General features: G+C 41.2%; 4 protein-coding genes across 13 annotated transcripts; 3 read left to right on the top strand and 1 right to left on the bottom strand.

Moving 5' to 3' along the window:
• The first annotated feature begins 4,230 nt into the window (after positions 1-4,230).
• Positions 4,231-25,695, top strand: DHTKD1 (dehydrogenase E1 and transketolase domain containing 1). The gene is made up of 17 exons (XM_052788841.1): positions 4,231-4,416; positions 6,295-6,450; positions 7,214-7,425; positions 9,245-9,439; positions 9,758-10,027; positions 14,344-14,515; positions 16,087-16,285; positions 17,183-17,495; positions 18,403-18,487; positions 19,144-19,283; positions 19,669-19,819; positions 21,043-21,149; positions 22,239-22,403; positions 22,729-22,811; positions 23,925-24,094; positions 24,613-24,698; positions 25,156-25,695. The coding sequence occupies exons 1-17, from the start codon at positions 4,254-4,256 to the stop codon at positions 25,255-25,257; spliced, it is 2,769 nt and encodes a 922-aa protein (XP_052644801.1). The 5' UTR covers positions 4,231-4,253; the 3' UTR covers positions 25,258-25,695.
• Positions 25,696-31,382: 5,687 nt separating this feature from the next.
• Positions 31,383-47,846, top strand: SEC61A2 (SEC61 translocon subunit alpha 2). 7 transcript variants are annotated; one of them, XM_052788844.1, is made up of 13 exons: positions 31,463-31,505; positions 32,727-32,794; positions 33,680-33,820; positions 36,688-36,753; positions 38,487-38,565; positions 41,906-42,037; positions 42,181-42,290; positions 42,899-43,052; positions 43,980-44,140; positions 45,216-45,413; positions 45,637-45,828; positions 45,982-46,058; positions 46,743-47,846. In XM_052788844.1, exons 3-13 carry the CDS (start codon positions 33,731-33,733, stop codon positions 46,927-46,929), a joined length of 1,446 nt encoding a protein of 481 aa, XP_052644804.1. In that variant the 5' UTR covers positions 31,463-31,505; positions 32,727-32,794; positions 33,680-33,730; the 3' UTR covers positions 46,930-47,846. The 7 variants fall into 7 exon arrangements, with proteins under 7 accessions (XP_052644805.1, XP_052644804.1, XP_052644806.1 ...); XM_052788846.1 differs by having other exon boundaries at positions 31,466-31,505; positions 33,680-33,747; XM_052788845.1 differs by lacking the exon at positions 33,680-33,820 and having other exon boundaries at positions 31,383-31,505.
• Positions 47,847-49,317: 1,471 nt separating this feature from the next.
• NUDT5 (nudix hydrolase 5) lies at positions 49,318-64,057 on the bottom strand. Of its 3 annotated transcripts, XM_052788757.1 has the most exons (10): positions 63,969-64,057; positions 61,960-62,064; positions 58,449-58,557; positions 54,831-54,898; positions 53,636-53,688; positions 52,827-52,934; positions 52,204-52,299; positions 51,082-51,192; positions 49,901-49,954; positions 49,318-49,664 (listed from the first exon to the last, which is right to left on the bottom strand). In XM_052788757.1, coding segments are annotated over exons 3-9 (501 nt in total). In that variant the 5' UTR covers positions 58,512-58,557; positions 61,960-62,064; positions 63,969-64,057; the 3' UTR covers positions 49,318-49,664; positions 49,901-49,952. The 3 variants fall into 3 exon arrangements, with proteins under 3 accessions (XP_052644717.1, XP_052644714.1, XP_052644715.1); XM_052788754.1 differs by lacking the exon at positions 63,969-64,057 and having other exon boundaries at positions 61,960-62,081; XM_052788755.1 differs by lacking the exon at positions 63,969-64,057 and having other exon boundaries at positions 58,449-58,538; positions 61,960-62,075.
• A 58-nt stretch (positions 64,058-64,115) lies between these two features.
• Positions 64,116-99,193, top strand: CDC123 (cell division cycle 123). Of its 2 annotated transcripts, XM_052788752.1 has the most exons (13): positions 64,119-64,351; positions 65,400-65,471; positions 68,172-68,226; positions 69,040-69,072; positions 72,601-72,696; positions 73,416-73,522; positions 81,296-81,344; positions 82,988-83,063; positions 86,035-86,157; positions 89,853-89,881; positions 95,293-95,421; positions 97,169-97,306; positions 97,915-99,193. In XM_052788752.1, the coding sequence occupies exons 1-13, from the start codon at positions 64,137-64,139 to the stop codon at positions 97,939-97,941; spliced, it is 1,149 nt and encodes a 382-aa protein (XP_052644712.1). In that variant the 5' UTR covers positions 64,119-64,136; the 3' UTR covers positions 97,942-99,193. The 2 variants fall into 2 exon arrangements, with proteins under 2 accessions (XP_052644713.1, XP_052644712.1); XM_052788753.1 differs by lacking the exon at positions 86,035-86,157 and having other exon boundaries at positions 64,116-64,351.
• The last annotated feature ends 14,340 nt before the right edge of the window (positions 99,194-113,533 follow it).

The raw sequence follows: 113,533 nt of genomic DNA, 5'->3' as shown, positions 1-113,533 counted from the left end.
TGAAAGGACAAAGTCATGCTCGTTATTTACACAGATCATTCAAGCGTACCTGCTACAGAAAGATTTAATTTACTTGCCAAAATGTCTTGAGTTACCAGGTTGATTTAACTGATTCACTAGAAGGGAGAAGATCCATGTGCTAAACAGAGAAAAAAAGAGGTTAAATGGGGAGGGTAACTCCATATTAGTGTTGGTACTTTATTTTCCAAAGGCACCAATCCTGTAGCCTGTCAGTGGATGCCTCTGGATTAGTCTTTTTTAGGTCTTGTTTGAAAAGTCAGACTCAGCATTATATTAGGCTTAATTATCAGTTTCAGTGACATTACGTTAAGACATGTTGGCTTATTTTCTTTTGAAGCATGATATTGCTGCCTTTTCTAACACGAATAAAATGCACTATCTCTACAATTTTGAAAGGAAACAAAAGCTCCTTCTGTATTTATATCACATTCCCCCACAGCTACAACTATACTGGAACTGTCTTTTGTAAAGACCATGCAAGTAAATCTTGTGCTACCTTTGATAGCTCGGAAAGCTTTTCCTTATAAAGTTCCTGTTTCATTTGTGTACATCCTGATCAAGTTTTCCTACTAACTTACCGAAAAGAAAAACAAGTAGATCTCATTTCCTGAGTCTCATATATAAAGCATGTCTTTCATTTTTTTTAACTCCTGAAGCTCTTCGTCTCAACATTTTCAGTATGTTTCCTCAACTACTGGCACCAAACGTGCACACAGTATTCAGAGAGGAATCACAGTTGTGCCAAATACTGGCCTGATGTAGAATCTGTAGGTGTACTCATTATTTCCATGTAGCCGCATCCAGAAAATGATCTTTTTTGCCAAGTGAGCCGATACTGACATAACTTTTTTGGACCCATCTGTTTCATTCCCATGATTTTTGGAGATAATTTATAGTCACCGTTTCCTAGAAAGGAGCTACATTTTAGTGCATATACTCTTTCAAGGTGTACAAGCTTGCATCTCATCCTGTTAAAATAAATCACATTTGCTTATGTCCAGTCCATCTTGGCACTCAGATCCAAGATAATCTCTCTTCACCACATTCCTCCAGCCGACAAACTTTGTCAGGACTTACTTCATGAGCAGTTTTCTCAGGCTGATATAACTACTAAAATGGCAAGGACTATAATCCCTTTAGAAATACTCCCTGCTGATGATGATTTTCTATTTAAAATATTGCAAGTTTAGATCTTCTAGATAGTCGGCTGCATACTATTTAGTATATGCAACCTTGATTTTGAAGCATTTCTAGTTTTCTTAGCCAGAACATCAGGTAGTACTGAATCAACCTCACACAGGACTCTTCTCTAGGACAGGCTCTCTGTGCCAGAAGAGTCAGACCAGGAGAGTTGCCTTGCAGAGCCAGAGCGTATGCCCTTAGCAGCAGTGTTTCAGCTGGCACAGGTACCACTTTCTCGCATTTAGACACGAACCAAAATCAACAAAACCTTTTATTGACCTAGATATAGTTACAGCAAGGCTTTTGCCATGTGTAATCATGTCCTACGCAAGATGATTATGCTGGCAAAAGTCTGCAAAGTACTTTAAATCTTTATTAACTGAATTCTGAATCACAGAAAAAAACCAGCAAGTTGACTTGACAAGGTATATATTCCATATACCCATGCTTAGACTTGATTAAACCTGTAACTGAACCCGTAAATACAAATATTCCATTACTTCTCCAAGATCCATGTTGTGTGACTGAACCATCTCATTTAGTCCTTTTTAACTTTGGAAGATTTTTAATGTTCAAACCTATTCCTATCAGTGCTAATTGGGAAATACTCAACTAACCCTCTATCTGCTTTAAAGCAAAACCACACTGATATCTGCTGTTTGACTGATATTTGCTTAAGAACTGTAGAAAAGTATTTCATCATCATGCGATCTGCCTGCAACATTTGTCTTTTTCCCCAAGCACAGAATGGAAATATTTAACTATATCAACCTTTTCTGCTTCTCTACTGTCAACTCCACAAAATCATGGAATGTTGCAACATTATTTTCAAGGTTCCTTTGTTCTAATATGCATTGAAAAAATCAATATTCAAAGCCACATTTCTCCTACACTTTATTCTGTTGGCCACATCAACTGTCCTGTAGCTATATCCTTTTGCCTTCTTTGCAGTGTTAAAGGTCAGTCACTTTTATTTTTCTCCCAAATTGGCTTTTATAAATCTGCATAAAACCAACCATACAGGCCTCAAGGAACACAAGTGGCCCCTCTGCAAGAACTGTGAACATCATAAAACCCCTGGCCAGCTGCGGTGTCATGACCAATTCAGTTGCAAAATCCAGTTCTATCTGTTCCAAAAGCATATAACCATGGTTTGATTTGAAGAAAAAATACTTTTTGGTTTCTCCATTGTGAAGGCAATCTACAAAGGAGATTCATGAGCATAACCAAGCCTATGGTAAGGTAACTTGCCAGTTCCCCCTCTTGCCTCCCCAGCCTGCATTCACTAACTGTTTGGTGACTGAATGATTATTGGAAATGAGTTTTGCTGTGAAGTATGTGTGGGTTCCCCTTGCTGCCCCCCTGTCCCCCGAGATGCAGTGCAGCATTTTGTGCATTTTCCACAAAATTGCAGAATCACACAGGATCACAGAAAGGTTGAGGTTGGAAGGGACCTCTGGAGGTCATCTGGTCCAACCCCTCTGCTCAAGCAGGGCCACTCACAGCTGGTCGGCCAGGACCATGTCCAGACAGCTTCTGAGTATCTGCAAGGATGGAGACTCCACCACCTCCCTGGGTAACCTGTGCCAGTGCTCGGTCAGCCTCCCAGTGACAAAGTGTTTCCCGATGTTCAGAGGGAACCTCCAGTGTTTCAGTGTGTGCCCATTGCCTCTGGTCCTGTCGGTGGGCACCACTGAAAAGAGCCTGGCTGTCTTCTCCTCTTGGCACCCTCCCTTCAGGTACTTAAGTCCATTGATGGGATCCCCCTGGGCCTTCTCTTCTCCAGGCTGAACAGTCCCAGCTGTCTCAGCCTCTCCTCATAGGACAGGTGCTCCAGGCCTTTAATCATCTTCATGGTCTTTCGCTGGACTCTCTCCAGTATGTCCATGTCTGTCTTGTACTGGAGAGCCCAGAAGTAGACACAGTACTCCAGGTGTGGCCTCAGCCAGTGCTGAGTAGAGGGGACCTGCTGGCAATACTTTATCTAACGCAGCCCAGGATACCGTTAGTCGTCTTTGCTTCAAGGGTACAATTGCTGGCTCCTCTCCAACTCGGTGTCCACCAGGACCCCCAGGTCCTTTTCTGCCAAGCTGCTTTCCAGCCGGGTGGCCCCCAGCACGTGCTGGTGCCTGGGGTTCTTCCTCCCCAGGTGCAGGGCTTTGCACCTCTCCTTGTTGAACTCCATGATATTCCTGTTGGCCCATTTCTCCAGCCTTTTGAGGTCCCTCTGGGTGGCAGCATGTCCCTCTGGTGTATGAGCCACTCCTCCCAGTTTTGTTTCATCTGCAGACTTTCTGAGGGTACACTTTTCCCCATCATCCAGATCATAAATGAAGATGTTCAACAGGACTGGACCCACTACAGACCCCTGAGGTACACCACCAGTTACCAGCCTCCAACCAGACTTTGTGCCACTGGTCACCCACCACCCCCTGGACCAGACATTCAGCCGGTTTTCAACCCATCTCACTGTATGCTCATCCAGCCCACGCATCATCAGCTTGTCTGTCAGGATCTCATGGGTGACAGCGCCAAAGGCCTTAGAAGTGCAGGTAGACAATATCCCCCGCTCTCCCCTCATCCGCCAGGCCAGTCACTTCGTTCTAAAGTTCATCAAGTTGGTCAAGCGTGGTGAAGCCATGCTGACTACTCCTGATGACTTTCTTGTCCTTCACGTGTTCAGAAATGGTTGGCAGGCACCTGAAAACTTGAGGCGAAGCTTTCAGATTTTGTTAAAACTTTCTTTCTCTATAACTCGTGTCTTTTTTTGGTGGGTTTTCTAGAGGCGATGAGGTTACTATGTCTTTCCCCGGTCTAACCGCCATCCAGCATACCGCATACACAAGATGAAGCCCTGACACGTTTCAGGAGGGACTGTTTAATCGGAAATTGAGGCAGGACGCTCAGGTTTACAGGACGTACCCACGGCCGGCCCTACCGACGGGCCCGCCGAGGCCGCCTCCCGCCTGAGGCAGCGGGGCGGGAAGCGGCGGCCCCACCCCGCGCGGGGGCGGCGGCGGCGGCGGTTGGCGCTCGGCAGCGCGGCGGCCATGGCGGCGGCGGCGGCGGCGAGCGCCGTTCGCTGCGCTCTGTGGCGGGGCGGCCTGCGGCGCTGGTACCGCACCGAGCGGGGCGTTTACGGCTACAAGCCGCGGAAGGCGGCGAGCGGACGATCGGCGGAGCCGCGCGGCGCCGGGGCGAGCGGTAAAGCAGGTCGGGCAGCCCTCCCTTCCCACCGGGGTTGCGCTGCGCTGGGCTGAGGGCAGGGCGGCGGGGGCTGCCCCGGAGGCGCGGTGGCGGAGGGTGGGCTGCTTCGTCCCGCCGCGGCGAGGGAGGCCGGGTCCCCGCCGCGGCGGCGGCGGCTGGGGCTCTAGCTCGGCACCCCCGCGCTCGCCTGAGGGAGGCGACGGCCCCGCGGGCGCTGAGGGGCCCAAAGTCCGAGGGCTCCGAAGCGCTTTCTGTTCTGTTGTGGTTGCCTTCGGGAGTGCCGTCCGGAGCCGCCGCCTCTCCTCGGGGCTCCTGGCGGGTTTTCAGTGGCCGTGAGGCAGAGCTCGCCTTCTCCGCTCAGCGGAGGGCCGAGAGCGGTGCGGATCCGCTCCGCCGAGTCCCTCGCTTTGGCTCCCCGGGAAGCCTGCCGGTACCCTGCCCGGCTCCACGGGCAAAAGTGACTGCGAGTGCATCGACTGCTGAAGTTACCTTAGTGAACTCCAGCTCATAAAAGTACCTGTGCCGTGCGCCTGTGATTTTCCTTTTTTATATCTTATGGCTAAGTACAGATAACTCTCTCCTGTAGCAATAACTGTGAGACTTTTAGCTCAGTTTTATAGTGCAGAAAAATAATTTCAAGCAGAAGACTCTTTGGGGGTAGGAGTATCATCCCTGCATTAACACTTCAGGAGGCTCTGGTAGGAATTAAGCCCGTTGCGCAGAAGCAGGAGTGAAACTGGTTTTTTTAGCTCCTGGACACCGAGTCCCATCACTAAGTAGCCTCCTCGTTAAGCAAGGAAAGGGTTAATATATTTTTACGTTACATTTTAAAAATCGCTTTTAAATGGCTTTCTTGCTGAGAGTGTTGTGGGAGATGTTAGGGTTATGTCCTTCTGTTGTAGAACCTGTTAAGAGAAAAGGACTTGTTTTGAATGGGCCAGCTGTGTGAACATAACAGCTGGAGTGGAGTGCCGGCAATGGAAATATGAATGTCAGAGAAATAACTTTGTTAAATGGTCTCAGAAATTGCATTGTTTTGGAAAATGAAAGTCTTCAGACCTGAATACTGTCAGCACTGTGTCTTTATCAGGGCAACCCCCCGCCCACCTATTGGAAATGCATTATAAACTCGTTCATATCGTTAATTCATAGCAGATTCTGCTTGCAGTACATTCTGTTGGTTTACAATTTACTGACCTGGTCTGTGGTATGTACTCAATGACAGTAATGTGTGTGTGACCTTTCAGATGATCAAGTTTTGCTTATGTCAATTTTTTGACCTTGATGCAAAATGCCTGCAACACTGTGTTGCTGGTGTCTGTTGAAAAGCATGTTCACATATTTGAATTTTTAGTATGTCTGGCTCAGCACAGGCACAACAGTCTGCGCATGCTGTTGGCTAGTGGCTCCTGCAGACACAGACGTTTTTTGAAGTCGTAGGACCCGAATTATTGTTAAGACCCTATCTTCCTGTCATTCCAGCAAGGAACGGGGAAGCACAAGTGGTATGATTTGATTTAGCTGAGGAAATAAGACTACGCACACTGGTACCGTTCCATGCTCAAGTTGGACATACCTGTTGTTGTAAAGACATTCAAAGCAAAATGAAATAGCTTTGCCTGTGTTTACAGGAGCCTAACCATGAGGGGAGCCATGGGAGAAATCTAGAGTACTTGCTTGAAAATTTGATGGGTGACAAGATTTAGGAGTTTGATGATGGGAGCTGTTGTGGGGTGATATGGTGAAAACAACTGCTTAGAAAAATCATCTTTCCAGCCAGAACCTTGATGATTATCAATGGACAGAATACTTCTGTGTTAGTGCTATAAATGGATTAAATGTGAGCACATGTGCAATACTGTTCTGTTTTCTTTTTGGTTTTAGTTGACCATGGTCTTGCTCGTTTAATAACTGCATATGCTGAACATGGCCACAAAGCAGCCAAAATAAACCCACTGTTTGCTGGCCAAGCTGTTATGAACATGGTACCTGAAATCCAAGAGTTGGCAGAAGTTCTTCAAGGGCCTCTCATTACTACAGGTAAGTCTGCAGCCTTATCACAGCAAATTGTCTTCACGGGTGATTTATTAAGAGGCTGTGACCGCTGCAGAAGAGCCAGATATTGAGTGGCGGTTCAATCAGTAATGAACTGTTGGATGGAAAATTGTTAACTTCAGCCTGCTTATATGTTTGTTGCAGAAATCGTCGTGTAATGAGTTGCTACCTTCTAGCATCTTTGGAAACCGTGAAAATTTTTACTTGTTCTTACAACTACTGAGGTTATACATTAATTTCTTGTGTTGCTGTAACATCCTATGATTTAGCATAATACTTAACACTGTAGTGAAGCTGCCAGAGCACTGGGGCAGAAGTCAAGACTTGTCTTTTCTTGGATATCTTTGACTCTTGCTGTGGCCTTGAACAAAGGAGGGTCTCTATGCTTTATTTTCTCCATCTGCCAAACAGGTGCTTATTTACTTGTGATGCAGTTGGGATTGGAGCTCATCTCTCTGAGCCGCAAGATACCGAGTGCTATATTGAGTCACAAAAACAGTGACTTTATGTCATTCATGGTAAACTCAGAAAGGCATTTTGAGCACCTTACAAATAAGCGTGAGGCTCTCAAAAACACTGAAGTGTGCTTATAAAAAATGTTCTTCAGTTTTGTCTTTAAATGAAGGAAAAGAAGGCAAGACATGAATTTGTACTCTCAAAATGTTAATATAATTGCAAGACAACAGTTTACGTCTTAGTGCTTCCCCCTCCTCCCCCAAAGTGGCTAATAACATTTATTTCCCACCAGGGCTTCTAAATATGGGAAAAGAAGAGGCTTCCCTAGAGGATGTGTTGGCTTACCTTGACCATATATACTGCGGGCATATTTCCATAGAAACAAGCCAGCTTCCAACTTTGGAAGAGAGAGAATGGTTTGCTAAAAGGTTTGAAGAGCTAAAACAAGAAGTGTTTACACCTGAAGAAAAAAAGTACTTGTGCAAACTGATGTTGGAGTCCCAGGTACCTTGTTCGCAATTGTTGGATTGTAATAGAGCTGTGGAGTCTGTCATGAACCCTTTACTGCTCCAGACATTATTCATGCAGAAAAAGATCAATCACTACCCTGAAAGGCCTTGACAGTGTGCAAGAGGAAGAAGTACAAGGTTTTGCCTGAAAAAGTGCAATACACAAATGCAGGAATCTCATTGGAGGTTGTTGCTGAATTTACTTAGTAGCCTTTATTGAAACAAATAGCAATACCATTTGGTTTGCCTTGATTACTTTTGAAATTATTTCTAGGAAAATAATTCCAGCCAGTTCCAGGCTCAAAAGGCTTTTAGAACTAATTAGAACATAGATTGTGTGTAATATATATTGTTGTAACATACATTCTTTATCATCTGGAGACACAAATGACGACCCTACAAATCCATGAGTAATCACTCTTCAAAAGTGAGATTCTCTTAGGCTAATGATCTGATGGCTTATATTAAATGTTACTGGTGGGAATGCAAGGTTGGGCAGACCTCTATGAAATTTTGTGCTCTGGTGTAGCTCTTCTGTGTTTTCCTTTCACCCTCATGCAGATCTGTTTTACTAGCTTTAAAGTATGATGTCTCTCAAGGTTTTGGGAGAGCAAACCAGAGTTGGACTGAGGTGTTAGCCATGTAGCACTGGTAAATTTGCTGCTTTTCAGCAAAGGAATCTTTGTTCAATGCATTCTGTAAGGAAGTGAAAGATTTATATACTTGCAAAATGTATAGAGAAAATTTATTTCAATAGTTCTGTACTGTGAAAAATTTTCTTTTTTCTCCCCTTTTCTCCCTGTGTTATCCAGAAGGGTGGAAAGGTAGAAGAGCAGGATCTATGAAGGTGTCCCTGTTTCCAGTTTTCCAAGTGGAAGGAGTGTTAAATGTAATACATGCCAATGACTAAACAGAAGTATATGGCACATTTTGTATTTTTCTTGCCTCTTTGGCAGTTAGAGGAATTTGACAGTGACACAGGAAGTTGAAATCGGGACCCTGATGTATCCCATTTTGATTTCAGTATGACCAGAACTGTACTTAGACTGTAGAATTTAACCCTGACAGGAAAAACTGCTTCTGTGTGTGATTAGTTTTGTATACATTATTTCTCAGAAGTAAATGTTGTTTAACTACAAGGTGTTCAGCAGTTGGCTTGGATCTTTGGCTGTGGCTCAGTCTTTCCTTCTCAGTTACAGACTTCATTTATTTTCAGTCTTCAGTTGCAAAACACTACAGATGCTTCCAGTGCTTCCAAACTCTGTCACTTATGAGAGCTGTCTAGGAGTATATGAATGGAGTGGAGTGAGAGGAGTGAGAGAAAAATGAAGTAAATGTAGATTGGTTTATTTTCCTTCTCTCAAGCGTTCTTCCACCTATGGACTAAGGACTGTGTCTAATAGTAATCGGAATGAAACGCTGTGCTTCTCTAGCACGATGCATCTCAGCATAGTTAAGGTTTATACTGTAAAGAACACCATTCCTTAATTTCCACCTAAAATAGGTAAACTATCAAGGAATTTGTAAATTGCTCTGGTGTTATATTTCTTCATGCATCTTCTTCCATGTTAGATAGAGAGAGTTTGGTCCTCAATCCAACATTTTTCTGCTTAAGAGGAGATAAGAGTGGATTTCTTGTAGTCATCATAGCTTCAGGTCTTAGACTGTGTGGGTGGAGAATGAGCTGAGACTTTCAAGGGGTATGCTTAGGCTTGTATGCCTTAAAGGTACAAACATAAATTATATTTTAATTTTATAAACAGAAGACTGCTCCTTAAAATAGCCTAATACTGAAGTTCTCCTGTTTTTAATAGGAGTTTGATCACTTCTTAGCCACAAAGTTTGCCACAGTGAAGCGGTATGGTGGTGAAGGAGCAGAGAGTATGATGGGTTTCTTCCATGAATTGTTCAAGATGTGTGCGTACAGTGGTGTGACAGATATCATTCTCGGAATGCCTCATCGTGGAAGACTTAATCTTCTCACAGGTTTACTTCAGCTTCCACCTGAGGTAGGAGATTTATAATCTCATTGGCAGTTACTCTGTGCCTGGTTTATTTGCAATAAAGTAAAACCCCAAAAGTTTGTTGTGTTGCAAATGCTGGAGCAATAAAAAAGTTACCTGTGTGAGAATGTTTTCCCCTCCTGTCAGCACTTCAGCCAAATGTCCACAAGAGACTGATAAAGAACTCTAATGCAGGGTTTTATGTGCTGTTACCAGAAGCATCCTTGCCATTTCACGAGTAGGAGAGCATACAGTTTGTAAATGTTTTTTTTTAATGTGTCACTTAATCAGAAAGGGGTTTTAACCAGATTTGTTTCCATGCAGCTCATGTTCCGTAAGATGCATGGTTTGAGTGAGTTTCCAGAGAATTCAGCAGCCATTGGGGATGTTCTCTCCCACCTGACATCTTCTGTAGATCTCGACTTCGGTTCCCACAGGCCTGTGCATGTCACCTTGCTACCTAACCCATCACACTTAGAAGCAATCAATCCAGTGGCCGTGGGCAAGACACGAGGAAGGCAACAGACTCTGCTCGATGGAGATTACTCCCCAGAGAGCTCCGCACAGCCTGGAGACAAAGTTATTTGCCTGCAGGTATTTTACAATTTGTAACTGATCTTTGTAAGAATTCCTGGACTAGCATGTGAACAGAAGTGGTGTATATAGAAATACCAGACAAAACTGAATTAATGTAGAATATCAAGAACTGGGATCCTCTTTATGGAGAAAGAGGAGGGCAGGGAGGATTTCCAGGTGACATATCTGATGATACTGGCATTTAAACAATTCCACTTCTAAGATTTCTGAAGAACTGATTCTGATACCTTCCTTTATTTTAATAATACTCTGCATTGAGAGCCATGTGTGCCTTTCCTCACAGACCACTTTTGCATTTAAACCACCACTATTAGCCTTCTTTTAAATTAAATGGGTTTGGAGAAGAGCTATCAACAAGGTTGCAAAATATACAGGAGGATTTAGAATTGTGTCATTTTATCATGGTACTGTTGAAGAGTCTGCTGGAATTGGTTTTTACTTCTTGAACTGTCTTTTCAAGCTATGTAGGCAGTCCTAAATAGTTCCTTGATAAGTTGTCCTTTCTTGCATTGTATTCAACTTGGAAATGCAAGTGAGTCAATCTCTTAAACATTTTTAAAGCTGGGAGTAAAAACGAGTTGGGGCAGAACTGTTCTTCTGTGAAGGATAATAAACATGGAGGAAGTTACAGGTGGAAGTGAAAATGTATTTCAGTTAAATAAATGTTTTGCTTCCTTCTGGAAGGATGTGGATACTGAGAAAAAACAGAAAGGAGAATATGAAATATTGAGAAAAGTGGAGGCAAGTTGTGGTTCTTTTTGTTCTTATTTTTTTATTAAAAAAAAAAAGGCTTTGGGGCGTGCAAGTGCAGGAAGAAAAGGTTGTTGCCCAATGCGTCTTCTCCTCATCTTTCAGTGCAGTTATGTCAGTTAGTTTGATAAGATACTGCTTCTTAGATTCTGTCTGTCTCATAATGTTAGATCTTTACTGCATACTAGTGAAACTATTATGACTTTAAACAAAGATTCTTCAGGATAAATGGACCCTCCCTATGCAAGAAAAATTTAACTTTTTGGTTTTTGAAGGGCTAAGTGGTAGGGAGGGTTGCATAGTAGAGAAGAACAACATTTAACTCCAAGCTAGCTGCCTCCGTGTTAGTAAACTGACTCAAACTATTCCCGACAGAAAGAAAATGTTTCATGTAACGTGAACATCAGTACTCGTAATTTTGTCTTTAAGAGGTCCGAGAGTTAGATTAAAAAAAAAAAAAAAGGCAAATTTTTACAGTTATGACTGTTAACTTCTCTCATGCAGCTCATCAAGAAGAAAGAGATGAAAGCAGATACCTTCTCTTTCAGAATCGGTATAGAAGTTTCTCTTTGGGCTTTCTGTTTTCACAGTGCTTAATCTCCAGAAATGCAAGAGTAGAAACTCTCAATTGAGGTTTACTCTGGTATTTGTTCTATTATTCCACTAGCCTGAGTGCCACAGCTTGAGGGTAGAAAGAGTAAAGATGGGCTAATATGTCAGTGTCAGTAGTGAGCCTAGTTGTTCAGGGTCTGAAGATCTTCTTTTCTGGAACTTCAGTGTGCTCAGAATATCTGAAGACTTGCGGTGGGTTGATCCTGGCTGGATGCCAGGTGCCCACCAAAGCTGGTCTATCACTCCTCTCCTCAGCTGGACAGGGAAGAGAAAACATAACGAAAAGCTCGTGGTTTGAGATAAGGACTGGGAGAGATCGCTCACCAGTTACCATCACAGGCAAAAGAGACTTGACTTGGGGAAAATTAGTTTAATTTATTACCAATCCAATCAGAGTAGAGTAATGACAAATAAAACCAAAGCTTAAAACACCTTCCCCCCACCCCTCCCTTCTTCCTGGGCGCAACTTCACTCCCGAATTCTCTATTTCCTCCCCTCCAGTAGCGCAGGGGGACAGGGAGTGGGGTTTGGGGTCAGTTCATCACACGTTGTCTCTGCCGCTCCTTCCTCCTCAGGGGCAGGACTCCTCACTCTTCCCCTGCTCCAGCATGGGGTCCCTCCCATGGGAGACAGTCCTCCACGAACTTCTCCAATGTGAGTCCTTCCCACGGGCTGTAGTTCTTCACGAACTGCTCCAGCGTGGGTCCCTTCCCTGGGCTGCAATCCTTCATGCACAGACTGCTCCAGCGTGGGTCCCCTGCAGGGTCACAAGTCCTGCCAGCAAACCTGCTCCAGCCTGGGCTCCTCTCTCCACGGGGCCACAGGTCCTGCCAGGAGCCTGCTCCAGCGCGGGCTTCCCACGGGGTCACAGCCTCCTTCGGGCATCCCCCTGCTCCGGTGTGGGGTCCTCTCTCCCTGGGCTGCAGGTGGAGATCTGCTCCCCCGTGGACCTCCCTGGGCTGCAGGGGGACAGCCTGCCTCACCATGGTCTTCCCCACGGGCTGCAGGGGAATCTCTGCTCCGGCGCCTGGAGCACCTCCTCCCCCTCCTTCTTCACCGACCTGGGGTTCTGCAGGGTTGTTTCTCTCCCATGTTCTCACTCCTCTCTCTGGCTGCGGTTTCTGTTGCACAGCAACGTTTTTGCCTTCTTAAATCTGTTCTCCCAGAGGCGCTACCACTGTTGTTGATGGGCTCAGCCTTGGCCAGCAGCGGGTCCGTCTTGGAGCCGGCTGGCATTGGCTCTGTCAGACATAGGGGAAGCTTCTAGCAGCTTCTCACAGAAGCCACCCCTGTAGCCCCCCTGCTACCAAAACCTTGCCATGCAAACCCAATGCAAGACTGTAAAACTCTTCTTGGTTGAGTACCATGAGCACTTCTGCAATGCCTAATTGTCCGTTTCTGCTGATGAGTGGCATATTTTTCACCTTCTTGCATGCCTTGACTTCACTTCCTGAACATCAGGCAACTACTGGTGTTTATGATTTGAACTGAAACCTGAGAATAAGGTCTCCCTGAAATAAATTTCACATTTGATGTTCCACTGTCAGGGTCACTTGTTTGATGAATTAAACTTGATGGTGACCTTGCTTTTATGTTCTTTGCTAATGCTGCCCAGAAAAAACACGTGCTGGCAAAAACTGTTTCCAGCTTTCTGCTAGAATGAGTAAAATCCTACCTGCACCACAGGAATTGAATCCTCTGGGGTTTGAGATGCATATGAAGAGTCTTCTGTATTTTAATAGTCCTGCTGTCTGTAGGCTTTAATGCTTTGGGATGTACTGAAGGCCATAAGTTCTTTCAGGTGTTCTAGGGTCTTCACTCAAATGGCGTCACCAAAATATATAGCCTTTTTAGGCAGCAGAAGAAACCAGAAGGGAAAAATGAAAACCCAACACTTCGGGAACAAACGTAGCATGGTAAGGGATAGAGTGGGGATGCTGTGTTGTCTCTCTTGCAGTAGTTAACTTTGTTTTTCTGTGATGTCTTTTAAGAGAAGTCTCTGTATTAGAACTGTGTAAAACCCAGTGCTGCCATTTCACTGGTTGATTGCAGCTCTACTCTCTTCCAGGTGTACTTGCACCTCCAAAAGTCTCTTAAGGCTTGAAACCATTATCCCATAACTAGAAAGTAGAACTATCATCTGGTTTTCAATAAGAAACTACATCGGTCTGCAGTGACTTTGATCTGCAGAGGATCGAATCTGCATTCTGAGGAAGCTGTGATCATATCAATGGAGAACTATCTCTAGTTTTGAAACACTGAAATGCGAGATGATAGTCATTCTAGTATCTCTAGCCTTTTTGGAAACCTGGATTGCATGTCACAGTAGTCTCCCCTCCCCTTCCAAACTTCTTTTTTATTTGCAACATTTATTTGCAATTTTGAAATGTAGCTAAGAATTTAGGTTTTATTTCCTTCTGAAAGCTTTTATTTGCTTCTAGGTGCTTCTATTCAGTTCCTTTTCCCCTTTTGTCTCCTCTTGTGTCTGTTCTTGTCTCTATTTGGTAAGGTGGGAGTAGGCATAAGTCCCAGTTCACCAGCGTTTAAGTTTAAGCAAAGCATGTAGCAAATTCTGTGGTGACTGGCTTCCTTTTGTTCAGTGGTCAGTGACTTGCTACTGACTGCTGCAGCTTTGCTATAGCCATGATACTTGCAGTCACCTATACACTGGTGGGTCAATTTTAAGAGATTATAGGTCAGTTGCAGGTAGGGGTTACGTCAGGCAGTCATGTACAGATGTTGGCTGCTGTGACCTTCTGTTAGTGATAAGACTATATAAACTCTGAAATCATGAAAACAGTCATCTGAAAGGGGTTAATAAGTGGATCTGGCTGAAACTGTATCTGTACCACCTACTCAATTTAAAAGGTCTTGCTTAATGAGTTATGGTTTTGATTTTGCTGTTCCTCCAGTGCTTTCTAATGAAACTTCCACCTTCTTCCCTAATGCAGGTTCATGGTGATGCTGCTTTCTCTGGGCAAGGGATTGTTCCTGAAACACTGACCCTCTCTAATCTACCACATTTCAGAGTTGGTGGGAGCATCCATTTGATTGTTAATAACCAGCTGGGCTATACCACTCCTCCAGAGCGAGGAAGATCATCTCTGTACTGTAGTGATATTGGTATGTATAGTTGAATCAGAAGAAAGATTGCCTGTTGCGTCAGAAAGGATTTTAACTCCAGTGTGAATATATGCTGTGCTATGGGTTTTTTCTAGCAAATGCCTATCAACACTAGGGAGTTAGATTAATATATCTCCATTTTCATGATAGAGCAGAAATTAAAATCATTATTGATTATTACCTCCTACTAGCAAAAATTCAGATGCCAAAATTATGCCCTCCCCCATCTGCTTTATGGCAAAGACTAAATATCAAGGGAAAATCTTGTCACATTTTTACAGGATGTTATAAAATATTTGCAAGATTACTCTGAAGTCTATAACTCATTTAATTTCTCCCATGTCACTGACAGCTTTTAAAAATGTGTTGTGATGGAGTGTATAATAGACGTATTTTAAATATATCTTGTTAAATTTAATCAAAATTATTCCAGTCTGTTTTCTGAGCAAGATTTCTAAGTCAGATACTCCTTCATTTTTCTGTTTTGTTTGTTGTCAGTTGAGCTTGTTGAGCTTTTAATTGAAAAATGAGGCTCATGCCATTTCTAAGCTTCAACTAGAAGTCTTTTGTTTTGGACAGGCCTTTATTAGTGATAAACAGATGTATTGTAATTAGCAAGATCAGAGACATATTAGTTAGTTCCCTTGTGTATGTTTCGTATAATTAAAAATATGCTAACCTGTGTTTTTAAGACTTAACATCAAATGTTTGTGTTTGTCTTACGGTTTCATCAAACCAAACAGATTCATTAAATCCAGTAAGGTAGATAGCATATTATTATTACTTTTACCCTCAGCTGGTTTTGTGTTATGGGTCTTTTGTTGTTTTGGGGTGGGTTTTTTTCCCCCCTCCATCCTTAGTTTTCCTTTTTTCTTACGTGGTCAGTGAGGAGGGAGCTGTTACCCATTTGAGCTTCAGGATTTTGCTAGGGAGGGAAACTTTATGTGGGTCAGGAATGGCTGAAGTATCTTAATTTCCCAGAATTTGGGCAGATAAAGTACAAGAGGAGTACTCTGTTGCTAGAAGATTTGCAGCCAAATTGTTGTGAGGGAGAGGGTGTTAAAACGTTGGAATTTTGCAGTGTTCTCTTTAATGAAGAGACCTTTCTGCCTGGAGGAGCAGTGGATAGAATGACTACTAGCAAGGGAGAAGATTGTTTCTGGCCTGTATGAATTCATAGTAGTGATAGCTTATGATAAGAAGGAAACAAAACTCAGGGTTTTTTTTGAAAGAGAAGCTATCAAGTAGTTCTCTGCCATTCCCTGCAGACTTCCATTCAGATTAATAAGATGCAGGAACTGTGTATAGGAAGTCCTGTGGGAACTGAGTGCTGGTAAAGAAGTTGTGCTTGAACTGTGACAAATACAACAGGTTGGGCTAATTGCACTTTCTCTTGGGTAAAACTCCTACTCCTTACCCTAGCTCTCATCACAAAGAGCATCTTGTGTAGATTTGGTTTTGTTAAATACAATTCACGTGAGTTGTCTGTCATTTTCAGCAGAGAGGTGTGTGTCTGCTTTCTTTGGGAGGGGTTGGGTGTGATTACTGTTGTGTTTTGAATCCCTGGGCAGGTAAAATTGTTGGATGTGCAGTTATCCATGTGAATGGGGATGATCCTGAAGAAGTTGTCCGTGCCACACGACTGGCTGTCGAGTACCAACGCCAGTTCCGCAGGGATGTGATAGTAGACTTGCTGTGCTACAGGCAGTGGGGCCACAATGAACTTGATGAGCCGTTCTTCACTAACCCCAGCATGTACAAAATCATCAGGTAAGGGTAACACCACCTGATGGGGGAACCCCAAATGTACTTGTGTCTACACCAACTCAGTATTGCCTGCTACTGTAATAGAGGTCTCTGTATAATGAAGATCCTTTGCCATACCGACAAGTCTTTATGTAAGTGTAGCTACACTGTCAGCAACCCTTGACTAAGGTGTGAGTCTGATAATGAGATGTTAATGAAGGTAACCACTAGTGTTGGTTCTTGAATATGCGGCCTGATGCCTCTTGGAGAGCAGTCTTGCACATAGCCCTTGGATTTCAAATTCACCATCGCCAGTAATCAGAAGGCAAAGTTTACTTCTGTGTGCCAGAGGGAAGCATAGATAATGTGGGAGAATGGGCAGGAAGCCAGTGTGATGTTTATCTTGTCTTTGCCTGGTCCTGCTCGTTCCAATGGGGACTTATCTTTATGAGCATTTAAATGTATTCAGATTTCATCCTTATCCCCAAAGAAAAATACATATAAAAATTTACTGGCCAATGAATTCTGATATTTTAGGTGAAGCATTTATAGAATGGATGGCTTGGTTCTCTGCTAATACTGAAAACCTCCTGTCAACTTGTCTGAAGAAAATATGCATGATAGCACAGAGTCAGTCTAACTGGGAGGTTTTTTTACTTGCTTTTACCTGTAACTGCCAACTATAGGCACTTTTTTTTTTTTTTTTTTAAATAAGGGACTATAAAGCACATATCCAAGAGAACTGTTATCTTTTTGGAAATGTCAGGAAAGCAAACTTGATGCAAATGAGTATAATGCACCAGGGCATAATTTATGTTAGTTTTCTATGATACCTGACAGTAGGAAGATGGTATTTCCTTGTTCTGCAGTGACACTGCTTTCAGGCTTAATGTCTATGGGGTTTGATTCCCTCCCTGACAGATCCCGTAAGAGTATCCCAGACACATATGCAGAACACCTAATAGCTGCTGGGCTCATGACTGAGGTTGAAGTATCTGAGATAAAGACGACATACTATTCTAAACTGAACGATCATCTTGCCAACATGACTTTGTATAGTCCACCTCCTACCAACCTGCAGGCTCACTGGAAAGGCTTCGTCGAGCCTTCTGCTAAAATCACCACTTGGGACACAGGTATGCCTGTACCACTTCTGCAGTTTATTGGAGTCAAGTCTGTAGAGGTGCCTGAAGAGCTCCAGCTGCACAGCCATCTTCTGAAGACCTATGCACAGGTCAGTAGAGCCTAATGATGCTTTTAGTCCCATTGCTCAAAGATACGACCTGTTACAGGAAGAGCTTTAAACACGGCAAGGCTGCCAGTTAGAGAATAGCATAATATTCTGTAGGAAAAACAGCTCACTCTCTTTTTCGAGGCTGAGATTTTGCTATTTTTCCTCCAGTTTTGAAGAAAGACCTGTCCTCTCCCCCAGGTCTGACCATATACTTAATTTTGTTTTTTTCAACAATATGAGTGTTTACGTTTTATATATATACACATAAGCATACACATGTGGCCAAGTTTGACAGTCAGTTTTTGATAGCTCATAAGTTTGTGTGCAATAATTGGATTGGTTTGGGTTCGTGAACGTTTCCCTTTGATGACTGATGACCATGCACAGGTATCTGGTTGGCAGCCATAGAGAGACCGTGAGGTGAATATTGCAGAAAACTGATGTTCTTGTCTTCCCAGCCCAAGGCAAGAACACCACAGCTGGGTATGATCATTTGTCTGCAGTTTGCAGGCCAGAACAGGGGAGAGTTCTGGAGACTGAAATACTTACGCCTGGTATCTTTCATCACTGCTTACCAGACAAACCAAAAGTCTGTCAAGAGTACACTCTGTGCTGTGCTAAGATTTTAGTCTTTTCAGACCAAGATCTAATTTGTCAGTCCACAGTTTGTTGACTGCTAAGTGAACACATGGGTCATCCATGTGGTCCTCAGGGCAACCTTCTTCAGGATGTGCTGCAATAAGACTGTGTATATTCCAAACCAACCTAAGCTGCCTGCAGGAATATGGCATTTCTCTCTATAGTGTTCTATTTTTTCCCTAGCTTCTAATATTTATCTGTGCCACCAAAAGAGCTACAGATGGAAAAAGGCAAAATGGTAATTTTTCTTTGTTGTTTACTTATTTAGTCAAGAGTTCAAAAAATGGAGGAAGGAAAAAAGCTGGACTGGGCAACAGCTGAAACTTTAGCATTCGGTTCCCTGTTGAGCCAAGGTAAGAGGCAACTAGACAGCAGACAGTATTTTTGCTTTGATGTCAATAAAGTATAACATTAGGCTTCTTAGGTGTTTCTAACTCTAAAGATTGAGACAATGTCTAAATCTGACAATTTGCATTTGCATGGTACTAAGAGAAGGTAAATATGAATCCTGTATGTCACTAGTATTTGTAGATTGAGTACTAAATGTCTTCAAAGAATTGTTGCTGCCTCCCACTCCTCCAAAACATTTGTGCATAGAGCTAAGCACAGGAGCAATGCAGCTGACATCAGTGGGGCCTCACAAATACTTTTAGTGTGTTTCATGCTACTACTTCTTTTCCCTCCTCTCTAGCCTGAATTTATATCTCCATTTACATATGATACAGAATGCACATTTTTTGCAGTTTGCTTCAGTAATTTGAACCATTTACCACAAAATAATTCTTGGCTGCAGAGAAGAGAAAAGAGAAATGTCTGGGCATCTGTCTGCTTGTGAGTTGGAGCTGCTGCTGGTTAAGAATTCCATCTCAGGTTTCATGTTGCTGATGAGGGGAAATCCAAGAAGAGACGTAACAAGAGAAGTAATATTTTAGAAGTGAGGAGTTGTCGTCCTGCGTGTTTTCTTTTTACATGACTTGCTAATCCAGTGTTTTGTTTGTTGCTTGGCAAGGGTTTAATATCAGACTAAGTGGACAAGATGTTGGCAGAGGAACCTTTAGCCAACGACACGCGATGTTGGTTTGCCAAGAGACAGATGATACCTACATTCCTCTGAATCATATGTCCCCAGACCAGAAAGGTTTCCTAGAGGTAGGTTCTGTGGTCCACAAGACAACCTTCTTCAAGTTGTGCTGAAGCAGAATGCATATTTTAAAGCTGCTGAGACAAATGTAGGTAGCCTGTATATTCTGGCAAACCCTAGGTAGAGAGACAAAAACTGTCAGGGCATCCCCATTCTTTCTAGTTATCCTCTTTAAAAATTTAACAAGGGCTTTTGCTTTTCCTTGAGAGATCAGATATTATTCTTTTCCCCTCAGTGTCTTCATTCAAAAGCAAAAAAAAGAGGTGACCATCAATTGCCTTTAGGAGCGCATGTCCTCAGTGTGCTTAACACTGATGTGCCTGGTTCCGAAGGTTCTTAACCCTGGGTTGTCTTCTTCCTCACCCACCCCTCCCAACAATTTCCTTTTGTTAGGTGAGTAACAGTCCTTTGTCTGAAGAAGCTGTGCTTGGTTTTGAATATGGAATGAGTATTGAGAGCCCTAAGTTACTGCCAATTTGGGAAGCTCAATTTGGAGACTTCTTTAATGGAGCCCAGATAATATTTGACACTTTCATCTCTGGAGGTGAGTGTACAAGGAGCTAATATATTTAAAAATGAATCATTTCTACTAAGCACATTTTTAGAAAACCCTTCATCTTTAAAGTAAAAGGGCAACGTGTTGAGAAAAGAGGTCTGTTTTCTCAAGAAGTCTTGTGAGCTTGCCTGTGTGGTCCTGACTTCAGTGCAGTTTTTCTCTGAAGACAATCCATCTAAAATGAAAGACACCCCATCCTTGGCAGAAGACAGTCATTCCAAAAGGACAGTTGATTATATTAATGGCCTTTCTCCTCCTCCCCTGCCTGCCCTGCCATTTATTTTACTGTATGTATATATAGTTGATAGCTCTTTAGGCTGTACCTTTCCTTCATGAGGCATCTGAAAAATTCCTGAAGCAATACAGAAGGGAAATAGTGATTATTTAAAACAAACAAACAAAAAACCACCACAACAATGCCTTACAACCAACCTCTAAGTTTGACTCTAGTATGTTTTCTGAGTGCTCAGATAAAAGATCTCTCTGAGCTGGAACATACTGAGAAAATGCTAAGATGGATTTCTAGAGTGGGATGCCTTGTATGTAAGCGTCCAGAGTTTTGGCATCTAGCCTCAGTTAGACCTCTGCACTCCCTCTATAATCACAGATGGAAATTCAGAGGCCCTCTTGTCCCACCCATCCTCAACATGTATTTGAGGCTGGGATGAATTACCTCCTGGATTTGACTGTAATCCCTTAAATAGCACAGGAGGTTTGACAGAGCTCAGGGGAACTAGCCTGTGGCTAGCACTGCTGTGGTAGTTAGGACTGGCTCACAGGATGCTGCCTGGGTCGCACCTGCAGAGAACCAAACGACAAGGTATGCAGAAAATAGGCAATGAATTATGGTTAGGGGGACCCCTGTTAGTCAGGAGGACAATTCCACTAAGAGGATTCTTGCATACTGTGGTGATGTTTTAAACTAAGTTTTAAAATCTTCACCATGTCACGTGCTCCACATGGAGGCTTAAGTCTTCTGGAAGCCCAAAGTTACGTGATAGTTTCAGAAACTTCAGATCATCTTATGTGTGCTGTTCCACTGTTGTGAATCTCATGGCAAAATGCCAGAAGCATGTTTCAGGCTTGTATTTAATGATGTAGAAATTGGCTGTTCTTTTTTTCCTGAGTAGTTTATGCAAAGTAATGTGTGTTTTGAGGCTTTATGTTCTGTGGAAGTTATTCTTTCCTTCCTCCTCATTTTGTGTTTTCAGGTGAGGCCAAATGGCTTCTGCAGAGTGGAATAGTAATTCTTCTTCCCCATGGCTATGATGGTGCAGGCCCTGAGCACTCATCCTGCCGGATGGAACGGTTCTTACAGGTACCCTGCCACACCTCTCAGATTCACATATACCACATCACAGCACTGGCAATCAATGCTCTGGGAGTCTGGCCGCAAAATGCTCTACTCCTGGTGTACCTGCTAGTGACATCAGAAGGTGGAGACATACCAGGATCATACCATCATGATGAGATAGGAACAGGCTGGGCTGAAAGTGGAGGAAGAAGGGGTACTGTGATGAGAAGGGGTAGGTCTAGAAGTGGTGAGGAAGCAGTTTTGGTTTAAATGCTGCCACAACAGCTCTGGTGCAAGACTCTGATTGAACCTTGTAATAAGTGCTTGCTGTTCCTGTTGCATCTCTGTCACCTACCCAAGTGTGTGTGTGGTAACATGAAATTTCCTAACATGGGGTTTGCATAATGTTTGCAGAGGCCCTGTGCCCTCAGCAGAGAGCCCTAGTGGGACATGCTTCAGTACTGCCGCTGTCTTTTTTCTGATTGCTGCTCTCAGCAATGTCACTGTACCACAGCATGAGTCCAGTAGCAAGACAGAATTGCCGAATTGCAAATAGCAGACCTCTAATGAGCACTTCTTATAGAAAACATTTTGGGGGTTGACATCAGAAACAGGCAGCCACTCTCTTAAGCAAACCACTCGCAGATCTGTCCACTAGGCACAGATCATACAAACAGAATGCTGGACACTATTTAATATCAGTAAATCTGTGGCACATTTTAAAAAAAAAAGTAAAAAATCCACTGTTGTGCCCTTGTGACTGTAGTAAGTAAATGAAAGCCTTTCATCTGAGTAATGGCTTAAGGAGGGGTTCGCAGCATATTTAGAGGGATGCTGCCACTCTGATGAAGAAGTCATGACCTCTCCACTGTTAGCAAAACTGTCATGCCCTGGTTACAATGTGCTAGGATGCAGTTCAGATATAATCTTACCAGTTAAATGCTAAAGCCATTTCTTCTCTGAAGTTCTTCCCTTGCAATCAACGTCTGAATTGGGATATTTGCTCTTCTATTCTTATACTAGTCAGTGTGCCTTACGTGCCTGCATTCTCTCTTGCATATTTGGCTCACTGCTTGCTTCCTGACAAGGTATTGCTGTGTTCCCCTTACATAGATGTGTGACAGCTCAGAAGAGGGAGTCGATGGGGACCAGGTCAACATGTCAGTTGTGCATCCCACCACCCCAGCACAGTATTTCCATTTACTCCGGCGGCAAATGGTCCGAAACTTCAGGAAACCTCTCATTGTTGCTTCTCCCAAAGTGTTACTCAGGCTCCCTGTAAGCCAAAAACTTTCTTTTCCTCTTTATTTTTATTTTTTGGCGGTCAAATTGATGGGGTTTTGCCTGTTTGGGGCTGAATAGGTTGAGGATTAAAGCTGGGTGGAGGTGAGCTAGAAGGAGGGTTGATTCTAGGTCTGGCAGTGTTCTTGGGAATCTTACCATCCCAGCTTTCATCGGTGGGAGTGAGAATGGGAATAGGAGGGAGAGGGAAGACTGTATCTTTTGTATTTAACCAAAACCCTGTCCCAGTATCCTCTCCCCAACTCTGGCCTGAGGGAAAAGGCAGCAAGATTTGGTAACTTCCAGCTCTTCCCCCATGTAGGCTGCTGTATCAAGTTTTGAAGAAATGGCCCCAAGGACAACATTCAAGCCTGTCATTGGTGACTCCTCAGTAGATCCAAACAGGTAGCTCTACTTTCTTAGAGGAAAAGCTCAGAAAGGGTGTCCTGTCCCTTTCTCCTACCTAACAGCTCAATTTTGAGGTGATATGAAAGAGGTGACTTTGAGGGGAAAATGTTTTGTGGTGGGTGGCTTAGTTTTACTTGTGTCTGTCCTTTTCTTCTGCTTACTTGTTGGTAGTTACCATATCTGTCTGCATAATAGTAAAGTGTTCAGGCTTTCAACCCTTGCCCCCACAGGGAGGTTGTGACCATAGTTACTAATCTGATGGGTGCTATTCTGCACCATGCCCATTAGCTAACAGTCACTGGGAGCAGCTGTCATGTCAAGAGATACAGAATTTTTGTTCTGGTGTTGGAACACCTGAGCTGATGAAGTGAAGTTAGGGCAATAATAAATTGTGTGTGTATATCTCCCTCCCTTCAAATATTATAGAGAATCCTGTTCACAATGGGCAATTCTGGCCTTCATTTTTTTTTCCCTCCTAAGGTTCTTATCTGGTCCTTGTCCCAGCAGCACCCGAGTCTGACAGCATCCCTGATGTTTGCATCCTCACCCACAATCAAAAGGCTGGAAGTATCTTAGCGTCTTGGGTTTTTTAACTGGGATGGTGAGGCACAAAGGGTGAGGTTTATCTCCTTGCCTTTGTCCAGTAAGGTTAGGCAGCCAAGACCTCTCTGACTACTGGACGGTATTGCATATCTCCAGCAGGCAGTTACTCTTTGGCATGGGAGAGAATTGTCCTCTGGAGGTACTTCTCTCCCTCTCTGGTTTATTTTCTATGGAGAACGCATGGATGACTAGCTTTGACTAGGTGTTTAATTTTTAGATAGTTAAAGCTGAGAGATGAGTCCCATTGTAAGATAACTTTCCCAGGATTACTGAAGAAGCAAGACCTCGGGCTCTGGCATACTGTGCCCAAAAGTTAGTTTGCCAACTGTTGGATGGGAGTGGGACAGAAGGGAAGGCAAAGAAGATAAAAGATGGTCTAGGATAGCAATTTAGCTTCATAAAGTTGTCTTTAAAGTTTGGCTGGTTGGTTTTGTTGAAAGTGTGAAACTGTTCTGCATAGAGTTTCTGTAAAACACTAAACTTGGAAACATCCTTATTTTTCTTTAGTGTCACCCAAGTGGTGCTCTGTTCTGGTAAGCATTACTATGCTCTGGTGAAGCAAAGAGAAACACTAGGAGAGAAACAGCACAATACAGCTATTCTGAGACTTGAAGAACTGTGTCCTTTCCCCCTGGAAGCTCTACAGCAAGAGTTGAGCAAATACAGCCGTGCGAAAGGTCAGCCAGATTTTTACCTTTGTGTTTCTAGACTCTTTGAAGTACTGAACTGAATCTGTTGCCTGCCTTTTAGGATGAAGAGTTGTAGTGGCTTTTCCCTCTTTGCTCTTCCTCCCATACATCTAGTGTTTCTGGAATGGCATAATACAAATGTTTACCACTTGTGCGTAAGAGAGAACTTGTCTCTCTGCTATTGTTAGCTTCCATAAAGCACTACTAAAAATCAGAGTGAACCATTTGGGGCATTTTTTGCATTGGTCTTTGCAGTCCAGTCCTTTAAGTAGCTTTTGAAAACGGCAGTAGCAAAGGAGAATATACCCACAGTATACCCTAATGGTGGACATACTTTTGGTTTGACTTCAGCAAGCTGTGACCTGCAAGGGAATTCAATCTGTCAAGCCTTCATTTCAAAGATAGTGCCATGACAAAAAAGTGCTGCAGAAGAAAAAAACTGTTTTTCTTGAGCTGCTGAAAAGATAAATATGTGCATGTGTAATGTACCCTTATCCTTCCTTTAGTCTTCATCTGGAGTCAGGAAGAACCACAGAACATGGGTCCATGGTCCTTTGTGTCACCACGGTTTGAAAAGCAGCTGGGGGTTAAGGTAAGATGTCCCCATGGTGTTTAAGCCTTTAAAATGAGGTCTGAAGTTCTTGAACGCAAAATTCTGTGGTGCTTACGCAAAAAACTAATCTTGATGCCTCAATGTTCTAATTTAAGCTACTTTTGCTCTTTATAGCACCATTTAGTGGTGATGAGCAGGACTGGAGCTTTCTTTTACCAGGTATTTAGTCTGAGTAGGCAGGATGATGAAAGATCCCAGGTAGGAAACAACATGCTTGAAGTGATTAGGAGGAGAATCCAAAGCTGCCATTTGCTCTGGCAGATCATGCACTGTCATATTCTTGGAGCCATGGTCTTTGGGAGATGGAGGATAACTTCTTGCATTACTTTCAGCTGGGACCGCCCAGTATCTGACAGCAGCCATAGCATCATAGGACCTCAAGATGCGATCCTATGCTTGTGCTTCATTAATCATTTCCTCCTGACTCAAATTTCAGCTCCGTCTTGTGAGTAGACCTCCTTTACCAGCCCCAGCAGTTGGCATTGGAATCCTACACCACCAGCAGCAGGAAGACATTATTACCAATACATTTCTCTAAGTTTTCAACGGAGGGACTACTCCTGCTGTCAGTCGTGTTTGGTGCCTCCTCCTGTGAAGAAGACAAAAGCCAGACCCTTAAGACTCTTAGTTCTTCAAAATGGAAAAAAAGAATGGAAGAAGTTCTGTAATGATGAAGCAATTTTTTTGTGTAGGGGAATACCTAAAGATGAGAGGTGATGCCTGTTACTCTAGATACCTCTTGTTCTCTTGTAGTATTTTCTAAAAAACATCTTTTTAAAGTTAAAAAACAAATAATCCAGTCCAGGGGGCAGATCGCTGAGGTGGCTACAAAATACCTTCTGTCATGTTGCTTATCTGCACTTGACAGTTCCCTGGAATGGTGCATGTGTGGAAACAGTTTCTGTTTCCACAGAAGTGTTAGTGCTGTTTGGTTGAATAAATGCTTCCCCATGCCTGGGAATGAGCCATTTCTATAGCAGAGTGTTGAGGATTTTCTCATTTCTTTTCCTGTAGGCCAGGAGTGAAATCTGTTGCAGCTGTTGGTGCTCTTCTCAACGCATGAGTTGTTAAAGCAGCATTCCTGGGGGGGACCTTGCCCGATGGCTCCTGAAGGATTCAGGCACCACTGTTTCTCTTGCCTGGAGAAGCAGTGCTTTTACATCAAGCGTGCAGGGTGGAAGGCCTGCTGCAGGGATCGTGCTATATTTTAGAACCATATTTAGTAGAGACCAAACCAGTTTCTAGAGGCTAGCCTGCACAGTGACACTACCTCCAACCTGGGAAATTCTTCTCAGTGTCCTTCTTACGGTTCGTTGTTTTTTTCTTCTTAAGCCCAAGATTGTACTGTTAAATTGGTCCATGGGTTTAGTCTTCTGTGTTGACAAGGAATGTATAGCTTCTCAGTAGTAAAGCCAAAGGGAAGTGCATTTAAGAAACCATCTCTTTTCCAGTCCCAGGCTGCTGTGCTGTTTCACTAGTTCTCAGGAATGTGGCCTGTTTTTGAGGGCTTACTTCTGCTCAGTTTCTTTCTTCAGTGGCCCTTAGTTCCCACACAAAATCTTGCTTATGCTGGAAGAAGGCTGAAGTTGTGATCAAGAGCAACAGAAGAGAGTCCAAAACTGTGGCAAGATAAACAAGTGCATTATCTTGCAGGCTGCAAAGAGTTTGAGGGACAACTTGCAGAAAGGTATAATAGTGAGGCCTCCTTCAGAAACACCAGAAGCTGGAAGGGTGAGAGGTGGGAGAATTAGGAGGTCAAAGGGACTTACCAAAAAAATCTGCTGTAGCAAAACCACCCAAACGTCATGGCTTTTTTTGGTTTTGTTTTTTCATTGGGGGAGGTCCTTGTCTGGAGGCCTGTTGAGGTTCCTGAGCAAAACCTCTTCTTTGCAGCCTAGGTATCACAGACTTTGTCTTGAAAAGACATGTTAATAAAACAGGTTATGGAAGAAATCAGTGAAAGGAGTAGCAGCAAATGACAAAACAGGAGGGTAGTCAGCCAGGTTTTCTGGAATTGCTCAGACAGATACAGGTATTCAAGCCATTTGAAGAAGTTCCCAAAATGCACCTTTGCTCCAGCTGCAAGACAAGGTGAGCAGGAGAGGACAGTGACTAAAAGGAGTTCAGCTTTAGCGCTCACAAGCAAGGAGTGGTCACGGGTCTTCCGCTTCTTGCAGCTTCTCCTGAGGGCCCCGAGAGGGCTTCTCCTTCCACCAACAACCATCTTCTTCCCTCCACAGTCTACAGGAGCTCTGCGTCCATATAGAGAACTAGTGTAAGTATCAACTAGAGCTCCACAAGGGATCTGTTAGGCTCCCAAAAGACTGTTACACCTTCTGCTGTTTGCCTTCTGCTTTTGTGACTTTTTCAACTAATGTGTGTCGCGGTTTAACCCCAGCCAGCAAGTAGGCACTGTGCAGCTGCTCGCTCACTCCTCCCACCTCCCAGTGGGATGGGGAGGAGAATCAGAAAAAGAAGTAAAACTCATGGGTTGAGATAAGAACAGTTTAATAACTAAAAATAAAATAATAATAATAATTGTAATGAAAAGGAGTATAACAAAAAGAGAGAAATTAGACCCAAGAAAAGACAAGTGATGCATAATGCAGTTGCTCACCACCTGCTGACCAATGCCCAAGCAGTGATCCACCCCTCACAGGCCAGCTCCCCCCAGTTTATATACTGACCATGACGTCCTATGGCATGGAATATCCTTTGGCTAGTTTGGGTCAGCTGTCCTGGCTGTGCTCCCTCCCAGTTTCTTGTGCACCTGCTCGCTGGCAGAGCACGGCAAAATGAAAAATCCATGACTTAGGATAAGCGTTACGAAGTAACAACTAAAACGTCAGCGTGTTATCAACATTGTTCTCATACTAAATCCAAAATACACTATACCCTCTGTCCCAGACAAAAACAGGACAATGTGTTTGGAAGAAATGCGAAAAAAGCCCTTTGCCCTCCACTCCCATCTGCTGAGACATTTCTGTAGCCACACACTCTGTACCTCAGCAGTCAGTGTCCAGCTCCTGGCTGGAAAGCTCTGACATTTCCCGAGGGAAGGTTTCAGCACAGCTGTCATCTGGGAAAAGGAAAGAAATCAGTCTTTATTGGGAAGCAAAAGATAAATGACCAAACCATTGAGGTTAGGCAGGAGAATAGTGAAGCCAGATGGCAGAGAGAGGTAAAAGTTGCCTGGGCAGACCCCAGTGCTGACGGCCCTCCTGCTGCCCCACAGCAGCTGTCCCATCACCACAGGATTTTTCCCAGCATTTTTTCTTTCCTGGTCTAGTTGTCTGAAGTTGGCACCTCCCTGCTCCTCTCAAAGTTACCTGGGAGAGCATGCTTGAATAAACCAAACCCACCACGAGCCAAAGACCTTTTTGAAAAGAAACCAGTGGGGTTTAACCAAATCCAGCACTTCCAGACGGAATGTCATGGTAGGTGAGGAAGGGCAGATCACAGGCAGGGTGTGCATTCACCTGGGGAAACGGCTCCCAAAAGCTTCCCTGAAGCCTGCTTGGGTATTTTATCCTAATTAATTCACACATTCATTTATTAACTCTGTATGACCCAGGAGTAACCTCTCTAATCTCTGTTCTGTAGTCTGTTTCACATGACTGCTTTAACACGTCCATCGCAGCGACATGAAATCATGTTTCTTCCACTTTGCTCTAGCAAACTGCATAACTTCTTATGCATTCTGAACAGTTTTATCTAATCAAGACATATTCCGGTTTAAATTCCTGCTGTGAGATTTCCAAGGCTTTCTTGCCAAGGTCCCTGGGCAGTAGACTCTCCCAGGTTGAAGTCACCTTCCCTGAGAATGGCTGGAGCTCTGCCTGTCCTTCTGTTCTTAGCTATGAATATTGTCTAGTAACAGCAGCTGCTCTTTCACAGGGATATGGTTACATTTTGTTTGGATATAATACTTGGGGTGTATACCTCAGTTTGTTAGACACTTTGCCCAAACAGGCACTTGCGTTGTGCTTGGTACTTTTTGTACAATTAATCTCCCAATGCTCTGCTCACAAAGAACTTCTATGTTGATAACTAGAAAAAGGAGGCTGAAGAGTAACATTGCTTTGGCTGCAGCTGTAGCTAAGGAAGTTGTAGAGCACAGCCATCAGCCTTGACTCCAAGCTGATGATTACATAAAACCACATTTTTTTCACTGTGACAATACACACAAGGGAAAAATAGACCCAGTATTTTGAGTTTCACATGGCCTGAACCTGACCTTGCTACGCACCACTCACAAGCAGGCTGTGCAGGCTTGGTTATCTAATGAAGTCAACGACGCTCGAGCGTTCAGAGCCTGTTTTATCCTCCCAGTGGGAGACAGCCATTTCTGTAGTGCTACTTGGCTAAATGCCCCCAGCCCAGCATGGCTCTGCCACGGAGCCCCCCAGGGATGTCAGGGTAAGGAAGGGAGAGCTTCAGCACGGCTCTCCGTGGTATCGCTGATGCAGGTTGCTTGCAGAACACTGCTCTTCCATGATGGCTAACAGCTACCAGGAGCAAAACAAAGCACTTGCTGAGTTAGGGGTTAATGCTGTTTCTCCCACAATTTTTGATGCTCACAAGGCTGTTTTCAGTCTGCGTGCCATGCTCTGCTCTGCACGTGGGCTTGGCTCTCCCTGCATGAGTGCTGGATTGCTTTTGCAAAACAGCATTTTGGTAAAGTGAAGCAGAAGTTGCAAAAAGCCCCAGATGAGAGTGCTGCTTGACAACGGGAGCGAGTTTCCTGTGTGTGCAGGAAACCCAATTTGGGAAAGTGCCAGATGAAATGGTATACCAGTTGGGTGAGTGGGTAACAGAGCAGGTCCCACTCCTTGGACAGGAGAATTTTGTGGGTCATAAAAACAAGCAGAAGTGAAGCTTTCTGTGCTGTTAGATAGCCAAAAAGCTAATTAGAGGAGGTGTTACGCCACTTGTGCATTATGGTGTGTGGGCTGAGGCACAGGTAATGATGGAAGTTGTGGATGGATGTTCAGGATTTTCAGAGAGAAGTGCAAGACTAGAAGAAAGAAAGATTGGAGGAAAGAGAGATGTTGAACAGTTCATTGAAGTCAGCAGTAACTCTTGGTGACAGGAAGAAAACACATCAGGAAAACATATATTTTGAAACAAGTATTTTTGTAACAGTGGTGTTATTTTAATTTTTAAAAAATCTAGCCTGGATTTTGAAGGCGTAAAGTTTTGAACACAATAGCATTCATTTAGAACAAGCAAAGAAAACAATACTGCATTTCCATTTTTTTACTTCCATCACTGGGAACCCATTCGTAGGTGACACAGTAACATTTCTTCAGCACACCTGGAGTGGTGCTTGTTTGTTTGTATGGCATCTGTGTTTGTTAGTATGGATTGAAGAAACTTCCTGGACCTTTTATAAATCACCAAAACATGGGCCAGCAACTTACAGATAGGAATGTTTGCTATGAGCGAGCAAACTAACAAGACCTGTAATTTAAGGAGTTTTAAGGTAAGTTAAAAGTTAAGATGGCTACCAGTCTAAACAAAGGGCAATTACAAGAAACTTCCTGAAGCTCAGCTATTAATTTGTAATTATAATCTACAACTAAGATGCTAGGCCAATTAATTATGGGCATTTGTCAGACTATTCAGGAACTATAGGTGAAAGTAATTGCTACAGGGTAACTCATTAGTATTTGTAAAATTATGATGATATAAACTGGAAGAAAAAGCCTTTCTCAGTGATCTCAGATGAGGGAGGCTATTGAACGAAATTCTTTAAAGATATTGTAGAAGGTCTTGGTTAAGAGGATTTCTTCTCAGGGAATGCAGAATAAAATCCAATACACAGGTTCAAGGTTGGGGAGGAGTCGTAATCCTTCACATCTCGTACTGTTTCTTGGTAAGTTAGCCTAAACCGGGAAGAATGCAAGCCTACGCGTAGGATGAGTTAACTCAGAAGGAATAAATATTATTTTAAATTATCATATATAAATCCTGCAATAAATTCTGGTAACCCTCATTTTACAGACCGTTGCCTATTGTAACAGGGAGCACTGAAGAACGTTTGATACCCATTTCGGTGATACCCATTCTCAATGCAGGTGCTCTGTCAGGTTCATTTCACCCACGGACCTGTGATTTTGTCAAATTACCCGCGAAATTATCCCATCCACCCATCAATATGCGTGGATTTGGATAGTAGTAAAACCCACCAGTACCAAACTGCTAAATCTGTGCTTTTCCGATCGGTAACTGCTCTATCAGCAACATCCAGGAAACCTACCCAAAACCCCTGAGGAGTAAGAAGACACGAACAAGGCTGCGATTCAGTGAGTTTCCTCCTCCCACGCAAGCCTAAACGAAATCAAAGAGTGAGTTTTGGCGGCGTGAGGCGGTGCTGTGCTCGCCCGTGGGCGGGAACAGCCGGTCTCCCTTCACGGCGCGCAGAGCATTGTGGGAGCGCGGGTCCTTCGCCCTTATGGCTGTCCGCTGACAGCCTGATCCGTCCCGTAGCGGCGATCGTCGCCCCGGTGGCGGATCCCGTTGCCCTCGGAGGAGGGAGCGGGTCGGCGCTCGGGGCGCCGTTAGCGGCGGGGGGACGGGGACGGGGGGTGAGCTCCCTTTTCCCCGCCGAGTCGGTAGCGCCGTCGCCTCAGGGCAGGGATAGTCGTCCGGAGCGATGCCTGCGCGCAAGGGGCTGGGGCCCTTGCGGCCGGTGTCACGTGACGGCGCCGGCCGGCGTCGGCGGAGGGGAGCGGCGGTGAGAGCGGCGGAGGCAGGCGGACGGTCCCGCCGCCGCCATGGGCAGTGAGTACGGATCGGCGCCGGCCGCGGGCGACGGGGCTGGCCCGGGAAGCCGGTCTGGGCCGAGGGGCAGCGGCCCGGGGGAGCGGGGTCGCTGTCTGCGTGAGGGCGGGACGCGGCCGGTCGCCGGCCCGGCGGGCTGAGGTGGCGGCGTGCCTGAGGTGCCCGCCCCACGGGCAGGCCGGGGGGACGGCGGCAGCGGGACACGCTCCTGCCGAGCTAGCCGGGCTAGAGGGTGAGACGGGGCACCGCTTGGCACCGCTTTGTGGTGGGTTGGTTGGGGTTTTTTTGGTTTTTTTTTCCCATGGCTTTAGTATTTTAATACGGGAGCTGTGCCGCCTTCTGTGGAGCAAGATGCACCTTCTGGTGAGCTGTCTTGAGAGCTTGGAATAAATAAAGGAGAAATATGTCACAGCAAAGTGTAAAAATAGACATGGCATTTGGACCAAATTGTTACTTAACTTGACTCGCGGTGTAATAAATGCATTTTCTTTGAAGAGGTACTGACAGTTGTTTTCTATGGCTATCCAAATGTATTGAGGCTGGGAAAAATGTCCAAGTTTTGGAGGACAAATTACGCACCGAACACATGTGCTTTGATTTCCTCCCCCGCCCCAAAATAGAGCTCAAACTGTTGAGTTTTTCTGTGTTTTTAAAGGAGAAACTGTGAAGAGAGACATGTCAAAATAAAATCCCCCAAAAGTTCTGATCAGAATAAGTGTTGCAGTGATTTAAATTAAGATTTCTAAACATATTTTAGAGTTTGAATTTTTTTTCTCAGTTCTGTAAAACACAAGATATTAATCTCTACATGGATACTTTTTGATAACAGTATCCTTTGCTTCTGTATTTAACTAGCACAGACTGATACTAGGTCATTTATTTTTAGATGGAATACAATTTAGTTCACTTCTTGTGATATACACAGTGCTGCTTCTCATCTAAAATGATTCCAGCTGTGGAAAAAAGGATGGGCCAAATCTGATTAGAACAAGGATTCTTGTTCACATTTTTGCCCTGTTTTCAGCTGTTTTGAGAGGGCATTAGTTTTCAGACACTGAATTAGAGTGTGTGTTGATGAAATAATTCACTTATAAAATGTTACTTACACTTTATTTTCTCCCCTAGAAGTTAAATAAAGTTGTATGAAGCTTTATAAATTCATAAAGGTTCATTAATATATTTTTCTCTCTTCTTTTGTCTGTGTTTGTTTTTCTGGAACAGTAAAATTTTTAGAAGTTATTAAGCCATTCTGTGCAGTGTTACCTGAAATCCAGAAACCGGAAAGAAAAGTGAGTGCCACATTATATTCTTACTTTTATTGGCTCAAAGATAAGAGAATATTGTGATATTCAAGTCCAGACTCCAATATAAACACAGACAGTAGGCCCTAAAGTACGACGTATTCTTTGGAGGAGGGGGAACCCATGTTAAGGTAAAAGATTACCATCATAATGAATTCTTAACAGCCTTCTGATAAGTTGTTCCACTTGGTAATTATGCTGATTTTTAAAAAAAAGTCTCCTCTCCAGACTAAGTTTATTTAGTTTTAGCTCCATATGATTGGATCTGGTTTTATATACTAGAACAGGGTTTTCAAGCTTTTTTTTTTCCCCTGTGGAAATCCACTGTTGTTTGTGTGGATACCACTGTTGGCTTTGAGCACTGGTCACAACTCTCGGCTTTGAGCTGGCTTATATAATACTTTGAAAAGGCTTGTGCTGTAATTCAGGAACCACAAATTCAGTTCTTCCTTTCCCACAAAATGTTTTCCACTCCCATAGCCGTGATTCACCTTGAAGAAGTGGGAAAGTGATCTGTGATATAGTTAGGTAATTGCTCCCTGTTCACTGTGACACTTTGTTCTGAAATCAGTGAACTGAGTTCATTTACAGCTGATCTCTCTGTTCCCCCAGCCCTGGAAGCTCCTCCCATTTCTCGGCACATTTTGTAGATTAAAATTAGTTAATTTCTGCAGATCAAAAAGAGATCTGTCCTGTCAAAAAAAACCCACCCCAACCCCACCCCACCATTTTTTACTTCCAAAACTCAAGCAAGCACGTATCGCCTAGGTGACAAAGGTTCTAATTAGAGTAACAAATTTATCTAATACTCATTGTCATGACTGGCATGAAAATTCCTTAAGAGCTAAATGTTGATTTTTATATTCTTAAAAGGAAATGCATAGCTGGGAACATGACACCATCTGAGAGAATCCTCTTTCGTTGATGAGAGATTCCCGAAGGTTAGGACTGGATACAGAGATGTTTGTTCCAGTAACCATAGCTGAGCCTGCTGGATTGAATGGAGAAGATACAGTAAAAACTGCTGATTATTCCCCTCTGGAACTGATTTTTAAAAAGATGGGATTTATCCCCTGGCTCTTTGCTCCATCTGTCTGTCTTTGTTGCTTTCCAGCATCTTTCCTTCTTGGAACGGGGTTCCAAACAAATTATTTAGGTCAGACAAAGGCATCTTCAGAGCAGGAATCTCCAGAGCCAGACCCTGTGCTAAGATTTGGATGCACCAGATCTGGGTGGAAGGTACCCATCTTTGTTTCTGCAGTGGTGAACCTTAGTGCAATCTTCTAGTGCTGATTTACGGCATATCTGTGATGAATTGGTTACATCCATCCCATTTTTGTCTAGTGAAGTGGATGGGAAGAGGAAACTAAGTAAGACAAATATACAGATATTGATGTTTCTGTAAAGCTCATCGACAGCTGTGATTTTTCTCTTGTTTTTTTCCTCCTCCCTTTCAATTTGCCAGAGAGGAAGAGGTGCTTGATCTGTCCATGTCCTCTATCAGCAGATGAAGGATGCCCAGAGAGGTGCCAAGATTCCTGTCCTTGCTATTTGGGTCACTTTGTCTTTAATACTATCTAGGTCGCTGTCTAGGCAATGACTGCCAGTTGCCAGCTTTGTGCAAATTTGAAGTGGAAGTATAATTGGGAACATCTTTTCTAGACTGAAGAACTCTTTGAGCGTTTTAAGTTATGTTCCTTGCTTGTGTGTAGTCTCTCAAGTGACCTAGGTCATTCTATATAACTGTAATTCATTGTTATTTATTGTTTTCTTGCAAGCTGTCACTGGCAGACATAATTAGTAATGGTTTCAGTGGGTTGGTTAAGGCCAGAACAAGAAATGAAGATAACAAAAGAAATCTATTTTCTCTAAACTTGTATTGATTGTTAAGCGAAGATGAAGTTTTGAATCATTTGCGCTCTCACTGAATCATTTACCATTATTGTTGATGAGGGAAGCGGGCTTTTTCTGTCACTATGCTAAATTGATTAACAGAAGCAATTGCTACTTTTTGTAGTTAGTAGTATTGGTTCATATTTCCCTCATATGCACAGATATTTCTAAGTAGAACACACTGTTCAGAACACCAAGAAAATGATGCTTAAGTCCCTTCATTTTCACAAGTCTTAAGAAAAATGTCAAAGGAAGAAAATGTCCAATTGAATCTGATCAGATGATGAAATGTACTCTCCCTGTGCTTGTTATCATTTGTGACTGGAATATTTTGGTACCAGTCTGTATTTTGCTGTTCCTGGCGTATGGATTCAGATGCCTCCTTTTTCTTTTTTGTCTTTTTGAACCATAGAGACTGTTTTCCTGGTGAATAACTGTGATTTGGTTCTCTAATGCTCATATTCACTGCAGTTACAGAGAGAGCCAGAGCGTTTGTAGAGCTTGACTGATGCCTCAGAAGCTAAGGTTAACAGTTGGGCTGCAGAGATAATTTGGTTAAGCATTTGTCTTTTAAAAAGTCTTTACTTAAAATCTGAATTGTAGAATTCAAACAGCACTTGGTAAAGTGGGTCAGCACCGCATAAAATCTAACACAAGATACTGTTTGGATTTATTTGCTGCTGTCACTATTTTTCTTTTTTTAACTTTGTACTGTAAGTATTTTTAGCATCTGGCCTCTTTTTTAAAAGAGTGAGGTGGTATCAGTAAGTAAATTAAATTACTGGGATTATTTTGCTTCTAAGTAAGTGCATGCTTTCACTTACAAAGATACAGACTACTGGGTTTTCTTTTGCTTGGGAAGCTGTGCTGCTGCATTGGTTTGTAGTTTCTCATTTGTGGGTGTTCAGTACCTACAAAATCAGGCACTAATCCTTTTTTTTGTTACCTCTCTACAGGCAGATTTAGTGGTTGGAGGCAGAAAGCTAGTATTTCTGCTGTATCTATCTTACATGTTAGTTTATGTCACATTTTAGTAGCTGCTGTACTCTTGCCTACAGTGAACACACTTCTCTTAATGTTTACGGTCCATGGAGGAGAGGTGGGAACTTGAACATAACACTGCATCTTAGCGCTCTCTGGTCTTTTCAAGTGCATTTCTTTCTGTCTCATGCTTTGAGTAATCCTCTGGTTCAAACTTAAATCTTTTGATTCCTCTCTTCTTGCACCTGGCTCTAGTTACAGTTGCCTCAAATGTTGTGACCCTGAGATTCTCTTCAATGTATTAGTGACTAATGATTATTGATCTGACATTCTTTTTAAAGTAATATGTAATCTACATGGATAAAAATATTTTGGGAGGGAAAAAATGTCTTTAAAAATTATTTTGTGGTCCATGTCCATGAACATAATGGTGAATTTAAGCTTTCTCTAACACACTTTGAAGAATTTAATTCCAAATATTTTGAATTCCAAACCTCATGGTTCTTCTGGGTTTTATTACCTGTTTTCACAGCAGTTAAATCTCTTCAAAAACTTTATAGTGCTTTAGTTTAATAACTTCGGGCCTTACAAAACAGTGCCTCCAGTCTGTTGAAGCCTAGAGCACTAATCACTGAAGATAAGGTTTTTTTGCATTCATCTTTCATGTTTGTTCTGGTATGCCCATGTTTTTAGCCATACTACTGCTTTTCTGTAAATACTCACTGTATTAGAATACTATACATAAAATATATTCTACTCACTGAATGTTAGCCACGCTGTCTGCCAGATCTCATACAAGTTTTCTTTGACTACACAGAAGCCCCTGACTGGGTCTCTCTATAAAATCTGAAATCATTATTAAAAGTACATTCTAATGAGAAATCATGCCTTCTTGTTCAATATCTTTGCATTTAATTCTGAATGCTATAGCATTTAGTACTAATGTGAGAATACAGTGAAAATTCTACATACAATGAACACATTAATTTCTACAATCTGTTCTGTAGATCCAGTTCAGAGAGAAGGTACTATGGACAGCTATCACGCTCTTCATTTTCTTAGTATGCTGCCAGGTAGGTGTTGATGTTTTCTGTGTTCAGAAAATGTGCGTTCTGTACATATAAAATAGAATGCTAAAAGTGTGAGAAGTTCTTGTTTCTTGTTGACCTACCAGTTTCAGTTATGTACTTTTATAGATAAGTATTTAATTCAGTTAAAAAAATCTGATTCTCTGACATAGTCTTTATTATTGATTGTATATGTTTTCAAAAACTAATGGTTTCTATTTAGTCTAAAATCCATAATGTTTTTCTTGTTATATGAAAGGTCCTATCAAATGATGATACTGGCTGCAGGGTAAACAGCTGAGCTAATTATTCATTGAGTAGTATAAACAAACAGGGCAATTTTATGCATTCTTTACCCCCTGTTAGTAGCTAAATTTAAATTTTTAGCAGTGACAAGTTTGAAAGTGAAATAGAAGTGACTGTTTTTACCTGATTCCTCTTCAGCAAGCTGATGGATTGTAAAGATTGCAGGAAAATGTTTCTCTGAGGTGTTTTAAGTTGACATTTAAAACTTGTTTATAGTGGTGGTGTTTTTTTTTTTTAAAGAATACTTGGATATTGCAGAAAACGAGAATCCATGTATTACTTGATATGTATTTTTTAGAACTTGTAGACAACCTCTCAGAAGATTTAAAATGAACTGTACATCTTCAGAGTCAGGCTTTTTAGGTTATATTTATTAACTTACCCATTCCAGACTCCAGAGCAGTAGTTCAATAACTTTTGTTCACAACTCTGAAGGACTGTTGAAAGGCTAAAACCCAGCTCTTGTACCTACCTGTTTTTTTGGAAGGAGGAAGTGGGAATGATACTAGAGCTAGAAGAACATGTATTTTATCTGTGTTTCCTAGCTGCTGGATATATGCATAATTAAGATTTTGAATCTATACAAAAGATTGTGGTAGTTGAATAAGGAAATCAGGTGGTGCAGACTAGAGTTTTCAGCAATTAATCTATAAGATTGCCTGGATTCCTAGTCTATTGTTTTTGTGATTAAGAAGAGTTTTAAAGAGCTCGAAATCCCTCAGTATTTACATACAGAATATTGGAGGTTTTGTATAAACTTGGCTAACTTTGACAGTTCCATATGGGATATTTTAAAACATATTCCCAGCTGTAGAATTTGAATATTTAAACTTGCTGGAGGAAGATAGTTACATTGTAGTTTATGCTGTATCTTTAATTTGTACTGAAAAGAAATTCTGTTTAGGACTGTTTAAAAAAACCTAAAAACCTGCTTCCTTTTGTCTTCTCAAAGATGTTTTGCTACAGTTTTCTTTTTCCTTTTTTTAAGCTCAAAATTGCTGCAAAAAATTTGGTGAAATAAGTAATGGAATATCATCTAATATTTTTCCTTGTTCTGTTAATGACTTGTGTTGGCTAACTTATTTATTTTATGTTTTTTCTGTTCTTTTGGTGAGTTGTAGTACTCCAGAATCTCATATGTCAGGCATTTACATCTTCAACTTCAGTAATCTGGTTTACATGCACTGACTCTTCTTTCTAGGGGTTTCTGCTTTTTCCTGTAGAAGGGTCTTGGTTTAGTTCTCTGAGTCATACCCCAGTTAGAGGATTAAAATAGACGGTGTCAGTATCTCTGGTTTAACTGAAAAAAAAAAAAAAAAAGTTGAAATAAATTATATTAAACAGTGTAACAGTAGAATCATTACACGTTCAGATTTTTGGATTAATGCATGCTTTCTTGTATATCTGTTTAATACTTTTGTGCGCTTTGACAGATACCTTTGTTTGGAATCATGTCATCAGATTCTGCAGATCCTTTCTATTGGATGCGAGTCATTCTTGCGTCAAACAGAGGTTAGTAGATTATTCCTTTCTCCGTTTTGTGTCGGTATAAACAGACCAGGAGAAAAAGGGTTGGCTGTTATATTTCATACAGCTCAAATGTCATGTTGAAACACTTTGTGAAGTTCTTAACACAGATGTAATTAAAATTGACCAATACTTGAGGAGTACTTCATCTTAGCAATGGGGTTTGCTTTGACATGCAGATGAGATTAATCTTGATTCTCAAGTTTTGGGATGATTCTGTTTTGAACTGGAGAGCAGTCTCTTTCTGATTAATACATAGTACAGGGAATATTCTGCCCCACCACTTACAAACAGCACTAATGTCCAGTATGAGAGTGTTGATTAGAAAATACTTCATGTGTGCAAGTCAGTTATGTCTCAATATTTTGGCAACATTATGAGTGAGTAATTTTATAGATGGGAAAGCTAAGGGCAGAGATGATTAGGCTTATAGTTTAGCAAAGCCAAACTGACTTATTTTAGAATAGACAAGTGGATCCCAACCAAATGTATAAGAAGACTTAAACTAATGCTAGAAGTCTGGAACTTAAGATGGGTGACCTAGCATGCATGAGTCTGAATGAGTACGCTGACCTGACCTGTATCTTGGAAAATTGGCTGGAAGTAAGAAAATCAGTGGAACCCTCTAATGTGAAGGTACAGATTACTTAGGAATGACAAATTTTGTCACACCAGTGAAGATTAAGGTAAATAAGTTATCTGTTTCAAACTCTACTGCAGAATTTGCATATAAAATTCTGTGTCTCGCTAGCAGTGTATGATACTAAATATGCTATCCACTACCCAGACAGAATGGTAACGGTGGCCAAGAAAAGACTAGAGAAACTGTGAAGGCAATAAAAAGCAGGAGTGGGAAAGTTAATTTTCAGCTAAGTCAACTGACTAGATGTCATTGGAGGATATGAGGTAAAGGCTACAGCTTTTGACATCCTAATTTTCTTGCTGTTGGAGAAGTACAGATTTCTTTGAGATGTGACATAATATTTAACACCGTACTGAACAGTGTGTAGACTCTTAAGATGCAAGTATGAAAGAACCAAATTATAATAATGACTTTAATGCTTTCACATTTTACATTTTGGTGGCAGGGAAAACACTAAAAAAAAAAAAAAGAAAAAAATAATTGTGCAATAATGCTTAAAATTTTTAAAAATTAGAACTGAAATGAGGACTCTGGTAGTTAGGCAGAAATGAAGACTCCACACAATAGGGGAGGTGCTCAAAAACCCTTTGTTAAATTCAGATTACTTATTAAAGGCTCTTCAGGAAATTAAGCTCTTGCAGGATAAGAGGAAAGACCTAACGGCTTAAGAACTGGTTGAAAAGATCAGAAGAAATGTCTGTACAAATCTGTAAGGTGGCACAAATTGAATATTGCATGCAGTTCTAATCTCCCATGCCACACAGGATATAGTGGAACTAAAAAAGAAAACACTCAGGAAAAGGCACCAGGGAGAATCTAAGGTAGATATTAATCTATAGAAAGAGATCCTAAAAAAATAAGAATTCTTTGCCACGGAATGTGCGTATCCCAAATGTCTTTTAAGTCTTCATCTCTGAAAAAAAGTGGATAGGGAATGGGTAGTCACTTTTTCCTTATAGTGTAACAGGGAAGGGGCAGCCAATGGTGTTATTAAGCAGCACGTGTAACTCAAACTTTCTGAATAAATTACTGGCAGAAGTTGCCAGAAGCAGTTTCTGAATAAATGACTGATATATGGGAAAAGGGAAATACAGAATGAGACATCCCCCAAAGAAGGGGCTCCTTTCAGAGATGAGGTGTGAGGATAGATAAACTTCTAGGCTGATCAGCTATCAATACACTGTTTCTACTTCTTATCATCTTCCATATGACCTTACCGGTCCCCTGTCACTGGTTCTTGTTGAGACTTCACAAGTCTGCAGTGGCTAAATAGTTTATTAATAGTTCTCTTGGCAATTTTGTGATGGAACACCACTGTACTACATGTGAGAGCAGAGTTACACTTAAATTTACAGAATTGAAAAGAGTTGTAAGCTGATTCTCTTTTGAAATCTCCCTGGTGGATACTGTGACTTTACATCAGAAAAAATGTGCATTATTTATGTCCCTTGAGTGACCACATAAAAGGTGGTGACGAAGTAATTTGATCTGACTTAATTGAATATTAAACTTGTAAAATGTGTCCTTACCCAAACTTTTTTTTCTTTAAGGTTCCAGCTTGGGGAATGCGGAAAGTTTGATCACTTGGTAGTTCTAGTTTAATTTTCACCCAAATTTTCAATGTTTTTTTTAAGCTTTCAGCATCTTCAGATAGGAGAAAATTTTCTGATATTAGTTGAAGGACAACTTAAATTTCAAAAAGTAATCTCTTTATAATGCTGTTGCTCCAAAAAGGTGATGTGGAAGAATGTTTTCTGTAGTGAGATGGGAGAGTATGTTGTACAGGCAAGAGGGGGGCTATTTTCCTGAGTTTAATTGCTTTGTCTACATTCAGTTCTCCTCCAATATGGCATTATAATACAACTCCAGCAGGTATCAGTACTTGAACAAGACCTTGCTGAGAATATTTCCAAATTAGAGTATCAGGTGGTAGTTCTGGTGTTGCAGGTGCATCAGTCTGAGGATGCAAGCAAAGTGAGTGATGCCCCAGTTTTTATTACATCAGATGAAGTGATTGTGAGGGCAGGCAGGTTTTCTGGAATATACACCTATGTGCTGCAGCAGTAGTGTTTTATGAAGTTATATCGCCCTGTTTGAGTTGTATACAGTTGGAAGTTGATACCTCGGTGACATTGTGCCAGCAGAGTAAGAGCATCTTAATGACATGTCTTTGTTTTTTTAAGAACTAGATTAATCCTAAATTTCTGTGCTCTTAACTAGAGTCAGTGATTCTGAGCCACTGTGGATCTGCAGCATCTTTCTTGTGGACTTCAAAATTAAACTTTTGGAAAATGTGACAGTTGAAGCACTGACAGAGTAGACAACCAGGGGCAAGATGCTTTCCAGTGAAAGGTTGCTTGATATGATATGCCAAAAAGCTGAGCTTCAGTGTGCATTGACCTTTAGTGTTAGCATGGTTTCACAAAAATACTTGGAAGTGAAAAGCTACATAGGTTTTTTGTGCTGCCTTCAAAATCACAGATTTTAACATGGCAGCCTTCTTTTGTGAGGAGGTAACAGTCTTTGTTTTGATCATACCTGTACTGGAATATACATGTTTGAAGTGTTATGAAAAATGTTCCTTATAGGTCAGAAACCTTTCAACAGACTAATATCCTCAGAGTATAATTCTTCAGGAGAGATGCTTGAATGGCAATTATGTTAATTTTTCTTCCTGTTTAGGTACTTTGATGGAATTAGGTATCTCACCCATTGTGACATCTGGTTTGATCATGCAGCTGCTAGCTGGAGCGAAGATCATTGAAGTTGGTGATACTCCAAAAGACAGAGCCTTGTTCAATGGAGCTCAGAAATGTAAGCACTGTTCCAATTAAAATTAATAAGCATATTTTTGTTCTTGGGAAAGCAGCCTGCCTAAGTGATACTAGATGTGAGATTTCTTTGGTAGGTGATTTCAGCAGATTTTTTTAAAGGATTTGCTTTCTCTCTTGTTTTAGTATTTGGGATGATTATTACCATTGGGCAAGCCATTGTGTATGTTATGACTGGAATGTATGGAGATCCTGCTGAAATGGGTGCTGGAATTTGTCTTCTTATTATAATTCAGGTTTGTAATGAGCTATTTTGTGTGTAACTGAGACTGCTTAGATACAGTACAGCTGGAAGGAAAAATCTATGTCTGGTTGCCTTTTATTTATTTATTTTTACTGCTATAAAGCATCATCCTTTGTATCTGTTTATATATGAGAAATTCTAGATACTCCATAAAGGAGGAGAAAGTTGTAATAGTTAATATCAAAGATGTTTCAGATAGGAGTGGCTGCTTGATTCAAAATACAGGAATTGGTAGACTTTGAAAGCAGTAGCTGCTGTTCAGTACCATGGAGGACTTCTCGCTAAATGGCACAGATGCAGCTTGGAGACATTATTCTTTAGAGCAAAGCGGTAAATGCACAAACTTAAACACTTTGAAAAAGTGCTCACTGAGTAATCTGTTTGCTAGTGTCAGTATTGAAAAGTCACAGAGATCATTTCTAGGTGAGATGCGCAGGCATTTGTACGTGAGAGGGTGGAAATAACTGCATGAGTGATACTCAGGTGAAAAACCTAATGATCACTCTCCAATGTGATGAAAATACTGAAGCAGGGAATTAATACATAATTCTTGACTTAATTTATTATTGTTTCTGCTCAATTTTGTTTCTTTTCCCACAGCTGTTTGTTGCTGGTTTGATTGTGTTGCTGTTAGATGAGTTGCTACAGAAAGGTTATGGCTTGGGGTCTGGTATTTCCCTGTTTATTGCTACCAATATCTGTGAAACCATTGTCTGGAAGGCTTTTAGTCCCACTACCATCAACACTGGCAGAGGTACGTGTGCGATTACAACTAACGTGTTTCAGTGGATGTATACTATACATAAACTATCAGATGTTTATCGGATGGATATTAAAAAAATGTTTTAAAGTCAGTTGTCTAACATTGAAGATGAAAACGTTGTCTGATTTACAGGAAGATTAATAACCTACAAGTTTGCCTTTGCTGATTCAAATTGCAGTAGTTAAAATGGGATTCGAAGCCCCTTGACTGAAAATTTTTGGATTTCCAAACTGAAATAGTCGTCTTGTAGCATCATTTAGTCGATAGAAATAGAGAAGATAAGAAATTCTACATGTTCAGAGTTGTTTATGATCCAGCTGTTGCTTGTGGTTATAGGATGCTTTTATAGTTGGTGCCTCCAAATTACTTTAAGCTAGTTTGATTCTTCAGAGACTACCATCTCTTCATTCCTCAGCCAGTCTTTGACATCTGGTTGTTCTGATACCCTAGAAATATCAGGTTAAGATACAGCCTGGTTGCATCAAGAAGTTAACTAGTTTAATGCATACATTTGAAATCCTGAGCCACGGTTTTAGTTTGCTTTAATTTTCACCTGATTTTTAGTAGTTCTGTTTATTGCATTGTATTACTGATTTTCTAAAGCTATTTCTCTCCTTGTTTATTATTTCTTCTTTCCAGTCATCTTCTTGCCCTCAGAAAAGAAAGAAAAAGAGTGTTCTTTCATGTGTGTAACTTGGTTTTGTTTTGTTTTTTAAACCAGGAATAATGTTTTGGTAGATTAGTCTATAAGCTAAAGCAGAATCCTGTACTGTGATCTATTTGTTGTAGCAGGATTTATGTCCTATTGTGACTGATTTTATAAGTGTCATTCTTAAAATTTCCAAAAGAAAGATACTATTTTTTAAAATTTTTTTAATTTACAGATTAAAATTTCTTCTACTTTTTTGCTTTGTGCAGGAACAGAGTTTGAGGGTGCTGTGATTGCATTATTTCATCTGCTGGCTACACGAACCGACAAAGTCCGGGCTTTGCGGGAAGCTTTTTACCGACAGAATTTGCCCAATCTCATGAATCTGATTGCTACAGTATTTGTATTTGCTGTAGTCATATATTTTCAGGTAAAATGAGAAATTCCTCATAGCAGCTCTGCAGCTGCATAGGTAGAAGTGCATGGACCTTAGACACTGCAGTCACTGGGAAAAAATGCAAAAGTTAAACTAGAGTAACTGAAGTTACTTAGCTTTGAGTAAGGAGCTCTTTTTATTTCAATATTGTTATTTCAGTAACATACCTCTGTGACAGTACAGCTGTTAAATTTTATAGCCAGACATACTTGTACTCAGACAGTGATGTAATCTCACATTCCATTAAATGCTACGTACACTACCAGAGTATTTTTACTAAAAATGGATTTTGGAACTGCAGTGGTTGTATCACACAAATAATGTACTTGATTTTCATAGTTGACTTAAAAGAATACCTTTGGACAGAGCTAAAGAATCTTGCTTCTTTGGGGTGTGCATGATACAGATTTGTTCTAGAAAAAAACTGTGTAATTAATGCATAGCTTACTGTTTTTTCCCTAATTTTCTTGAAATACTTAGCTAGTATTTCTTTTTAAATTTAAGTATTTATTAAAGTGGACGCTAAAGGAGATCCTTTTTTTTTTTTTCGTTGTGTGTGTGGCTAAAATGTGGGTTTGTTTTTTGTGTGGGGTTTTGTTTTTTTTTTTTTTTAAAGCTGTTGAGTCAGGGTGCTGGCAAAAAACTGAATTCTCTGGTTTTCAAGTCCATGTGGCTTTTCTTGGGTCTGCTCAGATAGGAGCCTGCCCCAGAAAATAGCAGGCTGGGCTTACTACACAAAAGTCTGCTGTTAACTGGCTAGTTAATTTAAAAGCCGTTAAAGGCTTTTATCAAACCCTGTTCTATAAAGTGTATTTTAGAGGAATATCATTTAGCAGATGAGAGATAATGTTTATGTAAAAAGAATGTAATACAACCAAGCAGTAACACTTAGAAATCCTTAAAATTTTTAATCCAGACTGTAACAGAAAGCCTTTGGGTTTTAGTGTCGCAGACCTTGCACTCCGTGTTTATCTAGCAAGAACTCTGTGGTCAGGAATAGCTTTTGGGCATACTAGGAATACCTTCTATCTTGGAAATAAACTTGGTGCATTTGTGTTCTTTCCCGCAGGGATTTCGTGTTGATTTACCTATCAAGTCTGCACGGTATCGTGGACAGTACAGTAGCTATCCTATCAAGCTCTTTTATACCTCCAACATTCCCATCATTCTGCAGTCTGCCTTAGTTTCGAACCTTTATGTTATTTCCCAGATGTTGTCTGTTCGTTTTAGCGGCAACTTCTTGGTGAACTTATTAGGACAGTGGGCAGTAAGTATTTTACCACTTTTTTAACGGCATAAAATTATTTGTATATATTACTTCATTGTGCAACTTTGGTATTTAACTGGCAGAAAACTGGAATATTTACTTTTTAACATTTGTGTATAAAAGCTGTTTTAAACATTGAAGAGGAATTCCTCTATAAATACAGGATAGGAATGTGAGAGGTCTGTGAGAAATGACTAACTGCCTTTTTCTTCCCCTCTCATAGGATGTCAGTGGCGGTGGCCCTGCTCGCTCTTATCCTGTTGGTGGCCTGTGCTACTACTTGTCCCCTCCAGAATCCATGGGTGCGATATTTGAGGATCCCGTCCATGTAATAGTTTATATAATATTTATGTTGGGATCCTGTGCGTTCTTCTCGAAGACTTGGATCGAGGTGTCTGGCTCATCAGCGAAAGATGTAGGTGTTCTGATAAACGTGCCTGAATGTTTTCAAACACTGCCTCTAATTTACAACTGACTACTAGCTACTCACTGATCAGTTATTACTCTGACTAAATAGCAGGTGACTATGAAACACCGCAGCAGTTTCATAAAATGATGGTTTTTGCAGGTTGCCAAGCAACTCAAAGAACAGCAAATGGTGATGAGAGGCCACAGGGATACTTCAATGGTTCACGAGCTTAACAGGTAAGGAAATGCAGACTTCCAGTGGGATGGTTAAGAGTGCTGGGGAGGTATCAACTAGAGCAGATGCTCTCGGAAAAATCCGAGAGCTGTTTCCAGTGCAAATGTCAAGGATTCCTCCCGTTCAGCTGTTGCCTTTCCTAGTAATGCAGAAGATCTTTATAGCCGTAGGTAAGAGATTAACCTGTGGTGTCTTTGTTTAAGTGGCATAACGAGGGAATTTGGGTCGAGTCTCTTCCACGTTTGTAAAAGGAAGATACCTTGATTTTTACAGGTGTTTAATTTACTGTTACTGAACTCAGATGACACTACAAAAGCGGTATTTTACGCAGTATGCAAAGTCTGCAGATCTATATTGAAAGGTAGATTTATCCCTACATATTTAAGTCAAAGCAGTTACTCTTAGTCCTGTGGAGGTTACATAGCACGCATATATATACAATTGTCATACTATGAATTGGAAAGCTTTGCCAGTGTTCCGTTATTCACACAGCTTTCCTACCAGTGAATATTTATCTTAGTTTCTACTTCGTGCAAATAGGGAAGATAGTAAGAGCTGATGACAGAGTTGCGTTTGCAACGCTAAATTTGTTGCTTAATATTCTAGTTGGTTGCTTTAGTAGTATCGTTAGAATCCTTGGATGAAAATTCATGTTTATTAATACTTTTTTTTTTTTGTTGGTACAGATATATCCCTACAGCAGCTGCATTTGGTGGTTTGTGCATTGGTGCCCTTTCAGTATTGGCTGACTTTCTAGGAGCCATTGGGTCCGGCACTGGCATTCTGCTTGCAGTCACTATTATTTATCAGTACTTTGAAATATTTGTAAAAGAACAGGCTGAAGTTGGAGGAGTAGGTGCATTATTTTTCTAGATGTCCAAATATTTCATGGTTTGTGTGAGAGGGAAAGCATTTTGACAACATGCCTCATTTAGTCCAATAATGCTATTTTCTTTTTATTTGTTTTGAAGTGCTACGTGTCCCATTACTGTAATGGGCATTGAGCAATGCCTGTGTGCAGCATTAGTACCAGCTGCCTTAAGAATAAAGTTTACATTATCTTGTTTAAGTATTATCTAGTGTTGCCTGTAATGCTGGAAACCAATTCATCTACCTTGCTGTTCAAACACTACAGTGAGATGGTAAAATGTATCAGTTTGATATTGGTAAACATTTTTGCACACAACATTAAAATGTTAAATTTGTTTCCCTGTCCTTAATAGGAAGAAAAAATAAAATCTGAGTTCAGATTGCCATGTGCCAGTATTCTTGACAAAATTTATTTGTAGCCTGTATTTTACATTAATTTTTTATACTTTTTTAACTTGCATTTCCCTATCATTGAACTCAGCACTCCTTATTCCTTTGTGGTGTCTCCACCCAGGCACCTTTCTCTTAGCTCTAAGGGTGGACAAGCAAACATTTTACCGGAGACTGATACTCATCTCACCTGTGAACTGGTTCTGTGGTGGATTTGCTGCATCGCAGGGCCGGGGGCATTTTGGTTTCTTGCCCTGGGCCTCCTGCGAGACAGCATGGTAGCTGCTGTCATGCTAGCAAGTCAGCCCCGTAGTTTTGTTTAAACATGTACTTGTGAAAACTGTGCCACTGAAACTTCACGTCCACTTTGCTTTTGTGAGTCTAAAGAACAAGGCGGGGTTCCTAAAGCAGTGTTCACAGAAGGGAAAGGGGGGAACGAGGAGTTCCTGCTGAAAATTTATTTATGTTGTCGCACTTTACAGCGGCAATGTAACAACTGTAAATGTTAGACAATAAACTTATTTAATTAAGCTCTCTCCTGTGTCTCATTTGTGCAAGATGTAATTCATATGCACTTTTTGATCATTTCTAACACACTTTGTTAGTGAGGTAGGTCTGGAAGGCTCCCTTTTCTTTTTATCCTTTCTCTTTCTAGAATGTAATTCTGATCAGTTTTTAGCAGCTTTAATTAAAAACCAAATCACAAGATTCCTCCCCCTAAAATCATTGAGTGTTTTTGCTTGGCTGTAATCAATGACTTTTTCCCTTTGATTTCACATTTTGATTTCTTCTGTCTTCTCTCATGCTTAACTTGAAAGTAGCTTTGTGTTATTTGTGAAGGTAAGAAAATCTTAAGCAAGTTTTCTGCTTTGTTTCTAAGCTAGGAAAGTCTTCATAATTATGCACGCTCCTCCAAATTTATTTCAGAGGCAAGACTTTGATATGAGCAGATGTTTATTACAACTCAGATCCTAACCTTTAAGCAGTGGTGGCTGTTTACACAGTTAGCAGCAGTCGACTGCACAGATAGGCTGAAGGTTTGTTTGGCAGAAGATTTATCTAGAAGCGATTAGACTGAATGAAGGTGCAGCCTAGGTGCGTGGATGTGTCCCGGGGAGAACGGCACGGCTGTCCTAGGTCAGGGCATCTAAGTAAGCTCATACCTCAAACAGAATCCCCTGGCTGGGTCCTACACCATTCTGGTTTGCACCAGTGGCCGTTTTGTTGTTATTGTTGTCGTCGTTGTCAGAGTCTGTATTTTCTTAGATCAAACAAACCAATTTTCTCTTTCTGGATAGTTTAGTTCAGGCTGGGAGAAGGAAGCAACATCTTTGGATCTAAATCATAAAAGGAAGTTCCTGAAACTGCAGTTTCAAACACCAGCCAGAGCATGCACGCTCTGTCCTTGTGCCGCTGTTGCTGCTCCTATTATAGAATCATTTCGGTTGGAAAAGACCCTCAAGATCGAGTCCAACCATTAACCAGCCCCCTAAACCATGCCCTGAAGTACCCTGTCCACTCGCTTTTTGAATACCTCCAGGGATGGTGAATCAACCACTTCCCTGGGCAGCCCATTCCAATGTTTGACAACCCTCTCAGTAAAAAAATTTTTCCTAATATCTAACCTAAATCTCCCTTGCCTCAACTTGAGGCCATTTCCTCTTGTCCTATCTCCAGACACCTGACAGAAGAGACCAACCCCCACCTCACTACAACCCCCTTTCAGGTAGTTGTAGAGAGCGATAAGGTCTCCCCTCAGCCTCCTCTTTTCTAGACTGAACCACCCCAGATCCCTCAGCCGCTCCTCATAAGACTTGTGCTCTTGCAGACAATTACCTCTACTTGCTGAAACGATGCTGCTTACAGATGAGAGAGAAGTGCCTCTTCCTGCAGTCTTACTCGATTTGAAGAGATGGTGTTACAACACCAACTACAGGCGCTTCAACATCTTCCTTGTACTGAAACGTAAGTGCAATGATGAATAGAGCAAGAAATGAGCCATTCTGAAAATCAAACAGCATTTTTATTATGATTATTCTGTCAAGGCTTGATAGACTGAGCAGTTAGAAGAAATGCTTTTTGTCAGTTACATAATTCAAGATAAAAATATCAGAATCATTCCTACAAATACTTTTGTTTGCTCTACAAGTAAAGCAAAGGACCTTTAGTACAAGAAGAGTTACACTTGTAAGCCATCTGAATTGGGCAGTTTTCAACTAAATTTCTCATCGTCTAGTTTTAGAACTTCATAAAAGGAACTTGGAGCGGTTTTTCTGCTGCACGCTTCAGGGCCAATGCGTAAGTATAAACCCTGGCATCCACTGCAATATGTTCTTCTGCTATGAGTTCTGGAAGGAGAAGAAAATAAAAAAATTAAGTCCTTTACCAAAACAAAGATGTATAGCGCTCCAGACATGAATTCTTAATGCGACCACTAACTCTGTTACTTGGCCAAATCTCTCTCAGCTTTTTGTTTAAGATACAGTATTCTAGGATGAGAAATGCCATGAGGAGCTATGAGAAGAGAAGCTAAGGGTTTCTTGAGGTTCCCATTAGTGCATTTAATGTGTCAGAAAGCTCTTACCATCAATTCTTTGCAGTAGGTCATTCTTTGGAAGTGAAATAACTTCCACAAATTCTAGGAGAGAAGAAAAACATTTTATGCACCTTTAAATTAGTGAACAGCAGAGGAAGTCTACCTCAGTGTCCTGTATCATGTAAGTCAGAAGGGGAAACAAACTAACTGGCTTAATGCCATCCAGAAGCTGTGAGCCTTCGTGTATCACAAAAAGGCAGATTACATGGGGGAAGGCAGCGACTGGGGTCATTAAAAAACAGGTTTGGCAGGAAGAAACTGGGAAAGAGCTGGGAAAAACAGTATTGCTGACAGCTGTGGAGGATAAGAATCCTTCTAAAAGGAGACCACCTCCCCTCTGAGAATGGAAAATACACTGTTGAAGGGGACTTTTATTTGGCTTATACTGGTACAGTAATGGATTGTGGATGCGTTTGAAGACCAAAACAGCACAAAGGGTTTGTTCTTGATGAATTTGTGTCGGTTTACATCTCCCCTGTCTATCTCAATTAGTTGTCTTTCTGGCTTGACCTACTGCTGCTGTGGATTCAGTAATTTGTATTTCCTGAGATACTGGTGCTGTAGGTGCAATACTTGACAATAATTGATGCAATAATGCCTCACAGGAATTTTCATGTCTAGGCCAAAGTCAGTCTCATGCATGTTTGATTAGGGTCGGGAGATTAACCAAGCCCAAATAAAAAACAGGTTTAACTGACATTTTCTAAGTAAAACTTGCCATACGAAGATCACGCTTGACCTTACTGTCAAAAGGAGCAGTTACATAACGTACCTCCATCATCTGCAAGTAAAAAATAAGAGTTTTGAAATACACTAGAGTTTACAACTGAAAAGCATTTTGATAGCTGACTGATTGTGAATGACACTAGTTACTTCCAGGGTCAAGCCACAACTAAGAGGAGTATCTAGGTTCAATAGTGCTTATGGCACTCACTGAAGTTTGGCACCCAAATTTCTCATTCTGGGTGTGCCAACACCTAACAATTAACAGCTAGGCCTCCCCACTGAATTTAGCAAAGAAACATGGCTCTGCTCATCTAGACTGCAGGAGATGATTTGAAGGATGTACAGCATCTAAATCAGCTGGGACAGAAGAGATGCAGTGGTAGGGATAGTTCTTTTAAACTCATTCTTTTGTTATCTTCTCAGAATTTTCAAACAAATGGTACAAAACTCACCAAGTTTTTGCTTAGGTCTTGTATTCTCAGCCTCATCTCCATTAATGGTGACGCTCACAATGTGTGTCGTGCTGTTTGACAAACCTGGGTCCAAGCAGAGAGCTGCCAACAAGCACACGTAGAGGTTAATTTTTCAAAAGCAGAAGTCTGGTACCTCGATGTTTTAACAAAAGCTTTCAAATGAATATACGCGATACAATAGAAGAACATATATTTGGCATACGTTCATGCTGGAAGAGTGGTGAAAAGTTTGTTATCGCATGTTCTTAAAAAAAGTAATGTTTCTGTAACTCTCAGCTCTTCTACAGGTTCCTTGTAAGACTTGATTTCAGCAGTTAGGTTTACTTTCCATTCCACAGACTGAAGATTAAACTGTAATTCCCTTATAGACTTCTTCAGCCTATTAGAGTTTAATTTTGCCATCACCTGTCTCCATCTCTCTCAGTCCCCAGCACGCAGCTGTACCCCACAATCAAGAGCCAAGTCTCAACTGTAATGACATTTACTTGAAATCATATGTAAGCTGCCTCACCTTTCTACCTGCCTTCTCAAGTTTTACTTATGATCCTCGTTTTGCCTTTGTTTTGTTTTATGTAGGAAGCATTGGATTGGTAACAATCACGTTCCAAAGGCTCTCTGGATTTACTCCAAGTATTCTCTCCTTTTTTTCTTTCCGGTTGGAGAACCTGAGTACCGTCACCTCTCCACAACTGACATGAGGGTGACCTCCACTCAGACTGCATCATGCAGCTATTTTTACTCCCTAAGTTCATGGATGTTGTTCACATTAAGTCCAGCAATTTAGACCTTTATACTAAAATGCCAAATCACAGCTTAAATAATTGGGTTTTGTATAAAGGATCCTAATTAATAGCAAAGTTGTCCCCTATAGACATGAAACTTTTACTTTAGTCCTGTATGTTTAACAGAAGTTCAGCAACTGACTCATCAAGGACCAAAGTCTCATTGGTACAGCCATGGGATACTACTCTGCTAATCTGTGTAGACCTTTCTGCACAGATTTTTCCCTTGGTTTAGAGCATTTTAGACATTTAGAGTACCTGTCAAAGACAGAATTAGCTTTGGGTGGGAAAATAAAAAAAAAGCAAAGACCTGGAGTACATTCAATGACTTCCCCCTTGTACCCAGTTTCTTCCTCCAATTCTCGCAATGCAGCGCTTTCTGCAGTCTCATTTTCCTCAATGAGGCCTGTGAAATAAATAATACACAAGATCAATTAAAAAGCTCACACTTAACCACAATACCCATCCCAAGATCTAATCCAGCTTTATGGAAGAGGTGAAACATCCTCACGATCCTATTTTTACAGAGGGATAAACTGAAGCGTTAGTAAGGATTCCAGTTCCTGGATTCATCATGCTGCTGCCCACATCTTCAGCTGATTATCTACAGAAGCATGCTACCTTCCCAGGAAATGGCATTAATATTCTCATGAGGGAAAAAAGCCAAATCCTTTCACTCTTAGAGAAAGGAGGAGTGGAGGGAAATGCAATATTCTACTACCAGACTACTGTGCAAAATGTCTCCATTCTGCTAAAATGAACTCATTTTGTATTCTTCATTATCAAATATTCCTATTTCTGAATAGTACACTGAGCTAGAGTCACCACAGTTTTCTGGTTAGAGCTACTTCATTAAGACTGACACTCCAAGCACATCTGAACACACTTAAATGTCAGCTTTATGTGACTCATCTTAATGTTTCAGTCACTTACCTGCAGGAAATTCCAAGCAATAGCTGTTAATTGGGGGCCTGAACTGTTTCACTAGGACAATACAGTCGTAGTGGAGAGTTCTCTGTAGTACCGCTATCACTGCAACACCTACAAATAGCACAGAAGACACAAGTACATAGAATTTGAGTATAGCACAAAGTGAGTATTTAGTGCTAGATCTGGAAAGGAACCCAAGCACTGTTACTCTGGGCATTAAACGTTTAGATGCCTGCTCCAGAATCCCAAAAAATGAATTTAAGCTCCTTATATCATGTGCGGTGAGAGATAAAGCCCAAAATAGGATCTTCAAAGTACCCCAGTAAATGACAGGCACACGTACCAAGCAAGACCGAGCCTCAGCCCACCAGTATCTAGGGAAGGGCTCTCCTTCCTGCAGAGACTGTTTGGAAGCCATTGTATGGAACCCCCTCCTACACTCCTTTCATGGATAAATCATGTCCCCCTTCTTTTGCCTCAAGAGGACCATATCCCTAGCCCCTACCAGCAGACCCAATTCACCAGTCTGTGAGCCACTCTGTATCAGGGCATCCATCATGTCTTTGAAATTGCTCCATTGTTCTAAAGTGAATACAATGATCTTTGGAAAACACTCCTACCAGTAAGGTTCTGATTCTTCAGCACTTAAGTTAGCATTTCATTAACTCAGCGGTATAGCAAGCTCTGCTGAGCTATTTGTTCCACACCCTCATTCATTCAGAAACAGGTCGGCTTTAAGTCTGCACTGGGAGTTTATCAGAAGAACTTTCACAGGAAAAAATGCAAACAAAAAAAAGTCACCAGTGTCTTACCGTCAGCTGAAACACCCTTTTTGTTGCCAGTACGCTTTACAGTTTCCCAAGTTCTATTTAACACAGAGAAAAGAACAAATGAATACATAAGTCATCTTCTACCCTTGGTACTTTCATTTAAAAGCAAAATATACCATCACAGAGTGAGGCCCCATAAGAAAGCAGCTGGCCTTAGGCAGGCCTTGTCATATACTGGCACTATAAAATGTCTGTTGTATAATTTTGTTTTGCCTACTTAAAGGAGGGAGAGGGAAAATAGTTAATGATTGTTTAAGATCACTAAAAATAAGTGGAAGACTTAATGATTGTCACGGAACAGACAAGTCTTATAAAAGTGATTCTGGAAAAGTGCAAAATAAAGCGATTTATATATAAAACATGTCAGATTTTGAAAGACAGTTTTGTAAAAAGACCACATGCATTCTATCTTTTATCTTGCTTTTGCATAAGGTTTACAGTGTAAGTTACTGTGAACTCTCAGCTCAGTTACTTGAGCACACAAGGAGTACATAGACAAGGAATACCAAAGCTTCTCTCTCAAAATAAGCAATGAGATGAGTAAAAACCAAAAATCTACCAGCAATAAAAATCCTTTCACAAAAGCTCCAATCTTTGCTATTTTTTAAAAGGATACTTTGCTGATGAATTGGGAAGCACTAGAGAAAGCAATCAGTACAGAATCTAACATAAGGGGAGAGAAGTAAAGCCATGTTGTCACATCTAGATAAATACAGCAAAACTAAAGCATACAAAAGAATTGGACAGGCGTGATAATATACAAGAGGACAGGAATTTGTCAATAGTATGCACGATGCAGCACCATCAGCAAGGAAAAAGGAGCCCTTAATGAAGAACCAGAAAAGCTATGAGACGAACTCTCTGATCATCACAGTCTAGTTGCATATCTAGAACTTGCTTTTCTGCATAGCGTCTTTACAAGGAACTGGAAAAGCAAGGTAATTCAGGGTCCAATGTACCCAAAAGGATTTAGGAGCCAAATTCAATCCCACATGCTAGCACATCTGCTAGAGTGAGATTTTTTTTCTCTGAACAGTACGAACTATAAAGAAATTGCACAATGAATAGATCTCATCTTGTGTTGAGTAATAGGTTTGTAATGCTCATATTCTCTAGCCTGGGGCTAGTCCATACAATTGGGAACATTACAGGAATCCGAAATGCCAGAGACAATTACCTGGTTTTACCAAAGGGATCAGTATAAGTTGTTTCTTCAAGCTTCAACCATTTTCTTTCTACAATTACCTAAAATAAAGAATTCTTTGTTAGATACATTATAAGATTAATCCCAAAGATACGTGGGGGCCAAGGGGACAAACAACACAACTATTTTTGGATTCTTTTGCAGACAAAATCTCAGCATCAGAATACATGCAGGAACAGGCAACACCACTCCTGTAGCTAATATGGAAAAAATCATTTACTCGAAGTTCTCGAATAGGAATAGAAAATAAGCCCAGTAACTTTTCTTAACGTGACTTTTATAACCAAGTTTCAATTAATTCAGTGGGATTTTATGTACTGGAAAGTCCTCATCTTTTTAGAAGAATTTTGCAAATGTCACATTTCAGCTGAAAAAGGGTCACTGGTCTGCACAGACTTCAGCTACGCCGGTGATCACAAGTGCCCACTTATCAGAGAGCATGGCCTAACAGCTAAGCATGCAAGACTGAAAACAAAACTTTTGAAACTTTTCTTGCCATGATCTCAGACTGTGGCCTTGCGTAACCACGGTTTTCTGTAACTGCGAGCAGTGATACATACCTGCCCTTTTAGGATTTCTGAGAGCTGCTGATGCTGCTTGGCATTAACATTATTACAAAATGTCTTTTCTGAGCTAAATGAGTTTATTTGCCCTGGGATGTTTCCTCACCTTTTATGTAATTCCTTTAAAAGGGAAAAATCCCTACGTATCAGTGCAGCAGTTTACTTCTTTTAATGTAACTTGTATTTTAAGCTTTGCTAAAGGTATCGGCAGACAGAAAGCTTGTCTCCAGAATTTTCTATCAAGCTGGCCATGGGTCTGACCACAGAAATCAAAAGTAATCAGTAAGAACAAATCACTTCCTATTGTCTAAAGCGACACACTGCTGACAGCAACAGAGCAAGCATAAGCAAGGGGAAAAGAGGATCTGGGGAAAAAGCACAACATTAAATTGTAGCAAAGGATGAAGTCCAAGAGGTCATTCATGTGGTTGGCACACTACAATCCTCTAGTGCAGGACAAGGAGCAAATAGGGCCTGTGTGGCCATATAGATCTTGAACTTAAAAGTGAGAGATTCACCAACTAAAAAAAGAATAGAGAGAAATGAAATGTAGTATATGATGCAGCTATAAGTAGAGTACAAAAGCACAGTACAGCATCAGCTGGAGGCAGAAGGCACATCAGAAGTGATTCAGGTATCCAGTAAATTGCAACTGAGCTGGATGAACTCACGTAATTCTTACAATGTGTTCTTCAGAACAATTATTTTGATAGGCAATTGAAATAACAATAGCATTCCTATGGTTGTAACTGTGGCAACACGTATTTTACATGTAGGAGTTCTAGCATTTATTTTGGGAAGTGTAATATTTCCACGTAACAGGAATTGGAAAAGGAGAGCTACATGTTCTCAAAAGGGCTTTCTAATGGCTTTGTGGTCACAAAAACAGCAGGAAAGGAAAAGATGAAGTATATCATGCTCATTACAGGTAAAAGTAGTATTTTGGTTTGGAGGCATTCAGGTATATTTTAAATAACTTTGTTTTCACTCCTAAATCACTGCAGAACTAGAGTACAGGAAGATCCAGAAAACAAATAGATGAAAATCATGTTCCATTGGTTGTCTCAGGAGAGGAATATATATACTTCAGTTAAGCAAACACAGCCAAATGTTTTGTGTTAATGAATTTTTTTAAACATTGCAGAGAACACAAAGAACTAGATTATTGATCGTAGTCCCATATTGCTGCAGCATTCAACAGAACTGGCAGATCATTTCCCCGTCACCAAGTTATTGTTTGTGAAGCAGAAAGGGGAAAATGGCTGAAATCAGAACCACATCACTGTCATAGGTTTTATGTGTACAAAACAAACAACGTCAAACAAAGTGTCTTGTTTTTAATCAGGTATTCTTAAGTACAGCTTTTGGCCTCTACTGTCATGAAGAAATAATTTAAAAGTACTGTAGGACATGTAGCATAAATATTTACAATAGAACTGGTTCCACAATCCTCTAAAGTTAGGTGAAACCCTTGCTGCTAACAGCCTACAGGGTGAGAAAACTAAAAGTTGCCAGGTTTCCCTAGAAGAGAGAGAGAATTTTGTCACCTGCCTTGTCGGGTGCCCAATTAAAACCTGCGGAAACTGGCCCAGAAGCATAACTTCTGCTTTGCTAAATCCCCTATTTAGGGCTGAAGGACACTTTGCAGGATGTGTTGCACTTACCGTACTCAGTTTTAGAATGAGTTATTTTTATTGCTTTATTTCTGTTTCTCTATCTATTACTCTGATGGGCAAGTAACATCTGCTTTTGCTTACAGCAGCCTGACTGTGGGAACCCAGAAACACGAAGAAGGAAATAAGATCAGCTGCCACTTTCATGGAAGACGATATTCCAACATCAGACCATGTAGTTACTGAAGAGTTACAGAACCACTTTTAATATAAAGGCCACTGGCAGAGGCACGGTAAATACTCTCCTGTATTAATCCCATAAAATGACTGAAAAAACTAAATAGCTTAAAACACGTAAGATCTAATTACAAACTTCCAATGACACCAAAGAGTACAATATTCCAAAGAAAAACTAAGAGGCATTATGGAAAAAAAAAAAAAAGAAAAGAGGATAAAATGAAAAAGTTACCTGCAAAAACACAGGTCTTAATAGAAAACCCAAAAAGCTTACAAAAATGAAACCTGTTATGCTTGAGAAATATTCATATTAAAAAAACCAACCAAGAGGAAGAGCCATAAATATATCCCAGCAATGTGAGTCTCTTCTTTCCTGAAAAAGGTTTGTACCTTGAAACCTAAAGAAATTACAAGACTGTGTTCATTGCAAGGGAGGAGCGCTGGATAAAAGAAACTACATTTGTTTTATAACAACAGTGTAATGCTGTTGCCAAATCTGCCTTTAACACCAAAGATTAACTTTTAAGAATTCACTTAGAAGAGAACAGAAACAAATACAGGCAGTTTAAATTAGGGTGAAAGTGCTCCTAATAAGCACCCAGAAATACCTCCAAATTCCTTCCTCAGGACCTGATATTTTCTGATTCTGTGAAGATGTGAGCACAGTATTTTTGAAAAAATCTTACTAACCCCTCACTAATGTCTTTAGAACAGCAATTATCTAAATTTAAACCCTTTCAGAAAGCATCAAAGAAGGTACAATCCTAAATGTTAAGGCAACTCTTAGTGGTTCATCATCTTAAAGGGACAGAAAACAAGGCTGAGTTTCACATATAGTCTCTCAGAGGTATCAGCATTATTTCTCAACATTGAAAACAGCCTGAACAAACAATACAAGAAACAGCTGCAAAATCCAAAAAAATAGAGGAAGCTTAGAGTAATGCAACATTGTCGATTTCTCTCTCTCCATTGATAATTTGTATGATTATTTCAACAAAGAGAAATGCCACCTTTTTAAACTGTCTGACCATCAGGAAGAAGTGTTTTGTCTATTGAACAGATTTTACAAACATACAGCATCTATAGCATTTCTTACTCTACACTTACAAACATTCTGATCAGTCTCAAATAATTGTTATTTAACAACAAAACACGTGTCAAAACCAAGCATATTATACCTCTTCTTTAAGGACGAACTGTCTAGCAGTTTTTGGAACTTCTGTGGATGTCTCAGCTGCCATTTTCAGGAATGTCGGGCTTTTCCCCTCCTGTGCAAAGTCCAGATTACTATGAAATAAAGTCAATATTTGCCTTCAGAGTAAAGTTAAAAGGTTCATTTCTGCATTCTACATTAACAAATAAAACTTGCTGGAGAAAGTTAGGGACATGTGATGGCAAGTGCAATTCACATTTTCCGCTCCACCTGATGGTTTCAGAGTCAAATAATTCAAAGGAGAAGTGGGAGTTTGGGTCAAATCCCTGACTTACATAGTTGTAATAGTCCTATCAGCTGCTGAGTAGCTATGCTGGCTAAAGCCACCCTCCTTAACTATTCAAAGGTCAGACACAGACAGAGACAAAATTGATCCATTTCAGTCAAATTGTTTCACTCTGATCTGGATGAAGTGCTGTCAACGCAGCATTACCACAACAGGACTAAGCACTTCACTGTGAAAGTGGAAAAGAAAACTTATACCAAGAGGACTTCAGTGGTAAAAATTGTCTGCTATTGAGAAAGAATCAGAACTAGAACCTATTTCCACCTTACACACATCACAAATAAACACATAAAAGACTCAATCCTTCCCCCAAAAAACAAGGTCAAAAAGTCACCCATGTGTTGCAAGTCTAGGTGGCACGTGGAGTTAGCGTGACCAAAGCACGTCAGTCTCTCTTACTGGGAATGGTGCAGCTAATACCATGCCAAAGGCAGTTGAATACATGCCCAAAGAAAGACTCTGCACCTGCAGCTCAGTGCCTCAGCCTGCATCCTAACGCTCCGTAGGAAGATAAGATTGTCCACTCACTCTCTCAATCCAGTTCTAGATGAAAGGCACACCAGGCAGCAGAAAAATACGATGCATTAGAGATTCACCATTAGTCCCCTGTCTCACTGTGGAGCTATGGGCCACTTTTCAGCACAGAAACTCTTATTCCAAGGAAGCTCATCTCTGATACTAAGTTGTAGTACTGAAGTCCTGAGAATCAGCATGAATCATAAGCAAAAAGACAGTGCAAAGAAGCAAACCAGTTTAAACACCAGGAGAGATGAGATAATCTTAAAGATCTCTATCACTCTTAGCATTGATGGTCATGAGCTTTCCATAAAGTTAACAGGAATCTTTCCGTTGACTTCAGCTACAGTTTAGTAAGGCTCTGTGGGGTCTCTAGCATTGAACAGTACCTGAAATACGTGATCACCATCTCTGTCATACCCAATTTTAGCACTCTTATTTTTTACTTTATCCTTTTATGATAACATCTACTGCACATTTGTGAAACATTTAAAAGCATGGAGCAACAATCAGCTTTCTTGCATATTAGATTTGCATTTAATTCCACAAAGAAGTTAAAAGGAATAGGTAGTACAAAATATTTCTGATTATCAGCAGGATTAAAACTAACGTACATAAATCCATTTCCTCACTATGTACACAGGGCAGGCTCTTTCTTAAGTCTTAAGACAGTCATGTTGCATGAAGTAGGTCGTACTAGTCAAACGTTCAAATCGTTTTTACGTAACCTAAGTCCTGAAAAGGAACCCTGACCTATTAAACCCAATTCTGTTCTTTCATAAATACGTTCTATAATCCTTTCTCAAAGCAATGAAGCTCCATCTTAAAACTGTGTAGGTTTACTATCTGCCTTACTATTCACATGAAAAACTGTTCTAGAACCTCACTTGCTTATCTTCCAACTTCTATCTCACATTAGTTCAGTTAGCTGTTACCCATTTGTTCTTGAGCCAGCAATGTCTCAAACTCTCTTCACTTAGGATTTAAGAGCTGTAGCTGGATAATGGCCATGGTCTCTTGCTGTGACTGTAAAAATACAAGATCAAGCTTTCCACCAATTTATGCAAAAGAAGCACAGCTCAGCATAGCAGTTCCAAGAGGTTCCTGGTCATCCAGAAGAAACAGTCAAAGGAGGCTCTGAGTGATGACCTGTCGTGGTTTAACCCCAGCCAGCAACTAAGCACCACGCAGACACTCGCTCACTCCCCCCCCCCCCCCCCAAGTGGGATGGGGGAGAGAATCGGAAGGAAAAAGGTTAAAACTCGTGGGTTGAGATAAGAACAGTTTAATACAACAGAAAGGAAGAAACTAGTAATGATAATAATAACAATAATAAAATTACAATAATAATAATAAAAGGATTGGAATATAGAAAACAAGTGATGCACAATGCAATTGCTCACCACTCACTGACCAATGCCGAGTCAGTTCCCAAGGAGTGATCACCCCAGGCCAACTCCCCCGAGTTTATATACTGGGCATGATGTCACATGGTATGGAAAACCCCTTTGGCCAGTTTGGGTCAGCTGTCCTGGCTGTGTCCCCTTCCCAGTTTCTTGTGCCCCTCCAGCCTTCTCGCTGGCAGGGCAGTATAAAAAGCTGAAAAATCTTTGACTTAGTCTAAACACTACTTAGCAACAACTAAAACCACCAGTGTGTTATCAACGTTCTTCTCATACTGAATCTAAGACAAAGCACTATACCAGCTACTAGAAAGAAAATTAATTCTATCCCAGCCGAAACCAGGACATGCCCAAAGTATACAGCTTTAAAAATACAAAAAGCTCATACACCTAGCTACAACAAATTCACCTCCTATGTTTGGAAAGAATTACAGCCTTTTTGATGACAATGTAAACATATCAAGAGAGTATATAGTGAAACATACCATAGAATCACAGAACAGTTTGGGTTGGAAGGGACCTTAAAGATCACCTAGTTCCAACCCCCCTGCCACGGGCAGGGACACCTTCCACCAGACCAGGTTGCTCAAAGCCCCATCCAACCTGGCCTTGAACACTGCCAGGGATGGGGCATCCACAGCTTCTCTGGGCAACCTGTGCCAGCGCCTCACCACCCTCACAGTGAAGAACTTCTTCCTTACATCTCATCTAAACCTACCCTCTTTCAGTTTAAAGACCTTACCCCTTGTCCTATCATTACATGCCCTTGTAAAAAGTCCCTCTCCAGCTTTCTTGTAGCCCTCCCTTTAAGTACTGGAAGGCTGCTAGAAGGTCTCCCTGGATCCTTCTCTTCTCCAGGCTGAACAACCCCAACTCTCTCAGCCTGTCTTCATAGGAGAGGTGCTCCAGCCCCCTGATCATCTTCATGTCCCTCCTCTGGACTCACTCCAACAGGTCCATGTCCTTCTTATGTTGGGGGCCCCAGAGCTGAACACAGTACTGCAGGTGGGGTCTCACGAGAGCAGAGTAGAGGGGGCGAATCACCTCCCTTAAGGTGATATCCTTGTTAAAAGTTTTTCTTTGATAGGACTGAATAAGTCTTCCTCTTTTAGTCTCCCCTCACAGGAAATCCTGTTCCATTGATCATACTAATCCTTCTACAGAAGTTTGCAAGCATCGGTGTATCTTTCTCAAATGTGGATTACCACATTTGTACCCTAAATCCCACAAGCAGCTATAGTAATGGTTTGTACAACAGTATTAATACTTACCTGTATCAGTTACAAATACATAGGAGAACCTCCTCTCATGGCAGAAGCTGTTTTCAACACAGCTTGCCCTCTTCTGCAGCAGACAGATTCAAGTGTGGCTTGGAACTTAAAATAACAAAAAAAATATAAGCTTCAGTGGTTTGAATTATCACTAAAATCTAAGACAGGTGAAAACAAGAGAGAGGAAGACCCATCAATCTCAGCTTCTGTAGTTTTGATCTCCTCCACAAGTGGGTGCAATAACTCTATGTACAAGTGACATTTTAAAAAGTTCCACCAAAAAAGTAATTTTTTCATCTAATTCATCTGACTGTATAGAAGTGAGAATTTCTGCATTAGAAAGCTGAAATACCATTTGGTTAAATGAAGGCTGCAATTCTGCCATCTCACATCAGTCATACTGTCAAGGGTGGCAACACCTTTTGTTCATAAACAAAATTAGCTGCAACTGAAAGTTAAACTTAATACTACAATGTTAGGTTTCTAAAGCCCTATGTTGGGTTTCAGAATAGACCTTATCTTGCAGCCCTCAGACAGAAAGGTTCTTCTATTTCATAAAATTACCACTGCATTATTTGAGTTAAAAATGCAACACAGCTTACACAGTAGCCTGGGAACCTGACTACCTGACTTACGATTACATGAACTCTACGAATATAAATTTTTAATAGTTATCAGTGCAATCTTAAGAATATGGCAATGTGTCCACATTTATCAGCCGCCTTAGCACAAATCAACAGCACTTGAACCACAAATTATGGGGAAAAAAAAAAAGTTTGGCCTGCTTCTACCTTCTCTGATGATTTTTGTGGCTAGTATTACAGGGTACTGCTGGCAAATTATGCTACTTGTTCCATTTATTTCATGTGGGGGTCAAACTCAGCCCTGAAAAAGGCATACCATTTATAAAACGTGTAACTTTATTCCCACTGCTTAACCCCTTATTGAGTAGCTTCCTTTCAAGGCAATGCCCAACCATTCTACAGTTTCCAAATTGTCCTTCCCAGTAATTAAAATCTTAAGCTAACTGAGGCCTGTGAATCAGCTCAGAGAGTAGCCAGGCTATCAGGGCTTTACATTAACCTACCCAAGTCACGATAGATGGATTAGTGTTTCTAAATCACTTTTCAAAAGATATACTCTAATCCAAACTACACATCCCAGCTGAGAGCAACCAGATTTAATGGAAGCTCAGCAATGGTGTCCTAAGGCAAGCTCAAGATAAAACAAAATACAGGGTTTCTTATAAAGAATGTGCAAAAGGGACACTGGCAGTGTTTTACGCACGATTTAACCAACAGCACGCTGAGATAAGTGTGCTGAAGATAAATATCGCTAAAAGCTCCTAAGTCACTTTAAACTTGTTACTATCAGTCAGTGCACTTGCATTTCAGCAATATGATTCTAGCAGCAAAATCAATTAATTAGAAGAAGTTGATGGGAGAGAGGGAAAAAGTTGCATTTTTGTCATGGTATCTAGCAGCGTGGATGACCCGCTCAGCACCAAATGAAACACGGAAAAATAACTGGTTCTCGCCCTGCAGGACAGACAACAACAGCAACAATAAACTTGCACAAGCAGAAGAAGTTTAGCAGCATCTCCGTATTGTTATCGACCTTCCAGACAACTGACGTGTGAGCGGGCCTGGGGAGACAGCCTCAAACGGCAGAAGCGAGAGCATGTGAGGAAAGCATCAGATGGAAACCGCTCGGCCCTCCACGCAGGGGAGACGACGGCAGAACCACGGTGCTTAAAAAGAACACATTATTCAGTTATTACTTGCGTCTCCCCAAAATAAAACGAAACGCAGCCCTGCTGGAGGTGAGGAGGCTCCGTCGCCTCAGAGCTCCGCTGTAACGCTGGAGAGATGAAACCTTACAGGAGCACATGCAAAGCCAGAAAGCAAAGCCGGCTAGGCGGGGAAAAAAACACCCGCCGCTTCCCTGAGGCCACCCGTGTTTTCAACGGAACCGCCTGGAAACCCCGCGCTGGGGCCACGCACACGTACGGAGGCCTGGAGAACGGCCCGACAGCTGAGGGGAGCCGCTGACCGGGACCGGGACCGGGTCCGGGACCGGGCAGGGCGGCGGCCGAGCTGAGGTGAGCTGAGGCGAGGCAGCAGCCCCCTGCGCCGCTGAGGCGGGGCCGGGTGTCTCCGCGCCGTTGTGCGCCGCCGATGGCGGGCCGGGTGGTGCCGAGAGCTGCGGGGGAGGTTCCGGCAGGAGCGGGAGCTTCCGGGAACGGCGGGGCGAAACGGGCCGAGCCGGTACTGGACCGGACCGGGCCGGGCCGGGCCCGGTTGGTTTCGAGGGTGAGGATGAAGAAGGAGCAAGTGGTGCACTGTCAGTTCTCTGTGTGGTACCCGCTCTTCCGGGCCGTCACCATCCGCAGGTGAGGGGAGCGGTGTGGGGCCGGGCCGGGTGTCGGCCTAGGCCGGGCGAGGGGCCGGGAGAAGCGGGCGTGAGGGGAGTAGGGGAGCTGTGTGGGGGGCGAAGGTGGGGAGGCGTGTGGGGCTGGGCTGGGCTGGAAACGGGCTTGTGTTGGGGCAGGGTTGGGTGAGATACAGGGGACCTGTGTGGGGCGGAGGTGGGGTGGAGGTGGGGAAGGCTTGATCGAGCTGGGGCCTCGTCCCTACACCCTGAGGGGGTGTTTTGGGCGGCCCTGGGGCCAGGCCAGGCATCCCTGTGCTCCCTGCTCTCCTGGTGGGACTCTGTGCTGAGCACCAGCTGATAGCCACATCACTGCTGTTCCCGCTTAGTTGCTCGAAGAAACTGAGGCTGGATGCGCCCAAACCGAGTGGCTGAGTGCGTGTTTCTGTGTATTTCTGGAAGCTGTAGCAAATTCTGCAGTTTCTAAGGTGCTGTGGCAGGTCACGAGATGGTTACGAGAGCTACCAGTAACTCAGGAAAGTCAAGCTCAAGATAGGTGACCTGTTGGCTTAAAAAGCGCTGACATCAGGCTTTTAGTAATCAAAACCTTTAATCTTTTATAAGTTTTAGTGTTTAGCACATGCATACGTTTGGCAAGTTTAGTGATAGTCCTGCATTTTTGGAACGTTCGGGTGGTATAGGCAAATTTTGGTTTGGACCTCAGAAGGGAAACCTTTAGTTTGAACAACACGTTGTCTCCTCACTAGCCACACACATTCTTTCTTTGAATTTCTTAAAGCTTTGAAGGAGTGGGCCATTGTTGTGCATTTCATCTAAAATTTTTGCCTCTTTCTCTTCTACTTCTCTGGAGGGAAAAGGGGTACTGCTTTTTGGGAAGAGGTGAGATGGGAGAAAGAGAAATGGTTTTTTTCGTAGTATTAGAGAATAAAACATACTGTTATTGAGCTATGTTCTATTAAAAAACAAATTCTTTTTATTCAACTCTTGTTACTTTTTTTAACTAGTAATATAACAATAAATAATAAAAGAAATTATCATGTTTCTTCCAGTGTTATACTTCCCCTACCAGAGAATGTGAAAGAATATTTGTTGGATGATGGAACGCTTGTCGTTTCCGGAAGGTAAAGAGTGTTTCCCCCCCACACTCCAAGTATTAATACTATTTTATATTCACAGTGCTATTTTGTATACACATACTATATTTTGCGTAGTGAGTTTTTAAAATTTGACTAATCTGGCTGCAGTAAACCTCATACTGTATGAGCATGTGAATGGGCTGACTGTTGCTGTTAGTAAAACTTGGCTTGCTGGTGCCTGATGCAGATCCTAAAATCCATTTAATACACTTTAATACTTCTAGGCCAAGTAGGGGCAGTTCCTTCTTTTTTTTTTTTCCCCACCTCTCCTTGCAGAGTCTACCAGTCTCTTGGTTGCACAGCCTGCTGGTTTGTGTTTGGTTGCTTTGGTGCGGTTAGCTCCAGTTCAGAGGCTTGGTCTGTCCCATGCCACTCACATGCCTGCTGCCTTATCCAGGGGTGAAGTGGCATTACCTGAGTTTAATTCTCAATAAGATAGGCGATATAGAAAATCTTGGTAATTATTGAGTTTGTATAATCCTTTGCATACATATAATCCATGCATATGACGAGGCTGAATGTCCTGTACGTATACCTGTGCCAGGATTTTGGATGTAGAAGAATGAGGTGGATAGATATGAGAAACAGTTGGTAAGAACCTAGGGCTTGTTCTTTGTTTTCTGCTTAGAATCTCACTGTATGGCTTCCTTGTAAAATGATTATTGCAAGCATACATCTTGTTAATGGCCAGACTCAGAAATCAGTCCACACTTCATCATTTCCTAACTGGTAGTTTGCCTCTCGCAGAGCAACCAATTAGGCTGTGAGTGTAAGGGAGCTATGTCTAATTTCTCAGGAACCAATTTATGTAAAATTGAAGCTGTTGTTTAAACACCTTGTAAAGATGAAAGGTCTTTTTCAATTTTAAAACTCCTTTTTTTAATAAAAGGTATCCAGAAAATTAGAATTGTTTTTAAAACCATTTTGGATAAGAATTAATACTGTCACCTGCTTCTGCAGAATTATGCAGCTTATTTAGCAGCAGCCATTTATTTTTTAATAAGACTTCAGAAGAGCTGAAACTTAGGGTGTGACTTTACAGGTATGTTATACAAACAATTTCTGCTGTCTTCTTGTGGTTTAACCCCAGCAGCAACTAAGCACAATGCAGCCACTCACTCACTTCCCCCTTACCCTGTGGGATGGGGGAGAGAATCGGGAAAGAAAAAAAAAGTAAACCTTGTGGGTTGAGATGAGAACACTTTAATAGGACAGAAAGGAAGAAAATAATAACTATAATAATAAAATGACAATAATAATAAAAGGACTGGAATATACAAAACAAGTGATGCACAATGCAATTGCTCATCAGTTGCCGACCGATGCCCAGTCAGTTCCTGAGCAGCGATCCCCCCCCAGGCCAACTCCCCCCAGTTTATATACTGGGCATGACATCACATGGTATGGAATATCCCTTTGGCCAGTTTGGGTCAGCTGTCCTGGCTGTGTCCCCTCCCAACTTCTTGTGCCCCTCCAGCCTTCTCGCTGGCTGGGCATGAGAAGCTGAAAAGTCCTTGACCTAGTCTAAACACTACTTAGCAACAACTGAAAACATTAGTGTGTTTTCAACGTTCTTCTCATACTGAATCCAAGACAAAGCACTATACCAGCTACTAGAAAGAAAATTAATTCTATCCCAGCCGAAACGAGGACATGTCTTCAATGGAATAATGGACAACTGTATAATTTACTTATCTTTTTAAGATGTTTCCAATTTAAAATTCCTTTTAGAAATGAGTTTTTCTCTAAATTGAACTTTCTTAGCTAGAAGTGAATGTGATCTTCTTGCCTTCAAGGCCAGGATCCCTTTTAATCTTCAGTAAACTGGTATTTGACCTCTAGATCTCAAAAACTAAACTGATAGTTTAATCCCTATGGAAGGGACTGCAGCGACTTAGCTTGTTGAAGAGTTGACTTTTGGCAGGGCCATACATTTGAACTTACTGTTTGCTACACTGACTTGCTGTGAATAAATCTTCTTCAAGAGCTTGGTCTTTTCCTTTAAGGTCTTCACACTCAGTTATATTGGCTAAAGAACTTCAAAAGTCACCTAAAACTTAAAGGGAATGTTTGCAGTCAAGTGCTTTTTCCCCGATATGCTAGTGTTTACAACTGCAGATCTCACCTGTGTAGAAAAAGGAACTTTTCAGGAAGAAGCTGATGACTATGTATCCACTTTCTGCAGGATCTTCTTTTCTGTGTGCGGAGTATGAGGACACTCTCTTTTCAGAACCAGCAATTCACAGGTCAACATCTGAAACTCAAGTTTTATAAATTTTTATTTGGAAAAGGAGTATGGAGGCAAAGCATAATTTAAATTGAACTTGTTTTTTAAAAAAAAAAAAAAAGTTTGTTCAATTTGTGCTTCTGTCAGAGTACAGTAAAGTTGGAAAAGAATGATTAACAGGGTATCGAAAAGCTTTGATTATGGTGTTTCCAGAGCAGAAAGTGATATGCTAATTTGAAAGAAGCTAAGTGTTTTGGGTAGGGCCCAAGTCTAATGCCAGGGTCTTCAGTTTTCTGTACTGGCTTGCTCTGATTTTACTCTGCCAGGGGTTTTGAGGCTTAATCTTACAAAAACATTTTGAGATCAACAGCTGGTAGATGCTATGGAAATGTAATGTATATGGTCAAGTCAAACTCCAGTGCTTAGGGTTTTTTTTCCCTGCTAATTTTTTGTTTTAGAGAAGATCCACCAAGTCATGCTCAGGAGGGGAGTGACGATGCAGAAGAAATACAGGTCAGTATAAAACGCAACTTAATGTCAAGTCTCTCGAGAAAAATACAAACATATAACCTTTTCTGCATAATTTATAGGTGAGGAGAGTATTTCACAAAAATAATAATCATGTGGTAGTTGCCTTGAAAAACTTAAAAACATCATTATTTATACTGTGATGTCAGGGAAGATTTAAAATGCTCTATTTCTATGCTCTTTCACCGAAGACTTTTTAATTTCTTTATTTATTGATAATTGCATTTGTAATAACGAGTAGGGAATGTTGAAGGATGTTAGAATTGAACTTAATGCTGTTTCATGCCCTGAAGAATTAGAAGGAGGAGTGCATTTGGAAGAGTTTTTTCAAGAAACAATGAAAACTTTCTGAGGCTATAATAGCTCAGAATGGTATTCTAGAAGAAAAATGCTGAAAAATGTTGTAAGTGCAAGGTGACAGAAGGTACAAAAAGGAGATGAAAAATATAAGGGAAACTAATGGATCATGGGTCTAAGGACAGAAGTGCTGGAGACAAGCTTTGGAGAGGGAAGACTGAGTTCTGAAATGTCCAAGTTTGTGATATAAATCACAATTAAAATATAGGTATCATCTTTTATCCATACTTTAGAACAGTACTTCTGCTGAATATACAGTATTTTTCCTGTCTTAATTTACAGTCGTAATAATTGGGAAGATGGTGATGTTATGCTACAGGAGCTCCAGGGCAATGATTTGATCTACATGTTGTAGGAAGCCATGCGAACTCTGGTGTTCTCATAATTTATAAAGATGTCTCAGGAGACCAGTGACCTTTGATTTGTTCTTATTTTTAACAGTGGTCGGATGATGAGAATACTACAACACTTAAGGTAAGGTCCTGTAAAAGCCTAACATGTGGGTTTGTCAGCAGTATCCTTTCTGCAACCTTGTGATATAAACTTGTTGCCACTTAGAGATATCTGTTGCTGTATTTAATGTTTTTCAGACCACTCTAGATGGGTAGCAGTGTAGATGTCTGTAACTTTAAGAAAGTTTTGCCGGCTTAATTTTATTTAACTAAAAATAAAATGTTTTTCTTCATCTCTAACAATCACACACTTGTTAGACTGTAGGAAATGAACTGAAGTATGCCTCTAAATATAGCTGTCTTTCATTTTCACCACTCTGAATGTCTCCCAATTACTTAATCAGACTGGATGCAGAAGAAACGAAGCCCCTGCAGCTCAATTTTCACAGCTCTTCTCTTAAACCTGTGCCATTATTTCCTCCTAAGTACATTTATTTCTATCATCTTTTTTGGTTTTTTTTTCCTGTCTTTATGCTCTCCTTGCATTGTGCCTGGCTCAGAATCAGGATCGTGATGGATATGAACCAGGCTTCCTTGATCTTTTACATCTTTTTTGAAACTTGCTGTTGCCCTATCATTGTCACAGTTAATATACTTGTGTCACTTGTCTGCCATTGATACTATTACTTCAGTCCTATTAGCTCCCTAATGTTCAACATAGTGTTGTATTGCTCACATTGGATTAGGTGCAATAGAAACACAGCCCAGCTTTGGGTTGTGCATATGCCTGCACAGTATTTATAGTCTAGATTTTAAAACTAATACGTGCCAGATCTGCACACACTAGTAGCTTCAGTTCAAATATCTAAGCTTTGATAAAGTAGATGCCTTAGCCTGTAAATTATTCAGAAGAAGCATTTGGGTATCCATCTTACCTTTTGTGAAGCTCATGTTAATGTTGCTAAAGAAATAATACCAGACTTTTGAATCAGGTTTCATTATAGTGTACAACACAATAAGGAAATATGTAATCAACAGGTATGATACCCATCAGAAGGGTATAGGCCAAGTGATTTCAGTTTAGCTAGGTAAGCATTGTGTACTGTGTACAGATTGCAGCTTTACAGCTGATGTTTTACTGGGGCTGGCTGGGATGGAGTTAACCTTCAGCTGTTGCTGAACAGTGCTTGCATATTGTCAAGGCTTTCTCTTTTGTCAAGGCTTTCTCTTTTCCGAGTCTGCCCCATGCCCCTCCCCAGTGACTAGGCTAGGGGAAGGCAAGAGAAGGAGAGGGGACAGAGCCAGGACAGCTGACCCAAATTGTCTGGAGAGAGACTCTGTACCATATCACATCATGCTCAGCAATAAAATCAGGGGTAGAGGAAGAAGAGGGGTGGTTTGGCCTCCAGGGTGGCTTTTGTTCAGACTGGCAGGGCTTTGTCTTTCACCAAACCTGGAACTTTGAAAATGGTTAATAATGAACATGGTTTGTGCCAGTGGCTAGTTCCTACAAAAATACACTTACATTTGGTCAAAGACTCCATCCATGGGAAATACTCTTTCTCTACCTGAAAACTAGGGACTGCTCTGAGGCCAGTGAGTGAATGGAAATAGTCTTCTATGTTTTTAAGTGTTGCCTGTTACCAGTTTGACAGTGATGAATAGAGTGAAGAAACAGCCTGTGTAGAATGCTGAGGGGTGGGGAGCTGCATCTGAAGTTAACTGCAAGAGATGAGAATGGATCAAGTAGCGATGTGGAAGCTGAACAGAGAGACACTGGGGAACGTAATGTGTAAAGAATAGTGGGACAGGCTGGAGACTGCTGTTCTGCATTTGCTGTCAGCCTAGGGCGTTCATATCTTACTAACGATAAATCCCAGGTTATAATTCTCTGTTCGTTTCTTGGCTCAGGGTGCAGTAAGGTGGGCTGTGGTTGTGGCTATTCTGATTTGAAGACCCGCCTGAGTCATCAAGTAGAACTTGCTTCCCTTGCCCCTTCTGTATTCTGAAGAAGAATTAGAATACAGGATTATAGAAAATTCTGTGTTTAAAAAAACGTGCATTAATATTGATAGTCGCAAAGTCAGGCATTCAAATTTTAGGAAATGTTAGAATCTAGCTTGTTTGTGCAGCCTTAGAGCTATCTTCTTGTGTATATTTCTTCACTTGTATTAATCAAATGACATGATGGTAGTAACATTTCCCCAGGGAGGCTTAGTATGTGCTGGTATTACATATATAGTATGACTCCTGACTTCTGTCAAAACAAGAGGAGATTGGATCAGAATGCAGTGGATGAAGAGTTTTACCTCTTGCAGGAACAATTTCTGGAATTGACTGAAGCTCTAAAAATAAAGTAAGAGAAGTGCTTTTTCAGTTTTTCAAGTGTAGTTTCCCATGGAGACTAGGTAACATACTAAGGAAAGATTCAGAATGTTTGAAGTTCAGTGTAGGTCACTGCGCTAAAATGTGAGAGGATTTTATTTTTTTTAGTGTTTGCATTTGGGGGGCTTCAGAAGGGAGATGCCAAAATGTATGAACTTTTTTTGATCACTCATGTGGCTGTGAGGGCTTTGTTGTTTTAGAGGCATCAATTAGCTTTAACCTAGAAGTTATCTTTGAGTTGAGTTTAAAAACACTCAGGCAGAAGTAGTGTTCTTATATACTTTTTGCTATAAATCCTATTACATGAAAAATCTTTGACATATGCCTGAAATCCTTTCATGTTATTTTAAAGGTCAGCAATCTAGTTTTCTCTATCGCACCACATTCAGAATGGAGTTTATAGCATCCTGAGGAGTTGGTTTTTTTCCCGTCTTATGTTTACAATATTGACAATGTTCTTTATAGACAAATTTTTCTAGCCCAACCCATACCTTTGCAGTGTGTCCTCTGTTTTGATGCAATATATTGTTAAGGAGCTACTTTAAGACCTAGTTTAAGAGCTAATTAGTTAAAGTATTACATTTTGTAAAACTAAAGCTTAAATGAGGAGCTGTCACTCAAATTGGCTATGAATTGATTTATTTACTTTTGCTCTCTTACTGTGCTCCTAAATGCAACTAGAGAACTATTACAAAACAGAACTGATCTCTTTCTACCTTTTAATATTTTGACAGAATGCTCCAACATTGGTATTTTAGATTTTTTTAGAGATGCTTAATTCTAAACAAACTATTTTTGAAAGTTTGTTTGTTTTTAAATCTTCTTGGATCTTATTTGTATACAATAATCTACCATCAGGTATAAAACAACAGGTATGTATTTAAGGTCTGTTTATTTGACTTCCATGTTTGCCAGCTGTTGCAGCTTTCATGGTGAATGTTATGAAGTTTCGGGTTTTTCCCTGAAGTTCATGGAATCTTGCTAGCAATGAGAGTGAGAACTGGAGACATATTTTCAATGTTCTCTGATAGAAAGAATGTCAGAGTTGACTCTTAAGTGATTTATTTCTACAAATACATTATTTTTGTGGGGTTCTTGGTTCCCGATTTTGGACACGTTTATTCCTTCTACAATATGTATTTCTGATGGTATTTAGAAGATGGCTACAGTTCACTATTAAATGTATTGAAACTGATATTTGTTGTTGTTGTTGTTCTTTGTTCAGGCACCAGAATTTCCTGAGTTCACAGCTAAAGTTCAAGAAGCAATAACTTCCTTGGGTGGTAGTGTTTTTCCTAAACTTAACTGGAGCGCTCCAAGGGTAAGAATGCTGACTCCCAAACTTGTAACAGATGTTATAATCAGGAATTTTTTATTTGTTTTGTTTTATCTTGATGTATTGGAAAGTAGAAGAGACTAGTGGTTCCGATGAAGGAAGAAGTGATTGACAAGGTATCAGTGAAGTATGATACAGCAAATTGTTCTGGTGGATTAGAGCTAGGTGGTGCACTGTTTGGTGAGGCTGATGCAAGACATCACCGTCTTTCTTACATAAAACCCTGAATCCTTGTCACAGATAAAAGTATGATGGTCAGACTCTTCTCATTTAGGATACTAGTTGAAAACTTTGCCTGAGATAAAGATTAAAAAACCCACATTTTTTAAAAAAGCAATAAACTTCCCTCTAGTTATTTTTAGGTACTCTAACTATACCTTAAGGATGGGTACACCCAGATGTTTTTGTATCATATTCTCAAGGGAAACTTGTGTTCAATCAAGCATTCCAAGAAAAGTGCCTGGAAGCAGCAAGGCAAAAACTTAATTTTTTAAATGGATTTGCTCTGTTTTCAACAGAGTATTCATAAGAAAAGCAATAACTCTTGTGTCTCTTGTAACAGCTCATGAAGTTTTCCTCAAAATAAAAAAATAATTTTCTGTCTGTATTTCAAATGATCTGTAATATTTAGATAGATCTGCAGCTTGCATTCCTTCGTGCTAGTAAAGGTGCATCATTTTTGGATGATAATCTTTTTTGTTTAGGATGCCTACTGGATAGCAATGAACAGCTCTCTGAAATGTAAAGCTCTTAGTGACATCTTCCTCCTCTTTAAGAGTTCAGACTTCATTACTCGTGACCTCACTCAGCCGTAAGTAGATTTCTAGCAGACAATCTTATTTCTATCCAGTCAAAAAACCCCCCAACCCTCTGAGGGTAACTTTTCAGTTCTTTGAAAAATCTTACTCTTTACTGTACAGTAATGATAAATATCTGATACAAAAATACATATTCATGTTTAAAAGTTGTTCAGGTACAGTAATAAGTTAGTTGTTCTTTGAAGCTCCCCTCATCCCTCCCCTCCTCCTTGTTTGTCTCCCTCTGCTGTGCAAAATAAAAGACAGGTCCAATTTAGTGCAGAGAACTGTGAGGCAAATTATCTTCATTGTTACTGACTGTGAGTCTTTCCTAGTAAACCAGAATTGTTTACCTAGCTTCAGTGAACAAGAGAGGAGCAGCCTCCATTTTATTCTTATATTAATTCTCTTGATTTTAATATGCAAATGAGTGAAAAGCAAAACAGGAAGACATATTAAAGTATAACATGCAAAATGACACCATGGACTAAGACCATTTTTATTGAGTTGCTTTCCAGAGCAAATGCTGTTATAATCTTGGGGGATTTTTGCCTTCAACCCTCTTGGCATTTACTTGTTGCTACCTACCTTATTGTTGGCACTGCTAATGGTAATACAGCGTGACTTTATGTCCCTTTCAAATTTTAAAGCTGTTGAAGTTTGTGTGGCTGCCTGGAAGATGCCTGAGACTCCTGCTAACATATTCCTAGAGCTCCTTCTGAATCCGAGTTCTTGTAGCTCTGGAATAAATGCACTCCAGGAACTGTGATTAGGGATAGTAGTTACAGATAAAATTACAAATATGCTGTGCTTGGGGTTTATTTTATCTGCTCATATGAAGAGAGTACTTAATTGTATAGGAACAGTTTCCTCATGTAGTACCTGCATCTGAGTCATGTCACTCATATCTAAAATACAGCCTTTTTGTGAAAGAAAATAAAATTACTGGAATTTAATGTTCTTGTTACTATTACTAGTATTTTTTTCAGAAAAGCAGAATTTCAAAGTAAAAGGGCAATCCACGGCTTGGTATCCGAGAGATTGTTTTCCAGTAATTATTCAATGCTTATTTATATTACTGCAATACTTAGGAGACTCAATCAAATGCAGGACCCTTGTTCTAGGTGCTTTATAGAGAGTTACCAAGCATAATAGTCCTGTGTTAAGTAGCTTATGACCCGGTAAGAATTGTTCTGCCTAAAATGTGAAACCAGTTGCAATAATGCTGTGCAACTGCCTTCTTTTTTTATTCCTGCAACTCTAATAACACTCTTTTCCCCCAGTTTGTTGGTACATTAAAAAAATGATAGGTAGCAACATCCTCATCCTTATCTCTGCATCTGTGGAGTGCTAGCAAGACTGTCAGTCCAATTCTGATGCTAGGTTTTACATTATGTCTAACCTACAACATTATGAGGTGCAGAGGAAGAGACTGAGGGGAGAAACCGTTGGAGCGAGAAGGCAGTTTGAAAAGTATGTTGGACTAGGGAAACAGTTATGAGCATTGAGAAATCATGATTCTGGGATCATAGAGAATGAAAGGGATGGGGGAGATGAGAAATCTGTATTTTACATTTCAGAGGTGCACGAATAGTGATTCTCAGAAGACTTTGGTGCCTTACCAAGGAGCTTTTTTTCATGGTTCCCCCTAATGGGAGGCTAGGTGACTTGGCCAGGTGTCTTGAGGATGGTTTGCTCAGAGGGTTGAGCACTAAAATTTAATGTGTCCTTTGTTGTAACTGCTTTCAGGACCGAGTCTTGTAGGTCTGAAAAGAACGGTACACTTTGTATCACCCCTTTGTGTATATTAAATAATACAGGTATTGTATTCTACTATCCCCATGTATAAAGAGTTCAGCAAAAAGTACCCCGAGCTCCTTGGAGAATTCCTGTTGGTTAACCACTTTCTAATGAGTTTGGGACACAATCAAGTGTTTAGCAAGCACCACTTGATTTAGAAGATGTGGCAACTCCGTGTGTATGTTTGCGCTCTTAGTTTGTGCCATTTGTATGGTAGAATGAGTTGGTTTGACCGCCTTCACTGAGACTGAAATCAGTGCATTTTCTGTCAGGTTTTATCTCACATCAGGTAAAGTTAGTGCCTCAGCTATTCACCTTGCTTTCTGCAGGCAGTGCTGACTTAGTCGTAGAGGTAATGAATGCATTCTAGCTCCTATGTTGTGAGATTTCACAGCATGGGTGTTAACTTGAACCATCAATAATTCCGCCTTAAGTTCACACCAGACTAAGAATGGTAGTGGCTGAGCAGCCTGTAGCAGGCACGCTCTCTTCTACTGACCCTGCTGTGGGAGAATAATCTCTAGCTGAAAGACAACACCTCAAGTTGCAGTAGTCCAATCTATTTAAACTCCTTTTCCAGTGTGGTAAGACCACATGCGCTGCCAGATAGCACAGTTCAGCTAGTGGGTGGTAAATAAGCAAACCTTATGAATTGATTGTGGGATCACCAGGCAATCTAAAGGTTAAGTTTAATTTGAGAAGTGTTGTATTTATTTCCCTTCCTATAAAGTCTAATCTAATGTTGGTATAAATTTGGGTTATGGGGTTGGATTTTTTTGTCAGAACAGGCTTTGTTGTTTTGGTAAGGTAGAGTTAACATGGGCAGTGCAGCCTTCCGATTTCCATGAATTTGCATGGAAGTTGTACTTACGACTAGGGGAATGTGTGTAATGTGTAAAATCACTTTGGTCTCCATGGATCTTATATTTTATGAATATGTTGTACTTGATTAAAGCACATATTATTGTCCAGTCTGTGCATGGTATTTCTGAACTGCTAAGTTATTTGTACAAAATGTCCCCATCCAAACAGTGAAATGATTATTGCTGAATCAGAATGGTGGTCTTCCTTAATTATACTATTGATTAGCTGCCAGTTCCCTCGTCCTTAGCAAGCAGAAACTAAAAATGTAGCTCGCATAAGAACCCAAAATGCTGAACAAATGAAAATTGGTTACATAATACATCCAAATCCCTTGGAAGGGCTAGTTGGAGAAGGGATAAATGCACTGTATTTCTACTTCTTTCATTAATACTCAGTATGGTCTAGAAGTTTCTTGCCCGGCATAAGTAACAGCTGAAATGTTGTATACCCTTTTTTATTTGTTGTTTTGTTTTCTGTTCAACTGTATGAATTTAAAAATCCACTTCACGGGTCATAATATGGAAGAGACTTTGCAATGGCAATTTGAAGATCTGTTTCTTAATCCAGCTTTGCCAGTGATGTCAGACTTAAGGCAAACCACTTTCTTTGCCTCTTCCTTCCTCTCCCATTTCCTATCTGCTTATCTGGTATCGATCCATACGTTGTTCAGGTCAGGGAACTGCCCTTGCTGTAATTCTCAAACCATTGCAAGTTCCAAGAAGACTTCAGCTATGCAATACTTCAGTACAAACCATTAAAAAATATGGCCTTAATGCAAATATACTGAGCGTGACTAGATAACCTTTGACTATTTTAAGTGTTTGGATTCTCTCATGACGTTGACACTTTGTTTGGTTGAAAAGTTCAGAATAATGAGTTAACTTTCCTCCTCGTTAATTTTGTCTAAATTAACAAAGACTTCACAGCAGTTCACTCATTAATGTAGTCTATGTTTCTGCTTCAAAGTAAGCATTGCATTTTACTTAGCTGAGGTCACAAAAAAATTGTGGGTGGTGTGATCCTTAACTTCTCAGGATTTAATGTAGACTTTCAAAAACTTAGTGTAGTGGATATGTGATTAAAAAAAAAATTCCGGTTGTAATTAGGATTTCTGTTAAGTGATTAAAACTCCTCTTTTGAACAAAAATCCTTTTAAAGCCCTGTTGAGTGTATTGGTTTAGAACACAGTTTTCTTCCTTACTGTTAGAATGTGAGGACTACATTTTATTAAGACATGATTGCCCACCTTGAGACTGGTATAAATATTAGCAGTAGTTCTAATTATATGCTGATGCCCTTTCAATTATAAGCTGCTTGTTATATCATGCTTGTTAATAAACCTTGGAAATTTTGTCAAACTTCGGAGGTTGTTCCTGTTCTACAGGGCAATACTGGATGTTTTAGATCTGCAGGCACTACTACTGAGATTTTGAATGCTAAAGTGTTCTTATTTTTCCAGTTGTTTAATAATCACAACCGTAGAGGTGAAATAAAAAGTCCTGTAAGTTCAACCTTGTTGAAGAAGCAACCTGATGCAGAGAACATCGTTTGCAGGGATTGCCCTTTGATGACTTACAGAGGGGGAGTATGAGTCACATGCAAGAATGGTTGTTTTCTGATGTGCACTTAAGTGTTGTAAATTGACTCTCAGTATTTTACTAGACCAGCTGGTGTTATGAACCCATTACTTCTAGAAGTTCATTCCTGAAAACTTTTTGAGAAGCTGTTTAGGCAGGTGAAGTAAAGAGTGTAAAAGTAGCTACTCAACCCTGCCTAAGCCCAGGAAACGGGGTGAAGGGACCATCTATGCCACATTTAGTAGGTAAGAAACATCTACTAGGTTAACAGAGCAAATGAAACAACTCCCACTAGGCCAAGGAAAAGTTTCCAAATGTATTAATGTGCAAGATACAAACGAACATGAAGGGAGATGCAATTTTTTTTCATTTAGGTGTTTCTAAGAGGGCTTGGTTAGAATGTCAGTGCCTGTTTCTGAGAACAAGTGAGAAAGTCTGCTCTTGGGTGAGGTTTAGCCCATCAGGCTCCTAAGCACATTGTTTAACATTAAAAGCTTGCAGATGTTTCATTCCTTTTTGTTTTTAAGCTAGCATTCTGACTACGTTTTTGATACCAGACTTAATGCTTCTAAATATTGAATTACAAATTGTAAAGAAATTACAAAGTTTTTCTGAGATGTTGAGGAGTCACAGCCTGTGTTCTCCTAACAGAACATAGGAGGCAGTGTTGGCTCATAAAAATGTGACTTGGCACTCAGGATACCTTTTTTCAAGAACGGTAGCTGTTGGTTTAGACATCAGTATAACCTATTTCGAGGTAGACAGTTCCACATGAGAGGATGTGGAAAATGAGGCCTTTGATGATTTTTTTTCTTGAGGGTTTACTCACATCCCATTTTTCCTAGCAATTTACAGTGTGTAGTACAAGATCCTCTTCTGAATGGTGCATGAATTTCCTATTTCTTTTAGTCCTTAAATTTCCAGCAAGGTTCAATATTCAAGAAATAAAGATGCAGTTCAAAGACTGTTAGAAGTTCCTCCTTGATTTTTTATTTTTTTTTTAATTAAGGTTTTAAAATAAACTGAGATGATAGCAGGGGAACTGTCAGGTACAGAATAACTTTTACAATTCTCGTTATATTCATAACAGTTTGTTATCCATAGAATAATCTCAGTGATTTGCAAATGAGTTCATGGCTCTCTTAGCAGCATAGGTACTGGAGGTCTTACAAACCCTCTTAAATTGTTTTTCTCAGTGTCGAAAACTGAACCCCATAATGACTTCATGTAGTGTGTCCTGTTGCAAAGTATATGCATTTGGAGATTAACATACAGCTCCTACATACCAAGAGACCTTGATCCTTCTGTTCTTGATGTCTAAGCATAAATCTGTAAACAAGCTGTTGACCACAGCACAAGGCCTATAAGCAGTACAGTTTAATTCCTGCACCCGCAGTAGTATTCAAAATTACAATTTTCAAAAGCTTCAGAAAAGAGAGCCCAGATATCTTTCAATTTTGGGTTCCTGAAGTCTTTCTGATTCTTCTTTCAAGTATCTCCAAACCTGACTAGGATGTGGGTTAAAGAAACCCCGCTTAGCTTCCTGCCTCTTACGATCAAAAGGCCGTATGTAATGGACGAATTCAGCTGGGTCTGAACAATTAATGCTACAATAAGTTGGTAAAAAATACAAAATTGCAACTACCGCAGGTTGCCCAAAATTTACCCCCCAAAAAGGGATGATCGTAACGTCCTTTTCTTGACAAAAATTCAGGACACTATTCAGAAGGAAAATAAGACGACAAAAAACCTGAGTTTATTTTGTCTTTTGCTGCGTTCTCCCATTTTTTCCTCATTTGTACTCTGTCCTGTGTCATTAAGACTCAAGAAAAATAATGTTACTGTGTCTTGCAGTATTTTTGTCTATATTCATCATTTGGACTGTTTGCTTGATTTGGCAGCAATACCTGAGCAGTCTGTGTGCCTTGGGATGGCACCCAAGGATTTAATTTTCTGACTTATAAGGAAAGAGGAAGTATCTTTCCGCACATAGCTCTCACCCAAAATATTTGACGGTTGAGCAGGGGATAATTTTGATTGTTCATAAGGCTGGTTTTTGACTGCTGGAAAAGGCTGCCTGTTACTGGAATGAAGCAGATTATAGGTACCGTGATCTCAGATATGGAAGTCTGTGAGAGGTAATACACGTCCTAGTGTGCTGTGACTGTAAAACTCCATGTGCTGGCCTTCAGCTGCCTTTTTATATATAGTTTATAATTGCTTTTGTGTGTGTGTGATATTTTCTTGAGCATGGTAGTAGGCATATATGCTAGTAAGGGAGGAATCTTGACTCTAGCAAAACTGCAGGCTGTCATGAGTTTGTTTCTATTTCCTTGACAGATCTTAAATTGCGGTGAATATAAACTGTAGTTGAAGGATGTTATCTGTTTGCATAGGTTTACAGATATATATGATCTGTTTGATTACAGTACTTTTGGAAAGCATGCCTGCTATCACCTTTCTTTTCTGTGTGTAGTGCATATTAAAGTCTAAACTAAAATGTGTGAAATTTACTTCTGCTGGCAGCATATTGAATGAACTCTTACGACAGCTCTTTGCTTCAAACCGAAGGCTGGGCAGCTGTGTCTTACAAATGCAATGCTTATATTAGAGATGTTAGACTTCTGGATTGCTTAACTAAGTTCAGTGCCAAAGGGAGATAGTATAAATGTTGCCATTTAAGACTATTGCTCAGTAGTGACCCTTTACACAGCTCTGTGCATCAGCGTAGTTTGTTGCCAGTAAGGTCAGGGAGTACACTTGGAAGGAAAATGCATGTTATTTTGCTAATTCCCTTTGAAAGTTATAGGATTTATTGCAAGATTTGCTGTAAAATGACAACAAGGTGCATAGAAGTTGGCTTGGGTATAACTGCCTCCATGCCTGATAGTTCCTGAAAGGTGACACAGAGAGTCAGCTACTCAAAAGAACAAAAACCTTGACATCTGCTTGCAGTTATGGAAATAGTTTTGTTTATTCCTACTCTCAAGAGATTTGTAAGAGTATTTCTTAAGGCTCTTAATTTAGAAAGATACCATGCTGTGGAGTCAGGAGTGGCGCTGGTTTGCATCCCGTGCTCATGGAAATGAACTGCTGTAGGGCATGACGATGTGTCTCTGTTGTGTGGTTTAGGAAGTTAAACATTAAAAGTACTAGGGAAAACATGCTGCAATGAAACTAGATTAGATTGCTCAAGTTTATCTGGCTCTTTGAGAATACAGTTACGCCAACATAACAATAAAGAGGAAAGGAGCAGCACTGTTAATTCAAACAGAAAAAACTCAACAATGAATAAACACTCATATTTTAGCCACGTCCCTGTCCAAATGTAAGTGCTTCCAGATTAAACTAGATAAAAACAGATTCCCCCTGCCCCGATAATTGTCAAAAGGTTTGTTATTGATGTATTGAATTTACTTGGTTTGTACGTCTTGGAGATAATTTAACGGTAGTTTTTGTGATTCACAGTTTGGGATTATTTTTCTCACTATGGCTAAAATCTTATATGTAAAAGCAGATTTTGATGCCTGTGCCTTACTTTTCCAGATTTATTCACTGTACTGATGATTCCCCTGATCCTTCCTTGGACTATGAGGTAGGACTCTTTGTGTGATTTCTAGGTAATTTAAATGAATCGCTCACAGGCAGGGTGCCATTTGTGCTTGGGTATGTGCCCATAAAATTTGTTTTGTTTGTTTTAATTGTGTTGCTTGGACAGTGTGGGGAGGTCTGGTTAAGCAATACAGGTCATAAGGAGTTTGTTGAATTACAGATCAGATGAGCTAAAGTTCAGACTTTTGAAGCCTCCTTGCAATTTCCTCTCATGTCTGTCAGGTTTTGCCAGGAAGGACAAGCTCAATAGCTGAAAGTTTTATAGTCTTGATAGTATGCTGCTTGTGAATATCACAACCGAGATTACTAAGAGAAAGGCTAGCAGTAGTGGCTGGGGACATTCTGAACTGAAGTGGTCTATTGTATCTTGTTTCACATGCTTGCTACCAGATTAAAATGTCAGGCTAGTGATGTAGATGTTAACAATGCTTTAAACTGTTTGTGTGGTGCTATTGCTTTTATGATAGCATCTAGTCATTTCTCTAATAATAATTTTTATGTAAATATAGCATTAGTCATCCTGTGGGCTTAAAGGGCTTTAAAAAAGTGAATTAACTATTTTTTTTAAAGCACGATCTAATGCGCTTTAAATATACAGGACATCTAAAAGTTGGAACAAAGAATTTCATGTTTACACTGTAGTTAAGAATGTCATCTTTGATTACTGAGGTTTTTCTACTGCAGTTGATAGGTGTTGGGAGTTTCTAGTATCCCGTAGCAGTAATTGAGGCCTTCAAAATAATGGATCCATCTGAATACTTCAGCTTAGGAAATGCAGAAACTTGAGAAAGTGCCAGAGATATGCTTTAATTACCAGGCAGTCTGTCCTATTGACTATAATAGTTTGGTTACTATTTCTATCCTATGTCCTTATTTTAACTGATTTGCGCCTTCAAAGGCGTCACAGAATTCTGCTTGGTTATGTACCAGAATAGAGGTTGATTTGGTTAAATTTAATTCTGCTCATCAGTTCTTTTGACTAGGGAGCAACTTTCTGCCAATTCCCTGATGGATTTGTTGTGTTGTACAGCAGGGTTTTTGTTTTCCACGCTTTATCAATTAATGTAACTTTGAAGTTGTTTCTAAATAATTTCACAGTTACAAATGCCGTACAGAGTGGAAGAGCATAAGGTAATTAAGGTGGGAAGGGGCTCAGGAGGTCTCTAGTACATTCTCATGGTCAAAGCTGGGTAAGCGATGAGATCAAATCGGGTTGCTTGGCGTTTTACCAAATCTGGTCTGAAAGCCTCAGTGGATGGAGGCTGTGCAGCCTCTATGAGGGAGCTGTTCCAATACTTGACAGTCCTCATGGTGAAAAAGTTTCTTCTTATGTCGAGTCTGAACCTTTCTACTCTAAACTAGTTTGGACTAGTTGGTCTTTAAAGGTGCCTTCCAACTGAAAGCATTCTGTGATTCTATGAAATGAAGTCTAATTGCTTTGAAGTATTTGCTAAGATGATTTGTGAACTGCAGGTTAAGATTCTTTTATTTTCTTGTATCAGGAATAATTTCAGAGGTCATCTTATCACTACAGCAAAACTGTAGATCTAGAAGGTATACCTGTTGACAAAAAGTTACCTCTTACCTTTCTGAAACAATACTTTGTCATTTGTTTTTCCTCTATAGCTTGTTCTTCGCAAATGGTGTGAACTAATCCCTGGTGCAGAATTCAGATGCTTTGTCAAGGAAAACAAACTTATAGGTAAGGATTTTCTTAAAGATACAATTATTAGGTGAAGTTCTCAGGAGTTTCTCTGATTCCTTGAATCAGAGCTAAATCTGAAGACAGTTCTTTCTTATCACACCTCATTTCTGGAATTAATGTTTTCTTCTTTCTGTAACTTAAAATGTGGTGTGCCACATTTCTCTTTCCACTGTATTTGAAAGCCTGACGATACCGTATGCTCAATATTACAGTGGGAATATTCTTAATTCTGATTGCTTACTCAGAAACTTCACCCAAACGCTGTTTTGTAAGTGACGTTCAGGAGCAAATTGCATCGTAGCCAGCTTGCAGAATGAACACAGAGGCAGTTGGCAGTTTATTATGCTGATAAAACGTGACCACATGTGGATATTACATGCAGAAAGTTGGGGAGGTCAGAACATGTCCACAGGTGTATGAGGTGTCTGAGTTCATATTATATTCAGTGTAGCCAAGTCAGAAAACCTGTCGATCTGTTACTCTGGTTCAAAATCCTAAATGTAAAATGTCTCAAGTGGCACTGAACAGCTAGGGTATGCACAGTGTGCAAAGAGCTGGTGGGTGTATCGGGAGACCTGTGACAGCTGGAGGACAGGCAGATCATGCTAGAGCATGTATTTTGGCAGCTCTAGGGTAAATTTAGCTGAGTTATACCTCTCTGGATGTATTGACTATTCTCTGCTGACTGTAACAGGAGCTTAGACACCTAGTGCACATACAGGTGCTTGAATTGAGGGCTTGAATTTCAGGCTAAATACTATTCTGGAGTTTGAATTCAGTTTTGGTGTGGTCTACCATGCAATCTTTAAAGATGAACAGAAACGTAAGTAGCACAGGACTGGTGCACATTTGTCCTTAAGATTGAATCGTTCTGCCTAAACTCTTCTAACAAGAAAATGTTATAGCAGTGATGTAGCAAAGCTCTAACCCAGAAGGTGATTTTTTTGCTTTAAAATAAAACCAAGTTTGCTCATTTTGTCTGTCTCATACCTACATATTCACAAGCACTAAGACGCGTGCATACAAGTGGTCTGCCCAGGGTTCCTTGTGATGATATGGAAGGGATATTACCTATCTAGTCCTCATTGTTTCTCCTGGCTTCTTCTCAGCATGGTGACTGTGCTTGTTTTGGATGTGCCTTTTTGTACCTGTTAGGAGCTGTCAGCAATTTGTTGCTCCATCCTGTCCCACCTCTGTGAATCATTAGGAACATACTCCCTGTTCTTTGTTTCCTGATCTGGCTGTCCTATGGAGCTGCACATAGATGTTTTGGGATGTGCTAATCTAGGTGCTGTCAACACATACCGTTCTCAGCCCTCTTATTTGGCTGTTCCTTCTGGTACTTCTACGCTCATCCTCCCATTCTCTCTCCACTCATGCCGATTGCAGGGTTTATTACAGTTCTCTGTAACAGAGTTTATCTTGCTAATAGCAGAGATTCTCCATTAAGCCAGTATTGCTTAATGGCTACTCACATAGCTTTTTGGAGGAGGAAGAGCTGAATCCTGTCGTGTTACATGCTGCTGGAACACCACAACTGCCAGAGATCTGCATCACTGTTAATAACCTCTAAAACATCTGAATGTGGATTTATTATAGAATATATATAGTGATACTTACTTTCAAATCCTCAAAGCATTTGTACGCTGGCTAATTAAACACTCCGTACATGTCATTACTAGGTTTTGAAACCTTGTAGATATACCAGTATGGGTTTTTTTTAGCACTCCAGCTGCATTTCTGAAGACAGTTCCAAGATTTTTCACATGTTCCCATGCTTTTAAAATTAATAAGTCTGTCAGTCAAACTAAGGGGTGATACTTGCACAGTGTAGTGAATGTTTTTGCAGTTACGCATCTGCATCCCCTGAGACACCACCATCTCTTGGTTTTTGTTTTTAAACCTGAGTTAAGCTTTGCAGTGGTATTAATAATTGAAAGTTCCACTGACGTCATAAACTTTATATGAACTTCTTTAAAGAGCACATCTTTAGAGGTAGTCAGCATTGTCTTACAATAAAACTTAATCTCTGTGTTTTGTATATGGTTAAAACAGCAAACTGCCATCATTGATACATTTTTCTTGGGGGATTCTGGCTTTTTCTTTCCCTAAATAGCATGAGTTACTCATTCTGCAGTGATGGGGCAGATCTTGATTTGACATTTGTCCAGCAGGGTATTGCAGTGGCTTATGTTGACACATCCTGTATGAGAACTTCCATCATGTAAGATGCATGCAAGTGTATAATCCTGTTGATTTCAACTTAAGCTATTGTCTTGTGGACAAACAAATGTGTGAAATTAAGAGCTTGTGATGTAGCTGGGATAGTTTATCTAATGTCAGATATGCAAGAAAGCTCTCAACGGGGCAAATGGGAGAAATAAGGTACTAGACTGCATGCCATCTCATTGATTTTAGGATTTAAGGTTTCACCTGTAGTGCCTTATCAAACAGGTACGCATTATTCCACGCTTAAAAAATTGGTTAAACGAGAATCTTTATGGTATGCTAGGATCTATCATCTTTGCTAATGTGCAACCTTAGCCTCTACCCTTTTCATTTCATGGTTCCAAATTCTGGTCCCTACATCTGATGTGCAGAACAGAAAAGGTTTTTGACCAGAGTAACCAGAGGGAATAAAATGGAAAGCAAAAGACAGGAACTGGAAACTTAAATATAGGCAAAGGTTATTCCTGAAATTCACTTAAAAATAGTCAAATCATGTACATATAAAGTGAGGTTCACGAAATGTAGGACAGAACTGTTCAAGCAAAAGATTCCTAATGGAAGTGCTTTAAGTACAGGAGAGTAAAGCCAAACAGGAAGTCATTGGTAATAGCTGAAACTTGGCAGAACCCCATCTTCTGGAATATAAATTATAATGTGCATGTGTGTGATAACTACATTTTGTCTGGTGGGGTTTTTTGCATGCCTAAAGCTCTTTATAATGAACTAAAATTATTGACAGGTATATCACAGAGGGACTACACTCAATACTACGATCATATCTCTAAGCAACATGAGGAGATCTGTAGATCAATACAGGAGTTTTTCGAGAAACACATACAGTATAAATTCTTGGATGAAGACTGTAAGTATCTTAAGGCTTCAATTAGCAAGGGGAGCATGGGGGAGGGAAAAAGGATGTTTATGAAGGTTTTTAAATACTTATTGCACACATAGTTACAAAGACTTGAAAACAGAAATGAAGGGTCTAGCTCTTTGAAGTTTTTTTGCAGGGTAGTGGGAGGTTTGAAATTGAAAGGGCTTGCAGGCCAAACTCCATAGAAATGAGACCTGTCCTCCTGCCCCCTTGCTGTTGCTGAGCCAGGCTTGTTTTCTCCACAGTGCACTGCGTTGCAATATGCTAAATTCCAATTTGCTGCTGGAGATCAATGTTAAAACGGGTACTTCTCAATAAATAATGGCATCCCCGATATTTTAAGTCTGTGGATATGCAGCTCTCTCTTCATAGGTATTGCTTTCACAGGGCTTGGTTCTTTTTAACTTGGGAGAGTCTTATAGCTCTTGTGGCTAGAGCGTGCAAAGCAATGTAGTTTTTGAATGGCTATAAAATTGGCAACAAAAAAACCCCTGAAGGAATAGGCTGGAGCTTTTCAGGAAAACACAATGAATGAGTGAAAGGTCCCTTCAGCAGACATATAATGACTTTTTTTTTTAAGGCTTTTTTCCCCTTATACTTGTTTTTAATTAAGAAAAATTCTAAACCTGAGAAGTGAGGTAGGAAATGCTTAACAAAAGGCATTCAGTAGTAAGAAGAAGTCTTGTTTATAAAGATGTTGTCAGATGTTTGCTGTGAAATTATTGAGGTATTCCTTGAAGAAAGCATTTTTTTTCAAGAAGTTTTATAATAATGTCTCCTAGAATATTGATGCACAGGAGTTTAGCTGCTGAAACTTTTGAATAAAGGCCACGGTATTTGATACACCTAAGCAGCACAAGTGAATTGTCTTGTTCTTTAAATGTGGAGTCCTTTGCAAATTTTATTGGAAATAGTTTCCTGATATGGTTTAGTGAGAATTGAATAGGGTTCCATTGTGATGGGTGATCAGTAGTGGTGAAAAATATGATGAAGAAATTTAAATTGTGTCTGGCGTAGACCAAACCTCAGTTTAGTAAAGTACATAAACATAAGAATTGTCTGGCAGTTGTATTGTCTTTTATGAAGCTTTGAAAACTCAACCTTTAGGTAAGTTTTGAACATGGTTAATTATTTTGCTGAGCCACCAGAGCAGTCAAATAGATCTGTCCTGTCTGACTTTCTGAAAAAGATGCTTTCTAATACCAGTCTCTGTTACATTAAAATTCTTAATAATTTGACTCTGCAGGGTTCCCTTATTTCAGCCCAGAGAAGTTCTCAAGGACCACTGCTTGGAGAAGACTGGTAGTCTGGAAATCAGTATACTAATTTAATAGGTCTATAGCCCTAAAGTTTTGAAGTAAGATCAGTCATATAGATCTGATGTTCTGATTACTGTCTTTTAATTTTCCTCTGTGTTCCGATGTAATTTTAGCTGGTATGTAATCAACTGATAGATAAGAATTCAGGGCACTATTTTTGGAAATTGATGCCTAGATTTAGGCCCTGAAACTGCTGTCGGGTGAACTGAAAGATCTGAAGTGTCATCTTATGTAAAGGATGTAAAACTATGCCATCCGAGTTACCTTCTGGGAAACGGACATTTCAGGGTGACCTTCTGGGACGAAGGTTTGTTAACCTTTTGTTCTTAGGCACTAAATGCTGGTGGCTTGTCCATCTGCAGAGAAGTGCCACACAGAAAATGTCTCCTGGTTTTTGTCTTTTTTACCACCTTTCATTAATCCCTAATCATATCCCTTGATCTGCTGTCTGGTAGCATATGTGTTGTTAACAATAAAAATCTGGGTTTGCTTGTTTTGTTTGCTTTTAAAAGGGAAGGTATTATAGCTTTTTTCCCGACTTCTTATTTTGGTGGGGATTTTGATGCTGTTTGCTCTGCTTTTTCCAGTTGGTCTGGTAGCATCTCCAGATGGAAGAGTTGAGTCAGAGCAGTAGGATAACAGATGGGTGAATGCTTTATAAATACTTCGAAATGCTGTTAGAACCTTCTAAATACCTTTCATAAGAGCCCAGCAAGAACGGTGTTCTGGAGGTATTGATACTTGCCCTCCATTTTGAGCAATTGCTGGTAAAGTTTTACTGCAGTCTCGCTGGCACACAACACTCCTGCTCTGAGGTGGTCCCTAAGAAGAGGGAGCAGTTCAGGTTTTCTTCTCTGTTAAGTGTTTTGCGAGCGTCCTGAACTAGTCACCAATGCGCAATCAGTCTTAACGGGGATGTAAATCCCACTAAATGCCGTTAGCCTCAACGATTGCCATAGGCTTGCTTTAAGCTGAGAGGTGTAATTTTATAATAAAGCTCAGATGCAAGTTTTCCATTAATGGAATATGACTAATGAGAGTACATGTACAGGCAACAAGTTCAGTTGAACAGCTGGAGAAGAAATCTAGGGTTGCTATACTCCTCTTTGCATTGATGAGTTGCTTAGCCACCAAGGGCTTGTCTTCTTGAGAAAATATAGCACTTAATTCCAGAGTGACATTTTTAAATTGACGTAACTGAGCTTGTGCAAACAGCTGTGTGGATTTTTAGGCTATATGGTCAAAAACAGTTACATGACTGGCTTTGGTGCTTTTGAGTTGTGGTTTGCCCTTAGCCCAGCCAACTTTGCATGAAATGTTAATGAAGCTGCTGAGTAGCTTTACATGCATGGATGTGATCAATCAACATCCCTGTTACTGACGGGCAGCTTCCTGAGTAGTCGCTGAGGCTCAAGTGTTCTTCAGTCATATCCTGAGTTTAGTTTATCCTGCTTGTATTGGGAAATTTCTTAGCTGAAATATTCCCTTCCTGATTAGTGAAGGAAGTGACAATACAGCATTTGTCTGAGGTTTTTCTAAATCTGGCTTTTTTTTTTTTTCTTTCTTTCTGCTAAACTGGTACAACTTCTGCATGTAGTCATGCCTGAATGCTTATCTGTCGATTTCCCTAGCTGAATAGAAAGACAAATCAAAGATTTGTTTAACCATACAGAACAGAAGCTAATAGAAAGATGCATGTACAAAGATTCACACTTAATTAAGTCAAGGGGAGGGACAACAATGGAGCTACACAAGGCAGCTTTGCGTCAGTCACTGAGTAGCAAAGGGTCTGTTTGAAAGAGCTGTCGATAATTAGTAGGTGTGCTGTATCTGCTCTGGGTTACATTAAACATAGCCATTTCACTGCCACCTCCTCCTCAGCACACCCACCGACCCCTTTGTTCCTACAACCTGTTTGTCTTGTTACTTGCTGAAGTCCTAATCTCCTTCAAGCAGGAATTTTTTTCTTATTAAATGTTTGTGCAATGTCTAGCACAGTGGAGTCTTAATCCTTCCTTGAAATTTCTCCGTTCTGCTGTAAACCGAACAGCAGTAATGTCGAAGATAAGCTTCTCCCTGTGCTAAGAGTTTATCAAATGTTCTTCATTGGGGGGAAAAATTAACAGAAGAAACCAATATTAAATGGAAAAACCTGGCAGCCGATCTCTCTGTGCATTAACAATAGTTCTTGAAATGTTTCAGCTCCCTTGTGGAAATGAACCTAATTCTGGCTTGCAGTTCTTTAGACATATTGACTTTGCAGATTGCGCTGTGTACACAAGTATCTATTCGGATTTAGACATATTCTGTGAAATTGTATATCTTTTAAGATTAACATAGTTTTTTTTTTCCCCTCCTTTTCAGTTGTTTTTGATGTGTACAGAGACAGCAGGGTAAGTGAACAATAGGTTGTATGTAATTGTTTATTCTGTGGAAACTGAAATGCTACAGCAATGAAGCAAATAATAGCTTCATCTTCCTAGAAGTGGTCCTGGCAAAAAAACCCCAAACAAACAAAAAAAACCCCCAAAACAACTTGATGTTATCATTCTGTTCACCAGGTCTTTTTCTATTTTAGATACTGTCCACAGTGGGAGAATAATAGGATTCGGTGTGTAAATATGTCTATGCCAGTGATGTAATTATTTAGTAAATACCTTCCAGAGAAGTAGTCTGTCTTAAAGCACATAACTTTGGCTTCAGCTGCAATTTTGTCAGTTCTGTGAGTCTACTGAAGGCAATTTAGTTTTCTTTTAAGAAAGATGGGTACTTAATCAATGTCACACGACATTACTGAATTGTTTTAGCGAAGCACTACCTGTTACTAAGGTTCCCCTCTGCATAGTGCTTAGTCTGGGTGCCTTTGACTGAAATGTATCTGAACATTCAGCCAGAATGGCTGGGATATTTAAAAAAATAAGGCAGGGGTGATATTTTGCTCACTAAAAAAAGTTTGGGGGATTCTTACCATGTTTTCCTCAAAAAATCATTCCTTGGGCTTTTTTTTTTTCCCGTTATGTTTTTACCTATAGCATCTGAACTTAACCAAAACTAATCATTTCATCAGATTATCCTTGTGAGGTTGGAAAATGATAACTTGTACTTATATATGGAAGTCTAGGGTATGAAGGGATAACTGTCAAAAGAGTATATGAATGTGGCATGCCCAGTTTGAGACAGATGGAGGCTAATTTTTTTTCTTTAAAACTGCTCCAGCTGTGGTTCTGAGTGCTCAGCAGATCAGAACCCTGAGCATCCAGATAGCGAGGGAGTGGGGAGAAATGTCCCATCTGAACTTCAGCTGCCAATATCAAAGTTAGTCATCCTGACCTCTCCCAGTCTCAATGGAGAGAAACAGGTCAGATGAATTGCGCTTGAAAGGCACACATTTATTGTTTTAAAAGCAACCACAACCAAAAATGCATTGTGTAGCCTTAAATCTCAAAACCTGATTTTGGGAATCACAATGTGATTTTGGGGAGTCACATTAGTGCATGAGAAGTAAGTCTTTGTTTTAGCTTAAATTCCTTTCCAAATCCTAAACCAGAAATGCAAAAAAAGAAAAAATTGCTATATACTTTTGCTATACACATTTATGAGTCTCACTGTTGGAGTTGTTCAGTTACTGGATTGGAGAAGGTCTTTATTTGAGTTGAGTTGGGAGTATTTGTAGTAAGTCCTGACTCTGACTTTGAATGTTGCTAAAGTATTTTGTAGTTGTGTAATAGTAAATTCTGCCATAGGTTGCAAAACAGAAACTAAACAGGAATGTGTGTCATGTGAAAAACAACTGTTGTACTGTTACTCAGCACAACTTTTAACGTAGGTACCTAAAATCAGGCTATGGGCTAAAAAAAGCCATGCTGATCGGTAATGAAAATTACCTGCCCAGGCTCAGATCATCAGACTTGAGGATGCTGTCAGGCAAAATGAGGAGCAGCGCTTCTTCAGCATTGAACCACGTTCTGCCGTTGGGTACTCTGCCTCACAGCTGAGGCATGAAGACAGATTATTTAAGTAAAAGGTTTCAGCCTGTGTGATCTCAAATGAGCATTGTTTCTTCATCTGTCAAGATAAAATATGTTTGTAGATATCTCTCAGTGCCTTCTACCCTCAGGTCTTGTAAACTGCCAGATAGCCCTTTGTGTGTCAGATCCACCGCCTTTCACACATACTTCTGTGGTTTGCAACTGTATTATTCATCGCTCCCTTTGTACGTGAGTTATAGGCAGCAAAAGAATATTGAGTGTTGCTGAGTGTGATTAATTTCCAGAGCCCATGCTCCTCATGAGGCTGGTTGCACAGCAACCTCACCTACAGAACGAGAGAAATGCCCAGTATCTGCTTGTTTTAAATTCTTTCAACTCTAAATGTGCATCTTGGAGAAGCTTGTTCTTTGATATGGTTGTGAATGAGAGCAACCCCCTCCTTGTGCTTGCTTTAGTTACTTGAGAGACTGTATGGGGTAGGCTGCCACAGGTCCTGCTCGTTGAGTTGGAGGGTGGCATAGAAGCAGTGGTGGCCTGGTTGAGAATAAGCTTTTATGTGTCTGCTTTTCCTGTTACACTCTCTTTACCGAGCTCATCTGAGTTAGTGCCTGACTTCTCAGACAAGTCATCTTTTAAGGAAGAAACACTGTCATACAGTCTTTCAAGTTGGATGATCTGGAGACCTAGTCCTGAAGAGGTTATGTTGCAGGACTGGTAGCCTGTTTTCATTTGGACCCACTTCTGTTTTGGTTTTTTTTGCTGCTAGCAGTTCACAGTCGTTGTGCAACAGCTGACAAGCCTGAGAATCAGCTCTGCTGTTGCTCTTTGTATTATCTCCCAGGTGTTAACAACTTCTAACTACATTCAAGACAAGTCGCTGTGGTAAGACAAAGAAGTGCAGTGAGTGCCTCCAGACCACTGCTAGCTCACAGCTGCTGTTGTTAATGTGCGAACTAGTGCTTGTGTCTCTGCCTTGTGAGCATTGTCACTGTGCAGGAAGGTGCAGCTGGAGTTAGGGAGATATAAGTTTGCATTTTATCTATTTTTTAAATTCCTTTGAACAGTCTTTGTCATAGGCAGTTCCTTTCAGCAGCATGTTGCTTAATGCTTTAGTAAAACAAAGTGTGAAGCTGACATGATATGGTAAATCTATTGGTTCCTGTTTTAGGATGAGAAAAATATCTTATGTAATACAGGTTGGGTTTTTTCCCCTCCAGATATGCACAACTTTGCTTTCCTGACTTGTGCATTTCTGTGCTCTCATATGACAAAGATTACTAATACCAGATGGCAGATAAATAGCTTTACTACTGCTCTTTAGTGCAGTGGACTACACGGTGCAAGTAATCTGAAACTACATTAAAATCATGACATTGCATATAAGACTTGAAAGAGCATTTAGTCTTAAGAAAAGAGATTTTGGTTACTGACCCAGAGTTATATACATTGCCGTTAATGAGCCTTGAAAAGGGATATTTAGTTTGTTTTGCTACATCTCATCAATTTGCAGCTACCAAAGCTCAGTGCAGATTTAAGACCATCTCAAGGAAAACAGTTGGTGTTGTAGATGGTGTACTGCTGTCTGCAGGGAGGGAGAAATACTGCTGGGTGCTCACAAAAAACAGGTGTCGCTTTCAGTAGTCTCAAAACCAATTTTCAGTTTTTTCCAGGGTACATTTCTTCTCTAGAGAAACGATTTTGAGTTCCTATGAAAAAGCTGAGTTTCATGTATTTGGGGCAAGGAGGAGTCTCTGTGAAAGCCTTTCATAGGGAAGTCCTTTGTTAAGTATAAACACTTCTGATGCAAGGAAAAATTCTCTGAACTGCTTAACGAACTTTACCAGCCGTTGCTTCTGTCTGTGATTAAATTGGTTCATTAGCTTGTTTTTCTAGTGTGATAGAATGAATCTGAAATTACAGATTCCTCCTCCTGCTGCCTTGGAGCTAATAAGATGTCCCCATTAGCAAAAGTAAAACATCACTTATAATAAGAATTTGTGACTGCCTTTTGAAGAGGAACAGAGATGGAAAATGATAGCAGAGCTTGCCCCTGTTCACCCTCTGCACTGATGGTGTCTATTTGTGCAGAGGTGTTGCACTAGAAGATCAGTGCTTCTTCACCCTTCCAAAACAAGAAAGAAACCACGTGGGTCTGTCCCCCCACAATTTGCAGTTTCTTTTGTAGCTGGTCTGGTTTCAGTACTACTGTTGCAGTGCATTGGCTTCTTAAAATTTGCTCTGTGAGAGCTGTACCCCGTGGATCTGCCCTGAGAGACCTGTGAAAGCCCGCGTGCAACCACACGCTCTCTGGTCACGGTGCTGGCTCGGTTCCAGTTTACAAGTAGCATCACTGGTTTCATCTGTGCTGGGACTCCCCCCACCTGCATGAGTAACTCTCTGTGGATGATAACAGAGCAGCCAGAGCATTTCTGTTCTCTATTGTACGCGTTTCCATGCATTTCCTATTCTATAGTGCGTTAGTGCCTGTGGGGGTAGCTTAGGCAGTGTGGGTGGGAGAGGAAGTCTCCATGTTACTCCATGACTGAAGGCTTCAAAAGCATCTTTGTAAGTTAGAAACCAGATTGCTGTAGTGTAAATCATTGAAGATGTTTGCTGTTTGTATCAAGATAGGGAAGATCTTTTAAAGAAAGAAGATCCTTCAGGAATGAGGGAAAGAAAGAGAAAGCAAAATAAGATTTTAGTAGCTACACAGTCTTCAGGTTTGTTTTCAAATTCCAGTTGATCTTTAATAAACACAATAAAACCCCTCAGTCCTGCTTATGTTACAGCAACCTTTTTCTTTCCATATTTGATAGATCTGATTTCTTCCAGATGTAGTACTTGTTTTGCAAATTCTTACTAGCAGTTGTAGTCATATTTCATTATAATTTATTATAATGTTTTGTTTTATGAGAATAGATGACACTTTCTTGGGTAAGAAAAGATGGCCCTGTGCTGGGGGTTGTATCTTGAGATGACTCAAGGAACGCAAACTATTTCTTGCTCCCCCGCAGATGTCTCTGTTACCTTTAATGTGTCTGTTAGTCTCTCTGCTTTCATTTTTCAGCTGTAAAACAGGCATGCTGTTGTGCATGCTACCAGAACTGTTTGGAACACAAATGTATTAAGATGAGGTGGGAGAAACTAGTCTGGACTGCTAGTAATGGCTATATTAAAAATGCCTTTAAGTTATTCTTTATCTGTATCTGTGCAGCACCTTTCAGCTTTCATGATCTCCCCTAGCATTTTGCAGACCCTGCTCTGTATGTTTAGAGTTCCTTCTGAGACCAAGAACAGCAATTCTTGTAGACTGCTGAATGTACAGCAGTGCTGAGGTGGCTTTTGATGGAAAGCAAAATCCCTGTTTGGGTGGTGTTTTTTGTTTGTTTGGGGGTGGTGTTGGGTGGTTTGGCTTGTTGTTTTTTTTTTTTTTTTTAATATATATGCCTTGTTCATGCTGTCTGGGGATCTTGGAGGACCATGGGGTTTAGACAGAACTTCTGTGGACTCATCTGAAAGCACCTTGCATAGAACTGAATTCAGTTTATTTGAGCTCTATTTGATCTTCAGTTTAACAACAACAACAACAAAAATTAGTAATTCATAGCTTGCTGTGTTTTAAAACTGTCTAATGTAAAGGATATTAGAATATTTTAAGTGCTTAAAACCAGGTGATTTCAATTTTGACATCTTTTTGTCTAAAGACCAAGCATACTACAGTAATATATGTGTATTCTGATTTTTTTCTTCTTTTTTTTTTTTTTTTTGGTCTTAATTCTGTGGCTTGTTGTAATTCTTCTATTGTTCCATTGCAGGGTAAGATTTGGTTAATAGATTTTAACCCATTTGGTGAAGTAACAGATTCCCTGCTATTTACGTGGGAAGAACTGACCTCTGGGAAAGACTTGAAAGGAGACCAGGGTGAAGGGGAAGCAACAGAACAGGTACAGCCCTGCGGTGAGGGAGGCTGACTAACAAATCCAACAGGCATTAGGGCCTTTTTCTCTTTCTTTCTTTGTTATAATCAAATTGTGATGCAAATCCCATTGAAGTGAATGGATTCCTTACATCATGAAACATAACCTCTTTGTAAGTAGAATCTACCATATTATACAGTAGTTAATCTCAACAGCTATTGCATGCTAGTTTTAAATGCCTGCAAGGGAATCTTTAGTTCAAACAGCAAGTACAAGCCCATATTGCAGCTTTGACCACGGTTGCGAAGAAAATGCCGTGAAACTTGCTTTTATGCAGTTTTGATGCGCTCTTCTCAGTTTCTCTTAAACTCTGTTACTTTTCTATTTAATCACTTAGTTCTGCTTTGTTCCTGATATCTGTCATACAGTTTCCCAGAGCTCTAGATTTATGTTTGGGGGAAGGCAAAAAGAAGCTTAACTTCTGTCTCTCCCTCATATCGGATACCCTCAGGGAAGCCTTGTCCTCTGGTTGAACTCCCTGGACTTGCAGAGCAGGGCTTTTCTATCCCTCTTCCAAGCTGCATTGCCTCTGTAAAAACAAATAACTTCCCGTTAATACAGAGAGGGAGGAATAATCTTAATTTATTTGTACTCCAACTTTTTTCGCACTGCATGCCTGAGACTTGCACATCTTAACAAGTCCTTGGACAGCATGGGCTTTTCTTTTTCTAGCTGTTAAACTGCATTAGAGCTAACTGAAATGACATGTTTTATTGAGCTGATTTTAACATTTGAGCTTTGCTTTAGTTCTGTCGCCATTTTCATAACACGTTGAAAGGGAAATACTCCACTCTGCAGGCTATCATTCATGCCATTTTCTCTTAGTCTCACCGTGTGGCTATTGCTGTATGAAAACCCATTCAATGAACCTTCCTGCTGAAAGCTGTGTCTCCTTTGTTAAAACACTCCCAATTCTTGAGCTGTCCATGGGACACCTGAATTTTGTTTTGAGGATTTCTTTTTCTCAGTGCCAGATGCTTTACAAAGTTTTCTCTGGTGTAAGCCTGGATGAAAAGTAGAGTGACTCATCTTCATGCTTCAGCATACATTGATCACAGAATCTGGTCTGAAGTTACTGAACTTCTGTCTTTAAAATGAAGCTATTTATTGCCATACAGTGGGCAATTATGTTGTATGTCAGTGTGTTCAACTGAAAATTATATCAGGTTACCCAAAACCTGTTGCTACAATTGTGCATTTAGAGATATTTTTGGATATTTTATAGAGATACTTTTGCCTTCAGTAAGTAGATTGGTTGGAAAACTTGGATCATAATTTCAGTAAGGTTATATTTGCAAACATGGGTTTAAACAAGGAACCTGTGAAGACAAGTTTAGGGATTCTATCATAAATATTTTCTTTATCCACATATTTATGTAGATACTATTGCACAAAGTTCCTTACAGCTCCATTGTTACAGCACTGTTTTAAGTGTATGTGTATTAAATGCATTAATAATTGATACAGTGTAGAAATTTTAAAGTGAGGGAATGAATGCCTTTATTTGACTCTTATTAACATTTTAACTTTTGCTTAAGTGGGCAGAGTTTTTAATGAGAGAACTACAATTTTTAGAAAGTGCAGGTTTACTTGAATGAATGCCAAATAGACTCATTGGCAAAGTGACTCAGACGATGTCATGGAGGAGTTCAAGAAATGTTGCTAGCTTTATTCACATACACTGTTCTTTTCTTATCAAATATCTTTTCCAAAGGACTATCCAGTTTTCCGTTGTACGAACAGTAAAGTCACTGTCCAGCCTAGCCCATACCTGAGTTACCGACTGCCGAAAGATTTTGTGGACCTTTCTACAGGAGAGGATGTTCACAAATTAATTGACTTTCTTAAACTGGTAAGAAGTAGTGAAAAAAATTTCTGACCTTCCATCTTTGTGACACAGCAACATCAAAGTGCCTGGAATTGTGCTTTTATAATTAACATAAATGTAAATACCAATGTAGTATAAATGGAAATGTATTTTTTGAATGGCTGAAGCTAATGCTTTTAAGAACTTTAAAAGTTAGAAGATAAGTATATTAGGAAAAAACAAACACTTGTTCCTTTTTCAATACAATTTCTTTGTTCCTTTGATGGACAGTGACATGAAAACATGACATCTTTGTAAGCTAGGGAAGGGAGGACAGGTTGTCTTCATCTTGACCACTGACTTCTTCCACCACCATCATGTCTTCTGGTTCTTGTATATTCCTTTGGTTGACGTATGGGGCAAATCTTGTTCTTTACTGGAAATAAAATCCTGTAGTTTGGGATGGGGGAGAGGGTTGATATTGCTCTGTTCCATTTGCTGGAAACATTATCTCTTACCATTCAAAAAATGGCTTAGAAATGTAGTCATTTTCTAACATCCATTGTATCTGGAAACACTTGTCATGATTTATTCGTGCTCTTACTTCAGATAACTGTGTCCTAACATTATGAACTCTCCTGTTCCGTTGACAGAAAAGAAATCAGCAAGATGATGACTGAGGTACCAAGAAGAATTATGTTGAATTACAAGCAAGAAATGTGGCAAAAGCTATATTTAGCATAACTATTAAGCTATTGATTTAAAGAAAACCTGCTTTTTATAGTCAGTGAAAGAACTGAAGAGCTGTTCATCCTCTGTGTCTGTTGGTTTATATAAAAGTGTAGAAAAGCTTTTTCAGGGAAACTTGAAAGGTCAGGGTGAGTTCTCACTAGATTCCAGGTTAAATACAATTACACCATGGTGCAAGCAAGCAACAATCTGAGTACAACTGAACGACTGCTTTCCTATCTCATACTGTGAAGATTGATGCCATTGAAGTATGCCATTGGACTCTTCAGTGATAAATATGACAACATTTAATGCTTGTGCAGTTAAAACGTCAAGCATTCTCTGAATTTAGGCACAGTCTTGCTTACAATATAGTATAGTCACAAGGAAAGAAAGGAATGTACCTTTTTTTTCTGTAGTAACCTTTTAAAATTGCAAATTGACTTGTTTTGTGAGCACTTCTTATCCTTCCTTTATGTAAAAAAGAAGAGAAAAAAAAAGTGGAGAAGAGGTTTTTTTTTTTTCTTTGTTATGAGGGCTAATACTTCATTTCAGAGAATAGCTATATAATTATAGCAGACTACTTAAGGTTTGAACATTTTGCATTTCAGGAATTTGAAATTCTGAATGCATTTCAAGGAAAGTAATATTTTCACAGTAGCTAAGGTTATGAAATTTGTTAAACTTCACCAAATTTCATTTCATTTTCATAGTAAAGCTTTCTCGAAACTTACTTTTTAACATGATTACATACTAGACATCATCTGTGGCTTTAACAGAAATAGTTAAACATAACATCAACCTGTAATTTTATATGTGGACTCAGTCTTGTTTCTTTTGTATCACATCTCTGAGTTTCTTAAGAAAATAATTACTCTTTCAGCTCTTAAAATTCTGTATTCATTTGGTGGTTCTTCATGTTTTTTGTGTAAAAGGAAGCTTGGCTAAATCTGGGGAAACAGAAGCTCTTGTTACCGATTGCTGTTACTTGGGAGGTGGGGGGTGGACAGTTTCAGATGAAGAACCAGCTAACTTCTGGATATAAGTGCTTGCATGGCATCAGTAATTTGTTAACAGTGTGCACAATTCCTGTTGAAATGAAAGGACATTTGGAGGTGCTCATAGCCCCTGGAAACTGGTTCCTATTTCAAACCAGGTATGTGATACTTTGTGTATGTATATAAAGCTGTTCATGTTCCTTGCCTTGCTTTTGCTGTCAAATTGATATGGTGCTCGGTTACAATCTGTTCTTAGATGTAAATCTGAGCTTAGATGTTAAATTATTACTTACTGTCTGTATTTAGCTTCAGTTTTGAATGAATACTTACTCTAGTTAAAGATTATGCAGATTAACAATCCAGTTCTACTAAATACATTGACGAAACATCACAGATTAAAGCTCCTGCAGGCTGAGAGTACAAGATCTGCCCTACTCTTGAAGCAATGGAATCTTCTTAATAGCTTTTTGTACACAAAGTAGATGATCATTACCTTAGGGCTGGGCTATCGAATCATAGAATGGTTTGGGTTGGAAGGGACCTTAAAGATCACCTAGTTCCAACCCCCCTGCCATGGGCAGGGACACCTTCCACCAGACCAGGTTGCTCAAAGCCCCATCCAACCTGGCCTTGAACACTGCCAGGGATGGGGCATCCACAGCTTCTCTGGGCAACCTGTGCCAGCGCCTCACCACCCTCACAGTGAAGAACTTCTTCCTTACATCTCATCTAAATCTGCCCTCTTTCAGTTTAAAACGATTACCCCTTGTCCCATCACTACATGCCCTTGTAAAAAGTCTCTCTCCAGCTTTCTTGTAGCCCCCCCTTTAGGTACTGGAAGGCTGCTAGAAGGTCTCCCTGGATCCTTCTCTTCTCCAGGCTGAACAATCCCAACTGTCTCGGCCTGTCTTGGTAGGAGAGGTGTTCTAGCCCTCTGATCATCTTCATGGCCCTCCTCTGGACTTGCTTGAGCAGGTCTGTGTCCTTATGTTGGAGGCCCCAGAGCTGGACACAGTACTCCAGGTGGGATCTCACAAGAGTGGAGGAGAGGGGGAGAATCACCTCCCTTGACCTGCTGGCCACGCTTCTTTTGACGCAGCGCAGGGTACAGTTGGCTTTCTGGGCTGTGAGCACACGTTGCTGGCTCATTTTGAGCGTCTTGTCAATCAACAACCCCAACTCCTTCTCTGCAGAGCTGCTCTCAATCCATTCATCGCCCAGCCTGTATTTGTGCTTGGGATTGCCCTGACCCATGTGCAGGACCTTGCACTTGGCCTTGTTGAACTTCATGAGGTTCGCACAGGCCCACCTCTCAAGCCTGTCAGGGTCCCTCTGGATGGCATCCCTTCCCTCCAGTGTGTTGACCGCAGCAAGCAGCTTGGTGTTGTCGGCAAACTTGCTGAGGTTGCACTCGATCCCACTGTCCATGTCACCAACAAAGATGTTAAACAGCGCTGGTCCCATTACCGACCTCTGAGGAACACCAGCGTCAGTGGTCTCCACTCAGACATCGAGCCATTGACCACAACTCTGAGTGTGACCATCCAGCCAATTCCTTATCCACCAAGTGGTCCATCTGTCAAATCCATGTCTCTCCAATTTAGAGACAAGGATGTTGTGTACGACAGTGTCAAATGCTGTACCTAATCCTGCCATACTATAGGACTTTGGATGAGTTTTTCTCACCCTTATCAGAGGGATTATCTGAGTATAAATGTCTCTAAATCAGGTATGAACTTCAAAACATAAAAAATAACAAAGCTTTCCTTTTTCTTTTAAAGTTTCTAGCCATAACTTATACAATTGTGATGATCTAACCACACTTCCTTTACACAGATAATGCCCTGGAATTTCCAGTAGATTCATAAATGCTTTTGAACTACAGGTTATTGTCTTTAAAAAGTACTGAGTCTTGGTTTAAAGCTGTAAGATCATTTCCTGCATCTTTTTGGTGGGCTCCACTAATTAATTTACCATTATCATAGTTTTCTGTGCTGGATATTCACCAGAACATGTACAGCGTCAGGACCAGTTTGATGGGACTCTATGCACTCTAGAGTGTCCCTTTAGGTGAGTAGGCTGGCGCAGTAGCCTTTTAACAGTCCTTTGCTTCTTGACGTTATTATTGATCCTGAAAATGGCATCACCAAGTGAACTGACCATAATCAGTGCAGAGCTCTTAGACTTGCTGGCAACTTCTGTGTATTTGCAAGAACTGCAGTCTTTTGTGGGTGCTCTGCATTTATAGTTGAGCTCTTCTAGGACAAATCACAGTGGAATCGGACACTGGCCCAGCACCTGGCTCCCTAAATGGCTTTGCTTGTTGCTAGCCTGTGCTGGTCCTCTAGTTAAAGGGCCACCATAATGACATACTGTGCTGCTCCTGTTTCCTACCCAGTGCCCTCTGGCCCAGCTTACCCCTCCATCCCTCATCAGTTTCAACAGCTGTTCAGCATACTCAAAGACTTCTCTTTATAGTCATATGCTAGTGATAAGTGAATTCAAAGTTTGTTTTTCTCTCCTGTGATTTGCTAACAGATGACCAGTGTGAATTAATGGACTGCTCAGCCAAGCTATCAAACGCTGATAACTAACTTTATTTCAGAGTTGCAAGAACTTATGCCACTTCCTCTGGGCTTAGTCTTAATGAAGAACCTTTGAAGGTAGCAGAGCAAAAATACTAGTCCCATGTTCAGGTCCTGATACAGAAAGAGTCCCCACTATAAAAATCTGTTCTACATAATCAGATTCCCCCAAATATCATATCCTTACAATTTAAATACATACTTTATATTTACTTTGCTTCTTTCTCCAACTTCAGGTAACCAAATGTTGATTTTTTTTTTTGACTGTTAGATTAAAGATTCCTCTTCTAAAAGAATTTTCATCCCATATGACCTTTTGATCTGTGAGGGTAATTAACCAACATATTCCTCTTGGGGAGGTGAGGAAGCTAATGTTAATACATTAAAAATGCTTCAGATCAGTTTTAAACTGAATAGTATATGATGCTTTTAATTCTATTTCAGGTCATCATAAAATCAGTTACTGCCCCTAGCCGTCATAGAGAAATTTGAAAATGCAAAATTCCAATTGTTCAGGTCCTTGTTCATGTGATTCAATGATATGATCACCATTTGCTGAGTAAGGGATAACTATATACTATATATTCTTAGTTACATGCTTAAAACATTATATAAAGATACTTGTAATCTCACCTAGATGACAAACATGAGAAGTTTTAGAGGGAGGTTGTCTTATACAGATCGTATGCTTGTCAAACTCTTAAGAAGCCTGGCTATGTCTAATGGATCAACTGTAGTGAGGCTCAGTTCTTGGACTGCAGCTCCGCCAGGAGTGCCAAAGAAAAGTCTTCGTTGTTTCACAGCCAATGCTTGTGATATTTAATCTTCCAGATGGATAGTGGGGATCAGGATTCCAGTAACCCCGTAAGTAAGAATTATTAACATGTACTGGCTTAGTTCAGGATTTGAAATAATGCTACTGTACTTCTGGGCTGCAGACTGACTGTTCTGTTTGTACTCCTTTGACTCCTCTTTTTCCAGTGTTGTCCTCATCTTCCCTAACCCACCAATCTAGTATTTGGGTGAACGTTAAGATTAGAGTAAGCAGCAGCATGGATAATACTGATCTGAATTTTAAAACCTCTCTCTGTCCACTTTTCCCTCCCTCTTAGAAAGAGATTTTCTTGAGTGGTGCTGTATAATATCTGAAAAAAACCCTAGAAGTAGGGGAATAATAGCCAGCTCCAAGTCTCAGTAAAATGAATACCACTTGTTAGATTCTGGTCGCAGTGTATGGCTTGTAAAAATCCCCATAACTGCATCTGACATCCTTAGCTAGAAATTTCATGTATCTCATTCTTATGTGCTCACCTGTTGCTGATGTCCAGGGTGCAGGACTCGATGATCTTGAAGGTCTTTTCCAGCCTAAATGATTCTGTGATTCTGTTTTAATTTGATGACCTCCGTAAAGAGAAAGTCTCCAACTTGTGGTCATCCTGAAATTATATAGAATTAAAATAAGACTTGTTGCCATAACTGGGGTATTTTGTGCAGACCTGAAGCTTTCTCAAAGGTACGGAGTCCTTAAGCAGTAATGTGTGATTATAGATTTTTATAGTAATAAAGACATTGGCACTGTAGTTAAGAGTGGGTTTTTTTGGTGACGGGAGGGACCTGCTATATTTCTGTGTGCAAACTATTGTAGCAATGTACTCCTTGGGTACTGAGTGTTTTGACTGCTCTAAGGTCCTCTTAATAGCTGACCAGACTTCTTCCAATGATGTGTTTTGGCAGGTTGTAGGGAAAGGTTGATTGGCTGGTCAGTCAAAAATGCTGACTTCTCAGAACCTTTCTTCATGGAAGCATGCTAGTTACAAATAAACTTTCAGGAAAGATTTGTGACTCCTAAACAGCATTTCTAGCCAAGAGAAAGAAAACAATCAATACTTGTTATTTCTAGTCTTTAGGGCTCAAATCCAAATGGTGGAGGGGCTTGGACTTTTGGTTTCTGTCTTTGCTTCTGCTATGAAACTCTGTGTCCTGACAGACTGTTGCATTTCATTGATGTAAATGAATTATTCATTGGAGCAGGGACTGTAAGAGGCAGGAGGGAGAATGAAGCAACATGTTAAGCTAAAACATCTGTACACCGGTATGAGGAATACACAGGAGGAACTCATTGTCAATATATGTCAAAAATGGTTGATGGGCATTGCAGAGACTTTGGGAGTTAAACTGCAGCACTGGAACAGAGAGATCTGTGGTTCAGGAAGGGCTGGAGGCATGATGCTGAGCATCAACAGTGCCTGTATTTCCAAAGCTTGGGAATCATAGAATCACAGAAGGGTTTGGGTTGGAAGGGACCTTTTAAAGATCATCCAGTCCATGCCCAGCTGCCATTGTGCAGGTACATATTTCACTAGATCAGGTTGCTCAAAGCCCCGTGCAACCTGGCCCTGACCGTGATGGGGCATCCACAACTTCTCTGAGCAACCTGCTCCATTGTCTCACTACCCTCATCATAAAATATTTCCTCCTTATATTCAATGTAAATGTACCCTCTTGCAGTTTAAAACTGTTGCCCCTTGTCCTGTCACTACAGGCCCTGGTAAAAAGTCTCTCTCCATCTTTCTTATAAGCCCTCTTTATATGTTGAAAGGCCTCCATGAGTTGTCCCTGAAGCTTTCTCTTCTCCAGGCTGAACAACCCCAACTCTCTCAGTCTGTCTTCATAGGAGAGGTGCTCCAGCCCCCTGATCATTTTCATGTCCCTCCTCTGGACTCGCTCCAACAGGTCCATCTTCTTCTTATGTTGGGGACCCCAGAGCTGGACGCAGTACTGCAAGGGGGGTCTCACCAGGGCGGAGTAGAGGGGCAGAATCACCTCCCTTGACCTGCTGGTCACGCTTCTTTTGATGCAGCCCAGGATACAGCTGGCTTTCTGTGCTGCAAGCACACATTGTGGGCTAATCTCCAATTTTTCATCCACCAGTATGCTCAAATTATGAAGTCTGGTGGAAATGGAAGGTATTTGCTACTTGGGTATCTGTTGGGAAAGTAACACAGGAAGACTTGAAAAGACAAAGAGTTAATGGATTTTTTTCAAGAGGACAGAGTTTGTATTTCAGAAAGTACAGCATGTTATTGTAGAGTTGGCTGATCTGGATTACAGTCAGGTGTATTAGAAGTGGTTAAAAATCTTAAAGTCAGAGGTAATTCAGGTGAAAGTGGCTGTGGAGTTGGCATTTGGTGCTTTTGAGAAAGCAGGGAGATGAGATGAAGAGAATAAGGACCTCAAAAGGCAGTTTTGGTAAGTGTGGGTGTTGGTGTCTGGGTCCGTTTGGGAGTTGATGGGTGGGATAACTGAAGAGTCGTGCTTTTTTTAATGGCCCAGCAGCAATCTCCTGATGTGAAGGAAAAAATGGCATAGCGAGGATTTGTAAGGATCAATCAAAATGAAGCTGCAGAAACTGGAAGGAACACATGATTAAGTGTGAAAAGATGAGGGGATGGAGAAAAAATGATGGATGATTCAGAGAAAACTGATGCATTTAATGTTTTCTTTGCCTCACTATATCCTTTTTACAAGCAAAAGAAGGAAATGAACTAAATCATCACAATGTAGCAGAAAAATTGCACTTGGAATAGCTATTGGTATGTAGCCAGAAAGGGTACTTTGAGTGAGACCACTATACATTTTATTGCAGGGCCTGTATTTTTCCATAACTTCATTAATGACTGGAGCTGTGAAATAAATAGCCTGTATAAAAATCTGTGGTTGTCACTGACTTGAAAATACATGCAGGCACTTTTGAGGGCTGTATCAGAATTTGAAATGGCCTGAAATAACGAGAAGAAATTTGCTAAAGGCGAGTGCAAAGTGCTGCAGTTAGAAGGAGAAATCAGACATTGAAGTACAAAATGTGGAAAGAGCTGGCAGAGCAGCAGTACAGTGGGAGTGGATAAGTTCCAGTAGAGACCATTAAATGCAAGGCGATAATAAGCTGTTGGGGGAGGAAAAAAGCAGGTGTCATCCTGGGCTAGCAGGAGAGAGGGATGGAAGGAATGAGAGATTTTGTTTGATGTGGGGATGGTGTACCACAGTGTGTCAATTTAGGCACAATATTGCAAGAAATATGTTGGTCACTGGAGAGTGGCCAAAGATTGAATCATAGAATATCTCAAGTTGGAAGGGACCCATAAGGATCATCAAGTCCTGCAGAAGCCGAAGCCATGGCCATCGCTCGGGAAGCTGACTCTGCGGAGGTGCGAGGCAGGACGGCAGGTTTCCCACGCTCCCAGGTCCAGCCGCTACGCTTTATGAACAAGACGAGCAGAGCGGGAGATAACTGCAAGGACTTCTCGTCACAGCAAGACTTTGGATGACGTCCTCTGCTCACAGGAGCCCTGGCGTGGGAGCGTGGATTACAGAAGGAATGCCCAAGCCCTGTGCTGACGGGGGTCTCCCTAGGTCTTAGGGGAAGGGGCTCTGCTGGACTCCTCCAGGCTGAGAGCACAGACAACGTTGCTCTCCCTCCCTCGGGGAGAAGCCCCTGGCCAAAGCCAGGCTGTGACCTGACTCGGCCCTGCCACGGTGATGCTGGGAGCCAGTTGCACAGGGTCAGAGGGAGGGAGGCCAGCAGGCTGTCCCAGCTGTGCCCAGTACATGGCCACCAAGGGCAGGGACAGCCCCCGGCGCTGGGCGCAAGGGACCGCCTTGGGGCCAGCATCCCGAAGGCCTTCCTCCTGTGTGGTCCTCCACTGTGACATGGGGGGCCCCGCCACCCACTGTGTCACAGTGACACGACCCGGCAACATAGCCGGCTGTGCCACTGGGACAGAACTGGTCGGGGACTGCCCCACGGCGTGGGAGAGGACATCTTCGAGGGGCCAGTGGGATTAACTGGAGGGGCTGAGAGGGGAAGACTCGAGGACATCTTCGAGGGGCCAGTGGGATTAACTGGAGGGGCTGAGAGGGGAAGGCTCGAGGCTGGAGGAGGCTGCTGGAGGGTCTCTGCTGCAATCCCAGCTCCCGGCAGGGCCGTGTTCAAAGTTAGATCTGCTGGATGGAAATCCTGCTTCATCCTTCCTTCGGGGAATGGAGACAAGCTCCTGGGGAGATGAGAAGAGCCACAAACACCTGGAGGTGCCCAAGGCTGTCAGGCCTTTTCAGCTGGATAGCAGTGGCAAAGGTTGGCTTGGTGGCTTGCCAAGACCACAGGAATACGTTCTCGGCGCTTGAGGAGCACTGCAGAGCTCGCCATCCCTGTCCCCCGCAGAGCCGGTGCCACTAAGGAATGGGCTGCAAAGATGTTGCAAGGGCTATCACTTTCAGCACCTTCCCCCAGTGCTCTGGAGCACCCACTGGTGTCCTGCTGGGCACGGGAAGGATTCTCTCCCCACAAGGTCAATCTGACCGGGGGCTTTTTGCCACTCTCGGGAGTTCCTGAGATGTCTCTGGGTTGTGGGAGGGAAAGGCTCGGGCAATGGTGGTGTCCCTGGTAGATGTGACCAGCCCGTGGGGCCGGGAGGCAGGTCTTGCTCACATGCTCAGGGAATAGCCGATCGCCAGCTCTGGGGTCAGGAAGGAATTTTTTCCCTCGGGGAAGATTGGCACTGGTCCCCGGGGGTTTTTTGTCTTCCTCTGCAGCATTGAGCACAGCCTCTTGCCAGGGCTCCTCTGGGCCATTTTGGAATAAGTGACTGCCTGCTGCTCTTGCAGCACCAAGACACCACTGGTGCCCTGGGTCTGCGGTCAGGAAGGATTTTTTTTCCCCTGGGGAGGATTGGCACTGGTCCCCAGGGGTTTTTTTTTTTCCTTCCTCTGCAGCACTGAGCAGAGCCCCTTTGCCAGGGCTCCTCTGGGCCATTTTGGGTAAGTTCCTGCCTGCTGCTCTTGCAGCAATTACATGCTTCTTTTTCAGCATGAAGATGCCACAGGTGCACTGGTCTGGGGTCAGGAAAGGATTTTTTCCCCTGGGGCAGATTGGCACTGGTCCCCAGGGGATTTTTTGCCTCACTTGACCACATTTAGCACAGCCCCTTGCCAGGGCTTCTCTGGGACATTTTGGCTAAATGCCTGCCCGCTGTTCTTGCAACACAAAGACACTGTGGATGCCCTGGATCTGCCAGAGCTCCCACTTTTCAGCTGTCCCTGCATTCAATAAAATTGGAGTTTTCTCCTCGATCTGCGTTCGTGTCATGTGGTGTGTGCTGGTCTCAGCCGGGAAGCCCTGTCCTGCAGCTAGCTGTGCTGTCAGCAATGGCGTGTACGCTCACACCGTGGGCCTGGCAGTGCCCTGGCACAGCCAGGAGGGTTGGCTGGTTGCCCAAACCTAGCCTGAGCCAAAGTGTCTCAGCAGCCAGAGTGCAAGGCACGTTCAGCCACCGCCTCCTGGCCACTCAAGCTCAGCCTCAGGGACGCACTAGGAGCTACCTTTAAATCAATAGTTTATGGGACAGCTCGTTGTTGTCACAAGAAAACATGATTCATTAGAAAAAATCAGAATCCTTCAATACGGGAAAAGGTGCTGAGCTATGTGTTGTTTCTAAAAGAAATCAGCTAATATGTAGCAAAGATGAGCAGGAAGAGACCTCAGAGGAAAATATATTCTAACTCCAGTCCTAAGGCAAGTTACAAGGGGAGTCTGGGGAACCTGCAGGACTAATATTGCTTATGCTCAGTCTTACTTGAGACCCTTCCTCACCCTACTTCTTCAAGATGCGCTAAAAATTTCTGCCTTATCCAGTGAGACAACCCCCACCCCCCAAACTTCAAATCTCACCAGTGGGTACCATGTGCCCTTTCAAAGTTGTACCCATGCTTGATTTCACTGATTTCAGATGGAAGCCCTTGGTGTTTTCCTATGTGCACGTGGCTGCCACCATCTCTTTTGGGGATGTGGTGGTCCAGCCCTTCTCAGCACACAGGGATGAAGAGGAGGGGGAATCCAGCTCCAGCACTGGGTTTGGATTTGGGTTTATTCCCTTTTCCAGGAGGCAACGATCCATGCCAAGTAGTGAAGTCAGCCAGAATCTTGGGAACAGCAGTTGGGCTCTCATAGAAACCATTTGATTGGCATCATTATGCTGCAGAAAGACCTGGTGGGCTTGATGATAGATTCTGATTGCCTGGAGATAGGTTTTTCTCTCTAATCTCACAGCCAGGGGAAGAAAACTAATCTGGTATCTTTTGTACTCACGTACATCTGGGAAAGGCATAGTGGATCTTTTGAAGAGGAGATGCAGAATGGGATCAGGCATGTAAAAAGGAAGAAAGTGTGTTGGAAGTCCTCTGTCTCAAAGGGTTTACCTTGCAGCATTTCATGTTTTTTAGAGTGTGAATACCCTTAGTAAGGAACAAAAATAAAGGCATTAATATTATTTGCTGGTAATTTTTAATTATAGAAAATCCTGTGCGATGATGCTATGTGTGTGTATTTATTGCTCAACCCTTCTCCATTTTTAACCTAATTTCATCAAGAGCTTTCTTAAAAATATTAGATATCATGAAAACAGGCGGCTAGATAGAGACATGAGCAAGAGTGAGATGCTCTGAAAGCCCTCTCCTGAAGGAAAGGCTGCAGTAGTGGTTTCTCTAACAGTCAGTAACAAATCCATGAGAAAAATCTATCATCGTGAATGCCCTGAGGGCAGGAAAACCTTCAGCGCAAGTTTCTTTTATCGATCACTGTAGAAACAAACCCCCAAACCTAAGTCTGTGCAAGCCTTGCCTACATTCTGCTACCTAGCAGATAACCTTCAAATAAGTTTGAGGCAGAAATGTTAGACTATCGAAGAACTTTGGTTAATCTGGACACTTTTGACTTGTTTTTGATGACCCTTTTCCATAAAGAAGACTTGAAAATAAGTGCTAATGAGTGCTAATTGGTGCTTTTTCACCAGGCAGGCCCGCATGGCTCTAAGCAGCGATTGATGATGACTCCGTCCATCTCAGCGCATGTGTGATTTATTTCCTGGATTAGCCACTAGGGAAGCAGCGTGGATTTCTAACTAAAATACCCCACACCTTAAATGCCTTAGCAATCAGTAAAAGAACCACCTTTTACTTCTTGCTCCCCAGATCATGCTCAGCATGCTTCCCTGTGCTTTAGGGAGAAGGACCTTTTCCATAAAACCATGGACATCTGAGACCATCACTGCACACAGCCTCCGCCGTGTGCGTTCGAGGGAGAACGCGGAGCGCTGCCCGAGGCTGGAGGCTGCTCCACGCTGGGCTCTCGGGGTGGAGCACAGAAACTGGTATGTCATGTTTGGGTGTCTCATTCTCATTTTTCTTATTCAGCCTGAGATTCTTCTAGGTATGGAAGCAGTTACTCCACTTGATGTTAATTTCCTAAGCAGAAAAATGATCTGCTTCTCTTTAGTACGGACATATAATTTCTTAACTTCAATTATATTGTTTTAATACACATAGCAAAGATAATTCTCCTTAATTATTACCTTGAGCACATGGCTGCAGATGCTGTTTACAGGTTTGGGGTTTTTTTCAGTAGGAAATCTGCATTAGTCCTAAATATTGAAGTGTTTTTCATTATCGAGAGTGCTAATAAGTTATTCAGCCTACAGCTTTCATGTGTCAGGAGATAAGGGCTGTAGTGACTTCATGGTTGCAAAGCCCTCTTTAAAATTAACGTAGGGGAAAAATAGGACCCAACCCTGAAATAAATTAACTGGAGTCGTTCCAGACACCTGCAACTGCCACGTGTAACCATCAGTCTTGCGGCTGACATTTATAGCTAGAGAAACAGGTTTCTGTTTGGAATGGCATTAACCAGCTACTGGGAACCTCTGAAGCCTGAGAACGGTGTTGTGTGCTGCTGCCGGTGATGCATTTTCTTCTGAGGTTTCTTCAGCAAGGACTTCTGACTGCAGAAGGTCCTCCCTGAGCAGGAGGTTCTCCCTCATGCTCAGTGCCCACTCTAGGGATGTCCTTCAGCAACAGGAGCTTCCCCAAGTGGTCTTCTCCCATCCATCTCAAGGCTGGAAGGAGAGCGGGGAGGGAGAGGAGGCATGTTGGCAGGATGAGTGTGTTATGCTGAGATTCAGGTCTCCAGGCCTAAAGAGGCTGCTGTAAAACAAGGGAAAAGAGTGGCTTTCAGCCTTTCTCAGTTCACAGGAGCTTCTCTAGCAGAAGTGCAGAAGCTCAGATGGGAAATCTGTGCTGCTTGCCTTCGTCGGCTCTTACAGGCACCTAAGTGTGCATCCATGACCTCCAGGGACTCCATGGTGAGGGGCTGAAAACCACAGCAATCATCAAGAAGGAGGACGTCTTCCCTAGTGGGATATTCCTTTGTAGCTCACTCTTTTGTCCTGTGATAACCCATTATGGGAGTCAGGACTTCCAGCGCATGCCTTGCACCCACAGCACCCCAAGGTGTTCAGGGAGAGGATCTTCATGGGGAAGAACTGCAGGACTGAGCATCCCCTGTGGAAAAAAGACCAGAAGGAGCTGAAACAGAAGCTAAATTGTTCTGCAAAGAGTAGGAGAACGAAGTCTGGTTTCCAAAGGCTTCACATCCCGTGTGTCTACACAGGCTCCCTCACATTAAGCTCACATCCCTCCCATGTGCCTTCTTCATCCTCAGACTTCTCTCTTGTGTTCCTCAGCCATGGGAAGGCAGGATACAACTTCCCGGGGCTAATGTTGAGCTGTGCCTGGGCTCACCAGCTCGTGGGCTATCTGGTCAGCCAGAAGGACAAACAGAACAGATAACTGTCACCCGTACACTGTTGCTTATTAGGGAAGGCACTAATTTCAAACTCTCCTTTACCTGTACTGGGTTTGCATGGCAAGGTTTTGGGAGCAGGGGACCAACAGGGGTGGCTGCTATGAGAAGCTGCTAGAAGCTTCCCCCATGTCCGACAGAGCCAATGCCAGCCAGCTCCAAGATGGACCCGCTGCTGGCCAAGGCCGAGCCCATCAGCGATGGTGGTAGTGCCTCTGGGAGAACAGATTTAAGAAGGGGAAAAAGAAGTTGCTGGGGCACAGAAACTGCAGCTGGAGAGAGGAGCGAGAACATGTGAGAGCAATAGCTCTGCAGACCCCCAGGTCAGTGCAGAAGGAGGAGGAGGAGGTGCTCCAGGCGCCGGAGCAGAGATTCCCCTGCAGCCCGTGGGGAAGACCACGGTGAGGCAGGCTGTCCCCCTGCAGCCCAGGGAGGTCCACGGGGGAGCAGATCTCCACCTGCAGCCCGGGGAGAGAGGACCCCACGCCAGAGCAGGGGGCTGCCCGAAGGAGGCTGGGACCCCGTGGGAAGCCAGCGCTGGAGCAGGCTCCTGGCAGGACCTGTGGCCCCGTGGAGAGAGGAGCCCAGGCTGGAGCAGGTTTGCTGGCAGGACTTGTGACCCCGTGGAGGGGACCTGTGCTGGAGCAGTCTGTGCATGAAGGACTGCAGCCCATGGGAAGGACCCACATTGGAGAAGTTCGGGAAGGACTGTGTCCCATAGGAGGGACCCCACACTGGAGCAGGGGACGAGTGAGGAGTCCTGCCCCTGAGGAGTAAGGAGCGGCAGAGACAACGCGTGATGAACTGACCCCAACCCCCATTCCCCATCCCCCTGTGCTACTGGAGGGGAGGAGGTAGAGAATTCAGGAGTGAAGTTGCGCCCACGAAGAAGGGAGGGGTGGGGGGAAGGTGTTTTAAGCTTTGGTTTTATTTCTTATTACTCTACGCTGATTGGATTGGTAATAAACTAATTTTCCCCAAGTCAAGTCTGTTTTGCCCATGACAGTAATTAGTGAGTGATCTCTCCCTGTCCTTTCTCAACCCATGACACTTTCATTATATTTTCTGTCCCCTGTCGATTTGAGGAGGGGGAGTGATAGAGTGGCTTTCGTGGGCACCTGGCATCCAGCCAGGGTCAACCCACCACACTACCCAACTACTGTTTTTCACAAAACATGCAGCTATTTCTTATTTTTGGGTTTTAGCTGTGAAAGCTGACAGAAACTGGCCACGGGACCACTTGTGGGGACAGATGGGGGGACAGAGCAATCACAAAAGCCCCACACCTTAAGGAAACCAGGCTAAAACATGGGGTGTGTTCTGCATCTCAACACCTGTACACACCTTTCTTCCATCCGTGGCTCCTGCTGGAGTTGCATCCGTCATGCTGCCCGCAGTCCTGTGTGCATGGAGGCTGTGCTCAGCCCATAATATTTCATGTTTTCCATGAGCCTCCAACAGCTTGTTAAACAAGATAATCCTGGCTGCATACTTCCTACTAACATTTCCATTCACAGATCCAGCATTTGCTTCTCCTAATTAAAGGCAACGCTCCCAGTTTGGGTATGTTTTGCCATCAATAAAGTGAAGGGCATCTTTTAATTAAATAAGAAACACAAAATACTATTAACATGAGATAATAACACACCTGATAACTTTAGAGAGTTGTTTTCCCACTCTAATTGAAATACAATTTATAAAACTTACCTCTTAGCCTATAATTTTTTTCTTCCTGTTCGATGATTTTTCTTACAATATCATTCAGGTCTATTTAAAAAAAATTCATTTTTTGGTAAATATTTATCTAAAAGCACCTTTTGGCAAAAGTAAATACAATGATTTGGGGGAAAATTAAGACAATGATTTAGGATTCCCAGTGACTTAACACTGAATTTTGTCTAATGTCAGATTTCAGTAAATTGTGTTAGTTTGAAATTCAGATGGTGTTTATTAGGTTTGGGAGGGACTGTACAGGAGAAATAGAAAATAAGGGGCAGAAAATTACTAGCATGGAATATAGGGGTAAAAATGGAAAGCAGAACAGGAGATAGATTGTTACCTCGATCCAGCCAATATTTGCACATAGGTTTACCTTGCTCAGGATTTCCATTGAACTGGATCCTGTTGTAGACAATAACACCGTGCTCTTTGCAGTGATGAATTTGTAGATATTGAGCTAAGCCTTTCCAACAGCGAGACTCCTTGCAAGTCGAACACAAACTTAAGTATTCCAGGCCTGGTATTTTGACATAAAAAATTAAAACGGAAGCAT

This window comes from Harpia harpyja, chromosome 6 (assembly GCF_026419915.1).
Source record: "Harpia harpyja isolate bHarHar1 chromosome 6, bHarHar1 primary haplotype, whole genome shotgun sequence".
NCBI lineage: Eukaryota > Metazoa > Chordata > Aves > Accipitriformes > Accipitridae > Harpia > Harpia harpyja.
The sequence above is the reverse complement of the archived record's forward strand: the minus strand, read 5'-3'. Positions and strand labels throughout refer to the sequence as shown.

Excerpts from the sequence above, each read along its gene's own strand:
- DHTKD1 (XM_052788841.1), top strand. The coding sequence starts at position 4,254 with ATGGCGGCGGCGGCGGCGGCGAGCGCCGTTCGCTGCGCTCTGTGGCGG. Across the intron at positions 14,516-16,086 it reads TCTGTACTGTAGTGATATTG|GTAAAATTGTTGGATGTGCA; the intron begins GTATGTATAGTT and ends ATCCCTGGGCAG. Across the intron at positions 16,286-17,182 it reads AGCATGTACAAAATCATCAG|ATCCCGTAAGAGTATCCCAG; the intron begins GTAAGGGTAACA and ends CCTCCCTGACAG.
- NUDT5 (XM_052788757.1), bottom strand. The coding sequence starts at position 58,511 with ATGGCAGCTGAGACATCCACAGAAGTTCCAAAAACTGCTAGACAGTTC. Across the intron at positions 53,689-54,830 it reads GATCCCTTTGGTAAAACCAG|AACTTGGGAAACTGTAAAGC; the intron begins GTAATTGTCTCT and ends TGTGTTAAATAG. Across the intron at positions 51,193-52,203 it reads AGTCATTGAATGTACTCCAG|CTCTCTGCTTGGACCCAGGT; the intron begins GTCTTTGCTTTT and ends GCTTGTTGGCAG.
- CDC123 (XM_052788752.1), top strand. The coding sequence starts at position 64,137 with ATGGCGGGCCGGGTGGTGCCGAGAGCTGCGGGGGAGGTTCCGGCAGGA. Across the intron at positions 68,227-69,039 it reads ACGATGCAGAAGAAATACAG|TGGTCGGATGATGAGAATAC; the intron begins GTCAGTATAAAA and ends TATTTTTAACAG. Across the intron at positions 73,523-81,295 it reads ACTCGTGACCTCACTCAGCC|ATTTATTCACTGTACTGATG; the intron begins GTAAGTAGATTT and ends TTACTTTTCCAG.
- SEC61A2 (XM_052788842.1), top strand. The coding sequence starts at position 33,866 with ATGGGATTTATCCCCTGGCTCTTTGCTCCATCTGTCTGTCTTTGTTGC. Across the intron at positions 42,291-42,898 it reads GTCTTCTTATTATAATTCAG|CTGTTTGTTGCTGGTTTGAT; the intron begins GTTTGTAATGAG and ends CTTTTCCCACAG. Across the intron at positions 43,053-43,979 it reads TACCATCAACACTGGCAGAG|GAACAGAGTTTGAGGGTGCT; the intron begins GTACGTGTGCGA and ends TGCTTTGTGCAG.